Below are 115,217 nucleotides of genomic sequence, written 5' to 3' on the forward strand. Positions count from 1 at the left end.
TAGAAAATCTGTTTATTATTAAGTCGTCTTCAGAATAGAAGACGTATGAGAGTTCTTCGTGCAAACTCTTTATATAGAGATGGTGAGCAGTCACAAGATACTGGAAGTCACGCTAATCGTAGATTAGATTCCGATGTACGTCTGTCCGAACAAATTATCAGTACAAATCAACAAAGAACCAGGCGGGAAAATCTCGCAGTACGGCCGTTTGAACAAAATTTAAATACTGTTCAACATAGGGCAAGACGTCTAAATCACCAAATTCGCTCTGAAGAGTAAATAAGAAATACTCGAGGTCATAGATCTCGGCTCGAAGACCCCGAGGTTCGATCTGTTGAGCAAATGAGAAATACTTGAGGTCATAGATCTTGATCCGAAGACCCCGAGTTTCGATCTGTTAAGCAAATGAGAAATACTGTTCAACATAGAACAAGATGGCAAGATCACACAAATTCGCTCTAAAGAGCAAATAAGAAATAGTCGATGTCGTAGGTCTCGTCGAGAAAATCCCGAGGTACGTTATGATGAGCAAAGTAGGAACACTAGGGATCATAGAGAACTTCGCGAAAGAAATTCTGAGTATAGGAATTTAGAGCGCATTCGTGATCAAATGCAAAGAGAACATACAAGAAGAAATCCTGAAATAAGGGGAGAGGTGCGTGATAGAGAAACACAACGTCGACAGCTTAGTAGGAGGGGTATGAGGAAAGAAATTTTGAAACAGAGACGTCTTAGACAAAATCAGGTTCGCCTTTGTAGAGATAACCCGGTCGGTAGGCAAATTGAAATTCGAAAGGCAGTCCCAACGATTCCGATTAACGAGAGAAAATAATATTATAGAAACTGATTATAGTGGCAATTTAACAGATTTCAAAAAAATTTATTTCCAAAATATAAATAAGGGCCGTACTAAAATATGTATTTGCGGCGGATTATGGTTTTCCGACCAAGTTCGCAAATTAAAATTTGAAACTATTGCCCAAGGTCAATTGAATGCTGCATCCGCCTTCGTTTTAATGCAAAAGTTTTCTTCAGAAGATGGAAATTAAAATTTTTGTGCTACTTGCAAAAATGCGGTTGTTAAAACAACGTTCCAAAAATATGTTCAGCTAACGGTCTATACTTTCCTGAAATACCGGATTTTTTGAAAGTTTTAACCTTAATTGAAGAACGTCACATAATGCCTAGATTGCATTTTATGACAATCCGTCCGTTAGGATAGGAAGGTCAAAGTTTGCTCAAAGGTGCTGTTGTTAATATACCAATTTCTGTTAACAATATTGTGACATCTCTACCAAGGTCCTTTGATGAGGCTCATGTGATACAAATTCACTTAAGAAGGAGTTTGGAATACAATCACGATTACAAGATCGATACCATACGCCCCGCGAAGATTATGGAAGCTTTGCAATTCTTAGTGAATACCCCTCTGTTCCCCTACATATTAATGGGAACTGGATTTCAGAATTTAATAACCAAGAAGCAACTGCAGAGGATTCCGGATTGGTTCAATCTTTTCAAAAACTCTTTTGGACAATATTCCTGTAGAAAACATAGACTATAACCGTTTAGTTATAGCGCCAGGTGAAGGGCAAATACCAATTGACATAATTCAAAATAATAATTCAGAAAAGTTGTCATTTGGAACAATACACGTTGGGCAGAAACGTACATGCTCTGAAACATATAGCAAGATAATACGTTCTGAAATTCGCCGTTTTGACATAAGAACGTGTACCATTCCAAAGTTGTTCTATTATTACAAAAATTAGAACTGCAACAAATTAAGAATAGTAAACACATTTGCCTTAGAAAGTTTTCAGGTCGCAACCGAGTTACGGCCCTAAATTTATTAAACGAAAACTTTGTTCAAAACTTGATTCAACACGATGATAGTTACAAGGTTTTGAAAGGCGTTAGATCTTCTCCTGCACACTGAGAAGCTGAGAAGAAAAAGGCAATCGCTATGATTTTACAATTTGGGCTTCCAACCTTCTTTATCACTTTATCGGCTGCAGAATCTCAGTGGGTTGAGCTTTTGGTCGTCCTCTTTAAAACCGTTGATTCTAAAGATATTTCGGAAGACGAAGCCAACAGTTTAACAACCCAAGATAGATATCGCTTAATTCGGTCAGACGCGGTTACTTGTGCTAGACATTTTAACTACCGCTATCGACAATTCTTAGTTTTTTAAAGATAATGCCGGCATTTTTGGAGAGCATTTTGTCACAAATTTCTACTCATCATAGGAAATTTTATTCCTCCTAACAAATTTTCTGAATCGGATCCTGTATTTAGGGAACTGAGGGAATTGAACACAAATAAAGTTCTGACAACAAGTTTAAATATTATGATTTCCCGAACATCAGGACATCAAATTTTATTCCATAATGTTCAGAGTCTTCACGCTCACATTAATGATATAAAAAGCGATGCTATCTTCAGATATTTTATGTTTTGTAGAAACTTGGAGTTATTCTTGCGAAAGTTTGGATATACCAGGATTTACTTCAATTAACGAGCTGAGGATAGATAGCACGGAAACAAGCAACAGAAATAAACGGGGCATTATAATATATGCAAAGCATAGTTTTGCTGGTCTATAGAATCTAAGTGTTTTTTTAGGCCGCAAAATTTTAGAAGCGATTTTGTTTAAATTTTTCAATATTAATATTCTGGTTCTATATAGAAATTCTGCTTTCTCTGTCAGACATTTAATTGTAGAACTTCAGGAAGTCTTTACTTCTGAGTTGTGCAATCAAAATGTGCTAATTGTTGGATATTTTAACATTTGTTTAATGTCCACAGGGACTAAAATAGGAAATCTGCTCCAAGAAAAAAACTTTAGTTCCCTGCTTGGTGTAGAATATTCAACTACACCTGCCGGTACACAAATTGATTGAGCATTTTCAAACATGGATCCTTTCCATGTAATGCAATTACTTTTGAGACAGTACACAGCTATCATGACAGTATTTGTGTCTCTATTTCGAAACAAATTTTTAGACTTATTCCAATAGTTCTTCATTTTTTTTTTCAAATATAATCGAATTAGAATGGTATAGAAATTTTGACAATAGTTTTTAATTCAATTTTCAATTTAAGGAAAATATTAAAATAATCTAATTAAGAAAATTTAAATTATATGTATAATTTGTTATTATATAAGACATTATTGTATAAATTATGATAGAAATTAAATAGTATAAGGCAAAAAGAAATATAATTTGGATATATGTATAAGAATCTCTATAATAATTTATGTTTCATATTGTAAATATTATATAAAAATTAATATAATAGTATAATTTTTAAAGTTATTAATATTTATTATTTTTAAGATAAACATGTATAATATTATCGATATAACAATAAGAAATGTTATTCATTGTCCAAAAACGATTTCTTTTCATACTCCTCAATACAGTTATAATGCATTCTATATAAAATCAATTATAACCGTACACAAAAAACACAAGAACGATTTCGCATAATTTGAGTAAATTTAGTTTATAAATTGCTCTAATTAATTTCACTGTGAATGTAAATAACTGAGGCAACAGTATACGATTTAACGATAGTTTGTGTATTCAGAAAAATTACAGAAAAAGTTTTTCTTCCAACATATTTTTAATACTGATGCTACTTCGTATATTCTTCTAAATTTTAATTAAAGTTTAAAATTAAATTAAATTTCTTCTAAATTTGTATTATAATTGAAATTTGCGAGAGGTTTTACATCACCGTGCTAAAGTCGACGAGCGTTTGCATCAACATCTATCTGCTCAACCGCTACGTACACTAGCAAAACTTTTCAAAATGAAATAATCGAGATCTATCAGAACTTGATTACAAGATACATTATCAATAATGTTAATAAATCCCACGGATTCTAGTAGATGGTACAACAGATAGTCCAGCAATGAGCGGTGAATTTCATGGAGCTCAAGCATACGTATGTATATACATACATACATATGTACATTGCGCTGCTCATAGCTTGAATTTAGCTATTAATTCATCTCTACAAAAATTCCTGCGTTGACACAAAATATTGAAGAATGTAATCGGAAGTCTGAAAACAAAATTCAGAAGCAGAATGGAATGAACCCGTTCCAATTTAAGTACATATATATATCGAATTGCATCCATTTGTAGTACTAGGAGAAGCAAAACGAAATTTCAAATCTTTGACTTTATTATGGGATCGGTACATTCAGTGACTTTACCTCTTATTCTGTAATTGTAGTTATCTGATGAGAATCTTGCAGAAACAATGAAATTAGCAGAAGACGCTTCAAACGAAATTGAATGTGTGCGGCAAAATGCAGACAAAAACTTTCATTTGATCTTCTAACTCGTTGAAGAAGTATGTACTGAACTAGACACAGAAATCAAGGTACTACGATACAGTAGTCGCCAAATGTATTGTTTTCATTACAAAATGACGCATTTTACATTCCTTTTCTCGACACGTATATTGGCCAATTGAAGAGCAGGTTTTTAAACCATTTCGCCATACCCTCTCGACGTGTTAGACATTGTAAACAACACATCTTTCCCAAATATTTTTAAGATTTTACGTATACTCGCGCTTTAGCCCCCGTCAACTTGAACGAAGTTTTTCAAGTTTGAAAGGAATCAAAGCAACTTGCGGAATGCAGCAGGGTAAGAGAGACTCAAAGGTGGCCTCCCAAAACGCTTCCTCGTCCCTCGATCCGCCACTGGTGCAAACAAATATGTACAAGTTAGAATGGACTAAGTTTGGATGTAATCGAACTCTTGCAACTTGCAAGGATCAAAGCCTGGAAATACTTTCAGGTTTCGGCAAAACTTTATGTTAAAAAAAGTTGCGAAAGAATTTAACATTCATTGTTTGAAGAAGTCGTGAATGGATTACAATCAAATTAGGTATCTTATTAACTTATGTATATTATAAGTTGTTGACTACTTAGTTTCATTAATACATTTAGCATGTCCGAAAAATAGTATTAACAATATCAACCTAATTAACTTAAGTAAAATATTTGTGTTATAAACTCAATCAAAGGGCTACTTTTAATATACAAACGTCAACAAGAGGATGACGAATTCCAATTTTATTCTGGATTAATGAAAATCATTATAAATAGTATATGGGAGTTGGGCTATATTCAATATTATACTTTCACTTTATTTTGCTAAGATATCTTACATGTTGACCAATATATACGGCATAAAGCCAATCGGAAGTTTGAAATTCGTATATAATTGACCAATATACAAGTATATGGCGCCCAGGGCCATTTTTGTAAGAGAATACACTATTATTAAAAAGAGATTCACTGAATTTCACTAAGATTTTTTACATATTGATCAATAGATGTGGCTCATTTATTAAGTGAATTATCGCACTTGCAGTAGTTTTCAACACAACCGTTATATGGGGAGTGCGCGTGGTTATTACCCGATTTTACCCATTTTCACTGCGTATAAGAAGGTGCTAAAAGGACTTCTTCTCAGTTGTCCGATATATATGTATATAACTCCATATCTATCTCGATTGGTTTTAGGTGATACAAACAACCGTTAGGTGAACAAAACTATTACACTGTGTAGCGACATTTAGCAGGAGTAAAAACATGCATTTGGCTGCATAAATCACGAGGTACAATAGCGGTACACATAACGGGATATTGGCATCAAAATATGAAACAAATTTTTAATGTGATGATTCTTTATCTGCATTGCTAATTCTCGGAGAACCTTAATATAGGAGTGTTAGACATTCGCTTTCAAAAATTATGTTTAACCTAAAATATATTCACAAATTTAGGAAGTTAAGTTCCATTATCTATCAGCAATTTGAATTAATTATTGTTAAATTATTGGATTTTTCTTCAGCGGAAACGTTTTAGAGATAAATTGGAAAATGGTAACAAAAAATAATGAGAAACTTATAAGGAAATCCAAGATATGGAAGTATATTTTGCTTAAATAGTAACCAATGCCTTAAATTATAGGAATTATAAATTAAAGTTTTTAAAAATTTTTCATACTACATGGAATACTCTATTTTAAGGAACTAGTTTTTCCATTTATTTAGCATACATTTTAATTTATATATAATATATGCACTATGGAAATATTAATACATCATTTGTGAATATGTTGTGCAAAAATTTGAAGACAAAAACATTTTTCTTATTAAAAATTTAAAGATTTGTTTAGTACATGTAATCAATCCCTTTTTTAGGTGACAACTGTATGCACATATTTGTAAATGAGAAATATTTATTTTTTTGTAGATAAACTTTAAATACATTCATTATTACTAAATATGACTTCGTCATATTTTGTTTATAATAAAATATTTTTAAATAAGAAAATCTAAATATACATACATTTTTGACAACATAGTTAATAAAATATTAAAAAATTATGTAAACAAGATCATTTTTAAATAATACCCATATTTTCAAATAATAAACGATTTTGCGCATAGATGTTTTTAAAATCGTGAATATCCGAGATCAAGAAATACAATAACTTTATGTTACTTTATATACATATATTCTATTTTATACATACAACTTAAGATTGTAAATTTTATCCACGAAATAAAGTACTAATACTTTATCGCAAATATGTACGTATGCATTTGCGTGGATATACAATTGTATGCGAGTGGTGAGGAATTTGAAACATCATTTGGGATATATGTATATATATACGCGGTATATGTATATATATACGCAGTAAATGTATATATATACGCAGTATATGTATATATATACGCAGTAAATGTATATATATACGCAGTATATGTATATATATACGCAGTATATGTATATATATACGCAGTATATGTATATATATACGCAGTATATGTATATATACACGCAGTATATGTATATATATACGCAGTATATGTATATATATACGCAGTATATGTATATATATACGCAGTATATGTATATATATACGCAGTATATGTATATATATACGCAGTATATGTATATATATACGCAGTATATGTATGGCAAGATGTAAAAATTTTGGAAATCTCAATGAATATGTTTCCAATTGCTGCCAAATAATAATGTTAAAATTTTGGCTTATTACTCACATTACGAACGAAACTCGTCAATTATATTATATAATAACCATCCAAATATTTTGGATTGTATAACCCATTTTTAGTATAATGCATTTATATTTATTTATCCATATAACATACGTTTACCATTTGCTTAATATAACTACCGAAATTTAGTATGAGTTTTAATATGTTTTTTTAAATGATCACTACGCATGAACCGCCGCTCACATTCTATGCATACAAAAGGTTTCTCTCCGGTGTGAGTGCGAAGGTGACGATTGAGATCATCCTGTCGTTTAAATGACTTTTTACAAAGGTTACACCGACAAGGACGGTGGGGATCAATTAAATTTTCCAAAGTTTCTTTTCCCAGTTGGGCCCAATCCATAAATGCTCCCTGTACAGGTAGCATTGTTAAATGTTGTTCTGTCGTATCAGAATGCTGCTTCTTGATTGTCTGTGTCACGAATTCAGAAGATATTTGATCTTCCGACACCAAATCTGAGGTTCTTGGTTCGTTTGTTTCGGGTGGCACTATATGGTATTCATCGCTATTTTCCGGCCGTTCTAATTTTATTTTTATAGGTTTGTGACCCAATAAGCCATCAGATGTTAGCTTTTCAGCTACTGGTTTAACTTTCGCATCAGACGTTACATCTTTAGACTGACCACAATTTTCAATTAGAGCTGCCATAAAATGCATCCCGTTGCTATATTCTTCAGTTTCGCTAGGAAACTCTGAATCATCATAGCTATTTTTAGAATCCGATGATTCGTTCAAAAAACATCCCTTTTTGGACCGTCTTTCCTCCTCTTGCAATCGTACTTTTTTAGTACAATTTTGCATCTGTTTAGCATGAGTAGCAAGGTGTTTTGTTAGATGGTCACTACGAGAGAATTTCTTTGTGCACTGTGAAAACGCAAAGCAATTTTAAAATGTTAAAATTGTATTTATAAGTTTCCAACCTGTATACATTCAAACGGTTTTTCTCCCGTATGAGTTCTGACGTGACGATTAAGCTCATCGGATCTAGTAAATCCTTTACCACAGTTTTGTTGTGAACAAACAAAAGGTTTGATTCCAGTATGCCAGGTTAAATGTGAACGTAAATGAGAACTCTTTCCATAACTTTTCGTGCAATTTTCATAGGGACAGGCAAACCTTCGTTTGGGATCTATCGGATTTGGGATGGCCATCAGCTTAATTGTTGGTGTAAGACGGATTTTAGGACTATTCGTACGTTCATTGAGATTTATATTGCAAACATTTTTAAACTTTAAAATACTTTCTGGGCGGTCATCAATATCTTCGGGAGGTTCATGCTTTATCTCCGATCTTAATCCTGGAATCAATAAAACTAGACCGTTATTCACGGTAAATGTATAATCATATCTACATTACCATCACTCCCACATATAGCAGTTGGTAACAACAGCGATGTTGCAGCTGACGTCATCTCTTGTGGTGTGGGCGTGTCATTTATTGTGGCAGACATTTTGTCGAGTACTTTCAATCTATTTTTTATTCAAATATTGACTATTAGTATATTAGTATATTTATTTGTATAATATATGAGTATTTTAATAAGTACTTTTGGACTGTGAAGCTAGATGTTCGATTTGCTTTTAAGGTTTTCTCGTCGCTATTTTTCAGTAGGCGTTCCCGTTTGTTTTAGTAGTCCAATCCCACCCCGCTTATCTTTTCAATTTTCGTACACTATTGTTTTTCCATTTGTACAAATAACAATCTTTAAAACATACAGTATCTTTTTCCGCCGGCTAAAACTAAACAATAACAATGTTTTACAATCAATAAATTAATTATGTTAGCCACGTTTAAAACTGATTTTTTTTAATCCATGTCCACATACCGGGGAAACCAATTGCATTTACTATGCACAATAAATTACAACGTCGCACAATGGCATTACCAACATAAATTTATTCTAACTAATATTGTCTTCACACAGTGTTTTAATTAGCATCTCAATTGCACGAATAGGCATCTCCGAAAACTATATAAGATATTTCAATTTCACATAGTAATATTCAATAGGTAAAAGCCTTGGTTAATAATAGAGATAATATATGCATGTACATATATTTAGGCCTCATATAGGATATCTAGCTTCTCAAATTAATTTTAATTATGTATATTTTTCTATAAAATGGAAATCGAAGAATATCCAAAAAATACATTAAAAAATCTCAGAACTTATTTCTTTCCTTAGTGGCACCACTATCAAATGTTATAAGAAATATGAACTTTGACAACGCTCTCTCGAATCAAAAGGTTTCTTCCATTGTATAATTGTTACCTATGTGTGTAACATCCGTGATCACCTCATCGGATCTGCATTTTTTTGACACAGAGATGTAAATAAAAGGAATGTATTTCAGTTTAACAACTTGTTTGTGAACATGTATTTGTAATGGAGAATATAAATGAAAACTTTCAAGAATATTTTCGAAACAAAAGATTATTATATATATATTTCTTTTCCTCACCACCTCTGAGGTGTTCGGTTCCCCAGGAGGCCTATATTTACCCATATAATATATACAGTTTTTAAACAATCTTAATTTTCTTAATAATTACACCTCGAAAAGATATATACATAAAATCAGGTACATGAATATAAATTACATTAACAATTTAACATTAACAATATAAGTTGAAATATTCAACTTGATTTTACCAAAAACGAAAATAGGTATAAAAAATGAGGTACAATTCAGGAAAATAACAATAATCAAAACAATATACGAAGTAACAAATAATATTTACAAAGTATTCTAAATCACCGTTACACAATAATATATTTGATAAAATTGGAAACATTTAATAATATTTTAATACAATAAATAATAATTTAAATAATACTATGTAAATTTAATCTTTAGGAATTAAAACAACTGAAAAATATTTGAATATGTAATAAAAACATTCTTAAAGTTATAAATTTTAAAACATAACACGGCAACACACTATAGCAGATTTGTATCATTTGGACCTTTTAGTAGCAGAATATTGGTTGTGAGTCCGTACCAAGTGTGACTTTAGTAGAGAATATAAGTAGGCAACCCGTACCAATTGTGAATTTAGTAGTAGAACTTTCGAGGCAACCCGTACCAAGTGGGATATTTTTGCGTGTGAATTAGTGAAAATCTTAGGATTGGTTATTAGGACGGCTTTTACGTTGGGACTCTTTTGACCCTAATTTTTTTCAAATTCTCTTTTGGTGTCGCTCTGTGCATTCACACGGGCAAAAAGAGTCCAGCGCTCGAGTCTACTTTTTCTGCATACCTTTTCAAAAATTTTCGTAAATATTTGTGCGGTTCGACTGCGCAACACTTAGAGCGTGTTGCATGTCATTTGTATGTTGAGATGTTGGTGACACATTTTGCTTGCAATGAATTACCATGAATATGGTAGAACAATATGCACAATACCTACCCGCTTAATAGTTTCAAAGAAATACTTAAGACGGGAATTCCCTAATCCACCAGAATGTATTGAATATCCGCTACTAATATTTTCAAGGCCAAATTTATAACAGGAATTTCCTAATATTTAAGTATTAAAAATTTATAATTTCTTTACTCCATATTTTTGTCTATTTATTATAAGACATCCTTGAAGTAATTACAGTTCTCATTTTAAATAAAATAATATCGAACTAACTCTTTTGCGGTTAAAAGAAATATATATGAAAGCATCTTAATATTTTATGTTAATATAAAACACCAAAGTTACCATTTTTATTAGAATTATTTTATGTATACATTATTACATTTAATACCGCTATATGTTATTAAAAATGGAAATTAAATATTTGTGAGTATCTTAATTTTTTCCTCCTTATTTACAATTTTTCAACATATTTCTATTATTCTATGCATACATATTTGCATATTACATACCAAAAATAGATAACAGAATTCAAACTGGATTATTGGGCTTGATGGGTGCATTAGAAAGACGGTGGTAGTCAGCACAGGAAGCAGATCTTCCAAATGAAGTAGCGAAATCGCCGCCAGAGAGCCAGTGAGTATTTGCAGGAGTTTTCTACAGAGATTGAGAGGTAAGCTCACTTAGCTTATGCACATAAATCCGTGAAATACATCGAGGACACGAAAATTCAGACTTTCGTCAATGGAATACGAGATAACACTACACGCTTCTCTGGGTTAGCATGTTTGACATTTGCGGAAACCGTTTCGTATGCTCTAACACAGGAAACTGCATCTCTGCTTAACAGTAATAATTAATCATAAAGTAGAAATAGAACACACTTGGGTGAACCAATTACTTGAAAAAATTGACAACATGCAGAAAGCACGAAAACGCGTAAAAAAAATTATGGTGTGGTTAAGTGCTTTAACTGCGGAAAAAGTGATCATATTGCACGTAACTGTAACCAGTCCAGTTATCCAATTGGACGTAAACGCAAAGCTGAGGAAGATCAAGCAAATGTCAAATCCAACCAGTCGTTAAACTAAAGCGAACCAGCCGAAAAGGGCTCGGGCTTACTCCCGCAAGCAAATGCCCTGTAATCTCCATTTCACAAATAAGCAGGAATACGAGTATCACATTCCATAATTCTATCTGATCTGGTTGAAAGTTGCGTACTGCAACTGTAGAAGATACCCAAGCTCTCGGAAAAGTAACATGCGAGATCGTAATTGGAAAGGCATCCGTGTTACACAATTTTATAGTGGCAGATATCGTTGACGAAGTCATAATTGGAGTAGACTTTCTAGCGAATCAAGAATTTAAAATTGACATGGAAAACAGGAGTATGTCCTATAGAAATATGGAAGTGCCACTTACGTTCGGTTACGATAATAAGTACAACGTTAGGCGAGTGATAACAACAGAGAGTCAGCAGATTCCACCAAAATCAGAAGCAGTTATTTGGGCAGAAATAGATGGAGATTATGGGCCAAACAAGTGGTGGATTGTTGAGGCCACAAAAGAATCTACATCAAACTTACTTATAGGAAATGACAAGACAGGATAAACGTGTTCCAGTAAGAGTACTAGTGCAAGTTACCAATCAAACTCTTTAAAGGAGATATATTGGGGCAGTGTCAAGAGATTGAGGCCGTGATAAATTACGAAATAGGTCTTGAGGAAGATTCCATGGACGAAAACGATATATCGAGTGAAATTAACGCATGGACCGAGGAACTAGAGGCAAACCATCAAACTTCGGCTAAACAACTTCTTCTCAGACATTTATCCATATTTGTTAAAGACGATGCCAAACCAGGAAGAACCAAAGTTGTGAAACACTTTATTAACACAGGTGATGCAAGACCAATCGGGCAGGCTTATCGAAGCGTTCCATTAGCAAAACGGGAAGTTGTAAGCTAGACCATACGTGAAATGAGCAAAAGCGGGGTAATTGAACCATCAGAGGGTCCATTGAGCTCACCTGTAGTACTTGTGAAGAAAAAAGATGGCAACATGAGATTCTGTGTGGACTATAGAAGATTGAATGATTTATCAAAGAAAGACAGTTATCCATTACCAAGATTCGATGACACGCTGGACTCGTTATCATAGATTATGTAACGCTCCTGCTTTGAGAGACTAATGGATAAGGTATTAAAAGGATTACACTGGAAGACCTGTTTGGTTTTCCAACGGTTATCTAGTGCTGGTATAAAGCTGAGTCCAAAAAAGTGTTCCCTTTTTAAAAAGGAAGTAAGCTACTTAGGATCCAAAATGACAACAGAGTGCATTTGCACAGCAAATGAAAAGATAGAGGCAGTAAGAGATTGGCCCACTCCTAAAAATTTACATTAATTACGGAGTTTCTTCCGACTGTGTACATATTAAAGACGATTCGTTCCAAATTTTGCCAGCGTAGCTAGTAGCCTCCATGAACCCACGAAAAATAACAGAGTTTTTGAATGGAATAAAGAACAGGGAGTGGCTTTCCAAACTCTGAAGAAACTGCGCCAATGTTACTATACCCGGTTCTAGGATCAGCGTTTATTTTGGATACGGATACTAGTGGATTTGCAGTAAGAGGCGTTCTATCACAAGTCATTGATGAGCATGAGAAAGTGGTTGCGTATTACAGCCAGATCATAAGCAGGTCAGAGAGAAATTATTGTGTTACTCGGAGGAAATTACTGGCGTTGGTGAAGTGCATTAAACATTTTCATAAGTATCTTTATGGCCAGCGATTTCGGGTGAGGATAGATCATGCAGCATTAAAATGGCTTCTACAATTCAGGGCAAAGTTCCCGAGCCTGATGATTGTTCCGAAAGTAAGTATTCCCGAAATTCTCAACGAGCTGCACAACAGTCCAAGTGGAAAACACATATGGGTATCACAAAAACCTTGGAGAAATTAAAACAAAGATTTCATTGGGTTGGTTGTCGTCAATTAGTTACGGAGATGGATCGCCAACTGTGTCGAGTGCATTGCTACTAAAGGGCCTAGGTCCAGGATTGATGGTCCATGCGCCATTTGAGCGAGTTGCCATGGATGTATCTGGTCCATTTCCTATCAGTAAATTAGGAAACAAATATGTGTTGGCAGTCATGGGCTATTTCAGCAAATGGGCAGAAACATTAGCGGATGTATTTATCAACAATTTGGTACTAAGATATGGTATTCCATTACCATTACATTTTGACCAAGGAAGAGTTAGCTCTAATACAGGATATATGCCAGAAACTGGGTATCCCGAAAACCCGTACAATTGCACTACATCCGCAGTCCGATGGCATGGTGGAACGATTCAATCGAACTTTGGAAGAATATTTGAGAAAAGTTGTGGACAAGTATCAAACAGATTTGGATACCCATATATCCTTGTTCCTGATGGTTTGTCAACAGCATCCTAGAAGATGAGATGATGGATATACATGCTATGGTGAGACAGTGCACCAAAATTATAAGCGATAAAATGAAAGAAAAATACGACAAAGCATGAACTTTGAGGGTTTTATTGAAGGCGATTGGGCATTGTTATATAATATAATCTACAACGAAAGAAACGGTTACCTTCCAAATTATAGTGTAATTGGAAAGGACCATACCAGGTAATTAAACGACTCAACCACCAAGGAATAAAATGAAGGTGGTTCATCTGGAACGGCTTGCAGCGTTCGGTACCACAAATATGTCTAATCGGAATGATCAGACTCAGGTGGAGGGCAGTGGGGCGAACACGAATACCAGAACAAATCAGAATCGACGGAAACTGCCAGAAGCAACTACACAGCGAATTCGTAGTTGCCAGAATGTTCTAGTAGCGAACTTTTGTTAAAGCAGCAGACACAGTTCTAATTACAGTGTTGCCATGTAAAAAGCAATTAAGCTATAAGCAATAAGTTGTAAACTCGAATAGCGAGCAATAAGTGTTAAGTTGTTGAAATTAGAAATAAAGATAGGTGTATAGCCATTAAAATGAGATTTTTGTTTAACAATCCAGTGATTGAACTCAAAAGTGAGTTACAAGAAAGACGAATTAACGAGTAATCCGTTACAATATTTATAAGTTGTCACAAATTTATCTACCTCGGGAGTTGTGTAAAATTCTTACATTCGGATTCACCACGGAAAACGTAAAAATTTCACTTTTATTTGTCAGAATTATAATTTAAAGTTTGGCACACAGCCTTAAATGACGATACGCTTACAGATTCGTTTATTTACAATGGGCAAACGACTCTGCATATAATTTATATGTATAAGTTAATGGGTTGCGGTCCCACGCTGTTGATAGATGCCTAGCTTGGATGTGGTGAAACGCAGTCGGTTGATTGCGTTGGGAGCTTTACTTATCGCTGGCTTCTGGCTCAGTGATTATATCAATAATAAGAAAGTATGTTATAACGGCAAAGCCGGAGAAAGTACATTTATTGAAAGCCAAATACTAACTGGTTGTGGTAAAAAATTGGATTTAAGGCTAAACCTAAAAGCTGGACCCATAAGCTACAAAGCTACAGCTGGCAAGCTGACTCAGCATAAGCAATAACGTAGACATTTGCAGCATAGTCAAATATCAGATTACGGTAGCTGACCACAGTAGTCAGGCCACTGAACCCACGCGTGAGCGGAATATGTTTGAAGATAAGTGCAGTGCAAGTTTTTTTATATTATTTGTGTGCAATTCTTATGTGTTAACTACTCCCCCCTTTCGGTTATTTTATAGCTGTTGATGAACTTCTGTACCTCCCGCGAAGTTTGTTTGATTTTCATTGTTCATCCTATGGGGTTGCGGCATACTCAAGACTGGGTCGTGACTAACGATGTTAAGCAAAGGTGACCCCGCTATGCCTGGCTCCCTATTTAGTATCTCACATATTACGTGCCATTGATGATTGAGGAGAAACGGAAGGTGACGAGGTGTGTCCCGTTCATAATGATCTCAGGGCCATCGTTTGTACTGACCCTTGCTGTGCCCTCGTAGATGAATATGATTCCATCTACTTGCGAGACAGACTTCAGGGGACTTGGCTGAGTGCGGCAGGAGGCCGCGCCGTTACAGCGCAGGGCTCGTGCAATGGTGTCTTGTGCGGTTACGGTATCATCTAGTAGCTGTAGTCTTTCATATTGATGTGATACCGGGAAGATAGTGACTCTGATACAGATGAGTGAAAAGTGGAATATATTATTATTTTTCATTCATCGTATCTGTAAGCTTATTAATTTGTTTCTGTGTTTCTAAACAAATTACTATTTGCCTATTGTTTGCATCGATTAACTTTGACTCGGACTATCTAACTTTTTCAAAATCGGTCGCATCTGGCATGCTGGCTATTACCTTGAGTGCTGAGCCTAGGAAATCCAGACTTCTTGCCATTCTATGGTGTATTTTTATTACGGACAACACCGTAATATAATTGGAATGAGAATAGTCGATAATCCGAGAATATATGACCCCTAACAATAAAAGAACTGCAAATTTAATCCTGCAAAGATAGAAGAAAAGGGAATAAAGATCGTTGTGTGCTTAACTATTAGCCTTAGTCTCTGCGTGTAAGTAAGTGCTACTTAAGTTTATCATTGTGGACCACCCTCCCTTTAATAAGGACAGACGTTCCCAGATCGACGTGAATCGTTTCCTCGATGCTAAGCGGTGTTAACTTATTTCCTAACCTTTTATTGTTTTTTCGATTTTTCGCCTACTTCAAAAACTCTATTTTGCCTGGTCGGGTGTATGGATAGGTTGTAGGGTATAGTTGACCTCAAAATTAATGTGCAATCACAATGTCTATATCATACCCGTCTTTTAACAGTAATCTAATTGTCTCCAAATTGAAAGCGGCTTCATTGCCGCAATAAATTGTTTTTGTTTGAGGAAACAAATTTAGAAGTTGGATAATGGGCAATTTTATATCTATTATCATGCGAGACGCGATCGGTTGTACAACGACAAACTTCGATAACTTGCCAACGCAATTAAGAAACGATTTTTTATCCGTTGAAAAAATGCATTTGTTTCTTGGTGTGATTGCCGTGTTTCGCTTTGGTACATGTTTTGCAATTGATCACCACCTCATTGGCTAACTTTGCCATTTTCGGGAAAATAAAAATCACGATTTGTTTAATATTTTCCTGAGCGGTCCTATGCGCGCGATTTTGTTCAGTGATGATAATTTCAATTTGTTCACCTTTGCTTGTGTTGTCGACAACGATATTCTTGCAGTGCCAGAACTTAGTTACCGGAAATTTTAAAACCAAATCATGTTGTATACTGGCCAACGTCGGTAAATCACAGTAAATTGCGTTTACTGTGTGGGTACTAACGAGTGGTTTAATTACTTCGAATAGAGTGTTTTTATCTGTATAATTTATTAGGTGGCGTATTTTTCTGCCAAAGAGTATGATGTTTCTTTTTAACGGAAATTTGGCGTCTTCGAGAACGAAATGGTTGGTGGAATGTAGGATAATGATATCTCACAGTGAATCGTCGCAGCATCTGACTGCACTTCATTTTCCAGATTGTTCACATTCTGTCGAGACAAAGCATCCGCCACAAAATTTTCTTTGACGGGTTTGTTGAACACTTTTGCATTGTGTTCATCAATGCATGATTTCCATCTTTTGATTTTCGCATTTGTGTTCCTATCAGAGATAGCGAAGGTGAGGGGTTTGTGGTCTGAACAAATGTTGATTTTTTTTTTACCCTTATAGGTAATTTTGCAATTTACCCAAAGCCCAGACAATAGCTAACAACTCCCTTTTGTTTGTGGCATAGTGCGCTTCGCTTTGTTTTAGCGTTTGCGAAATCATGGTAACTGGTTTGCCTACTTGAGAGAGAACCGCACCGTTGCCGTCCATGGAGGCGTCAGTGGTTAAGTCAAAAGGCTGTTTGAAATCCGCTTACATGAGAATAACATCCTCGGATGCCAGGATATTTTTCAAACTTTCAAAGGCGTTTCGTTGATTTTCATTAAACTCAATTTTCATCTTTCAGTTTTTGCCCCGTTTTTGCATACTACAAAGCCCAAGAATTCAATGCTTTCCTAGATTTGCAAGAATCATTGGAATGCTCGGCGTATCGATCGGCTATTGTTCGCTCATTTATCTTCCTAAAGTCGATTAATTATTTTTATTGCCATTGTTATCAGACAATTTTTTGTCAACAACCCAAACAGGGCTGTTACATGGGGATTTGGATAGTCTAATGATACCATCTTTGACCAGTTGCTTGATTTCGTTGTGTACGGAATCAGAGACCCCATTTGGGTACGGTTATAGTTTGGCATGGATTGGTTTATCAACTATAGTGCGGATCGTGGCAGTGACCAAAGTGTTAAAGAGTAATGCCTCGTTAGATGTCGAAAACGCCTTTGACATTCTCAATACCATGCCTCTGAACTCCTTTTTGACGGAGATGGACACTACTATATCATTAATATCTGTGAAGTTTACACTGTCACAGTAGGAAGTTCAATTGCTTTGATTTGTTTTGGTATTTAATAGTGCTATTTTGTAAGGCCAATGCCGCTCCTGCTTGTGTTAACAAGTCAAACCCTATAATGGCATCAAATGAACTTAGCGTGTGAAGTACAAATGGTGAAATTTGGCCAAAACTATTCATAAGGCATTTGTTTGTTATTCTGCTCGAACCATGTACCGAGCTCACAATGAAGGGTTTTTTGACATGAATTACTTTTTTTTTAGCTCCTTTATGGGCTTAACGTAATTCTTTGCCGCCAACTGTCGTTTGATGTACGGCAGTGAGTCATTGTCACACAGCGACTCAGTGTCCTCTTCAATTTCAATTGCAGAAGCCTCTGCTGCGTTTTCGTATCTTGGCGTTCAGCATTAAGGTCACGTTGCACAACAGCTTTTGGCGTCATTGCCCTGTCGTCATTGAACTGAACGGGCGCATGTCAGCGCAGGTGTCCTCGCAGTCGGAAGAGAATGAAGCGTGTGTACCAGTACAAAGGTCCTCACAGTCGAAAGAGCTAGACGTGCGTATGTCAGCGCAGGTGTCCTCGCAGTTGGAAGAGGAGGAAGCATGTGAACCAGTAAATGGGTCCTCACAGTCAGAAGAGCAAGAAGCTTGTATACCAGCATAAGCGTCCTTACTGTTGGAAGAGCAAGAAGTGTGTATACCAGCACAGGTGGAAGAGCAGGATAAAATTAAACCTGAAATGGATGACTCTTTGCAAAAAGGTCCAGAATGTTCAGTAGAGGTTATTTATACTGCGTTCGAATCCTTCTTTGAGAGTTTTTCAGCACAGTTGTCAGCACCGAAAGAGCTCGACGTGCATATGTCAGCGCAGGTATCCTCCCAGTTGGAAGAGGAGGAAGCATGTGAACCAGGATCTTCACAGTATGAAGAGTAAGAAGCTAGTATACCAACACAAGTGTCTTCGCAGTCGGAAGAACTGAACGCGCGCATGCCAGCGCAGGTGTCCTCACAGTCGGAAGAGGAGGAAGCGTGTGTACCAGTACAAGGGTCCTCACAGTCGAAAGAGCTGGAACTGCGTATGTCAGGGCAGGTGTTCTCACAGTTGGAAGAGAAGGAAGCGCGTGAACCAGTAAAAGGTTCCTCACAGTTGAGGATGGTCCATTCCCCACCAATGAATTAGGAAATAGTCATGTTTTGGTAGTCAAGGACCATTTCAACGAATGGCCACAAGTATACACAATTCCTTACCAAGAGACTGAACCAGTGGCGGAGGCATTCATCAACAAGTGGGTAACGAGATTCGGTGTTCCAATGGAGTTACGTTCTGATCAAGAATGGAATATCGAGTCAACTTTAAGTCAAGGGATGTACCAGAAACTGAGTATCCGGAAAACGGATGGAATTAACTCCAAGAAGAGAAGGACGGCTAACGATGTCAGCACCAGCCTAGACGAGATGGGGGACATAAAATCTTTGTGTTTGGTATCGTATGTCTAATCGGGACGATCAAACTTAAGTGGAGGGTAGTGTGACGAACACGGATGATAGAACAAAATCGAATCAACAATAAACTCCCAGAAGCAACTAGTTAGCGAATTCGTAGTTATCAGAATGTTCTAGAGGCAATGTTTTGTTACAGATTTACTATATAAGGGCTGCCGGATAGTGCAACAGCGAAAAAAATAAACGAGTGATCGCTGATTGTCACTGCTTTCTTTGCCGCTTTAACAGCTTTACCTAGAAACCATCGTAAATATTGTATATATGTTAATGTATGAGCATGCCTACATATTGACGCAGATGTTGCGATCCACGGAAAAATATTTTAGAATTGACAAATATTTTATTTTCTTGTTCAATTTATGATTTTTAGCTTTTGTCATCGTTGAGAAAAGACGCTTGTAGGCAAACGCTTACTCGGGAAGATGTGATGGTGTATGCGCTTGCGGTCATGAATGAAAATGTTTTCGTTAAGTGATTTACTATAAATTTCGGCTATTTGGGTGCTATTGCTAATTTACCCTACTAAAAAAACATCTCAAGAAACTAATTCGTAGCTTTATTATGAGTCCCCTGCGGAACTACCGTTAAGTATTACATCGCAGGGGTAGCTAAGCCTATTGGCTAGAACGTCTTAGAGATTTACAAACTGATTTGGCTCCTTGCCGCGCTATATCGCAGTCGCTCTGGTCTTCGCTGCTCTTCAAGAACCTTTGTGGCCCAACACTTTACATAATCACGCACCTTCTTTGGTCGTAACCTGTGTAGCACTTGATTTTCTGGCGTTAGTCTCTCAAAAATTTGGGTTTCCAATTTTTTTCTATCTGTCTCATATTTCGGACAGTGTAAAAAGACGTGTTCAGAATTTTCTCCCTCACGACCACAATATGAACCAATTTCTGCCTTAATTTGTAAAAGTATACCCTGAAACAACCATGCCCACTTAGGAGCTGCGTCAAATAAAAATCAACGTAGCCATGTTTTATATTACATCAATGTTTTTGATCAACCTGTGCGTCCATTATCCTTTAGATCGTTTTCCACCGTCCTTGCCATTCATTTACTCACTGCTATCTTTCTTCTTCGCACTCTTTAGCTGTTAAAGGCATGTCTACATTTTTGCTTTTATCGTATACTCTCTTATACTCCAAGGCCATTATGTCACGTGGCATTATACCAAATATCACTCCAGCGGCTTCGTGAGATACTGTGCGGAAAGCGCTGAGAACTCTAAGTGCACTTTACCGAAACAAGGATCTAACTGGTTCGGCGTATGATTTTTGCTTTAGAGCGTTAGCCTATACTTGACTTAAGGCTTAAGGCGACATTTGCTTTATAATTAATTCTCGCATCAATTACGTGATGCTATGTCCGTCAATATTTAGTGTGATGTGATGGAACACGGCTTCTGTTTTTCGCCTTGCCAGTTGCAACTTCGCTGTTGTTAGCCGTTCTTTAATTATCAGAGCATATGTATTAGGTGTAGTTCTTTTGCCACGATTGTCACCGCAATATCGTCAGCATACCTTATTATTTGCACTTCTTTCGGAATTGATAGTCAGATAGGCCCGCTACTTCTTCAAGGTGTTTTTCTTCCCGATTGTCTTTTCCATATATTCGGAATAATTCCATCCCACTTATTTATAGCAGTTTTTAATGCTCTGTTTGGAATACCAACTAAACCAGGCACTTTTGAATTACCAAACGTTCCGATGCTTGCAATACCTCAATACATCGGCTGGTGGAAAAACAGGAGGCTCTAGGCCGACAGAGAGTAGTTCTAACTTTGCTTACGTTTGTTGTGCTAAAAACATGGTTTCTACTACATCCTTTAGTAATACAGGACAGGTTGGCATTTGTTCTTTATCGCTCTAATTTTTGACATTACTGCCTTATACGCTCCACCCCATGGGTTTTCATCTGCTTTGTCACAGAGTTCTTTAAAGCATGTATATTTGCTTTTTCTAATTGCTGCTTTACGTTCTTTTCGTTTTGTTTTAAAAATTTCGCGTAGTTGCTCACATTCTACAGTATATCTACTTCTTTGATATTGCCGCCTAACTCTGTGACAGATGTTGTATTCGTAAAGGTGTACGTACGAGTACATATCTACATTTGTGCATGATACGTGCGTATATATGTATGTAAGTTTTAAATGATAAAAGGTAGGATTTATATAAATTAGTATTGTAATATGTTAAGTTTTTTAGTATATTATGTGTATAGTATCAATTGTGTATAACTTGAATACCAAAACATGACTATTTCCTAATTTATTGGTGTGAACTGGCGCATCCGAATTGTATTGTTTCATCTGGCCATGTCTCCTGGATCTTGCTCTTTTAGCTACAATGCACTCAACATATCTTGCAATTCTCTCCATAGCTGATTGACGACAACCAGTCCAATAAAACCTTTGCTTCAATTTCTATAAGGTTTTCGTGATTCTCAACTGCCTTTCGCTTGGGCCTTTCTACTGCACGTTAAGAACTTTAAGAATTTTAACCTTTGGAACAACTATAAGTACTCGGGAGGTTTGCCCATTTTCGCTTTTCCATACTCGATGCAAGCAGCCACACACCAACTTTAAACTGCTCCGCTCTGTCCAATATGCTTTTGCGACTAAGCTTCCTGAATTTATTTCTCCACTTGTTGTACATTGGTTTAACTCCACTTCATGCATTACACCTTCCAATTCTGGACTTTCTTGCAAAGAGTCATCTGTTTCAGGACACCTGAGCTGGTATACACGCTTCGTGCTCTCCAAACTGTGAGGAATCTTGTACTGGTATACACATTTCCTGCTTTTCCAACTGTAAGGACACTTGTGCTGGTATACAAGCTTCTTGCTCTTCTGACCGTGATATCCCTTGTACTGGTTCACATACTTCCCAATATTCTAATTGTGAGGACACCTGAGTTGACATACGCACGTCCAATTCTTTCAACTGTGAGGACCTTTGTGCTGGTATACAAACTTCTTCCTCTTCTGACTGTGAGGACCCTTTTACTGATACACACGCTTCCTCCTCTTCCAATTGTGAGGACACCTGCGTTGACATACGCATGTCCAACTCTTTTAACTGTGAGGTCCTTTGTGTTGGTATACAAGCTTTTTGCTCTTCTGACAGTGAGGACCCTTTACCTGGTGCACAAGTTTCTTGCTCTTCTGACTGTGAGGACCCTTTTACTGGTTCACATGCTTCCTCCCCCCCAACTGTGAGGACACCTGCGCTGGTATACAAGCTTATTGCTCTTCATACTGTGAGGACCCTGGTTCACAACTCTTTTGACTGCGAGGACAGTTGTGCTTATATATGTGCATCCTGTGCTGCGAACTGCTCTTCCAATCGCGTTTCTAACTGTGATATTTGTAGGGTCATTCGTGCATCCTGCTCTTTAAACTGTGTCGACAGTGTTGACATCTGCGATATTGCAGCAAAAATCATGTTCATGTTCACAATCTTTGACGGGCACTGAATATCTTCTTCTAATTCCAATTGAAGCACATATTCGTCAACATCAATGTTTTTTGCTTCCATAGCCTCTCATAACCGTGATTATAATTCGGACTTTACTCCGCTTGTTGCTAAACCACATTTTTCCAGTTCCTTTTTCAGTTGTGGAATCTTCAAATTCTTAAATTTTGCCGTTTTCAAACAATTCTTTCTTTGGGAATTTATTTGACAATCCCACTTCTGACACAAATTGTAACGGATTCCTCGATAAATCGTTTAACTTGTAACTCATTCTCGAGTTAGATCACTGGACTGTTAAATAAAAGTCCCATTTAATAGCTATACACATATCTTTATTTATAATTCCAACAACTTACCACGTACTGCTCGTTATTCGAGCTTACCACTTCTTTCTTATGTCTCAATTGCTCTTAACACGACAATACTCTAACTAAAACTGTGTTTGCTGCACAATCTGGCAGCCCTTATATAGTACATCTTTAATTAAACTTCGCCTCTAGAGCACTTTGGTAACTACGAATTCGCTGTCTAGTTGCTTCTGGCAATTTATCGTCGGTTCGATTTGGTTCTATCATCCATGTTCGCAACAGTATAAAAATATAAGCCAAAAGGCTAAGATGTGGCTGTAATATCAATGCAAACTTCTTAGCAAAATTTTCATTGAATGATCAGGTCTTTTCACGCGTCACTATTAAAATTTCTCCATCGGAGCTAACTGTAGTGAAACACGCTCATCGGATTTTGTAAGGTTTTGACAATTCACACGCTTGTCCATAGTTGGACCTTCTCTATAATTTACGTTCTCTGCGCATACTTTCTTGGATGAATTTAACTTGTGAACTTTGTTGTTGCTCTTACATGTAATTTTTTTTGACAAGAGACCAGAAGCGAGCAGACAAATGGCGAATCGAAGACAGCTAAGAGCATACATTCAACTCTTCTGTCAAAGCAAATGTCTGACGCAAAGCGAAGCAAAAGTTCTATATAAAATATTCTTAAAATAACTCAAAATCACAGTCGAATTGAATTATTTATAAATTGGTAAACTATTTTTAATAGTTGGATTTTAGTTTTGAAAATTATAACTAAAAAACTAAATGTGTGAAAAATCGTGTATACAAATAGAACAATGGCAACATTGGTGAAATGAAAACAGAAGAGAAAAACTGATTTCTGTGTTGCAACTACGGGCACAACTTCTGACAAATTTGGTTTAATACGGGCGATAAGTACGGAAGGAAGGAATGTCGGTGACTGTTTGTGCTTGAATTCAGCTGTCATTAACCCGACTTCATGCGTGCACCAATCTCAAAGTAGTATACACACTAACGATGCAACATGACCGTTTGTGCCATAACAATTAGGCTGTGTGCCAAACGGTAACATTTTTCGATGTGTTGAAATGGAGTGAAAAAAATTTCCTATAGTGTAAATAAATTTTAAATTTTGATGTTTCAAATGAAAAGTAAAATTTTTACAGTTGAACGTGCCAGGCTACTACGACGCTACATGCATTCGGTACACATATATCTTCATATATACAAGCATCTCCTAATCAACTACAAAAATATTATTTTTTTAATATTTAATTCTTATATCTTAATTTTAGTTTGAAATATTTCGACTAAACAATATAAATTCAAAAGGAGTCGTAAGCTTATTTAGAATAATTACGAATTTATAAAAATTTTATAACATACTTGTTATGTATGCAGCGATTATATTAAATTCGTTTATTCCTGAATGCATATCTGTATTCATAATTGTAAGTTGTCAAAATTTTTCCTAGCGCGAGAGCTGGGTAAAATTCTAACATTCGGATTCTTCCCGAAAATAATCACAAACACCTTGGATTAAAATGCCGTAGTTGGATTGGTTAAAACAACTGGTATAATTTGTTCGATTCTGCCATGATTCAAATATAAAAGGTTGTGTCGATAGGCCAAAAACCATAATTAAGAATTAAAAAAAGAATTTCTCAAAATTAATTGGATCCATAATATCAAAATCAGCGTTTAGCTTCGCATTGTTTTGATTTTTTGATTCAAAAATAAGTTTTTCAACCAATGTAAGTGCGTTGTTTAAGTGATAACTGAATACAAAATCATCAAATTGTAAACAGAAAATTCATAAAAAAAATACAGTTTTTTGACCTTATGGATGTGCTGGTACTAAAATGCTCTGTTTTCATTTCCCAAATAAATTTGGTGCGAAACACGTACAAAGTTCCTGATGCATGATGCCAGCATACGACTATCGAATATTTTAATATTCATATGCACTTATTTTCTTATCACATTTATTTTATTGGTACATGGACTTTGAGCAAAAATTATTGAAGTTTTAAACAATATAAATATCCATTTTTTTCCCCAAAAAATATATACCATATGTCAAAAGATTGATTTTTGACCTTTCCATTTCCTGCGTACATCCTCATAAGATTTTGGAACTGTGTATCTAAAAAGCACAGGCATGTGCTTCTATAACTTGATAATACCTGCCCAACGCTATTTCGCAAAAGATTTTGTGAATAGTCGGCAATAGTTAAGGCCGTGCAGTCCAACAATCGGTTAAGTCGCTGACTACCTACCAAGCCACCTATCGGTTAAGTCACCGATAAACTACCCTATAGCGCTACCAGAGATGACTTTTTAAGCTTCTTTAAATTTTTGCAATTGACAATTCTAGCCAAAACTCTTGTGTACGTATAATCTGACGGTGTGGATGTGTTGGTTTAGACTCCAAATCTATTCAATGTTTAAACCATACTGAAACGCCTACTGAAAAATATCATGAGCAAATCGAATATCCGTAGCTTCATAGTCCAAAAGTACTTATGAAAATATTCATATATTATACAAATATATACTAATGGTTAATATTTGAAGAAAAAATAGGTTGAAAGTTCCTTATAAAATGCCACATTTAATTTTTTATACGCTAAGAAATGCAAATGCATAACATGAAAAGAGTTATCCGTTTATATATTTCCAAATATAGTCTGAGTGTATTGCCCATAAATGTTAAGTGGCATGAAATGCAACCCTAACGAGTTAGTCAGCCATCGTACAAACATAAAACTTAACGAAATCCGCCCGTATAGGTGTTCGTTTCTACGTGTTTTCTGACGTATTGGAAATTAAGGTTTTTGTTAAAGTGATAAATTGTGTACAAAGAATTCCAAACATATTATCTTTATATTTAGTATATGTGGATTTGTGAGTGATAGTGTTTTAAGTAGGTATTAGGAAAAATTTAAGTGTTGATGCAGGTGAGCAATGAACAAGCTGTAGTGATGACAAAGAGAGACTTGATTGGAATGCAGTGGATGAATAGAAGCAACTGAACAAAGTAGACAGCTACAAGCCAGTAATAATTCGTAGCTACACACTTTAAACATTGAAATATGTTCAATTTGTTGTGTGCGTTTGCAATTTGATAAAATATAACATTTACGTTAATGTTGGAGATAAGGTGTTGAGTTTTCAGAACGTGTGTTGGTATTTGTTCATAGTATTGTGAGAATAATTAAATAAAAAGGGTGACTCAGATGCAACACTGTTCGGCTGGTAGATATTTGATTTGAAGAAAGAAGCCGGTCGTAGTCGTTTGAGAGTAGAGTAATTGAGAAGTCGTTTAACGAAAGTGGAACAAAGTGAGGAAGTATGTGCTGAATTAAGGAGTGGAGTTAAATATTTTAAAAATCTCCAAGAAAGGATTAAAGTGTCGTGGAATTTAAATGTATCGGAATTCTTTTTTCATCAACATCTTAAGAAACTAAACACACACATTTAATATACGAGTAGCGGTTAAACCTTCATTCGTATATACAAATGTGCGGTACATAATAAAAAAAAAAAACGAATGTAAATGTAATAAAGAATACGAATAAATTGTAAAGTGGAAACCTTGTGTGCAACCAACGGTATTACACAAACATCAGTATATATGTACTACATTTGCATCATATGCCCAGTTACAGTCGTGATGAAAAATTTCTCCATTGAGTACTTTTTAAACGTACTTTTAGTTACTTAGAAATCATAAAATGCCAGCTGACAAAACTTTATTAAATTTATAAAAAAAAAAAAATATTGAAAAAATACACTTTCCGCTCACGGATTTGTAATCTACGCGTAAAAATAAGACGATTTAAAAAACAAAATTTCATATTGGACTCCTTAGTTGGGGAACCTAAACTATACATTTACCGCAATTTTTCCTTTCAGTTGCTATGAATTAATGACAAATTGTCCAACTTTTTGTAATTAGGGAAGATGAATGAGTCGAATAAGAATGGGTTGTACAATGGATTTAAATTATCTAAATCAATTTTGGCTAAATTCTTTCGCTAAAATAAACAATTCTCGGAACAATTTATATAAAAATTAAAAGTAATAAAACAAACACTTCATATTTATGTATATATTTATATATGTATAATATATTACATATGGGCATGTTTGCAAATTCGGATAATAACTTCTTCATATTAGTGTAGTGCGTTATTGTGTTATAAAAAATTGTTTTGTTTCAGGTTAATCTGTTTATAACCTTATAAGTGCTTACACCATATTGTCTAAAAGTGCCGAAATAACATTTCTTAAAAGTAAAATATCAATTAATATAGTAAAATGGCCGAAGAAGTCGATCGTAACGATCCCGAATTGAAATATCTTTCCGTCGAACGGAACCAATTTAATGATCCAGCAACTCAAGCTGAATGGACACAGAAGCGCCTTGTTTGGGTCCCACATGAGAACCAGGTATGTATGATTGACCTAAGTATAAACTTAATTCAAGTAATACGAAGCCGTAAGTAAAATTTTTAAATCGCTACTAAAACATTTTGGTTGTCGCATCATATTTATGATATTTCACACGAAAAGTATTCTGATGAAATCTCTAAACTCTTCAACTTAGTCTAGTTTAAATTACTAGGTCTTTCCATATGTTGGACAACTTTAATTTCCATTAATTTGGTGACAGTCGAATTTCAATACATTTGACTTAAAACATACATACAAGTATTACTGTATGAACTTTGATATTTTTACCAACTATAAATTTGCCTTGTAAAATTAACAATTAGTCCTTGGCTAGATAGTATACTTGTACATAACTTGTGTAAGATGGGCAACAGAATTCAAAATAACTTTGGATTTCAAATGGAATGAAGCTGAAATACCTAATATATATTTATTTTCTAATCGAAAATGCTTCATATTTTAAATATAATTTTATAACTGAATTAAAAACAAACATATAAACTTTAAAGCAAAGCTAGATCAAATTTGTGTCGTATTTACAGTTCATAGTAGTAGTTCGACCAAAAAAATATTATTGTTAAAGGCGTTGGTTATGTTTAAGTAGTTGCGGTAGCTTATTTATGTAGCAACATAAATATGTATATACCTATGTAGGTATATTTTAGACCGTTCTATACGCAAATGTGTAAATTGCTTTGGCCGATTGCTTTTTGTCGAATGCAAATGCTTTGCGAATAACCGATTGGCATAAAAATTGTAGTTATGTATTGTAAGCCCGCGGTGATATATTTCTACAAACATTCTATATATGTACGCGTATGATGATCAGTGTTGCCTCTTGAGAAAATCTTTGGGTACCAAAATGCCTATCAAATTTTTTGCAAAACTCCCAAACTTATCATCAAAACATTGGGTTTTATTTCACTTCACTTTTGGAAAAATATGTATTTACACACAAATACACACCCTTCCTTTTCTTCAAGCTAATCGAATATTTTTAATCACACCCTAAGAAATTTCGCTTTGAAGGTCAGGCGAGCATTCATCTCTACAAAAGATTGTTAAGTTGTCAAGAACTATCTGAGTGGTCGGCCGTTGTTCTGTTTCGAGGGGAAAATTCTAAGTTAAGAAGGATCATGCAGGGGGTTCGGACACAATGCACTCCTCTCCAAGCAGTTTCTGCTGGGATGATTTCCCAGAATCCCAATGAGTCCCACTCATTTAACATCCCCCTCCCTAGTGTCCGACTCCGACGAAACCGCTCCTTTCCCGGCCCTACCGATAGGTGACCTCAATGACCTACTTGAACCTTACCACCTAAGCAGGGACAACAACAACAACATGGCCAAGTTGTTAATTAATATGTCGTAAAAGTTTTCATTTATCTGACGTCGATATTATTTTGTTGGCTTACTGCGGAAGTTTTAGGCACTTTATTGTTATACATAAAACAGTGGAAAGTATAATATTAACAATTATTTAAAATAGTTACTTGCCCATAAGCCCCTTTTTCTCTAATTTGATCCATGAAATTAAAGAAATGCGGGAATATATCACATTATTGACACTCAATCTTTATTTCAGTTCGAATTATAGTTAGATCTCTCATTTTCAAACATTGATCAGGTTCCCCTTCATAAATTTTTTTCGATAGTATTAATAGCAAGCAAGAAAATCAGAAATTTTAAGCTGATAAAAATATTGCGTACCAACCGAACTAACAAAGGTACATGTATTTTTATAAGTGTGATTTTGATTTTTCATTATTTAGGATGGTTGTACGAATATTCATACATACTAGTATTTTGAAAGGTTCAATGACTTGATTAAGCCTGCATGAAAGGAGAGGTTTGTTGGTCTCGCTAACGTGTGGTTGCCTGTAATTAAGAAAATTGTAATACGAACAATAATTATATTATAAAACGCTGTCTTTAATCACACCACTATGCATAAACAATTGTTTTACTCTTAACCGATTTGGATAAATTTCGTGGGTGTGTGGTAAATAAAAACTGGTTTTTTCTTAATGGTTTTTAAATATTGTTGGCTACAAATCATAACATTGTTCTATTGTTGGCCGTGTATGCTAAAAAAGAGAGGGAAACATAAACTTTTAAAATTCTACAAGTTTGAAGGCCATACCGGCGATCTTAAAATTTCATACAAGAGAGAAATGTTTTCATTTCGTTTTAGGGTAAATAATCATTTATTCCCTTTTACGCAAATCTAAAGTTTCAAATCAAATGTACTTGTATATTACTTAGAATGTGCGTCCATTAAAATCATCTTTGAATGTTCTTAACTATTGAAATATGGTTGAAAATTCAGCGTATAATCTTTAAATTTTTTAGATCTTAAACCTTTAAATGTAAGTAAAATCCCAGCATAAAGTTATGTTCTCCAACAAGATACGTCAATATCTACAAATCTTTTAGTTTTAGATGGCTGCCGTTTTTAAACTAATATGCTGTAGGAAAAAGTGAGAAACATTCATTTAATTAGGATATTTATAAGTTGGTTGTTTCTACGCCGAAAAATTTTGACAACAACAATAAAATATTTGTTTAAATACCGAATTTTTTATTTTGTGTAATTAATAAATGCGGTTTTATTGTAAAGAGTGAAAAGTGGAAGATACGAAATACAGAAGTATAAAGTGAAAAGTCTAAATTGCTGTTTTTATTTGGATGATCAATTTTCCTTTTCTCTTTAATGTTTTTATTTAAAATCTACAGAAAGTGTTAGTACTTGTAAAAACTGCATCAATTAAGAGGGAGCACACAAATAAATATAATTTTTTATTTTGTGTACAACTACTTATATATACAATATACAATTTTTCTGATGTTGTTTCTAGATACAGCTGCGGTCGAATTCTTAGTAGTGTACAAATGTAGAAGAGGAACTGTTAAAAAATATGGGATATCACTTTTATAAAAAAAAATAATTTTACACCATAAAAGCCCTAACAGTATATAAAACAAATCACAAAAAAATACTCATTGTTTAACTAATTTCAATGAATTAATTATAAATATATTAAACAATTTACGAGAAATTTCAATGGTCAAAAACTTAGTAGTAAAATTTCGACCAAAAGTTAGTGAAATGTATTGGAAATAGACTCCCGTTCGTTCTTCACAGCCTCACATAGTTGCGTTGTCTGTTTACATACATCGGTTTAGATAGTCCTTGACATCAGACCAAAAATTCTCGATGGGTTTGATATCAGCGGACTGTGGTGACGGTTCCATTACGTTGACATTTCTTTCTTCAAACCACATTTTAGCTATTTTATGTGTTATAATGTGTTTGGGGCCATTGTCTTCCTGGAACGCCCGCAGGAGCTGTATTTCTTCATTGGCATACGGCAGAATGGCGTTAAGAAGTATTTCGGCATAGGAGTCACTATACATGTTATCCTTGATCCAATAAATTGGTAATACATCTTACCAAAAAAAGCACGCAGAAGCCTTGATAATCATACCTCCATGGCTTACCGTTTTGGTTGCGTATTTCGGCTGATATTCGGTATTGGGTGGACGTCTAACATATTGACGGGAACGCTTTCTACCATACATAACAATTTTCGATTCGTCCGACGATAAAATGTTGCGAAATTTTATCGAAGACCAATTCAAATGTTCTTTGGCGAATCGAATTATTTTTCCCCCATTTTTACATGTCAAATTTGAGCTCGATCTGTCACATAGTTTTTTTTTTAAGGCACTATAAACAAGTCAACCTCGAGTATGTTTTTCGAATTTTACTATGGAAATTAACGTTGAGCAAAAAGTGTTTGTTTGAAATTTTGTTATTCCAATGGAATAAGTGCGACGGACGCAATGAAAATGTTGCAGAAGGCATATGGGGAGTCTTGCCTATCACGTGCACGTATTTTTGATTGGTATAAGTCGTTCAAGGACGGCCGTACATCGCTGGAGAACTTGCCCCATGATCGTCGTTCAGCAACGTCAATAAACGAAGAAAACGTCGAAAAAGTAAAGAAAATTGTGTTGGAAAATCGTCGTGTGACTGAAAGAGAGATAGCTAGTGAGCTCAACATATCAAATGGATCCGCTCATAGCATTATTCACGATGTTTTGGGCATGAGACGTGTGTCTGCTCGACTTGTTCCAAAATCAAGCTCATACGTCTCGTCTTGTACGCGATTATTTGACCAACGTAAATATTGTTCCTCAAGCACCGTATTCACCCGACATGGCACCGTGTGACTTTTTTCTTTTTCCTAAACTCAAATTGCCGCTTCGTGGAAAGCATTTTCAGTCGATTGAAGTCATAAAAGAGAATTCGAAGAAGGAACTGAAAGCCATATCTAAAGCCGCCTATCAGAAGTGTTAGGAAGATTGGAAAAAAAGGTGCCATATGTGTATCGCCTCTAATGGTGACTATTTTGAAGGGGATAAAATAAATATTGAAGAATAATTAACCGTTTTTGTTGTTTGAGCCAGTCTCGTTTATATTTGAGCAGAAGGTATATCTTTTTAAACTATATACGTTTATATAAACTCATATTTATAATTGTATAGAAAGTACTGAGAAAATGAATGTTTAATTTTTTTACAGGGATTCGTAGCTGCGAGCATTAAACGCGAACATGGTGACGAAGTTGAAGTGGAGCTCGCTGAAACTGGAAAACGTATGATGGTTTTGCGTGATGATATACAAAAGATGAATCCGCCGAAATTCGACAAAGTCGAAGATATGGCGGAGCTGACATGTCTTAACGAAGCTTCTGTTTTACACAACATCAAGGACAGATATTATTCTGGTTTAATTTATGTAAGTATGATTGTGTATTATTGGTTAAATTATCTTTCGAAAGAATTTACGGGAGTAACAGACATTAATATACATAATTAGGTTTCCCTAACATATTTTAGTATAACAAGTTTATCAAAGTCAAAATACATACATCTACATACATGACAGTAAGGAATAGCAAATTTGAAGAGAGATGGTAGTATAGAATTTTCTTTGTACAGAAATGTGCTTTTGGTTCTTGTTTGTCGGTTTCTCTTAATAAATAATGAGAGAAATGAAATGGTGAATACCTTCTGCCTGCTAATTTGGATAAAAAAAATTAATTTGGTTTGGTAATAATAATACTATTGTACATATTATTCAAAGTATTGCTCATTTGAAGTTATAACAAGTTCCCATATTTCTAGCAATTTGTGGACTCCATCCCCCAAGAACTGTGTCGGCTTGGCGGCTAAGAATGAATCAAGCCAATGTTTGATACCTTGTTCTGATGTGAACCGTTTTCCCGTGAGGGCATTCTACAACGGCCGGAGCAAATAGTGTTGTTGTAGCGGTTATGTAATCGCAGCTTGGGTGGTAGGGTTTAGATTGATTGTCATCTAACGGTAGGCTCAGGAAACTTGCTGTTTAGACAAAGTCGGACCATAGGGAGAAAGTTATTAGATGAGTGGGGTTTGTTGGGCATGAAAAGAGGTGGTTGGTGTCATGTGGCGATTCATTGTATGCTGGACATGTATTTGGTATGTCGGGGTCGAGTAGGAGTTTGACCTGATACAGTATCCAGAACGAAGTTGCGCAAAGGACACTCTAGATTCTCGTGGCAACTCGAGCTTTTCATCTGCAATGGGTGGTGGTTTGACTCCAAGTACGCCATTCAGTGAAAGGGAGTCGGTGAAGGTGTTAATGACTCCACTCTGGTCGGCGTACTGTTGTGTGCCGATGTATTCAAGGAAGGACCTCTTGATGTTCCTAGGAGGCGGTTCCGCTTCAAACAGGTGACTGCAGGGATGGTTTCTGCGAAAACATCCCAGCAGAAACTGCTGGAGAGCATACTAGCCTCGTTGTGTAAGTGTTCGAGTGGAGAAGAGTGGATCTGAAGCTTCTGCGTCTGCGTTTCACTGCATCCAGGACACCATATGGATGCGGCGTAGTTTATGATTCCCTTGTATGTTGCCAACAACGTTTCTTTATCTTTTCCCCATAAGCTGTCGGCTAGCGACTTGAGCATTTTGCTGCGGCTTTGTACTTTGGCAGTTATCGCGGTCGTATGAGGAGTGAAGGAACACAGACTGTCAAATGTTACACCTAAAATCTTAACTTTGTTGACAGTCGGAATTTTAATGACATCGACGGTAATGTTAAGATTCAGTCTGTGCTCCTTCGTACAGTTCGTGAATATAGTCGCTGTGGATTTAGTGGGGAGAGTGTTAAGCTCCTTGCAGAGAAGAAGAAAGGAGAGATACCGGAACAAATAGTAGTCAGAAGGGACAAGGGCTATAAGGCTGGAGAGACAAAACTTCCCGTCGCTGTTTTAACCAGTTTTGCAACAAGAGGCCGAGCGTTGTTTTGATAAAAAATTAATCGCTCGCTTCATATTGAAAAGCTGTTGTCGGTACCGCTCCCCATTAATGGTTTCACCCAGTTTTAGAAGATAATAAAGTAACACGCCCTTCTGATCCCACCAAATACACAGCATTACCTTGGCGTCATAGATAGTTGGCCAGGTTTCACATATGATTTTTTGCGTTTACTTTTGTCGTAATAGATCCGTCCCGACACTAGTCACAATCCAAAGCAAAAACGTCATCTTTTTATAGGGTTCAAGAAGCATTTTTGACATTTAAAATCGTTTTTCAACGTTTCTTGTCTTTAATTCTTATGCCACACAATTCCCTTGCTAAAGATTCTGCCACCTCTTTTTGAGTTTGGCAACATTCTTCTTCGAGTTATTCTTCCAGTTCCTCATCTTTAAATGAAGTTTTTCGTCTTCCTAGCCAAAATTAAAACTTTCAAATCGTGCAAACTTTTGGGACGTTTGCTCAGCTAAATCATGTCCACTATAAACTTCCACCAAATATACTCCGCATCGCTGAACACTGTAATGATTTTTGACTGTATTTAGGAATTATAATTTAAGAGTTGTAAAGCAGAAAGTCTGGGAACCATTTGCTATATCTAAATGACGTCAGTTTTTCTCTAAAAAATAAAGAATAATTGAAATAATTTGTGTGTATTAAATATTTCACACAATTTTTGTGTGACATTCATTATAATTGGCACAAAAACCAATTTAAAGTGAGGGCGAGTATCTCCATTTGTACATCATACACACAGATAAATCGTTACTTAAAATGCAATTTGATTAGGCTGTATTCTTTAACACCATCAACTTTAAAATTATTGGCGCAAAATCTTGTGTTTTGACTACCTTCTGCGTCAATAAACAACCCAATGCTTTTTTAAACTTTAATTTTTATGAAATCTTAAGAAATGTAAGGGAAAAAAGTATTTGTGATATACTGATACAAAAACAGTGTCATTAATATCCTATATTATATTTGTTTCCTCCGCCTTAATTTTGGCAAAGTTATGCGAAATTTTGATATTTAAATTATTTTATAACACTCATATCACTCACACGAATTTCGTCCATATCTTTGCTAACAACAATCCACTGTGTCCTCGTTGATAAATGAATGAATTAAAAAAATGTGTATAAATTGATTTTCATGTTTCTTTTTTATAAACAATTCGCGTCCGCCACGAATTTACAAATTTTATAACGAATCTGACTTATTTAAATATGTCGTTTTTTCAAATGTCATGAGGCAGTTAGAGTTGCTATGTGTATAAAAATTTTGTGAAAAATTAAAACTTGATTATAAATTGAAATATTTTTGAAGACTAAAATAATATTTTTAAATGCAAAACTACATATTTCATAACATTTCTGATACAAATTATTATTAATTGCTTACAAGTAAATTATCAGTTCATAGCTTACATATATAAAAGAACATGTGGTAAATACATTAAAAATACTATGACAACCAACTTCGTCATCAAACATATGATTTCAAACTTGTCGTAACCTTGTATAACCTTGTATTCTATGAACGTTGAGATATTACCAACTTATAAACAAAATTCAAATTTTTTTTCAGTATGAGTCCTGTAAACTTATGAAAAGTGATAATACATTTTATTTGCATTTTAGGTAACGATATATACTTTATGTTAAAGCAAGAATTGAATTTATTTGAGATTCCAAAGTAAATAAATATTTATATAGCGTTTTAATATAGTATATACATATATATTTTTATAGTAGGAATTCGAAATCATTATTTTTCTTATGCCTGTTGGGATGACTGAGAATGGAAACCCACATCTACGTGGGTCAGCAACAATCAAAACCGGCGCGTCATTATTGACCAATAAATCTTTGACGGTGCTAGATCCAGTTTAAACTGAAAAAGCTATTTTCGTTTAGGTAGACACGTATTTACTTTTTATATAATAACTTTTTCGCAATCTATTTAAGAAATGTACATTTTGTCGAGGTTTAGTAGCTCAGTCAATTAATTAGGCAACACTACGTATACGTATTACTAGCTTAAGTACACGTATTTAGCAAGTTTCAGTTTGGAACTCATATATATTTAGTATTGAATAATTCGATAAATGTATCTAGGCGTTAAGCTTATAATAAAAGACGAATGGTTAATGTCTCGTGCGAAATGTGCAGTTGCTATGATTCAACATCGTCGTGTTCGCTTGTTATTAATTGCTCGCATCTGTTTTGGTTTAAGAATTCGATTAATAAGCTTGGTTAACATTATGGCGCTATACTCTTTCTGTTTTAGTATATTCAGTTTTCATATTTCTGACTTAGTAGAGAAATAAATTTGTCGATAAACATTCAAACGGGTAGTATTCCCTTTTTTTTGATTTAGGAGATATTGGGTGTTGTGTTATTTTGAGCTACTATTTTAAAATTATGTTGCAATTATTTTGGCCTATTTTCATAGTATTATATACGTGTATATTTTTATAAGACAAATTGTTTTGCTACATGGTTGAAAACTTTGCATTTCGACAAGGTTGTGTTTGGTACCAAAATCGGTGAATTAGCAAATGAAATCAGATCGAGGTGCCGTGTTTAGTTGTCAAGTAAGCGAGTTGCTGATTTGTTGAGTCGTTAAATTCGTCGCCATCTCCGGCTTTAATTGCTGAGCTTTGGCCGACCACCTTTCGCCTTCAATGTGTTTTCTTGATTCTCAGTGCATTTTAAATCAATGCACGTACACTGTCCCATCCATTCAATTTAAAATTGCTGTCGCGTTACATTTCATTTGAAAATGCAAGAAATGTGCATAACTGGTACATAACACACCATATAGTATATACATAGAATTAAACATTGTCGACTTTTAACATATATTGAATTATTAATTTTCAACAAATCATTTACCACCATATTATTTTAAGTCGTTTTGAAACCTTTCAGTTAAGGGATGCCCATGGCATTATTATGATGTATTATAATGCACAATTATTATAAATGTAATTCAGTAGTTTATTTGATCCAATTGTAGATTCGTATTTATGTTAAAGAGATATAATAATGAAAATCAAAAATAAATTGAATTTACCTTAAATTTTTAATATATACTTTAGGTATGTATGGTTTTAGTAGAAGCAATTAATGTAGGCCAATATTGAGGTAAACTGCAAAATTACTTACACTCTACAAAAGCTAAAAAGGCACTACATACATACATAGATACACATGGTGTACAACAAAAAAGGAAATAAATTTATTACACTTTTATATATTATAATTATACAATATTTATACATAATGTTTGTTCACAATAAATTTATATAAGTATTATGTTGTCATACTGTTTACAAAGCCAGCCACTTAGGAAAGCACATAACATAGAAATAATATGGTTAATGGCGCTGATAGGGGAAATTCAGTCAATTTGTCGATTCAATATAAAATTTTTCAAACCATATTTGCTAAAAATTTTATAAACTCAAATGTGAATAATTCACATTAAGAGCCGTCACTCTCTCTTTTATTTATTTGTCTTTAGGAATTAAGGGAGATGAGTAGTTACATAACAATGCTGGTAGTACCCGGCTGATTTGATTATCTTGGAAATACTTTGAAATCCGTAATGGAAGTTTATTTATTCGTTTTACAGAACAAGCTGAGTCGATTTAGCGTCTGTTCGTCGGCCTGTCTGTATATACGCGAACCTAGTCCCTTAGATTTTATATATCGATCTGAAATTTCGCCCAAATTCTTTTCCCCCCAAGAAGCTGCTCTTTTGTCGAAACCACCAATATCGGACCACTATAGCATATATTTCAAACAAACTAATCGATCAAAATCATGTCCTTGTATGGAAAACTTTTTTATTTGACGAGATACTTTCTCGAAATTTGCCATACATTTTTCTCCAAGACATCGGTACAATCTCTCGAGAAATTTTTGAGATCGGACCACTATAGCATATTACTGCAATCCGAACTGCATTTTTATACACAGGGTATATTAAGTTTGAAAGTAAGTAAGAAATGTCGAAGTTCAGCGTGACTCGATTGTATACTAAAAATGCATATAAGTTAGAACTTTGTTGCAAAACCTTTATTTGCGAGTACGGCAACTCACATTTTCGGCATAGATTCCACTAGAATACCACGCCGGTATTGAACACCACGCCTCTTGGACGTTTTCCCACAGTTCCACCTTATTTCGTGGTTAAATGGGTTGTAGCTTTTCCTTTACAATCTTTCACATGTATTCTATAGGTTTTAAATCCGGATATTGCGCCGGCCAAGTTATAACTTCAACATAAAAAAGCATTACATCGTCTAAAATTCTTAGTAAGTGATCACGTTCCACGATTTCCCCGAATGCAAACCAGCGCTCCGACTCCGTACCACGAAATATACCCCCATATCACGATATTACAACCACCATGTTCGAAAGATTTTGTCATACATCGGGGAATCATTTCAGCATTCTTCGGACGTCGAACCCAAACTTTTCCATCGCTACCTACCATATTTATTTTAGATTCATCGGACCAAAGGACCAACATCTTACGCCACTTTTTTACATTTTTTTCACAGGTACAATTGATAAGCGCTGAAGCAAAAACAATCCGATTTTTCCGCTGTCTTTTTGTCCACATTAGGACTTTCCGGGACATCTTTCTAAACAGATTATTTTCTACAAGGCGCCGCGGAACATTTCTCGAAGAAATTTCTGCACCCAATTCTCTTTTGATAGCTACAGAGGTCTTGAAAGGATCGCGTTTTGAAAAAACCTCTATGTACCATAATTGTCATTCTGAGACGTCGTTTTTGTTTAACAAAATGTCAAGTTTGAACAAATATTCTAAAGATTATATACTTACAATATAATTGTTTACTAAATCACTCCTATATTTTTATTTCTTGATTAAATTTTTTTGTCACGACAAAAAAGGCACACTTTTGTTTAATTTAAACTCAAAAATAACAGTAAAATGTAACAGAGTGTTTTAAAAGATAAGTATTGTCTGTATAGTAACTGTACGTGCATACATATATGTACCTATGTTTGCGAGCAAAAGTTTAAAACAGTAAACAGTTAAATAAAATATGTACTGAAAACACTGTATTTAATATAACAAATTGTGATAAGGTTTCCCTTAAAGAACTTACTATAACATTTATATAAGTACATATGTATGTATGTATATAATTATTCGTTTTTTACTTAACTTAAGTCATATGTATGTATATAAGATATTCATGCTTCTTTCTTCTGTACTGGTGCTTGATAATCAGGGAATGTTCTTATTAATTAAGTTTTTTATTCAACCACAATATATGAGTTCGTTTCCTTTATTATTATCTCGAATATTATTAATTTTTATTATATTTTTTCTTTTACAGACTTACTCGGGCCTATTCTGTGTTGTTGTAAACCCTTACAAAAAATTGCCAATCTATACCGAGAAGATAATGGAACGGTATAAGGGTATAAAAAGGCATGAAGTGCCTCCCCATGTTTTTGCAATAACCGACACCGCATATAGATCTATGCTACAAGGTAAATTTCATTCAATTCCCAAAACCTGATCATATAAAATATCAATAGATATTAGGGAACAATGTTATGCAAGCAAACATGTATATCACAAACCTAAATTGGCAATAGTAATAGTGTACACTATTGCGATATTGATGTATTAAGTTTGTAGCGAATTTTAATAGCCTCTTTTCAATTTAAGTCAACACTCTGAATACGGTGTTATTACTGAGTTTTGCCATAAATTCTGTTACAAAGTTTATAATGCATACAGCGAGGACAAATTCGCCAAAAAAGCATATGTCGCGCAGATCAATGTCTAGACTTATTTGAGACAATCTCCACATGAAAGCCTACCGTCGGTCAACTGGTCATCTTCAATCTTTGGTTCGAGTAGCGTCGTCAATACCAATAGAAACTGTGCGTGCGCTATTGATCAATGGCCGAATCATTTAAGGGCTTGAAAGCAAAAGATGTCCATTTCGAATAAAATTTTATAAATCGCTCTTTTAGTATACGTATTGTTATATAAAATGAACTTAATTAAAAAATATATTATAATTTCATTTTTATAACGACCTGTATTTCTAACAGAACTTATGGCAGGGCTAAGGGAGCCTGCAGATGCTTTTATATTCGTACAATTATTCCTTTTTTATTTTATAAGTTTTTTTTGTGTTTATGCATGTGGAAAGAGAAGAAATTGATCCCTCAGATTAAGAATATTTTACTTGCAGCTCTGTGGTAAATATTAAAAAAAAATCGCAATTCGTCAGCTTTGCGCTCGGCTCGGCTACCAGCGTCCACTCTGCAGGCACCCCAAGTGGTATATTATGTATTCGTGCCAAAATCGAGTAGACTTGCATTGCCGGTTTTAGAAGTATACATTTTAGTATTGCAGATATGTGAGAAGTTTGCAGATGCGCTAGCTGCAAGATAATCTCATTCAGTTTGGTTCGCCAATATGTCTAACTACGGGTGCTAGTTTAAGTTCTTTGTAAAAAATATTAAATTTTAATTTTTTTTATTTTATATGGTCGATTTTATTCAAAGACAACTTCATTTACACTCCAATTGTGTTAGCCTACTGGTATACTTGCGCTGGCTACTGCCACAGAATTTTGCTTTGCGAATGCCTATTGAACCGATTTTGAGAATTCTGTATACTATAATAAGGGATAGTAGTAATAGATATTAAAAAAAAAAAATGGCGACAACTGAGTTGCCGCTTGTGATTGGTATTCGTTCATAACGTATATTTTGGTATACTGTTGCCTATCGGCTACTATGCTCGCGTAAGTATTAATACACAATACGGATGTTAACCTATCCATTTATAAGCATTTCCATTTTCGGTTCACCAACTATTAGTTTATTTTTAATGATAATGATATATATAAATATGCATCTTTATATATTTAAGATCATTAACTTAGACTTATTCTTATTGCTATATTTTAGTTCGCGTCAGCTAAAATTATATTTAAAACATCTTTAAATGAGATATACATATGTACATATGTATGTGTATCACTCAACCGAAGAGGCTTAATTTAATATATTGAGTTGATGTGGACAACGTCAACTAGAGGATCAGAATTCATTATATTAGGGATATGAGGTTTAGGTCAAGGTCTAGACCAATTTCATTCTAATTCAGCGCTAAACCACATAATTTTTAAGAAAACTTGTATTTAATTTCATTAAAATATCATATTTTGACCGACTTCAACAGTTTAAAGTCAAGTGGAAAGACGGAAATCATTATATAGGGTATATTGGGGTAGAGAAAGGGATGTATTATATGGGAGTTGAGGGTAGTATTGACCCGATTTTATCTATTTTTATTTTATCCAATACCACGTACTATTAACATGCCACAGACTACTAAAATGGTCCCTGGATTTCATTAAGGTACTTCACATACCTGATTCTGATTAGACATTTTAGGCACAAAGATACACTTTTATTAGCAAAACACGCTCTCATTTTTATTGAGATAACTCATGTATTGTTCGATAAATGTGGTATAAAGGCACCTGGAAGTTCGAAAATCTTTATATTACGTATATGGCGGCTAATAGAAGTATGGATCCGATTCAACCCATTTAGACATACCATTATCAGGAAAGGATACTCTCCGAATTTCAATTATTTATCTCACACATTGATCGATATTTTTGATAAAAAGTCTACTATAAGTACTTTGAACCCCATGTTCGGTACCTAGGCGCTTGAATAGTTTTGGTTCTATTGGGACAATTTTTGGTCATGGTGGCACAGTTCAAACGCACTATTCGTGCAAAGTCTTATCCCTTTAAAATAATTGGTGCTTCATTTTTATACTAGAAGGTGAAAGCCTCAGATGGAATTTAAAATTGTGTTTTATGGGAAATAGTCGTGGTTATAGACCGATTTCTCTCATTTTCGCTGTAACATGAGAATGATAAAATAGTCTTATGAACCAAATTTAGTTGAAATTGGTCGAGTAGTTCCGGAGATATGTGATTTCACCTAAATGTGGGCGGTGCCATATCCATCATCCAATCCAGTGCTCCTTACCTTTTTGTCAACTAGCATGTGTACCAAGTTCCATCAAGATTTTTTGCTCAAGTTACAGCTTGAAAAGTCAGACATACGGACGGACAGACAGTCACCCGGATTTCAACTCATCTCGTCACCTTGATAATTTATACTTATATTTATAACTCCATATCTATCTCGATTTGTTTTAGGTGATATAAACAACCGTTAGGTGAACAAAACTATTATACTCGTATGCCTTCTATATTTAAAAATAAGTTAAATTAGTTGCATTGGAAATTATTTATTACATAAAACGTTATTTCAAAGCATACCCTGCAAGACAGCTGTCGGCTTCGTCACCGGTTAATTACCCAACAGCGCTACCAGAGATTTCGGTTAAAGTTTCTATCAGTTTCTTAAGGCCCAATTGACAATTCTAACTGAAACTCTTGTATACGAGTGATCATTCATCACTCATCTACATAAAGGCCTTATGATTTGCACGGTGTGTATGTGTTGGTTTCTGCGCTCATTCTTTGAATTTATCGAAGTTGTTGAGGAATAAGTAAACAAACAATGTCATACTATTTTAAAATAATTACTATTTCAGTGATACGATATCTTTTGCTTGGGGTATTCGTTTTAGATACCCTAAGCTCCTAAGAAAGCAGCAAATGAGCTCCATTTGCTTTACATTGGTATACATATGTATGAATTTTTCGTAGAATTGTTTATGCCATGTTTTCATATGGCGAATGTTCGGCAACAAAAAAAAAAAAGACAAGAGTGACTCCTATTTAAGTATGTTGGTATGATTGTGTACACATACTTGTATGTACATATTATTTACATATGTATGTAGGACATATATATACATAAATAACGAGAACTTTTAATAAGTATACTTAGTGTTTTACAAATAAAGGCATTCGATGGTCATATTGAACATTTTTAAGCGTAAATTTATGAATCACACGGTGACAAATCAGTTGGAGCCAACGAGCCCGTTAGCTATCTTTATTTGCAGTTGGATTTTTATATTAAGATGTTTTTCGTATGTAAATTCAAAAGCAACTGCTGAAACTGGTTTTTGGTTACACATTTGAAACCTTTGATCGCAAAGTGGCATGAGTAAAGAAAGAAACCGATTTCTTTCTCCAACATCAATTCCTCAAATAATTCATACCACGGAACGGTTAATAGTAGAAACAACCGTTTATTCGTTCATCATTTCATATATGTATATGACATATTAAGAAATTGCAAAGGAATACTAGAATTAAAATTCTCAATCCACCAGAGTGTTTAATACAAAATCTAAAGCGTGAAAGTTTCAAATATCAAGTACCACCCATGTATACATACACATACACATACACATTTTCAATACTGAATTTTCAACTATTGTTTAAATATAATTTTATGATTATGATATTGGTTATTATATTGTAGAACGTTAACGCCAGTGGTAGTTTTTGTAATACACATAGTACATAATTGGCGTAGTTCCAATGATTAACGAAAATTTAGATATGTACCATCTACATATGTACACCAGTGACCAAGTAAACCTTACCACTTCACATTTTGCAATTATTCTCCAATTATCGCGGCTTAAATAATTCAGTTTTGCTAAAAACTTGAAAACCTATGAAATGGAGAATTATATTTCATTTGCAAAAAAATTTTTTTTTAAATATACTAATTTTTATATATTTCCATAGTAAGAAAACAAAAAGTATAAATGTATAATCTTTCTGTGAAATGGATCCGATATGTTTAATTATATATTGTGTTTTCAATATTGTAATAATCCTTGTATATTTTTTCAATAATCTATAACTATTGTACTAAATGTTCTAATAACTAGTTGATCAACCCTTGGCGGCTATAACTGCTTTGATCCGTTCGGGCATTGAATTAACAAGTTTTTCGAAAACCTCGTTCGAAATTTCCTGTGGCCACACATTTTCAAGATTTTTTTTACTCTGCCTTAGAGCGCTGAGTATGTTGAGCCACTTTCTTTTTCATAGCGTGCCAGAGATGCTCAATCGGATTTAAATCGGGTGAAATTACTGGCCACGTCATATGTGTTATCCGAGGTCTTCAAACAATTTGTGCACCTGGAAGAGAAAAAATGATGACAGATTGCACTATTTTAAATGGAAAGTATGCAAATGTATTGGGAATTAAAAACCATATCAAACTTACCGATTTGGCCCGATGGCATTGTGCCGAGTCATACTGAAAGATGGCCGCGGAAGTATGCCCATATTGGTCTTCTATAGCCGGAAGAATAAAATTTGATATAACCTCCCCGTATTTCTGTGTCTTCATCATACCGTCAACAAAAAGTAAAGGGCATCGTTTATGGTGAAAAAGCATACCCAGACCATTTGACTTTCAGGATGCTTAACCGATCTCACCATACAATTATCTTTAAATTGTTCTCCCTCAAATCGTGGTACAGTGCAAATTAAATTTGCTCTCATCTGACCATATTACCGTTTTTTATTGCTGTAAAGACCAGTTACGGTGGATTCTTGCCCATTCCAACCGCGCCTGTCTCATCCTTGTAGTCAAGAGTGGTTTTTTCGCTGGCCTCCTTCCACTTAAACCATACTCTTGTAGCCTCATGCGTACAATTCTTGAACTAATTGATTTGATGTTGCTCTTCCAGGTCTTTTCTTATTTGTATGGAGTTCCTGAAGCGATCTTTCAAACTAATCCTATGAATTATATTATCTGTCCTAGACGACGTCTTCCTCCTGATTTGAATCCTACTCGAATGCTCCAAACGTCCTGGTTTTTTTCTTCAGTAAATTTATTATTGTTGGATGGCTGCATCCCACTTCTTGCTATCTCGCGAACCGGCACTCGTTCTTTTTCCAACGTAAAAACAACCACTTTTTGGTCACGAGTCAACTGCTTATATTTAGCGAACATTATTCTAACCGTTCTCTATATTGTAAGAGTTAAGTTTATTTGTCAATATTTTATATTTCAATTTCAAATAAACCCAATTGCTTAGATCAGACTGAAACTTTAAATTTGTATCGAAAAATAGCGTTACAATTTCAAAGCTCAGTGGTAACGTTTATGTGGCCAATGGTTTATATGTCAAATTCATTCATTCAGTTTTCAAAACATGCAATTGAGCGTAACAATAAATTTGGTAATCCGTATTCAAGCATACCTTTGTTAATATAAGTCCAAAGTTTTGGTGTATGATTTTAATTTAATTACGGAAATTCATTAGAAATGAAAAGCAACTGGTATTAGATACATTTTAGCACCAGAAAATATGTATCTACATAAGAGCTTTGCTCTTGACATAATTTCATATTTAAAGAATATTTTGAAACACAAAATCAACGGAAACCTAGTTAAAGTTTTTTTTAAATGATAGTAGTGTTATTAAAGTTTTTGTCGCCTTAATTTCCTCAATAGTGCCTCGTCTAATTTCAATACGTCTATTACAAAGAGAAAATGTTTTATATTAATTATGTTCTTTGATATATTCGTTACTTATTATCTCAAAGTTTTATTTTAACAGGTATCACTCAGTATTTTAGCGTTCTTTTGATTCAGTCTAAAGTACTTTTGAGTTACTTAGATATGAGGCCAGCTAGCTTAGAATTTTAGAACTATTTCTTAATGTTTATTATTTCTTAATGTTTATTAAATAATCGTTTATATAATATTTCAGATCGCGAAGACCAATCGATTTTATGTACAGGTGAATCTGGTGCTGGTAAAACCGAAAATACGAAAAAAGTGATACAGTATTTGGCGTATGTAGCGGCTTCAAAACCAAAAGGCTCGGGAGCGGTAAGTCTATAAATTCGATTGCTCGAGTTCTAAGTAATGCATTTCACACTTAAATCAATTAAGTGTAAATGTATAATATGTATGTATGTATGTATCATCATTTGTTCTTAAATACACTTTTCTTTTCCCAATCCCTTCTTAAATTAAAAAAAATACAAATTTCGAAAGCGTCATTTATAAGCTTTCATTATTTGGACTTGTAGTATGTAGTATGTATTGTATGTGTAAATGTATTTATATAAAATGCCATATGTACTATATACTACGTTAATGAGTAATGAAATTGTATTCATTATTATTATTATCAGAGAAAACGAGTAAAAGCAAACATTAACTCATTCTCCTAAAAAATTATCTGAAGTGAAATGATTAAAAACCTTTTCGTTAGCAATACAAAGTGAAAATACTTATGTGGTGACTCATCAGTTCAGTGAATAAACAAAGAAACAGAAATATCTGTAAAAGTAAAAAAGACGAATGTCAGTTGAAAACAAACCACAAATCAAAAAAGTAGAAAATAAATAAATAAAATCGAATGTACAAACGAAGAATGGGGCAGAGTGTGCAGGGCTATATGGCGTAATGTTAATAAAAAAATGGTGCACAGGCTGAGACCGTGCTGTTTGAATAAAATATCTAGCTCTCAAAAGTGTTGCAGCCTCGACTGCGGCTTTTAATTCCATTTAAGGTGAACTGTGTCGTCTACTATGGAATGCTTAAATCCTAAGTTTATACAAATATTGAAAAATATATAGATGCATGTACAAATATACACAAAGCTATGTACAAAAATAGACAATCAGTCGGTATATATGTATGTAGTTCCATGCAAAATGCAAGCATGAATTTGTGATAGGCGATAATTCATACATACTGAGGGCTGTGTTCCAGATCTTTTAACTTTTTAAAAAAGTTGAGAAAAACGAGATTTTATTTTTAACCCTTGTAGAACTGTAAACACTGTGCACATACTTTCAAAATAAAAAAGACAAAACATACATATGCTGGTGTTGGAGCAATGATATATGACGTAGGAGTCACATTTTACAATTTCGGCGTTTATTCCATTAATGTTGGTGTGTTAATTTAAATATATATGTAGATACTTTTTCCAACTGTTAACCATTGAGAAATTTGCTACATCAATTGGATCGATTTAAACGGGATGTAAGAACGTGAAATCATATGCTTTGACGCAGTGTTAAAATTGAAATTGAAGATAGCAGCATCTTAAACATAGCTTCACTTTAAAGTAAAAGCTTTGCCGCATGCTCATTTGTATAGATACATGTGTATGTAAGTATATATATTATTAACGTATATTTCAAACTGTCTACATACATGTTATACATATACACATATATATGTATACATATGCAATGTGCAATTATGTTTAAATAAATTGATTGTAAGTGATTAATACTTATTCGGGTGTATTTCTGTTTCATACGGGCAAAATATAAAAACAGCAACAATGTCATGTTCGAAAATATGCTCGTGCACTTGAACTGAGATATTATATATATATATAATATTATATACATACATATATATTATACATATGTATGTATGTATCTCAGTTCAAGTGCACGAGCATATTTTCGAACATGACATTGTTGCTATTTTTATATTTTGCCCGTATGAAACAGAAATACACCCGAATAAGTATTAATCACAATCAATTTATTTAAACATAATTGCACATTGCATATGTATACATACATATGTTATACATACATATGTATATATGTATAACATGTATGTAGACAGTTTGAAATATACGTTTGGTTTATATCTAAACTTATTATACTCTCGCAACCTGTTGCTACAGAGTATAATAGTTTTGTTCACCTAACGGTTGTTTGTATCACCTAAAACTAATCGAGTTAGATATAGGGTTATATATATATAAATGATCAGGATGAAGAGACGAGTTGAAATCCGGGTGACTGTCTGTCCGTCCGTCCGTCTGTCCGTGCAAGCTGTAACTTGAGTAAAAATTGAGATATCTTTATAAAACTTGGTAGACATGTTTCTGGGTACCGTGAGACGGTTGGTATTGCAGATGGGCGTAATCGGACCACTGCCACGCCCACAAAACGCTATTATTCAAAAACAAATAAATTGCCATAACTAAGCTCCACAACAGGATACAAGACTCTTATTTGGTACACAGGATCACATTAGGGAGGGGCATCTGCAGTTAAATTTTTTTTTAAAAAGTAGGCGTGGTCCCGCCTCTAATAGGTTTAATGTGCATATCTCCTAAACCTCTAATGTTATAATAACAAAATTCACTAGAAGTAAATCTTTTTAGAACCTCTACCCACAGTGTGAAAATAGTTGAAATCGGGTGGCAACTCCGCCCACTCCCCATATAACGGTACTGTTAAAAACTACTAAAAGCGCGATAAATCAAGCACATTAAATTTTATTCTGGGATGGTATGAGATAACTTTATAGGTACCACGTTCAAAATTAGTCAGTGGGCGTGGCACCTCCCACTTTTAGGTGAAAACCCATATCTTGAGATCTGCTTAACCGATTTCAACCAAATTCGGTGCATAACGTTCTTTTCATATTTCTATGGCATAGTGCGAAAATGGGCGAAATCGGACTACAACCACGCCTATTTCCCATATAACACCATTTTCAATTCCATCTGATTCTTTCACTTTCCACTATGCATATCAAGCAACAATAATTATATCGGGGTAAAATTTTGCGTAAATAATACGTTTAAAGTATGCCATCTTGTGACCAAAAATTGTCTAAATCGAACCAAAACTGTTCAAGCCCCTAAGTACTAAATATGTGGACCCCAGTGCCTATAGTTGACCTTCTACCGAAAATATCAGTCAATCCACAAAGAAATCTCAAACGAGTATACTATTTGACTTTACGAGAGTATAAAATGTTCGGTTACATCCGAACTTAGCCCTTCCTTACTTGTTTTATTTGATTTTGTACTAATATGGACTTTGGCATGTTTTTGAGCGGAGAAGTTTCCTTTTAAGGCAACCAAAATTTCGTTAAGAAATTCTTTTAAAGATTTTGAAGTGATTAAAAATATTCCATAAATGCTTGCGTATGCACAAGTGTGGCGATGTAAGTATGTACACATACATACATATAATTATTATTTAAGTACATACATTTGTAATAAAGTCGAATTCGTTTTGATATGTGTACATCGAAATGAACATACATGTATGTATATGCTATGTATGTACATATGCCTATCTGTCTATTGAGCACCATATAAGGATCAAATTATTTTAACTTTGTAAATATGTTTTATTCGCTGCTATCGTTGTCACCGTACGAGCACAAATATAGGTATGTAGGAATCTGTATATAGATACAAATTTGTGTGTGCACTTACACATGTTGGTATGAATAGTATTTTATGTTATGTTATTCTCGTAATTTATGAGCAAACCAAGTACTCGTGAACCATATACACTCATACATTTAATGTTCGTATGTCAGCCATGACCGAAAGCGTTGTGTGTGACTACCAACTTATGGGTTTTGGGGTAATTCCGACCGAGTCAATTTCCAAAAAAATATGTTTTTTTTTTATTAATACCTGGCGCCAAGCTGAAGGTAGGACCAAACCTCCGCTTACTAATGTCTTTAGTTAATCTCGTTTCTTTATTTTAAAGCGAAGCTCTGCCAAAACTCCTGATAATATAATATATAATATTTGCAATATAATACACAAGTTCAATCTTATAAACATATATTATATATGTGCATATTTAATAAGTGATAACATGCCTCGAAGTACAGAACTAACTAAATATGTAATTTAAAATGAATAAAATAAAAGTATTACAAGAACTTTAGGTGTTTAATATGAATATTTAAATATTATTTCTTGTTAAATATATAAGTATTTAAAAAAGTATTAGGACTTAATTTTATATTTAACTTGTGATATTTTTATTTTTATTTCATGTTTTCTCTTCAACTGCTCTACTTACTACCCACTACCACTACTATGTTGTATAATTGATTGGTTGATGTCTACTATTCGAACATTTTTTACGCCGATTTTATTTAAATGAATATACAAAATAATGTAAATATTGAAAAAATAATAATAATATTGCATCAAAATGAAAAATATATACTTGAAAATAATTTATTACACCCACACACTGCAATCTACTATTAACGTCTGTCCACCTTTATTGCTACAACCTTCATTACCGTCACCAACAAATAACTTTAAAAACGATACCACAATCACTAACACCACGAAATGTCCAATCAACCGACCGATTACCAACAATCAACCCAAACAAAAAATTACCTCAACAATTTCTGCCAAAAAGGGACCTCATCCGGCTTTAATTATTGTAAGTATCTGAAACAAACCCATTTTTCCATGTTACTATGATCTATTGTTATTTTGATTGCGTATGTGTTCTTTTAATACTTTTTAATTTGGTTATTTATGTTTTTATTTAACTTAATCCTTAAGGTTTTAGTTTGGAAACAAAGATAAGCATATTCTAAAAGTTGTGAATAACTGTGTAATTGAATAAATGTTAGGTAGTGAATAATTAATTACTTATTTTTCACAAAATGTTCTGTGTTGCCACATTTTGTTACATATACATTTGTTTAGTTTTGTTTTCAACTCTGCCCTTTGACCTAAATAATCGGTGTGTTGCATATTTCAATATTTTATTACATGCATATTTTGTAACAAATATCAACCTTTGAGTACTCGTATTATAAATTATTCTTTAATTCACGATACTGTTTTGGTTTTTACAAGCATACAATAGGACAATATATGAAATATTTCTCCAAAAAGCAAAGAAATTGTTAATATAATTGTCCTCTATTTCCTAGAGTAAACTAATATTTGTATTGTGTTGATCGTTATTTATTACGTTTAAAAGGCTTTTATTGCTATTCATTCACTTAATTGATCATAGAAAATTGTTTGATAGAATCCCTTAGGATTCAGTACTCTTTCGAGCTTGGATACATTATAGTTTATTGGTTTTCTTTGTTAAAATTGACAATGATTGTAAGTCCTCATTTCAAAGTTATTTCGATTTTTTAGGTCAGAATGCATTTATAATATTTTACCCAAATCAATAACAATTAATTTTTCTAACATATCGACTATGGATATTTTCGCTATATACTATACTATTAACGCTTTTACCGTTTTAAACCACAATAATTATAACTCAATGTTATTTGTTCGCCCTGAATGTTGGTCTTGGTGACTTTGAAATCAACTATTTATATTTCTGTAATCATTTCGGCGTTCATCGAATCCACTAAATGATTCGTCACGATTTAATCACGTATACAACAAATATGAATTTTAGAGTAATAATGCGGAAACGTTTGCGGTAAAGTACCATAATGCTATAAGATTTGCCTATACCATTTTTGCTTGAGTAAGATTTTTTATGAATTTTTATCCTTAGATTGAGAATGTAATTTTGTAAAATGTGTTTATTGTATTTGGCTGTTTTGTAGTAACTGTAATCAATTTCAACCTTTTCGTTGCCGATATTATTTATTATTATTATTGTTATTGGTGCACTAATTTTCTTTAGACTGCTACACTTTACTACAGTTTAGATACATTAATTACGATATAATATGTATGCCGAAAGTATTAATTTAAAACCAATGGAGCGTAGTAATAGTATCTTAGGTGGAAATCGGTTTAACTGATTACGGCGCCTCAAAAAGTTAGTTTATTTTACCGAAAACCCCAATTGAAAGAATTCTGTAAAATATTCATCCATTAATACCTCCACCACAATGCCCTGAACATAAAACACAAGTCTTTAATAAATGAGTATTATAATTATACAAATAGAAACGCAGATTGCATTTAAACAAATGCAATTAATGCTACACTATTCTGGATAAGACAGACATACTCGTACTTACTTTTCGAAGTGCACTTTTTAATTGGCATTGTATATATTCATGAAATTAAAGCCAATTATTCGAATTTTACAGAGTTTGCAAGTTAATGCGAAGAGAAGTTATAGAATCAAATGTAATGTTCATGGTGTGTCAGATTCTGTTTGTGTTAAGAATGAAAGTCGAAAAGATGTTCCTAATTTGAAAGAAAATACTGGATGCCTATGTATGATGTCGAAGGTATTTTCGTAGTTGTTATTTTAATACATCAATACTGTTGCAAATAGGCTATTTGGTAGTTTTGTGCTGATTTACATATATAAATATGTAAATATAAAGTAGACGTCCGAATATTATACACATAAGTACGTATTTACATATATGTAAGTACGCAACAATTTGGCTTTGTAAAAAATATAGTCCCATTTTTAATTGAATCTTCATATATCAATACTAAATATTTTGTTCTTTTTTAATTGTGATAAATAATTTGTCTCTCTGCAAATGTATAAGAAGAACACTCTAATACTGTAGTTAGAATTAAATAATTTTTATATGCATGATTCAGTGAATGTTAATTTTCTGAATAATTATAATGAAGATATGCATGGACGAATCAGATATGTCGCAAAGGAACGCAAAAATTAATTTTTTAAATAGATTCACTTGAGCTTTTTTACTTACTATATTCTCATTGAGGAATATTCCCCTTAGGAATATTTACACTCTGACATTTCTGTTCATTCATTCAAGTCGTCAATATAAATAATTCTAATTTTCAATATAATTATTTCTTAATTTTATAAGTCGCTTATATTAGAACAATCGTGAAGTAATTTTATTTGGCCTGATTATCCTAAATAATAAAGTAATGAAAATAATTTATTACACAGGGCGAACTGGAACAACAACTTTTGCAAGCTAATCCCATTTTGGAAGCTTTTGGAAATGCGAAGACTGTAAAAAACGATAATTCATCTCGTTTTGTAAGTATCGACTTAACAAATTGTACTACTAAAACTTGTGTATACTTGTAGATCTAAATTTTGAAAATTAATATATAAAAATTTTAAATTTAATTTGTTTTTGAACAAGAATTGATCAAATTAGAGCACGGCAACAATCGTTTTCGGTTGATAAATGATTCATTTGTAGGATGATATTTTCTATGGACAATTACAACACTTATTAGCTAATAAAAAATTGACACTTGACTATTGTCAAATCTCGGCAATCTGCCTCATAATTTATCACTTTTAAGTAAAATAGTACCATAAATCTTGACTTCTTGTCATATTTCTATGTTATAGTGGGCGAAATCGGATTACAACCACGCCTATTTCCCATATAACACCATTTTAAATTCCACCTGATTCTTTCACTTTCCACTATGCAAATCAAGCAAAATATATAAAGAAATCTCAAACGAGTATACCGTTTGACTTTGCAAGAGTATAAAATGTTCGGTTACATCCGAACTTAGCCCTTCCTTACTTGTTTTATTTATTTTTATACCCTGAACAGGGTATAATAAGTTTGCCACGAAGTTTGTAACACCAAGAAGGAAACGTTGGAGAACCTACAACATAAATACATAAATGATCAGCATGATGAGCTGAATTGATTTATCCATGTCCGTCTGTCTGTCCGTTCCTCTGTATATTAGGTCAAGTAAAAAGTTCGTTCGGTTTTCTAAGAGATGGCGTTATTGTCCATAGTACTAGTGTTACGTGTCGCATCATGTCATACTATACGGCGCTGAAAACGTGTTTATTCGCGCTAAAAGTTTGTCTTTGACAGTTTTTCGATTGATTGACTCAGTGCATTGTGAGCGCTCGTCAAAGATGGACACCAGCAAAGAGAAATCGCTATATTTTACAATTTTGCTTCGATCAAGGCGAAAAAGCAGCCAAAGCGGCTGAAAAAATTAATTTAGTTTATGGGCCCGATACTATAAACGAATGTGTAGCACAAAAGTGGTTTTCTAGGTTCCGTTCCGGTAATTTCGATGTCAAAGATGCACCACGCGTGGGGAGGCCTGGCATCGAAAATTGCGATAAAATCATGGAAATAGTGGAAACAGACCGTCACGTGAGCAATTATTTAATTTCTGAGGAACTAAAGATAAGCCAGAAAACCGTTAGGAACCATTTGGATAACCTTGGATTCAAAAAGAAGCTCGATGTTTGGGTGCCACACGAACTAACGCAAAAAAACATGATGGATCGAATTTCCATCTGCAAATCGCTGCTGAATCGCAACAAAATCGACCCGTTTCTGAAGTGGATTGTGACTGGCGATGAAAATGGGTCACTTACGACAACATCGATCGCAAACGGTCGTGGTCAAAGCTCGGAGAAGCGGCCCAGACGGTGGCCAAGACCGGATTGACGGTCAGGAAGGTTTTGCTGTGTGTTTGGTGGGATTGGCAAGGAATTATCTACTACGAGCTGCTCCCCTATGGCCAAACGCTCAATCGGCCCTCTACTGCCAACAACTAGACCGCTTGAAGGCAGCATTCATCCAGAAGAGGCCATCTTTGATCAACAGGGGCCGAATTGTGTTCCATCAGGACAACGCCAGGCCACACACGTCTTTGGTGACGCGCAGAAGCTCGGATGGGAGGTCCACCCACCTTATAGTCCGGACCTGGAACCAAGTGATTACCATATTTTCCTGTTCATGGCGAACGCGCTTAATGGTGAGAAGTTGACCTCAACAATTGAAACCTGTGAAAATTGGCTCTCCGATTTTTTTGCCAATAGGGCGCAGCCTTCTACGAGAGGGGTATAATGAAGTAGAAGTATTGGCAACAAGTTCACGAACAAAACGGCGCATATTTGACTTAAATCGGACAAATGTACACAAAGTTTTCGTCTTTTGTAAAATCAATTAAAAACCGAACGAACTTTTTACTTGACAAATATATGCAAACAAGTCGTTCAGTTTTTAATACTATGTTCGCACCGAATTGAAATCCTCTTGAAAACACAATTTGTGGATTGTGGAACCAAAGTCGTTCTGACCGACAAGAACAGTGACGGTCATCTGATAGGTAATATAACAGTCATAGCTGAAAAAATTTTGTCAGCGCGCAGAACAAAGTTTCTATCATTTTCTTAAGATCCTTGTTTTCTTTTTGTTTGTTTGTTTTGTTTTTTCTGAGTCATTGCTGACCATAAATCCGTCATAGCTGAAAATTGTCAGTTATGACTGAAACGCTATCAGAAGTGAAAAATTCTTTTGCGCAGTAGATAATATAATTTTTATTTCTTTAACAAATTTCAAACTTTTGATCAAAATTAGTTATAATAATATATACTTAAATATAAAAAGGAATGCAACAAAAAATAAAATAAGTAAGGAAGGGCTAAGTTCGGATGTAACCGAACATTTTATACTCTCGCAAAGTCAAATGGTATACTCGTTTGAGATTTCTTTGTGGATTGGCTGATATTTTCGGTAGAAGGTCCACTATAGGCACTGGGGTCCACATATTTAGTACTTAGGGGCTTGAACAGTTTTGGTTCGATTTAGACAATTTTTGGTCACAAGGTGGCATACTTTAAACGTATTATTCACGCAAAGTTTTCCCCGATATAATCATTGTTGCTTGATATGCATAGTGGAAAGTGAAAGAATCAGATGGAATTTAAAATCGATTTCGCCCATTTTCGCACTATAACATATAAATATGAGAAGAATGTTACGTACCGAATTTGGTTGAAATCGGTTAAGCAGATCTCAAGATATGGGTTTTCACCTAAAAGTGGGCTGTGCCACGCCCACTGTCTAATTTTCAATGCGGTTCCTATAAAGTCATCTCATACCATCCCAGAGATAAAATTTAATGTGCTTGATTTATCGCGCTTTTAGTAGTTTTTAACAGTACCGTTATATGGGGAGTGGGCGGAGTTGCCACCCGATTTCAACTATTTTCACACTGTGGGTAGAGGTTCTAAAAAAATTTGCTTCCAGTGAATTTTGCTATTATAACATTAGCGGTTTAGGAGATATGCACATTAAACCTATTAGAGGCGGGACCACGTCTACTTTAAAAAAAAATTTAACTGCAGATGCCCCTCCCTAATGTGATCCTGTGTACCAAATAAGAGTCTTATATCTTATTGCGGAGCTTAGTTATGGTAATTTATTTGTTTTTGATTAATGGCGTTTTGTGGGCGTGGCAGTGGTCCGATTACGCCCATCTGCAATACCAACTGTCTCACGGTACCCAGAAACATGTCTACCAAGTTTCATAAAGATATCTCAATTTTTACTCAAGTTACAGCTTGCACGGACAGACGGACGGACGGACAGACAGTCACCCGGATTTCAACTCGTCTCTTCATCCTGATCATTTATATATATATAACCCTATATCTAACTCGATTAGTTTTAGGTGATACAAACAACCGTTAGGTGAACAAAACTATTATACTCTGTAGTAACAGGTTGCGAGAGTATAAAAATATGAAAATATAAAAATAAATTTTCACTTGATGCCATCTCTCAATAGCTCTGCGTACGTCTTTCTCCAATCAGTGGATAGTTCTGAATTTAAAAATGCAAATGTAAATTAACAGTACTGACATATCAAATGTGAGTGTATTGGTGAACTCATCAGCAGTTTCTTGTAGGGTACGTTTAGGCCAATTATGGAATATAAACAAATTGTCTACTAACATTTAGGGCTGGCAAAATATGTCTTCTAATAATATCGATTAAACTAGAGCAGGCACCGATTATAATGAGTGGAATGTAAGTTTTCAAGGGGTTTTCAGCGAAAACTGTGTTTTCGTTTGACAGATTTTGTTTTTATGAAAACACAAGTTTTCGCATGAAAACCTCTTTTGTCTATGAAAACACGAATTTTGTGTCGGTGCGAACATAGTATAAGCTATCGATCTAAAATTTTACACATTTGCTTTTTTTTTTACTAAGAAGCTGCTCATTTGTCGGAACTGGCCGATATCGGACCACTATAGCATACAGCTGCCATACTAACTGAACAATCGGAAGCAAGTCCTTTTTTATTTTACGTAATATCTTCACGAAATTTGGCATGAGTTATTTTCTAAGGCAACAACGTAATCTACGAAAAAATTGTTTAGATCAGATCACTATAGCATATAACTGCCATACAAACTGAACGATCGGAATTAAGTGCTTGTATGGAAAACTCTTTCATTTGACGAGGTATCTTATTTTTATTTAAGGCAATAGTGCAATCTCCGAAGAAATTGTACAGATCGGATGGCTATAACATATAGCTGTCATATTAACTGAACGATCGGAGTAAAGTGCCTGCATGGAAAACTTTTTTACTTGCCGAGGCATCTTCACGAAGTTAGATCGGAATCAAGTTATTGTACATTTGTACCTGTGAAGGATATTATAGATTCGGCGCAACCGAAGTTAACGTTTTTTCTTGTTTATTATTTTTTTAAATTTTAGTTATAACAATTTGGGATGCAATTTTAACAACTTTTTGTCTACCATATTTAGGGTAAATTTATACGCATAAACTTCGATGCGTCGGGTTACATTTCGGGTGCGAATATCGAAACATACCTGTTGGAGAAATCTCGTGCCATTCGCCAAGCGAAGGATGAACGGACTTTCCACATATTTTATCAATTACTTGCCGGTGCATCACCGGAACAACGAGAAAAGTTCATACTCGACGATATCAAATCATACCCGTTTCTTTCAAATGGAAGCCTACCAGTGCCCGGCGTGGATGATTTTGCTGAATTTCAGGCAACAGTTAAGTCTATGAACATCATGGGAATGACCAGCGATGACTTCAATTCTATATTCCGCATAGTTAGTGCTGTACTGTTATTTGGGTGCATGAAATTCCGACAAGAGCGTAATAATGATCAAGCAACGCTTCCAGACAACACTGTGGCTCAAAAGATTGCTCATTTACTTGGTTTGAGTGTAACGGATATGACAAGAGCCTTCCTAACACCTCGTATTAAGGTGGGCCGGGATTTCGTTACAAAAGCCCAAACTAAAGAGCAAGTAGAATTTGCTGTGGAAGCCATTGCCAAAGCCTGCTACGAACGTATGTTCAAATGGTTAGTAAACCGTATTAACCGGTCGTTGGATCGTACCAAACGCCAGGGTGCATCTTTTATAGGTATACTTGATATGGCTGGTTTTGAGATATTCGAATTGAATTCATTCGAACAGCTTTGCATTAATTATACCAATGAAAAATTGCAACAACTCTTCAATCACACGATGTTCATTTTGGAACAGGAGGAATATCAACGGGAAGGTATTGAATGGAAATTTATTGACTTTGGACTAGATCTCCAGCCAACGATTGATTTAATTGATAAACCTGGCGGTATAATGGCATTATTGGACGAAGAATGTTGGTTCCCAAAGGCTACAGACAAAACGTTTGTGGACAAATTGGTATCGGCACATTCCATGCATCCGAAATTTTTGAAAACAGATTTTCGCGGCGTAGCTGATTTTGCTATTGTTCACTATGCTGGAAAGGTTGATTACTCGGCTGCCAAATGGCTAATGAAGAATATGGATCCTTTGAATGAAAATATTGTTTCGCTGTTGCAAGCATCGCAGGATCCTTTCGTTGTGAATATTTGGAAGGACGCTGAAATTGTGGGCATGGCTCAACAAGCATTAACCGACACTCAATTTGGTGCCCGCACCCGTAAGGGGATGTTCCGAACTGTATCACATTTGTACAAAGAACAACTTGCTAAATTAATGGATACCTTACGAAATACAAATCCAAACTTTGTACGTTGCATTATTCCAAATCATGAAAAGCGTGCTGGCAAGATAGATGCGCCTTTGGTTTTAGATCAGTTACGCTGCAATGGTGTATTGGAAGGAATTCGTATTTGTCGTCAGGGCTTCCCTAATCGCATTCCCTTCCAAGAGTTTCGGCAACGCTACGAACTACTTACGCCGAACGTTATACCCAAAGGTTTTATGGACGGCAAGAAAGCATGCGAAAAAATGATTCAAGCTTTAGAATTGGATACGAACCTGTTTAGAGTTGGTCAATCGAAAATCTTTTTCCGAGCAGGTGTATTGGCTCATCTGGAAGAAGAACGTGATTACAAGATCACCGATTTAATTGTGAATTTCCAAGCATTCTGTCGTGGCTATCTAGCACGCCGCAATTACCAAAAACGTTTACAGCAGTTAAACGCAATTCGTATAATACAACGAAATTGTGCGGCATATCTGAAGTTACGCAACTGGCAGTGGTGGCGTCTGTACACAAAAGTAAAGCCCTTGTTGGAGGTAACTAAACAAGAGGAGAAACTGGTGCAAAAAGAAGATGAGCTTAAACAGGTGCGTGAAAAACTGGATGTTTTGGCCAAAAGCACACAGGAGTACGAACGTAAATATCAACAAGCGCTAGAGGAAAAGACCACGTTAGCGGAACAATTACAAGCTGAAATTGAACTTTGTGCTGAAGCAGAAGAGTCACGTTCCCGTTTGATGGCTCGCAAGCAAGAGTTAGAGGATATGATGCAAGAATTGGAAGCGCGTATTGAAGAGGAAGAAGAAAGGTCACTTGCACTCGGAGCAGAGAAGAAGAAGTTAGAGCTGAATATTCAAGATCTCGAGGAACAGTTGGAAGAAGAAGAGGCGGCTCGACAGAAATTACAACTAGAAAAGGTACAGTTAGACGCTAAAATCAAGAAATACGAAGAAGATTTGGCTGTTACTGATGATCAAAATCAGAAGTTGATAAAAGAGAAGAAAATACTAGAGGAACGTGCCAATGACCTTTCTCAAACATTGGCGGAAGAGGAGGAGAAAGCAAAGCACTTAAGTAAACTAAAAGCTAAGCATGAAGCTACAATAGCTGAATTAGAGGAACGATTACATAAAGATCAGCAACAACGACAAGAATCCGATCGTTCCAAGCGTAAGATTGAAACCGAGGTGGCCGACTTGAAGGAGCAATTAAATGAGCGTCGCATTCAAGTAGAGGACATGCAAACGCAATTGGTGAAACGTGAAGAGGAATTGACGCAAACCTTAATGCGTATCGACGAGGAATCTGCAGCGAAAGCCACCGCACAAAAAACGCAGCGCGAATTGGAATCACAATTGGCTGAAATTCAGGAAGACTTGGAAGCCGAAAAAGCTGCTCGAGCGAAAGCAGAAAAAATACGCCGAGATTTAGGCGAGGAACTGGAGGCACTGAAAAACGAACTCCTAGACTCTTTGGATACAACAGCTGGTGAGTAAGCAAAATCTCTTATATGAATAAGCTATAAGGTACTTTTGAAATTTTGATCAATGAGTTATGAAAGCTGTTCACATAAATATTTGAGGTATTTATTTTTATATGCACGTATATTTTTTTAAAAGATTTTTTAATTTTACAATTGAATTGAATGTCTTGCTTTTCTTTCCCACTTGTAGCTCAACAAGAGTTACGTTCAAAGCGGGAACAAGAACTGGCCACTCTGAAGAAATCACTAGAAGATGAGGCAGTCAATCATGAATCATTTTTATCTGAAATGCGACACAAACATTCCCAAGAACTGAATGCAATCAACGATCAATTGGAAAACTTGCGCAAAGCAAAAGCAGTGCTCGAAAAATCGAAGGGCACTTTGGAGGCGGAAAATGCAGACTTGGCAACTGAACTGCGTAGCGTTAATAGTTCACGTCAAGAAAATGATCGCCGAAGAAAACAAGCGGAATCGCAAATTGCTGAACTTCAGGTATGACGTATGAATTTGTATGTCAATATTAAGGCATTTCTGATAAATATAATATTATTTCTTGTGACATTATATATTACGCCGTTGTCAAATGGATACTAAATTAGCATTGTCGCAAACATATATATGTATAAGAGTATATACAAGGTATATTAAAAAATAACGGAATTTTGAAAAAGATATTCATTTATTCGTCTACATTAATGTCGTCGGCTTCCAAATAGTCCCCATTCGATATTATGCACTTATGCCAACGCTTCTTCCAATCGTCGAAACACTTCTTAAACTTAATTTTTGGGATAGTCTTTAGTTTTTCATCGATTTTCATCTGTCTTGCAAAACGCCGACGGCCCGGAAAAGGTTACACGGAGCCATGGCTGGCGAATATGGAGGCTGGGGCATAATTACTGTAAATTTTTTTGCTCATAAAAACACGTCTAACCTTAGCGGCTGCTACAAACAATGTAAACAAATGAATACAGCTGAAAATTATATTTTACTTCAGGGGCATGTACATATATCAACATAATCACATCAATTATTTTCTAAACACACCTCGCATGTATTTATGTATATCCATATTGCAATGTTATCATGTAACCAAACTGGATGCATCCAATTTCTCAGCTCCGAGTTTTGTGGTTTATATACTAATTTATAAATTATCCAATAATATTCTTCGAGTCGTGTTCATAAACATAGCAGTGCTTTCAGTTTAAATTTTAAGTCATAGCTGCATAATTTGATTTTGCATGAAATCTCGATTTCACAATTAGGGCATGTTAATACTTTCAGAAATATTTTATTTCACAAAAAATGTCAGTTAAACACGTCAAAATCATATTTAAAACAATTTCATATGTTTTTATATTTCATGTATTTTAATCCGATCAAATTAGACACAAAATAAGAGTGAAGGTACACAAATTTAGGAGAGTTATTAAAAACAACATACGAGAACTCCTCCATGTCCCAGTATGTGGAAAAAAATTTATTCGAGGTCAAAGATCAAAAAAATTTTATTTCGCGATTTTCAGCGAAGCGGTGAATTTTAATATACAAAAATCGGAGACCATAAAATTATCTATGAAAACTGTATCTCACCATTTTTGAGATATAATAAATCAAAAAGTTGTTAAAAACGTACAAGTGGCGTGAAAACGTGTGCCTATTATAACAATCAATATATCCCAGAAACGGTGGCTCTTAGGAAAAAATTATTTACACATTTTATGTAGATAATATTGTAGAATGTTTTTGAGGTAATTTTATGATAAATTTTACCGCTTCGCTTTGAAAGGCTAGATTGATTTGATTGATTGACTGATGTTATCTAAAAATTTGTTGAAATTCTGAGAAATTTCTGTATTAATCACATATTGCAGTTTAATAGTATTAATAAATAACAATATAATTTGTTCTCCATCCAGTTGTTGCACAATATACCTAATTGATAAATATTAATAATGTGTAGGTAAAACTAGCTGAAATCGAACGTGCCCGATCAGAACTCCAAGAGAAATGCACAAAACTGCAACAGGAGGCAGAAAATATAACGAATCAGTTGGAAGAAGCCGAATTGAAAGCATCGGCTGCTATAAAATCTGCTAGTAATATGGAATCTCTACTGACAGAAGCGCAGCAATTACTTGAGGAAGAGACGCGGCAAAAGTTATCGTTGAGCTCAAAACTAAGGCAATTAGAATCAGAAAAGGAAGCATTGCAGGAACAACTAGAGGAGGATGAAGAAGCGAAACGTAATTATGAGCGGAAATTGGCCGAGTTAACCGCACAAATGCAGGATATTAAGAAAAAGGCAGAAGAGGATGCAGATCTGGCTAAAGAGTTAGAGGAGGGCAAAAAACGTTTGAATAAAGAGCTTGAAGCTCTTGAAAGACAAGTTAAAGAATTGATTGCTCAAAATGATCGTTTAGATAAAAGTAAAAAGAAGATACAGTCGGAACTGGAGGACACAACTATTGAGTTGGAAGCACAACGTACAAAGGTATTGATATCTGAATTTTTGAATGTTTGAAAATATATGTATTTTTTGCTTTTGGCAGGTACTTGAATTGGAGAAGAAACAAAAGAATTTCGATAAAATACTTGCGGAGGAAAAAGCCATTTCGGAGCAAATAGCTCAAGAGCGTGACACTGCGGAGCGGGAAGCCCGGGAAAAAGAAACTAAGGTGCTTTCACTAACTCGTGAATTAGATGAAGCTTATGATAAAATCGAAGATTTAGAAAACAAAAGAAAAGTGCTTCAGAACGAGCTAGATGATTTGGCAAATTCACAAGGTACTGCGGATAAAAACGTGCACGAGTTAGAAAAGGCCAAACGTGCATTGGAGTCGCAGCTGGCTGAATTGAAGGCCCAAAATGAAGAACTTGAAGATGATTTACAATTGACCGAAGATGCCAAGTTGCGCTTAGAAGTGAATATGCAAGCATTGCGATCACAATTTGAGCGAGATTTACAAGCGAAGGAAGAGCAGGCGGAAGAGAAGCGCCGTGGTCTTATTAAACAAATACGTGATTTGGAAGCGGAGTTGGATGAGGAACGAAAACAGCGCACTGCTGCTGTGGCAGCAAAAAAGAAGCTAGAAGGGGACTTAAAAGAGATGGAAACAACAATGGAAATGCATAACAAGGTCAAAGAGGACGCGTTGAAACATGCTAAAAAGCTTCAAGCTCAAGTTAAGGATGCTTTGCGCGATGCTGAAGAAGCCAAGGCAGCGAAAGAAGAATTGCAAGCAGCAAGTAAAGAAGCTGAACGTAAAGTTAAAGCTTTGGAAGCGGAGCTACTCCAATTAACAGAAGATTTAGCAAGCTCCGAAAGAGCTCGTCGTTCTGCCGAAACCGAACGTGATGAACTTGCCGAAGAAATTGCAAATAACGCCAGCAAAGGTTCACTTATGATTGATGAAAAACGTCGATTAGAGGCCCGAATCGCTACGTTGGAAGAAGAACTGGAAGAAGAACAATCCAATTCAGAATTGCTATTAGATCGTAGTCGTAAGGCGCAGTTATCCATTGAGCAACTTTCGACTGAGTTGGCAAATGAAAAATCAAATTCTCAAAAGAATGAAAATACTCGTGCATTACTTGAGCGCCAAAACAAAGAACTTAAAGCCAAATTAACTGAGATTGAAACGGCTCAGCGCACTAAAGTGAAGGCTACAATCGCAACGCTGGAAGCAAAAATAGCCAACCTTGAAGAGCAGTTAGAAAATGAGGGTAAAGAACGCCTTTTGCAGCAGAAGGCCAATCGCAAAATGGATAAAAAGGTTAAGGAGCTAACAATGAATATCGAAGATGAGCGTCGTCATGCTGATCAATACAAGGAGCAAATCGATAAAGTACGTTCCTGTAAATGTCACAATAAATAACGAATTATACTAATTACCTATTTCCTAATATAGCTCAACAGCCGTATGAAGCTACTTAAGCGAAATCTTGACGAAACCGAAGAGGAATTGCAGAAGGAAAAAACGCAAAAGCGCAAATATCAACGCGAGTGTGAGGATATGATTGAAAGTCAAGAAGCAATGAACAGAGAGATCAACTCTCTAAAAACAAAATTAAGGTAAGAGAAAAAGAGTAATAGAACATAGTTCCAGAAAAATACAGGGTGGCTCACGAAACGTGTTACATAAACAAACCGTCATAAATTTATTTTAATCAATGCATTACATTAATTTATTTTTTTTTTGTATTGTAATGGAAATTTTATTTTATTTTATATAACTAATAATTTTTAAAAATTAATAATATTTAAAAATTAATAATATTTAAAAATTATTGATAAATGACCTCCGTGCTCAGCCACGCATATGCGACACCTAATTAGAAATATATTCATTGCGGCCTGGTTGAAGTCGGAATTGCCTCATGTATCTATTTAATGGACTGCTTCAATTCAGTCAGATTTATGGGTTTTGTTTTGTACACCTCTTGCTTGAATGTGACAAATACAAAAAGTCTGGTTCAGTCAAGTCAGGTGACCTTGGGGGCCAGCGGAAAGTGGAGTTTCTTGATAATAATTTGTATTCAAATTTTCGCTGGAGCTCCGCAATGATTGGTCTGTGTGCGAAGGTGCTCCATCTTGCTGGAACCAAACGTTATTGAAAGAGATACGTCTTCGGCGCAGTTCTGAATTTGACATTGCAATAATTTTTTGGCAAAATTCCAGCCGAATTGGCAAATCTAAGAGGGTTTAACCGGCTTGTTATTTGAACTTTTTACGGAAACATGTTTAAGTCATCATGAATTATCCGTTGTAATGACCGTCTGCTAACTCCAAGTTGCGAGTCGAAACTCTTGGATTTGCCTGAATTGACGATGCAACAACTGCGATTGTTTCTTGAACACGAACATACGGATCTCGATGGTACGGTCTTCTTGCGATACTTCTAGATTGTGCAAACATGTTTACCAACTTCATAATGATCTATCTACTCGGGGGAGTGCCGCCAAAATCCCGTCTGAGATCCCTTAGGACGGAAATAACGGACTGAAAACCATGATACCGCTGCACTATCCAAACCCTCTTTTCGGTATCCCAAGCATTCATTTTTAAAAAACTTAAATAATAACCTGAAAAATAAATAGAAAAAAGTAACTCGATTACTTACACAGAAAAAAAGTTATTACGGTTCGTTTTTGTAGTACGATTCGTGGGCCACCCTGTACTATAGACTCATAAATATATAGCGAAATTATACCAATATATATTTTAATTTCACCTATTACATACAATTGTATTTCTAAGCTTTAATTTATAGTTATTTCTCATGCTCATTGATGATTATGCTTAAATTATTTAAAATAAAATTACAAATACCATTTGAATGTCAAACTATAGATCGATGCAAGTGGCAGAAACTGAAAAGGCTAAAGCCTATTCACCTAAGAAGGACGCTTCACTTATTATGAATTGTGAAGGCTTGTAAAGCGGCGGTTAAAAATGTTTAAAATGGGGAAAAGTTTAAAATGTAAGAGCGTCGAAATTTGTTTTGCCTTTCTGAGTTCTCGCACGTATTTTAGATAATTTGACCCTATCCACAAATATCACAAGCCAACCTAAGAAACTCTTGAATGTTCTTACATATTTCCCTTATCTCAAAAAATACTTGGATTTCGTTTTCAAATACCCTGAAAGTGATTCAAATAATCAACCATAGAAGATACGAATTATTTACAGATGTATATTTTAAATATATTGTATTTTGTGTTAGTTTAATCAGAGTTAAATATAAATGGTACGGTACAATATAAAAATTATGGTATACTTTCCTCACTAAACAATGTTTCAGCAATAAAGAAATTATAGTTGACGATCAGCACTTATTTATCTATTTATGTTGTCTACATCATTCTAAATACAGTAACAAGAAGAAGAATATATTAGGAAAGTGTTGATTGTTGTTTCTTTGAAGTATTTTATAAATCTCTTGGGCTGATGGAATACGAAAATTTCACATTACATTATAATTAGATAAGTCTTAGATTATTATCATCTACAGTCTAAAATAATTACATTCTCATAGGAGATTTGTACTAAAATGTATATACCCATACCTTTTTTTAAAAAAATATGTCGAATGTAAAAATATAATTTTTTTATGTTTTCATGAATTCAGATGGTATGTTACAAGTATTTTAACTGTAAGCGTTATTGAATAGAAGCATGCGATTTATGTTTGATAACGTACAATACTAAATGCCATTAGCTATCCTGCATGCCACAAAAGTCATTCCCGGCGTACCAAAGTGGACATTTGTACATTATTTGTATGAATCATAATTCTCTTAAAGAACAACCAAATCTTTTGATTTCGTTTTGTATTGTGCATGCAAAATTGTTGTTGTTAATATTTCCTCGCTCATTTTATCTTTAGATATAATAATGCTTTAATTTCTTTGCAGACGAGCTGGTGGGGGTATGGGTTTAAGTTCGAGCCGGTTGACTGGCACACCATCATCGTCGAAACGGGGCGATGATAGTTCCTCGGTGCAAGATGAATCATTAGATGGAGAAGACTCGGGCAATTAATATGTTAATTGGAAGTTTATTTTTTAATTGAATTAATATACGAAAGAAATTTGTATTTTTTGTTAAAATCAAACACTCCATTATCTGTTGACTATTGTGAGCAGCAACTAAAATGTAAAACGTATTTGAAAAGAGCATTCACTCTCATACACAACACATCAACTCGGACACATGAATAAACACATCGAAATATGAATTGATTAACGATTAGAAGCATTTGTACACTTTTTATACGCAATGTCATTTTATTCATTTCCTTTTAAGCATCGACGTACAATTTACGAGCAAGCATACCCCAACTTAACATAACTACATAAACATTTTATACACCTACGAAATTGATGATTAAACTGAGCCTACAAACGAGTATTCGAGTAATTACGGAAAATTGCATTTATACGATTAAGATAAAAATAAAGTAATAAAAATATGGTAACACGGGAATTATAATATTTATTTCATACAATATGTACTCAGTACACACGGTGTACAGTCGTTCAGCCCATTGCGATTTTCCAAAATACTTAAATTGGTCAAATCTAACTAGTACTACTATTACATATGTCTGAACATGGTGACGATAGTAAATAATGAAAATACCTTTATTTCTTTATGTTCACAATTGTTTATAACTATGTATGTGAATATTAGGAACTTTTGCATCACACCACAACAAATAATAAAATACTTCACAAATACCTTTAAGCTGTGAGTAGAATTTATCAAAAACCTTGTATGGTGGCAAGATAATAGATAACAATGTTATAACATTAAAAAAGTCAGTATTTTTCAACGTCATATTTTGATAAATTGCTTTCTTTTGAATTATTTTTGTGTTATTTTCTGCCAGAAGTTCTTAAATGTGTAGCTGTACTATAAACGAATTGCGGTATGACCTCGGTAGTCGGTGGGGCAGGATTGTTAAAAACGCGTGCACTGTCCATAAAAGAAATTGATTAGTAGAGATATGATGCAATTTATTGAAGGATTTCTCTATGCCACCTTATATAATTTCATATAATAAGGGAGATGGCACAGGGATTCAAAATAAAAATTCAGTTGTAATTCAGTCATATGCACATACAGTACTGACATGTGGAAAGGCCAGAATAAAATCATATCAATCATTATATTACACAATTGAGTATTCTTTTTCCATTCTATTTCCCACGGGATTTTTGAAGGTTTATAAATAGTATTTATATGCATAAAAGAAAACAAATTTAAAGGAGTGTTGAGTGCCTTTATACATTTCAGTGACGATGATCCATACATATACATACATACTTGCTCTGTAATGTAGTAATATCTACGGCAAAAACCTTATTCATATAAACTTTATATATCTATTTGTCGCCGTTCTTGCAATATACATACACATATGTCATATGTACATAAGTATAAAAATATGAAAATATCCAAGTTTACATGAAATTGAACGAACTCATTTAGTATCCGAATATAACGTTACATTAATGTTATGAAACTGGAATTTCTATATTTCTAGCTTGAAAACGTTATGTATTCTCTAAGTGTTTCTAAAGACGTACATACTCACATATACATATGTCTTCAAGATGTCCCCCATATCATATAAAATATATTTTGTTGTTATGTTCTGCAATGTGCCATTAACAAATCCTTCAAATCAATATAACTCCTCGTCCAACAGTTATGTATTCTGTTATTTTTTAAATTTGAAAAGCATCTTGTGTTGCCTTTTAATATTACAGTGTTTCTTATTGCATCGTAATTAGTCGATAGTATGCGACAATTGTTTTATTTGAAACTTCCCCTATCTGTATTAAATGTTCGCGTTACACTTATTTGTTATAAAAATTAACTTTAAGAGTAAAACGAATGCGGAGTAATTGTTCAACTTCAGTATAAGGAATTTTTATGCTTTTGAAGCAGGCAATGGGCGCTAATTCTTAAAAATAACACAATTTCACAATTGCCTGTTTGCGTACAGTTTTCCAATTTGTATTTTGTACTTAAGACGTATACTACATATACCATTTACATATTTCTAATACTTTCCTCGTAATTAAAAATAAATAATAATGACATAAAAGAGAAAACTACTCTATATTAGATATAAGATTTTAATTTTTTATATATTTTGTTTAACATTATAAAAATTGTATTACCAATATTAAATGTTTATAACTAAATTATCACATTATTCTTTATAATTTAATAAATACTGAAAAAAACTATTTTTTATCTATAGAAAAGATTAAAAATTATAAATTACAAATCTTTAAATTGTTTTTTGCAACAATGTTTTCAGCAGTCCATCCTTTAAACCAAGGATATACTATTTTAATATTTGGAGATTTTATGATGTCGCTCTTTGCAGATTAAATTGATTCTTTAATTTTTTTTATCCAAAAAACAATTTTAATTTCCAAATAGAACTACTGAACGTTATTAGAAATTAGAAACTTAACTATAACGACTACATTTACTTATTGCTCCAAGACAGAATGAAAGTAAATGTGTAAAATGAGAGAGAAGGAGTAAGGAGAGGGTACGTTTGGGTGCATTATATACTCTCACAATTCGTCAGACTCTGGCACGTAAAAATTTAAAAAGTGTCTACAAAACTTTATAATAAAAACGCTCTTTCCTCTTTCCTCAACCGCTACGCACGGTTCTGGTCCTACCATGTTTGATGAGGCTGCAGAGCGGGCCAACTCGTCAACCAGTTAATTTCCTGCTATACCCCTGGGACCAGGCACCCAGATGAGGTGCATTCTATTGAGACTTGATAGGCTGTTCAGCCGTTCTATACACTCCTGCACTAGTAGCGATTCGACCTCAAACGCCGAGGTTTAAGTGCTGTCTGACTATCGCTGAGTATGGCGATACTCTTATTGCGATAGTCGCGTTGGAGGTTTATCTCTACACACCGACTTATAGCATATACTTCCGCCTGTAATATGCTAGGAAAACTTCCCATGGGAATGGAGAGCTGGTGCGTGGTCCTACGACCACTGCGCCAATCCTCTCCGCCGTTTTCGAGCCGTCGGTGTACCACTTGATAGTACTGTTCCTTAGTAGTAGGTCTAGCGTGGAATCGTTCCATTCTGCCTTACTGCCAAGGCTGACCCTGAACTTTCTAGTGAAGCTTACTGTTTTGGTAATGCTGTCCCTCGGAAGAAGGGCCAGTGGCATTGCGTCACTTAGGGCCTTCATCTTCCCCCACACCTCTTATCTCTAGTGCTCTTGACACGCTCTCGTGAGACGTATTGTCAAAAGCATCTTCGATATCAAGGAAGGCGCATAACAGCACCTCACCCCCGTCTAACGAACTTCGAATCTCTGAGGTTAGCTGATACAGAGCAGTATTGGTTAATCTGCTTGCTCTGTAAGCATGCTGAATCGCGTGTAGCGGTGCAGCCTTCAGCACCTTCGATCTTATTTCGTGATCAATGATCTTTTCCATACTTTTCAGTAGGAAAGAAGTTAGACTTATTGGTCTAAATGAGTTTGCCAACGAATAGTCTTTCCTTCCTACCTTGGGTATTAAGATCACCTTTGCAGTGCGCCAAGGTTCTGGGATATCCCTCATCAGCCGAACAAGGTGGGGCAGTAGGACCTGGCCCCTCTGTTGCATAAAAGCTGGAAGGATGCCATCCGCACCCGGAGACTTATATTTTTCAAAGGAGGCCACAGCCCACTTGATGGTGCCCACTTCTCCGCAGTGAAGAGCTGTTTTGCGACTGTCCAATCTAAGCGAGATGGCTTTTGTTCGACCCTGGGTCGAATTAGGTCTTCTCTAATTGTCTCCGGGAAGTGCGCAAGTAGAAGGGCCGTGGCTCTTTCCTCCGCGCTGGACGTATAGGTCCCATCCGGTCTTTTAATTCCTAGTACTGTGTCGGTCTTGCCCCTAGCCAGAGCCTTATGCAGCCTTGCAGCCTCTGGCGCTGAGAAGACGCTTTCACAAAACTTCCTGAAGCTCTTCTGCTTTGCTGACCTAATCTCCTTGTTGTAAGCAGTTAGGCCGCACCTATAGTTCTCCCAGTCCCCGGTACGCTTAGCCCTGTTAAATAGCTTGTGTACCGTTTTCCTTAGGTCTGAGAGCCTACTTGACCACCAGGGACAGTTGCACTGCCGTCCAGCTGCCCCCCCCTATTGAGATTTATTTCAAGCGTATCCCTAAAGGTGGCCCTGTCCGTGTTTTCGGGGATACGCCTGGGAGGGAGTTGCCTGACCTCTACCCCTAGTGCGAATCTTATGATGCGGTGATCTGACATGGAGGGTTCCGATGACACTCTCTATTGCCCGATCAGCCCTGTCGTGAGTTCGTTACCAAGAGTGATGGCAAGCACCTCCCTTCTTACACCGATTATAAAGGTGGGTTCGCACCCCACGTTTACAATGCTTAGATTCCTACTTACTATAAATTCAAGTAAGGACTCACCCCGTGTATTTCAGTCTGTGCTGCCCCATTCCGTGTGATGGGCGTTGGCGTCGCATCCCAGGACGAGGGGCAGTTTGTTCCTCCTGCAGTATTCCACGAGGTTTCCGACGGCCTCTGGGATTGCTGTCGGCGTGTCTCTCGTAAAGTAGGCCGCTGTCAGGACGAAGTCCGCTCCTTCGTTACTTTTTGCCTGCACAGCGACCAGGTCTTGTGTTAGGAACCCTGAAATACAAAAGAAATCAATATCGTTCCTAATTACTTTACAGGTTCTGGGTCTCTCACTTGATAGATCCCAGATTACCTTATTATTCCACATTTTGAGGCCTCTGACCTCTCCCTTGTAGATCCATGGCTCCTGGATCAGTAGTATGCCCAGACCATCCGCTGTGAACCTGCTCGCGATGACAGCCGAGGCCGACGCCGCGTGGTGCAGGTTCACCTGGGCAACTTCTATTTGTGGACCCACTATAAGATCGGTTCCATGAGGAGCTCCTCACCTTCGCCGTCCTCCGCGTTGCCACCCGCTAGGTCCTTGAGTCCCTCGAGAAGCTCTTGCGTGGAGGGTAGCGCCCCCCCCCCTTGTTCGCCAGCCTTCTTCGTAGGGACCATCACCATGGTTTCGGCAGTTGCCGCCTGCTCCAACGTACTGGTGCCGGGATGAGTCGCAACCTCATCTACCAGCATCTTCTCCCCCGTTTCGCTTTCGGTGGCCGTCTTAGGCTTAACAGGCCTCAGGACCACCGAGGTGAATCTGTAGTTCAGTCGGAAGCTCGCTCTCCTGACGAATTTATACGATTCGTCATCGATGCAGAGATTGAGCCTCCACCCTGAATCCTCGACCTTGCTGGTGACTACTCGCCAGGCCGATATGCTAAGGCCCTCCTTCTGATTTTGAATGAGCCCGAGAGCAAACTTATATGGCTTACCTGCGCACCTGGGGAGGAACACCGTCATGCTATGCATGGGCGGTATGTCTCCCCCTTTTTTGCGCAGAAGACGGGGCCCTTCCAGCTTGAAAGCGATCTCCTTTAGCCAGCTAGCAGACCTCTCGTCCTTGCAGTCCACCTGCAACATCCCTCCTTTAAAGTATACTCCATGCCCCTGTGCATTGCTGCCGCTTGGTGTTAGGCGGCTCCTGTGGCGTTAGTTTAAGTGTAACAAACAACCGTTAGATGAATAAAACTATTCCGTCTTAACTATGATCGTCTCACACTAATATGTGAACTTGCTGAATATCTTTGGCGTTAACGAAAGCTGTTAAAAAGTGGGAATAATCATTTCAAATGATCATATAATCAAATGCATTTTATATAATATTTCTTATAATAGTTCCGTTCAACCCATATCAATATCATGTACGCAATACACAAAACTGCACTCTTGTTTTCCAGTCATAATTGCTTTATGTCGTCCACTGCTCGAGATCTTGCAGAGTTCTCGGGATCTTTTAATAAATTTATGATAACTTTACGACTTCTCTTTCAATCTTAACAAAAAAGGCTGAAATAAACAATATTGTGGTGGAAGTATACATGACATACGGCAAATCATTTTAAAACCGCAAATATCCATTAATCCGTATTAAGTCAAACATATAAATAATTTTCTCGGTTTATTATACTAAAACTTCATCTAAAAACTGAAAAATATATTGTAAAAATAAAAAGTTTAATTTTATATAAATTACATATTTAAAAGATTTACAACTAACTAAAATAAATTATTGAAATTTGTACATATAAATATATGTACTTTCAGTCAACACGGTAGTTATTATTAATATATATTCACAATTATATAAAATATTAAGGGAAGTGTTAAGTTATCTATTTGATCTGTATGCGCCTCAACTAAGGAAGTTGTTAATATTGCTATTGCTGTGGTAAACCACTTCATAGGTGTCAAATTAATGTAACCACAGTAGTTTAAAAACATTGTTGCCAAAAAAGTCATCCCCATAAATCCTAAAGTACCTTCTAAAGATTTTTTCGAGCCTGTAAAATTTAAATTGTATTAAAATAGTGTTGCACATTTATTTATTGGTTTATATACTTACAACGCCACTTAATGCGGCCAAATTTTGAACCAACCACACTGGCAGCAGTATCGCCGAATCCAATAGTCAGAACTCCAGCTAAAACTGGAAGTATTTGGGAATGTTCATTCGTATACACATTTTCCCCACAAGGGCAAGAGCTTATCCAAAGGGGCATGGAACAGCCAATAAGTAGACAGAATGGTGTTAATGCGAGTAAACCAGAATCTTTCTCATCGGAGAATGATGCGAATGCTCTGCGCAAAGGTATAGCCAGTGGCGGTATGTTGCAAACACGAATTAGTTCAAAAACAGTGAAAATTGCAAAAGCCACTCCAGTAGCAATATATAGAAAACTACATTGATAAATTATTCCAGGTACGAACACAAGCACTATAAGGATATGAAATATTTTTCTTATTCTTGTGGAAGCTTTCTCCCCATTGCCAATTTGCCACCTCACAGTCAAAATTGTCAACACCACCAATATTAGGTAGAAAACAACTATGTTAACCTGTAAGTTCAAAATGACCAGAAATTTCATATTGCAAAATTACTGTGTTACTTACCCTAACTTGGTCTTGTAATATAAAATTCAATAAGAAAATTATGGGCACTGGAATCGTAATAGGAGTGCATGTTACACCTATAACTAAAATAAACATTAAGGCATAAAAGTAGGCAGGCCCGCGTAGAGCTTTGGCAGCCGATAGTAACCAACAGATTGCAAGAAGATAAGTTAGTGCACACTGCAAAAAAAATATGCTTAAAAATACACAACGTTATATTTATTTACAAACCAGCATTATAATATTAAGATCTTCAAATGTACTCCTATTTCCAGTTTTTCGCAATAAACTGAAAAACTTTAAAATTACATTTAATAGGAAAAGCATCAATCCCTGAACGAGTATAGATGCCTCGCCGAAGCTAAAACAATCGGGTAATCCACATAGTACACGCATGTAAGAATTCTGATATATAAAGGTTATGATAAAGCCCAAAAATAGTCCATAGCTCCACGACTGTTGCAATAAAACTTTGTATAATATTGCGGTAATAAAGCCAGGTACAAATGCAATAAATAGTTTGAGCAGCAAAGTCGTCTTGCAGTATATATTCAAAAAGAAGCAGAGGTTTTCTATGCTCATACCGATTGCGGCAATTGTGAGTATGGGTTGCGTGGAAACTTGCCCATTACATTGGTTTTCGTGGATTAAGTTTGAAGCAAAGGCAAGTGGAAGTAGCAAACACAGCCAGTAACCAGGAGAAGCGTTCGGTCTGGTAATGTTAATCATAAAACCATAAAATATTACTCAATAATAGCATAACCTTATCTAAGATTATAAATTAGGCGATCAGATGTTACTATATTATTGAAGAAAGGCGCACTAATAGTCATCAGTGTCCATGTACCATAATTATATTTGTACCTTACAAATAGGGCATTTGGAATTCTTCCGTTTCCTGTGTCCGCAATTCCATCTTCATTCTCACTTGATTCTGGACCAACGTCATCCTTTTCTATTCCCATTATTTTATGTCGTCATTTACTATAGCGTGCACTTGCCGAAACAATGTCTTCGTATTGTAGAAATACAACGTTTCCGTCTGTTCTTACAGCTAATAATAAATAAATACAAAACTGAATATTTTTAACAGAGGCTGCTTCTTTTTACATGCACAATTCATTCACAGTTGAATATATTGAGACGTATTATTGTGGCGAACACAAATGCCAGAACAAAATAGAATCACCGATAAACTGCTAGAATGTTGGAGTAGCGATGTTTTGGTAAAAATCTTCTATATTAAGGCTGCCGGCTCATAAAAAACTACAGTTCTAATTAGTGTGCTGCTTAGTAAACAACTATAAACACTAAGTTCCAAACTCGAATAACGAGTAATAAGTGTTAAGATGTTTATATTAGAAATAAAGATAAGTGTATAGCCATTAAATTAGTGATCGAACTCAAGAGTTTAAGGCACGGTTACCGTTTGACATTTTTTTTAAACCAAAAACTGGACCAAATTGGGTAAAAATGGGGAAAACTTTAGTTTAGCATCCCACGATTTCTGGGTTAAGAGGAGTATGGTTGGATAGAGGAGATTCTCCAGATCACGAATATATATAACCGGAAACTTATAGTTTTCGAGATATTTGCATTTTAAGTTGAAAATTTGACAAATTTTATTTTACAATTTCTCGATTTATGGTTAACTTTTCTCTTATATTATGCACTTATTACACACTAACACTTCACTACAATGTTTTTACATATTTATTTTATATTAAATATTTAAATATTTGCTTTAAATAAGCATTTTATTTTAACACAATTTTCGTTAAATGAACAATAACAAATGGATTCCATGTTGTCAGATAATAAGTGTTGCCATATCCAAACGAATGAAAGCAATCAAAATAAATAATTCGTGATCTGGAGAATCTCCTCTATCCAACCATACCCCTCTTAACCCTGAAATCGTGGGATGCTAAACTATAGCCCACCCTAAAAATGGACCAAACCTAATTCAAATCTGAAGAGCGGAATATGGGGGGGATGTTATTTGGTGTATAGTGTGAGAAAAGTAGTGGGTATGCAGTAGGAGGCGTTCTATCACAAATCATTGACGGGTATGAGAAAGTGGTTGTGTACTACTGCCAGACAATGAGCAAGCCAGAGAGAAATTGTTGTGTAACTCGGAGGGAATTACTGGCATTGGTGAAATGCATCAATCATTTTCAAAAGGCCTCTACAATTCAGGAATCCAGAAGGACAGTTGGCACTGTGGATTGAGAGACCCTTGAGTTATGGCTTCTCTATTGAACATCGCAAAGGTAGTAGTCATGGAAATGAGGATGCGATGTCCCGGCGTCTCTGTAGTGGAATGTAGACATTGCTCAAAAGCTGAGACAAAAGAAGACATTATAGATGTCCGATTAATGACAGACTGGGATCCGGAGGAACTATGGAAATGTCAGCAAGAAGATCCAGATTTGAAATGTGTAATAAATGGATTGCAGATAAATAAACGTCCCACGAGAGAAGAAATAGCTACAGAAAGAATAGGGTCAAAGGCATATTGGGCACAATGGAATAGTTTAAAGTGAGTGTCTGGCTGCTTGCATGGCGTATGTGAATGCGAAGATGGCAAAGCTCCCGAGCTCTGATAATTGTTCTATTTTCCAATATAAATATTTTTAATCGGGACGATCAGACTAAGCTGGAGGGAAGTGTGGCGAACACGGATGCTAGAATAAAACAGAATCGACGATAATCACATTAGAGAAGACAGCGAAATTCGAGTGGCCTTGCTCGATAAAAACGTCTACTTTGAAACTCTACCTTGAGTTCGATCACTGGATTGTTAAATAAAAGTCCCAATTAAGAAGTATACAGACCATATTTGAAAACGAAATATAAAACTATAGGTTTTTTTATGTAAAAGATATTGTACATTTTTTATCGCAAAATGCTGATATATAAAACGTAAATAAAATTTGTGATGTTAGCAATTTATAACCAAATTAAAGAAAACATCAGCTGTACAATTTTCTCTATATACCATACATATATTATATCTTAGAATAACAAGTTTTCTTTTATTGCTCAAATTAATTTTTATCACTTGTAATGCCGCATTTTGTTACAATATTTATTTCTTCGGGTCCACTCATATTAAAATTGAAATTAACTAATTTGCCTTTAAATAAGCTACAAAATGTATTGCATATTTACATATGTACATATTTCTATCGAGATATGAGATATGAACATGTGCGTTGGTACCAAGGGGCGTCAGACGATTTGCAATTCAGTACAAGACAGTCAAAAAAAATTTTCGAATCTCTCAATTGAAAACGAACAGATATAATCAGCTTTTAAATTTCGTTATTTAGAGATGTAGATAAAACCTGAAAGAGAAAAACATGTCGATAACAAATATTTAAATTTCATTAACGCAGTCAAAAAGTATAATATCAAAAAAAGAATAAAATTTAATAAAATGTTGTCTATGTAACACGATAGTTTCGAAATTTATTTGACATTGATTATTTATTATACTTTTACCTGATTGAATTTTTACAAAATATTGTAACGGATTTCTCGATAAATCGGCTAACTATAACTCACTCTTGAGCTCGATCACTGGATTGTTAAATTAAAGTCCCAATTTAATGCTATACACTTATCTTTATTTCCAATTCCAACAACTTAACACTTATTGTTCGCTATTCGAACTTACAACTTATTGCTTATAGCTTAATTGCTCTTTACACGGCAACACTCTAATTAGAACTGTCTCTGCTGCACAATTCGGCAGCCCTTATATAGTAAATTTTTAACAAAAGTTCGCTACTAGAACATTTTGGCAACTACGAATTCGCTGTCTAGTTGCTTCTGGCAGTTTATAGTTAATTCTGATTTGTTCTGGTACGCGTGTTCGCCACACTGCCTTCTACCTAAGTCTGATCGTCCTGATTAGACATATTTGCGGTACCAAACGATGCAAGCCGTTCCAGATAAACAACCTTCATTTTATTCCTTGGTCTTCCAATGATCTGTATGCGATACACTACATCATTGAGTCGTTTAATAACCTGATAGACAGCCCTTTCTTTCGTTGTGGGTTATATAACAATACCTAATCGCCTTCAATAAAACCCTCAGAGTTTATTGCCTTGTCGTATTTTGCTTTCATCTTATCCCTCATAATTTTCGTTGGCGTTAATTTCAAATTTTAAATCAATCGGTTGTCGAAGATCATTACCAAAAAATTACCCTTGCTGGAGTCTGCCCCGTTGTTTCATGTACAGCAGACCGATAAGCCATCAGGAACAAGGATATATGGGTATCCCAATCTTTCTGATACTTGTCCACAACTTTCCTCAAATGTTCTTCCAAAGTTCGATTGAATCGTTCTACCATGCCATCGGACTGCGGATGTAGTGCAGTTGTATGGCTTTTGCGGATACCCAGCTTCTGGCATATCTCCTGTATTAGAGCTGATTCAAAATTTCTTCCTTGGTCAGAATGTAATTCTATTGGAACACCATATCTCGATATCCAATTGTTGATGAATACATCCGCTACTGTTCCTGCCTCTTGGTTAGGAATTGCGTATACCTCTGGCCATTTGCTGAAATAGTCCATGACTATCAAAACATATCTGTTTCCTAATTTACTGATAGGAAATGGACCAGCTACATCCATGGCTACTCGCTCAAACGGCGCACCTAAATTGTACTGCTTCATCTGACCATGACTCCTGAACCTTGGCCCTTTAGCAGCAATGCACTCGACACAATTGACGATCCACTCTGTAACTGATTGACGACTACCAACCCAATAAAATCTTTGTTTTAATTTCTCCAAGGTTTTAGTCATACCCATGTGTCCTCCACTTGGACCGTTGTGCAGCTCGTTGAAAACTTCAGGAATTCTTACTTTTGGAACAATCATCAGAGCTCGTGAACTTTGCCCATCTTCGCTTGCCCATATGCGATGCAGGCAGCCAGACACTAACTTCAAACTATTCCATTGTGCCCAATAAGCCTTTGCGACTGGGCTTTCTGCAGCTATTTCTTCTCTCGTTGGACGTGTATTCATCTCTAATCCGTGTATTACACTTTTCAAATCTGGATCCTCTAGCTGACATTTCCGTAGCTCCTCCGGATTCCAGTCTGATGTTATAGTCATTAATCGGACATCTATAATGTCTTCTTTGGCCTCAGCTTTTGAGCAATGTCTGCATCCAGATTACAGGGACGGCGGGACATGGCCTCAGCATTGTCATGACTACTACCATTGCGATGTTCTATAGAGAAGTCGTTACTTCGGAGTCTCTGTGCCAACTGTCCTTCTGGGTACCCCTGCGGGCAGGGGATAGAATATGCCCGCGGCAAGGCATGCCTGTCGTAAAAGGCGACTAAAAGCCAATATGCACTATGACTGTTATTATATTCTTTGCACAGTAATATCAGCATAGTATATGGAGTGATAGTGCTATAATACTCAGCTTGAACTGATATTAGAAACACTTTAAATGAAAAAAGCGAATAAAAAGACATTTGAAGTTCAAGCGACAAATGTCACCAGTCATTTGAGTAATGGGTTGCTCAACTGGCAGTAGTTTAGGCTACGCAGTCTGACCGGAGACTTTCCGGTACCACGGGGAGCAGAAAGCCCTTGGACTTCTGTTCAATCTGCTCATTGGGTTCGGCCCTTTGGGGAGTATCGTGGTGGCTGTGGTTGAAACCTAAATGCTGGAAGAACTGAATTTTCAGTTCGAAAAAAGAAGTTACACAAGTAACTGGGTGCCGTACCCGAAAACGGAAGAGGTTTTAGGTCGGCCTCGAATCATACCAAGATGGTAGTGTGGACCCAGACACACTGCCTTTGGTATCCAAAAAATACTTGCCAAAATTCTTGTATTATTTGGGGCGTTTATCAGACGCGTGTATTGATACGCCGTGCTCTTGAGCACCGTGAGGTAAGGCCGTCGCCGGCAGGTACTCACGTTAATCTACAACGCAAGTTGTCCTTCTGGGTTCCTGAATTGTAGAAGCCATTTTAATGCTGCATGATCTATCCAAAATAAACGTTGATCCTGGGACCGGGTATGCTAACATTGGCGCAGTACTTAACCGTTTCTTCAGAGTTTGGAAAGCCACTTCTTGTTCTTTATTCCATTCAAAAACTCTGTTCTTTTTCGTGAGTTCATGGAGGCTACTAGCTACGCTGGCAAAATTTGGAACGAATCGTCTATAATAAGTACACAGTCCAAGGAAACTCCGCAATTCATGTAAATTTTTAGGAGCGGGCCAATCTCTTACTTCCTCGAGCTTTTCATTAGCTGTGCAAATGCCCTCCGTTGTCACTTTGTTTCCTAAGTAGCTTACTTTTTGAAAAGGGAACACTTTTTGGACTCAGCTTCAGACCAGCTCTAGCTATTCGTTGGAAAACTTCTTCCAAGTTCTTAAGGTGTTCATCGAAGCTTTTACCCAACACGATGATATCGTCGAGGTATACCAAACAGGTCTTCCAGTGTAATACTTTTAGTACCTGGTACATAAGTCACTCAAAAGGAGCGGGTGCGTTACATAATCCAAAGGGCATTACGATAAATTGCCATAGACCTTCTCCAACGCTGAAAGCCGTCTTTTCTTTGTCTTCTTCGTTTACCTCCACTTGCCAATAAGCACTTTGCAAACCAAGTGTTGAGAACCATTTTGTGCCTGATAACGAGTCCAGTGTATCATCGATTCTAGGTAGTGGATAACTGTCTTTCTTCGTTACATCATTCAACCTTCTATAGTTCACACAAAATCTCATGTTGCCATATTTCTTCTTCACAAGTACTACAGGTGAGCTCCACGGACTCTCTGATGGTTCGATTACGCCGCGTTCGCTCATTTCACGTATGGTCTGGCTTACAACTTCACGTTTTGCTAAAGGAACGTTTCGAGGAGCCTGTCGGTCTTGCATCACCTGTGTTGATAAAATGTTTCACAACTTTGGTTCTTCCTGGTTTGGCATTGTCTTTATCAAATATGGATGAGTATCTGAGAAGAAGTTGTTTAGCCATAGTGTGATAGTTTGCTCTAGTTCCTCAGTCCATGCGTTAATTTCACTCGATATATCGTTTTCGTCCATGGAATCTTCCTCAAGACGTATTTCGCAATTTATCACGGCCTCAATCTCTTGACACTGCCCTAATACAGCTCCTTTGGAGAGTTTGATTGGGAACTTACACTCATTAAGTAAGTAAGTAAGAGTAAGTTTGGTGTAGATTCTTTTGTGGGCTCAACAATCCACCACTTGTTTGACCCATAGTCTCCATATGTTTCTGCCCAAATAACTACTTCTGATGTTGGTGGAATCTGCTGGCTCTCTGTTATTATCACTCGTCTAACGGTATACTTATTATCGTAACCGAACATAAGTGGCACTTCCATATTTCTGTAGGACATAATCCTGTTTTTCATGTCAATTTTGATTCCTTGATTCGCTAGAAAGTCTACTCCAATTATGACTTCGTCAACGATATCTGTCACTATAAAATTGTGTAACACGGCTGCCTTTCCAATTACGATCTCGCACGTTACCTTTCCGAGAACTAGGGTATCTTCTCCAGTTGCAGTACGCAACTTTGCCCCAGCTAACGGTCTCACTTCTTTCTCAACCAGATCAGATAGAATAATGGAATGTGATGCGCCCGTATCCACAGTCAGTATGCGCTTTTTAACGTCTACACATCCACTAACGGTAAAGTTACTCGTATTCCTGCTTATTTGTGAAATGGAGATTTCAGGGCATTTGCTTGCGGGAGCCAGCCCGTGCCCTTTTCGGCTGGCTCGCTTTAGTTTAACGATTGATTTGTTTTGACATTTGCTTCATCTTCCTCAGCTTTGCGTTTACGTCTAACTGGATTATTGGGCTGGTTACAGTTGCGTGCAATATGCAGACCATCATTTTTCTTATGCGCTTCCGTAGATTTTTCCAGTGCTTTCTGCATGTTGTCCATTTTTTCAAGTAATTGGTTCACCCAAGTGTGTTCCTCTATTTCTACTTTGTGAGCTTTAAATGTTTGATTGCAAAGCAGAGATGCAGTTTCCTGTGTCAGAGCATACGAAACGGTTTCTGCAAACGTCAATTTTTTACATGCTAATGCAGCGAAATGTGTAGTGTTATCTCGTATTCCATTGACGAAAGTCTGAATTTTCGTGTCCTCGATGTATTCCATGGATTTATGTGCATAAGCTAAGTGAGCTAACCTCTCAATCTCTGTAGAAAACTCCTGCAGAGACTCATTGGCTTTCTGGCGGCGATTTCGCAACTCGATTTGAAATATCTGCTTCCTGTGCTCACTACCATACCGTCTTTTTAATGCACCCATCAACGTTTCATAACTACTCGCCTCGCAGTTTGGAATGGTCTGTAATATCTCCGCTGCAGATCCTTTTAATGCAACGAACAATGCAGCTACTTTATCCTCAGCGTTCCAATTATTTGAAGATGCCGTCTTTTCGAATTGAAGCTTAAAAACGTGGAACGGAACAGTGCCATCAAAGGATGGAGGTTTTAGCTTGGCAGAAGCTGTTGACACAATTGGCCGATTTAATTGTAGCTAGCGGAGACGATCTCTCAATTCATCCACTTCAGTTTTGAATTCATCCCGCTCTTCCGAAATCTGTGAGGACGCTTCTGCTATTTGTGAGGTCACCTGTGCTGATATACGTGCATCTTGCGCTGCAAACTGCTCTTTCAACTGTGTGGACACCTGTGCTGATATACGTGCATCTTGCGTTTTCCGCCCCCATGGCCTCTCTCAACCGTGATTGTAATTCAGTTTTTAATCCATTTGTCGGCAAACCACGTTGCTCCAGCTCCTTTTTCAGTTGTGGAATCTTCAGATCGTTAAACTTGCCCATTTTCAAATAATTATCTCCTTGGGAATTTATTTGACAATCCCACGTCTGACACCAATTGTAACGGATTTCTCGATAAATCGTCTAACTATAACTCACTCTTGAGCTCGATCACTGGATTGTTAAATTAAAGTCCCAATTTAATGCTATACACTTATCTTTATTTCCAATTCCAACAACTTAACACTTATTGCTCGCTATTCGAACTTACAACTTATTGCTTATAGCTTAATTACTCTTTACACGGCAACACTCTAATTAGAATTGTCTCTGCTGTACAGTCCGGCAGCCCTTATATAGTAAATTTTTAACAAAAGTTCGCTAGTAAAACATTCTGGCAACTACGAATTCGCTGTCTAGTTGCTTCTGGCAGTTTATCGTTAATTCTGATTTATTCTGGTACTCGTGTTCGCCACAATATAAAAACCAACAATCGATTATTATCTATGGTGATCTCTATAAGTGAATTGTCAGTCTATTAAAAAATTGGCAATGCAGTAATTGTATGGGCCATTTGAAAAAAAAATATAACACTAAAACGAACTGGAAATAGAAAACCAATATCTAGTAAAAAAAATTTCATTTAAATGAATGAATACTCACCCAAATTTCAAACGGAATAGCTGACCTCCTCGATTATCGTGGGGTTTCAAATCCTGTATAAGCTCCCATCATAATGATTTCGGAAAGCAAAAATATCTCCTAAACACTGATTCCTTTAATAAAAATGAATCCTCCGTATTCCCCAAGTGTGCCAAATTTCGTCTGTTAGTGTTTCTATTGGAAAGAAGTTAAAAATATTGTTATGTTCACTGCTATTAAACAATACTTATCTTTCTTTCTTGCTTGTAATATTAAATAAAAAGCTACAACTTCTTCGTCCATTGTTTGTTTTCTTTATTCTTATTAGTTTTGTGACCAGCTCATTTATTATTTTAAAAATAACTTTTGGACCTCGGTTCTCGTGTAGACGTATATCACGCATATACAGCCCTAAAAGTATGTGTATTCATATTATAAAATGTTTAAAATTATATAACATAATAAAATAACATATAAATGAAAAAAGCTATAACAAAGAAACAATACAACTCATCATAAAATATCATAATTTTATGCTTAACGTTTTAAATGCAAATCAGTTGTGTTGCAGAATATGATAGTTGTATATAGTCAGAATTGAAACCGATAAGAAAATGTAGTAGGTGCCATGAATTCAGATATTATTGGATTGACGTTCGAAACAGAAATTTTATCGGAAACCAATTTGATCGGTTTTGTTATCCGAAACACAACAAGAGGATATTCGTTGACAGACTTGAAATCATGGTATAAACCCACAAGTAACCAAAGAATCAGCTGTTTTCCTATGTGTGTGAAACAGCCGTGATCACCTGATCGAATCTGCATTTTTTTGACACAGAGATGTAAATAAAATACAATGCTTGAAATGTAAGTTAAGAAAATAATTTGTATTATTGTTACGATTTAATTTATCGTTATTTCTATAGGGAAAAACATAAGAATAAAACACAAAATGTCATATTTAATAAGTTTATGGGACAAAATTCAGATATTTTAAGAGGAATTACAAAACGTAATTTAACATCCAAATGCGTCTTTATTCAGTCGATAATGTGATACAAATCTGTAAAGTAAGCATGTATACAAACAAACAATTAAATGCAAGCCAAATTTTACATGCGACTCCCCTAGTGGATCAAAAGGATTACTTTGATCTTTTTAAATCTTCCTTTTAATTTTTGCGTTGTTTTTTTCTTCCAATAAAATAAATGTTAAAATAGTATTGTAACCATTGTTACCTTTAGTAGACTTTATACGGTTTTTCAAATTTATCAAACATCTTCAAATTTATTCATTTGCAAGTTTTGTCACAATAGTAAACAGCTAATTCGAATATTAGTTTTGCATATGTTCGAAAAGACGAAAATCCAATCAGATTCTGTGACACCATTGAAAATCAGAATTGGTTTGCAATTCTGACAACTACGCAAATCTGTCTTGGATTCCAAAACACCCCTGAATATTTCGAATTTATAACAAAGAATAGCAAACAAACTTTAGTTGCACGTTATTCAAAAGTATTTGTGTTGTTCCTTAAAATTTCGTTTCGCACTGATTTTGTTAGCTATTTTTAGCGGTTTTATTTCTGACATCCCGCCTTTTTTGATATCAGCTGTTCAAATTTCCCCGATCTTCATAATCAGGGAAAGAGAATGAGATAAAAATTACAGAGTCTCTCACGCTCACGTCAACCTTGACTAGAGATTGCTTACGGAATTGCGCTATAAGTTTTATATTTCAAACAGTCACCTCCTCCACATTTCTCCCTTCCGTACTTACCGTCCGTATCAAACCAAATTTGTTCCAAGTAATGCTCGTAGTTGCAACGCAGAAATCAGTTGTTCTCTTATGTTTTCATTTCACCAATGTTGCCATTGTTCTATTTGTATACACGATTTTCACATATTTAGTTTTCTCGTTATAATTTTTCTTAATGTAAAAGCTCAAAACTAAAATCCAACTATTAAAAATAGTTTACCTATTTATAAATAAGTGTATTTGACTGTGATTTTGAGTTATTTTAAGAATATTTTACTACAAAATATCGTGATTAGCAGGCGCGGGCGTTGCAAAAGATCTCACTCGTATCTACGGGAAAAATCTAATTTTCGCGGATATCCTACCGTACGGTCTGTAGAATCGGACGGTAGAAGCGGTGGTGAGTGTTCATTCACATTGCGCTCTCATAAGAGAGGTCGTATCAGATGATTCGGTCCACGGTTTTGCGACGGTGACTGTTTGAAAAGTTAGTAAAAACATGTTATCTATAACTCTATAATAAGAACACATACAGTCCACTCATTTAAAATAATTACTTTGACCTCGGTAAAATGTTCAAGTATCCTATTTATCTTCGACAATGCTGAGACAATACAAAAGATATAAACATAAACAAATATAAAAGAAATCTATGCATGCAATGCATGTGTACATTCAACACTTAAAAATACAAAACATATTTACCTAGATTAAGAACTTGCAGATAAACAAACATATTACCTATGCAATACAATGTAATATACATGCACATGCATGACAAAACAATATACACATGCATACGCACATTTAGGTAGATGAAATTGATCTTAAAAATAGTATAAATATAGTATAGTTAAAATGAAATAGTTCTACCTAGATGACGATGTGTATCAATTTTAAACCCCCACCAGAGGGTAGGCAATTGAATAAATCAGACACTTGCACAAACCATCGTAAATAAAAATGTCCGAGTAACGAGTACAAACTTTAAATTATTTATTAATATATTAAAATATTAAATTGACGCTACAAATGTTCGTGCCGAAAACTGGAGGCGGTGAAGATCCAAAACTACGTTCGCGAAACGAGTTTGGGTTTGCGAAAAGTATGGTATGCGCGCAGGATCGCTATTACTTCGAATGTGTTGAATTGATGATCCAATTCCTCTTTTTGTTGATTGTGTGGGGAGTCATGTGACATTATTTACCCTGATGAAGCGGTGTAGTTGGAAGGGGAGTTTATAGTCATTTAAACATCCTGGGCCCCCTAGGCGAATATTTTGCCTAGTAGTACAGATATGCTGTGAATGTCCCAGGTATCACGGCGTACTGCAGTTGGAGTAGCCGAGGGCGCGGTATGCATGATAATGCAGTAGTGGTAGATCCATATTTACCTGTACGTGTAGGATGGAATCTTGATTTTGAAATGGGTATTATGTTTTTTGATTTGGAAGTTAGTGCGTTAAGCAAGCAACGTTGTTTTGCATTTATTCGATTTGTTTGTTTAAAACTTCTTTACCATCGGTTTATTACGGTTAGCGACTCCACGCCTGGCTCAGATATGGCCAGAATGGGTGCTCCTTTGAAACCTTTGAAGAGGGATCTTGCGAGAGTGAGATTTAAGATTTTCGCCCACTTTTTAAAGTGAGGTTTACAACTTTTACAAGTGTTTCCCATAAACTACTGAGCGCTTAGATATTTGGGATAAGTGCGACCTTTGCTTTTTGTAAATCTAGGTGCGTCACTGTTTCACATTGGGAGTATGGTGCTCCCTTAACTTGATTTTTGAATTATTTATAATTATGAAAATTGAGGCAACTATGAGCCACTATAGTAAGATAGGTGTCGATATTTCGACTTTCTAAGACAACTATACTGCGAACGATATTATGTATGGGCGTGGGCGATTGCGGCCAAGAATCGGGAGATTCGAATATCGTTTAGATTATTTGAGAATTGTGATTAGGATTTTCGCTTGTATCATAATTGGCGAAAGCCATCCTGCGGGGTCGAAATTATTATTGCGAATAATGCGGATATTGACTCAGTACGATATGAAAACTAGTCAGATATTGCATTCTAGTGGATCCCCTGTATTTTTATATTGTTGGAAATTATTTTCTTTTGGTATATTTAGTTATATATTTGGATGATTTAGTTGTTTTATAAATATTTGTGTTGTTAACACTAGGGGTGTCAGAAGAAGCTCTGACTTGGTTTCTTGTGCCAATTTGTGGAGTGTTGGAAAGTTGTGGCTTTAGTGGTAGTCGTACGACGTACCGGCCATTATTTGATCGAGTAGTTGTGGCTTTGTGGAAGTCTTCACAATACTGATCTTCTGGGGTTGTAATTGATATGAGGTGGCATTTTTCTAACTCCCAAAATTTTTTCAATTGTGAATTGAGGTATTCGTTTGAGATTTCCTCAACTTGAGTGGTCATGGTGGTAACTGGTTCCGAAACTAGTCCACTTAGGATCCACCCAAAAATAGTGTTTTGTGCCAGAAGTGTATTTGAAATTTTCTCAATACCTTCGAGTATTATCTGTGGTATGAGATCGCTGCCTAATAGAAGGTCTATTTGAGCGGGAGTGTTGCAGTTGGGATCTGCTAGCTTTAGGTGTGAAACCTTTTGCCAATGCTTGCTATTTATGTGATAGCTTGGAAGCATATTTGTAAGTTGCGGTAAGACTATAGCTTCTGCTTGTATGTGCTTATCCGCTTGGGGGGAAATTAAGGTAATGGGGCAGATTTTATTAGAGTTTTGAACTACTCTTCCGCCCATTCCTGTAATTTCAAAGTTGGCTTGTTTTGTTGGCAGTTGTAGCCTTTTTTGAGCCCTAGACGCTATGAAAGATCGTTGTGATCCTTGGTCTATTAAGGCCCTAAGTTTAAACAGTTCTCCTCGGTGTTCGATGGAGATGACTGCTGTGGGTAGTAATACCCTATTTTGTATTTCGCTGTGTAGCGTTTGAGTTTTTTGTGCCTTTGAGCAACATGGTGTCTTTTGGCAATTTTTGGGATTTCGGTTTTTGGGAGTTGTTGTTACCACTAAACCTGTGGTTCTTTTTGTATAAGCGCTTCTTTGAGGTGATATGGGAAATTTGCTGTAATGAAGCATTGAGTGGTGTCTTTTGTGACAATATAGGCAATTGAATTTGCTTTTGCAATTTTTATATGTATGCGCATGTGACAAGCAATTTGTACATAATTTTTTGATATTTGATTTTTTTTGTCGATAAAACCGACAAACAGTTTGAAACAGTGGATTGTAGTCTTATAAACTCTTCACTGGTTTCTTTTTGAATTTTTGGCAAGTTTATTAGTGTCGTTACTTGGTTATCGACCAATATTCTTTCATTTTCATATCTTGCTTTTAGAGCTTCCCAAGCCAAATTGAAATTGTCGTCATTTAGTGCGAACTGTTTTACTATTGCGCCTGCTTGACCTTTAGTTTTGTATCGGAGGTGATACAATTTTTGCGCTTTTGATAATTTTGGATGGTTGATGTATACGGCAGTGAACATGTCCCGGAAGGACGGCCATTCTTCATAACCTCCATAAAATATTTCTGTGTCACATGCGGGCACCTCGAGATGGATGCCCGAACTTGCCTCTTGACTTTGAACATGTGGCAGCTCTACTCGCTGTTGTGGAGTAGGTGCAATTGCTTTTATTAGCTTTAGTTGATCGGAGATCATAGCTTTTGTAGCTTCGTACTGGTCTAAGCAGTTTTCGTATAGTGCGTAAGCCGATGATTTAAAATCGTGTGGTATATCTGAATTGTCATAATCTACTATGGCGTCATGAGCCGTTTGGAGACGAGTCCAAAAATTGTCAATATTTTGTTTTTTTTATTTCCAATAACGATTCAGAAAGGTCTTGAATAGGTGAAAATGAAAATCGAGTGCAGTATCGTGTTAATCTGTCACTCTCGAAAATGAATTTGGCAACACAAATATTTTTGCTTTTTATGTGCTTTGTGGTAACCTGTCTTGCGCGTGTAGCTTCTGCAGGTGTAATTTGATTTTTATCGTCATTAACCATTTTTGTTTTGTTATTTATTACTATATGTGTCAAAGTTAATTAAAATTTTCTCAGTGTAAACTGATTTAAATGCAGCAATAAATGATAATTAATACCGAATACTATTTTACGTATATACGATTTTTTTTCGGACTAGATAAATATTTACTTGCGAAATAATTTTTTAATATGAATTTTATTTTAAATATATATTTGTGAGCGTAATTTAAATTTTCTTAATTTAGTTATTAAGAATGTCACTTTTAATTTAATAATACTTATTATGTCCTTATGTTGATGTATTTAGGTACACCCTAATACACGGACTTGTTAGTATATATTTATGTGCTCGTGAAATTGAGAGCTCGTTGAAGAGATCAATACACTTTGTACATAAGTATGCACGGATTGTTTGAGCGTATGTATGTATATTCTCTAATGCAATTGAGAGCTCGTTGAAGAGATCAATGTGCTTTTAGTTTTTTATGTACGCAATCCTGCTTGTTTGTTACAAGGGGTATTGCGGGATGTATGCCAATGTGGACTTAGAAAATTTGTACAACTACAATTGTATATGTTTTAATGTATTAAGTACAAATTTATTTATTTATTTTTTATTTCTGATAGTGTTAATTTTACTACAACGTTTATTATTTTATTTTTTGTAATTTTACAACTTTTTATATAATTTTCTAAATTTTCATAGTGTAATTGACCCAATGTATGTAAGGTATATAAGCATAGGCATAGATTCTATGCCGTATGTATAAATATGGTAAATATGTATTATTTTCCCGGTACGAATAAAGCGAAAACAGAGAATTGATAATGCGCAGGTAGTTTACCGTCTTGGCTATAGGTAAATATTTTATTGTGCAAATTTGTATTTATCACGTATGTACCATATAGTTTTGCAGTTTCTAAATTTCAGTTATGAATATATCTGAAATGTATATAAGTACATATATGGTATATATTGCGCTTGGCAATTATATGTATAAAGAATATATGTACGGATTATGAATAAGTACATATATTTTTGCACTAAAGTATGCATATATGTTTGTATGTTTACTTGTATTTATATATTTTTTTGTTGTTTAATTTTGTGTGGTTAAATATACGAAGGTAAGCGTATATTAACAAAAAATTATTATTTATTGTTATTAATGTTTCAGAATATGTATGTGGATACATATATATATAATATAAAAGTTTATATAAAGATAAACTGTATCCTTTCGATAAACATATGTGCAAAAATAAATAAAAGTGAAATGAATACGCTCACTTTGATTCTGTAGGGTATTTTGTGGAGCGCTTATGTATATATATATGCTGCCTTTATGCCTTCTGCGTTTTGTTCCAGTGTCTGTCCTCTTCGGCATCCAGCTGGCTAGCTCCTTATGCGTGTTAAATTGTTGTTTTTATGATCGCGTCCGATTATTTTAGTTTCGCGACCTCCTTAAGTTGTTCTTGTTCATTAAAATCGCTTTATAATTGTTTGTATTTTGTTTTTGATGCACACACTTTCATGTATATATGTTTGAGGGATCGCGCCCGTTTAAGTTGTTTTTATTTATGTTTTGTGTTTAGGTGCTTTTAGGTTTCGCGCCCGATCTGTGTTTTAGTTGTTTTTTGTTTTTTGCTTATACAGTTTTGTATATTTTGTTTTTCACATGCACTTTGGTTTTGTCTCTTCACCCTTTTTTAACTATGTATGTATATTTGTCAATATGTAACTATTATTTTGCACCGCTTTTTTGTATTATTTTTGTTATATATATGCTTGTTTACTTATCTGTATGTATGTTGTTTGTACCACTATATATAATATTATATAGTTTTGGGTCACCGAACTTTGTGGATTTTTTTTTTTTTTTTTTTAATCCATAGTGCCGCTCACTATGGCTCGAAGGACCATGAATAAATCAGACACTTGCACAAACCATCGTAAATAAAAATGTCCGAGTAACGAGTACAAACTTTAAATTATTTATTAATATATTAAAATATTAAATTGACGCTACAAATGTTCGTGCCGAAAACTGGAGGCGGTGAAGATCCAAAACTACGTTCGCGAAACGAGTTTGGGTTTGCGAAAAGTATGGTATGCGCGCAGGATCGCTATTACTTCGAATGTGTTGAATTGATGATCCAATTCCTCTTTTTGTTGATTGTGTGGGGAGTCATCGTGTATGGTGGTAACTTCTGTGGTGATATCGTGTGCAGTGTGGTCGTGTATGTTGTGAGTGCGAGTTGTGTTCCAAGGTGTGGTGTGTTGTATTAGGGTGTGACATTATTTACCCTGTTGAAGCGGTGTAGTTGGAAGGGGAGTTTATAGTCATTTAAACAGCAATATTGTACAGCGCGGTCATCAAGATGGTATAATTTATTAATTTTGTTAATAGAAACAAATTATAGCGTTTTGGTTTTGCACAATCCATTTGGTGAATATGAACTACTGCCTCCCTGACTCACCAGAGGTTGGTTTTTCTATCAAATTCACACTACTCCCTTATACCATAGTTATAATGCCTATTTGTGAAAAGTGATCCCCACAAATTAGCCTCAAACTGTCTGCGGCATAGTCTAACAACACACATATTTTTATATTGTGGCAATATATTGCACATATGTTATTAGATTAGATGCAGATAATAGAAAAAGTATTAAGTGCTATTACTAAGTCACAAATTATACTACACAACTTGAACTTGGTACAGGGAATCATGGTAGAGAACGGAATCTGCGTTTTAAAAATTTTAATTATTCCGTTTTTTTTGTTCCGCCACTCTATCGGTCAGACGCTTCTTAAGTGTTATTAACCAAGCTTAGTGAAAACATTTGCTTGTTATATAAAACTGTGAGAAAATGGTTTAAATCGGATGTTAACCACAAACTACAAAATTTGCGAAACTATAAAGAAACATGCCAGATGAAATACTGTTTACAGAAAAGAAATCGTAAATCGGTGCAAAAGTCGATAGTAAGCGTGACACGATGATTTAAAACGATCAGCCTTGCTTTTTCTTATGATGACTCCATTAGAATGTTCCGTTGATTTAGGATCACTTTTAACAAAATTAATGTCGTTATATACCATTTTCCTTAAACTATTCGGTTTTTTTCTTTTTCTTGTAAATCAAAAATTATTCTATTTTTTTCCAAAGTACAATGCAAATGTCTACCCATTTTTAAAATATTTAATTTTTATTTGAAAGCTACAGTTAAAACAGCTTCTTTCCAAGACTGCCAATTAATAATGAATACAAATAACTAAATATGTGTTATTTCTTCCCAATCAAATTTCGTTCCATATCGATTAGAAGGAGTAACAACAAAAAAAATTGCGCTAATCGAAACACAAACGTAGGAAATTATTTAGTAGAAGACAGTAGGCCACAAGAGGAGTGATAGTTTCCTCAGGCCCTAAGTTCTCAGGACGGCCCGGCGCTCTGCAACAATGTTTTGCAGATTTTTTTCTCCAACTATTGGTGGATCAGAGAGATCGTATCCTATATCCTCCCCAGGTCCGGGTTTTCTCTCTACGACTCTGATAGCAGATGATAAATTTGATTTGTAACGCTATTATTATCTTTTTAATAAGAGATTATTCATTCCAGAAGCTGACTGATTTACAACACATCTTTTTGGTTTATGAATAGGTCAACAAATGAAAATGGCTTTATATATGCCTTATTGAACACTTCTGTGTTTGATAATCGTTTCTGAAAACTTAAAAACGGAATAGCTACCAATGAATTTTTATACATCATTTTTAAATTACAGGTTTTTAACATACATGTTAGATTTTCAATCTAGTAATAATAAATAAAAAAACACATAAATCAATTATTTTATATAAATGCAATTTTATTAATCTATATGGTATGCACCATATATAATATACCAAGTTTATTTGTATGTTCCTTATAAACTCCGAAACGGCTGGACCGATTCCAATGAAATTTTCGGTCGATCTTCAGGATAGCCCAGCGGATTGGGGTAACAGTTGATTGGAACGGTAAAATAGATCTGCAACCAAATAGCAAATGCCCCGAACTGCAGGACAATTTGCACACTATTATAAATGAAAAAAATTGATTGGCAAAATTTTACCGCACACACAAAATAATTACTTAAATCATAATTGGCTCTGTAATCGGGCTATATTGAAAGCTAGAAATGCAGAAATTGTTACTCAATATATAATTTATTTATACCTTAGCCACAGCAAGGCGTGGCCGGGGTGTTCTAATGGTATATATAATAGAATCGCTAAAAATAAAATAAGTGTACATTTTTCTTACAAATATGAATTAATATAAAATCCTATAATGGCTAATGAAAAATATAACAATTTATAAAAAACCTTATGTTAAATTTACAATATTTTAAACCGGGGAAATTGTTAAATGGGTTCCTGTTGGAAGTACTCGTGCTTTAAGCAAGCCAATGCGGAGGGTCGTGATCGAAAATCGTATGAAAGCATTTGCTGAATTATAATAAACAAAAAATTATTTAAATTTGAATAACGTAAAATTTAGTATAAAAAACTTACACTTAAAAGATCATTGGTATAGTCACATAAATTTGGACACAACTCTTTTGGCTGCTTTTGAAGACGGGGTGGAAAATGTTCTCTTGAAAGCGAAATTGATTGGGGCCACTGTTGAGATGTGGGACGTCCAGTTAACCTGAAATTGAAAATGGATGAATAAAGACATTGGATCTCGAATAAATTCAAATATATTTTGTTAGGAAAACCACAAAATTTTAGAAAATGGTTTATCTTTCTCTTCAACACTTACTCAAAAACTCTATCCAGTTGATTAGCTTCTGACGTGCCTGGGAATAGAGCCTTGCGTGCAAACATTTCAGCTATAATACAAGCAACACTCCAAATGTCAACCGAACTATTGTACGATTGGGCCAACAGGACTTCAGGGGCACGATACCAAAGTGTCACCACTACGGATGTTAGTTTCATTTCAAAATCATATGTTTTTGCCAATCCGAAATCTGCTATTTTCAGATGTCCTTGCGAAGAAATGAGTAAGTTTTGTGGTTTTAAGTCACGGTGAATAATTCGATGTGAGTGCAAAAAGTCCACCCCGGTCAATAGTTCACGTGATAAGCGCTATTGTTCAATATTTTGTTATTAAGAGTATATTATTTAAGAGCGAACAATACCTAAATACATATTTACGTGTATGTTTCTGTAGATAAGTATTCACCTGTATTGTAACTGATGGCATTCCCGATTTTGGAAGACGTTCAATCAAATCAGACAGATCTTGTTCCAAATGTTCAAAAACTAAAAGTACCATCAACTGATCCTCGCGCTCAAGAACTTGGCACACTTCAAATAGTCTAAAAAAATACAGTATATTGAAATATCTGTACATTATGAAATTATGATTATGAGTTCAGTAATTATGCTCATCAGTTGGATATACATACATGGCCACATTTTTGTTTATAGGAGTCACTGCATCTGTTGTATATCACATGGAATGTGGTTGGTGCCGGTCATAATGTGTCATAATCAAAAAAATCAAGTTAAGAAGATAAAAGTAAGCTTTGCTATCTCTTTCACGCTGTGTGCTACGACGTACTGTACGCAGAGCGAATGGAGCTCTTCGAATGAAATTATAATGATATTCTGACTAACCTGTGTGTATGGCAAGTTTTTGGTAAATATACTTTGTCTGGCAACATTAATAATCAGTCAATCAATTTTAAACGACAAGAGCGACAAGACAATAAAGCGGGCATTCCAATAACACCAATTCAACTCAGCAAATGAGTACTTTTTGTACAACTTGTATATGAGTGAATCAATAGAAAATGAGTATCTGAGAGAGATGTTGTATTCTCGCTAAGAGTTAGAAACGCAGTTCATAAATTTTTAGTTCCCTTCTCTGAAGAGATTAATTCAATGATGGCGTGGTGACTGTTTAGTTGGCAATTTCTCCTTTTAACCGGAGAAGATTCACAATCAGCTGTAGCGCAAAGTTACAAACAAATGCACAAATGCAGTATATCAAGTGGAGCTAACAGTATTTATACGAATAGCATAGAACTTAACAAATGCACACCCAAATATAATATATTTGTAAGTAAGAACAAGCAACTAATAGCTGACATTGTCGCCAGATGTGATTCCTCTCAATTCAGTTTTTGGCTTATACAATATCTATGTACATATTGTACATACATTCAGTGCTGGAGAATAAAGAACTACAAAAAAACTATGTACCTCACACATATGTTACTATAATTTGGATGAATGTTATAATGGTTTGAAGTTAATCTTCTTTCGGCACGGTAACAAGCAGAAGCCTTTAGAAGCATATAAACACAATTGTGGTCTCAATAAGAACCCATATTTATAACGAAGTTGCATTCAGCTATTTTTTCATATCTGATAGCAACAACACAGCACGTCACGACTAGCCGAAACTCAAATACATTAGCTATCTTCCATTTGCCATTTCTCTGTTCGCTATCCTTGCGCGCTGCTCTCTTGTCAAAAAGATTACTTGTAAAAGCAAGAAAGTTATCAAGTTAAATTTTTGTAAGAATACCTTATTAAAGGATTATAACCGCTATCTTCAATGTTATCAAGTTTTGTTTGTAAACTGCTCCACGAATGAAGATATACATTTTTTTATTCTTTGATGTTAAAAACTTAAGATTTAAAATCAACTATAATATTTTATAAAAAATAAAACAAGAAAGGATCGTAACACAATTGCGCTTGCGTCAGAGGTGACTCTAGTGCTGGATTGCACCACAAGTGCTGCCTATTTGTTTGAAGACCTCGTTCATAGTTTGATCGATTGGTACCCAGCTTCACTTATTTTTTGAAGATAGTTCGTACAAAGTAGGTTGAGTAGTTTCTGATATACCTTTGGCACAGCTCCATTTGTAGTTCTAATAATTCAAATCATTTCATATGCTACATAAAATATATTTTCCTTAGATCCCAATGAAACCACTAAAGTATAAGGTAGCCAGCACAGAACTAGCTTGATATTACGGTTTGCCAAAAAGTGATTCATAATCTTTTAGATTTTCAGGACTGACCCAATAAACCAAACGTTACCACTCCATTAACATTACATTTACATTAAAATAAAAATTCAAACGGCCCTATCTTCAGGAATTCCCTTTATATCATATACACATTTACTTACTTAACAATGTGTGGATGATCTGAGGCATTTAAATGTTTCAGCAAAGCGATCTCTCGTAGTGTTGACATTGGGACTCCATTGTCCGTTATAGGTATGCGAACTTTTTTGATAGCGACAATTTTTCCTGATTGATTATCTTTTGCCCGATATACAGTACCGTAGGCTCCTTAGGAAATTAGATCAATAAAATAGAAGATAATTCGTAAATTATTGTTTTGGTTTCAGTGTCCCAATTCCGAGGTTAGATATTGAAGTTGAATGAGCGAAAGACATAAAAAAACGAAATAAAAATTATACAAATTAAATAATAAGGAATCGGAAACATGTAATTTTAGTAATATAACATTAATATGAGAAGAAAAAAAGGGAATAAGAGAAATTCATTTTTATCCCCGTAGCACTACGAGCTATTTTGTTGTACATACTATAGATACTGAGAGAAGTAATATAAAAGAAAAAAAGTTGTGATGTCGGTATTGAGTATATTTAAATAAATGCTAAAACGAAAGACTTAGTGTTAATTTAAAAGAAAAAAGAAAAAGGCTTCCTTTACAAATACTTCATGGTCTCAGTAATGTCTTATAATTGCGATAATGTATGAATTTAATAGCTTTTCCTCACATTTATCCGTCATTCTTATGAAGGCATTTTGTTTTTAATTATTAAACTAATAATATTTCAATAAGTTTACTTAATACCTACTTCAAAATTGATTCATAAATACACAGCCAGCATCAATAGTGACCGTTAGATAGTGTTTTATATTGAATGCTCCAAATAAAGAGCAAATTTTTAACAAAGTTTAATCGCATCAGATTATAAAATATATACATAATATTGATCTTGATTGAAAGCATAATTAATAATTTTACTTTTATATACTTTTTCATGTACCCAGTTTGAATGTTCAACTAAATATGTAAGTCCACGATATGAGATCAACTTCTCTGTCCATACGCCATAGATAGGATGAATTTTGAAAACTAGCTGTTGGTAGATAAAACTGACACTTTATATGTATATTAAAGGGACGTGTTGCATATATTAACTTCCCGCTAAGAAAATTGAAAATTTTCTAAAAATTGGGAAGTTATTGGTTTCACCCCATTTTGCAAAAATCGAGTTCTCAACAGATCTCGACGTTCTGAGGGTCGAGGAAGCTTCCCCGAACATTTCTACGATAATGTCCGTATGTCTGTATGTATGTGTGGATGTGTGTGTGGATGTATGTATACCTCTTATAACTTTTAAGCGGCTCAACCGATTTGAATAAACTAAAAGGCATTCCAAAGGGTTTCATTGCACTTGAATTTCTTATAAGTTTGGACTCAATCGGACCAGTATATTTCGAGAAATCTAAAAAATTTCGAAATCGAATTTCTTCCAAACGACTTGACCGATCGACATCAAAATTTGATTTGCTTTCGAGAAATCGTTAACGAAAGAAATCACCAAAATTGATTAGTCTTTGATAAATTTGGGAAATGTGTTATATTAAACTCCCATTAAACTTTTGAGCTCGAACTTTTGATGCTCTACAAAATTGTCTCTTACGGCTTTTTCATTTTAAATTGAAAAGCATAGTCTTGTAGGATCTGCTCAACAAAATTGGTCTATATAATGTTTGGATTATGTAAAGCGTGAATAAAAAGAGACCTAAAGAAAATTGTTGCTAGAAATAAATTTAGCGACGATGTCTGAGGTCTATTTTGAAGCAAATATACACACTCAAATATACACATAAATGTATATAAACATATGTCTTTTACTACAAATAGGAGAAAAGAACGTGTGCAAAATTTCAGATCCGTATCTCAAAAACTAAGAAACTAGTTCGCGAATGTACAGACAGACAGACAGACAGACAACATGGCTAAATCGATTCAGCTCGTCACAGTGATCATTTACATATATCTTTTATAGGGTCTACGACGTTTCCTTCTGGATGTTACAAACTTCGTGGCAAACTTAATATACGCAGTTCAGGATATAAAAATATTTATAATATGATCTTTAGCAATTTATTTTATTCAATTCAACAAGTTCTAAATTCAACACTCTCTGTTTTATTCGCGATATGCTCCTAATGGGGCAGTGTATTCAGACTCGATCAGCGCAAAGAAGGTGTCGCCTCAACCTGTACCTACCACTCCAGCTTAAGGATGACTATAGGGGAACATATGTACTCCGAGGCATGCTAGGGTTTTAACAGGACGCCGGCAGTTTCGGAATTAGCATTTGTAGGTGTATGTTAATTGCAAGTAGTTTCTTATCCTTGAAACATAAACATTATCTCTGACTTTGCTAAGACCTCGGGGAGTGGGTTGGTGATGTAAACGACCTCTACACATACTATCTACCTTTGCATTCACACATAAATTGAACAATCAGAAATGTGTACGAAATTTTATTAAAAGTGAATCTAAAAATGATAAAGTGCTGGCATACTTTAATTTTATTCTTATCTGTATTAAACACTATTCATTATCAAGAAACGCCACATACATATTTACGTGTAAAAGTTTTATGTGCATACGAATTTCACACATACCCATACACATGTATGTATTTCTATGAGAGTATAGCTGGTGATTCTGACTAAAGCACAGAAATTAATTTAATATTTTAAAAGCTTTAAAGTATCTATAATCTTTACATTTTTCCCTTTGCATAACATTTATACATATATATTTAAAAAACCTCTATATTCAAATACAGAACAAAAAAATGTATAATATTTTGTTAAAAATGTTTTCAGAGCATTTCTATCTAGTCTATCTGTGTATACATATTCGGTTTAATGTACAAAACAAACTAAATATTTCACCTTCCTCTGAACACAGTGACATCACTTCAAGACTTTTTAGATCAATTATAAATTCGCGTCTAGCCAAACAACAAGACGTGTGCGAAATGTTCGTTGAATCGTTTGCCAAAATGACGAGAACGTATAGGTACAATCGCGGATGAAATATAAGCGGTGGAGAGGCAGAAAAGCGGACATACTAGAAGAATGTAATCACGAAATTCGACAGAATATTCAAGTCGAATCATACACATACATATGTTATACATAAATATATACGTAACGAATTGGCGATGGAAATATGTATTTTGCTTTTATCTTGCATTTCACCAAATGGCGTTAAATTAAACAGCTTAAAATTCATTTAGTGCACCTACAAATAGGAATATATGCGACTATATACACAATTATGGTATCATAATACCCTGAAAAAATCAACATTGTGGCATATCCAGAAGGTTTATACTTACTTGTATATAAATAATCAGCGTAACGAGCTGAGTCGATTTAGCCATGTCCATCTATCTGTCTGTACATACGCGAACTAGTGCCTCAGTTTTGAGATATCGATATGAAAACTTGCTAATGCTCCTCAAGACGCTGATCATTTGTCGGAACCACTGATATCGGGCTATTAAAGCCTATACATGTCATACAAACTAATCGTTCAAAATTAAGTTTTTGTATGAAAAACTTTTTTTATCACACATTATCTTTACGAAATTTTGAGATATCGATATGAAAACTTGCAAATGCTCCCCAAGAAGCTGATCATTTGTCGGAACCACTGATATCGGAATATTATCGCCTATACATGTCATACAAACTAATCGTTCAAAATTAAGTTTTTGTATGAAAAACTTTTTTTATTACACATTATCTTCACGAAATTTTGCATACATTATTACCTAAGCTCCGAAAAAATTTTTTCAGATCGGACCACTAAAGCACATATGTAGCTACCATTCAAACATATCGGTCAAATTGAAGGATTGATTTGTTTATCCTTTCTTGCTAAAATATACATATAAACCTAAAAGCTACTGCACCGATTCTTTTGAAATTTTTTTTCAGTTACAAATTAGTGGATTTTCTCACTAAAAATTAGTTTTTTCTTCAAAGTGTTCTAAAAGTTAAAAATTGGAATTTTGAAAAACCCTCTCTATATTATCTGGGTAAAACTAATATCTAACGAAAACCTTATTTTTTTGATTTCGGATGATCCAGCACCAAGTTATGAGGGGCACCGAAATGGTATGAAGGTATTTTTCCGATACGCGATCGAATAATTGCAGCTTAATTTTATACACCATTCCTCGAATGTCGTACTTTACCAAAATGTACCAATGGTTTTACTAAAAAAAGTTTTGCTGTATCGTCACACAAAATTTACAAAAACATACATAAATTAACCTTACCCTTACCTATATTTCGAGAAACCTTCTCAAATATGTTCTTAAGAATTAGTTTTAGAAATCCGTAAACAGAATATCATATGTATATCGATTAATTTAGGACCATTCTAGATAGAACTTTCGCAATTTTAGAGTTATGATGATAGGCAAGTGTGCGCACACACATTTAGTTTTTTGATATTTGCTTTGATACATGAATTATCTATTGTAAAATTAATTAAATCTATTTTATTTAACATAATTTGTAGGGGAAATAACCACCGTGGGTGGGATTCGAGTTTGTCTATTTTTTTGCTTTTAGAGTATAAAAATGATGTTAATGCTTCAAAATGTGAGAGCAAGAAAAACTTTTTTTCTTATACAACAACAACCATGGGTATTACCATATGTGTACTTATACGGCGTTCGTTAAATTATGCTTTTGTACTAAATTCGTACATTCTCCGCGTAATGTGAAATCGTAATCAGCAAAGAACGAAGAGTAATGCTAGTTCTGACAGGAAAAGTTACCATAGAATATCTTAATTACATTTACAGTTCTACCTCCTAGGCTCCATTATTAATTTGACAATATACATAGATCTATGTATGTAAATCTACGCAGTTACAGTCGTTATTGTTTTTATTAAATTTAATAATTACCTGTGCCAATGACGTTGAGCTCTTCATAGTTCAAGGATTCGCTGTCTCCACAATGCGCCGTCGAGGACATTATCCAATTTTCATTCCGCATTAAAGCAGTTTCAATGGTTTAATTAAAATGTTCCGTTTACGTTTCTGTTTTATTTTATTTCTGATTATTTTGCGTTATTTCTCTTTGCAATTTAATTTGCATTCACATTTATTTGTTGCCAAACTATTTTCTTGCGGTTGTTAAACACGATTCTTTTAAGCTTTTATTCATATTAAATAAATGAAATCATTAGCGAAATACCAACAATTTGAGATGTAGATATGTGTGTATGAAGAGTAATGCAGAGTGGACAAGGTCAAGAAAGCAATGAAAGCTAAGAGCAGCTGTAGAAACAGTTTATGGTCAATCTGAAGTGAGCGGATCAGTGCAATAATTTGCTCCACAACTCAACTCTGCAGTTGATGCTCGGACAGACACACACCGTCAATCGGTTAGTGGTCAAGACAACTTGACAAAAGTTTTATACAATATTGTTTGTTGCAATTGATTAGAGGAATGATGAATATATTAGACAGTTATCGTCTCTCTCTGTTACTAAGTACACATATGTATGTATGGGATCAATATACATATATATATTATGTACATAATTTAAGTATATTTTAACGGGTTTGTAGTGCTAATGATTCTTATATATTATATGTACATATATGTATCTACAAGTATATACATATGCATATGTAATTTTGGAAAGATAACCAAGTACTGAAATTTGGAAGTAGTTCTTCACTTCTCTTAAGTATGCGTATATACATAAATATCAATTGTAAATTTAGACTGAAGACCTATAGTTAAAAATATTATACTAATAAAAAATTACAAAAAGCATTGTAGTAAAACAAGAAATAATTCAAGTGTGATGTTTTTATAAATACTTTATTACAAACTGAATACATAACAATATACCGGAACAAAAAAGGTTATAAAGTTTTTGAGTATTTAGATCCTACATTTCCTTAAATCATTTTTCCCATTTTATGGGTACGAAAGAAGGGTTCTAAACATCAGCTTCACTTTGAATATTATATGCTTATTAAACCGTGTATCTTTGCACATTTTTCTTTTCGAAACCTGTTCAATTTGACCTAAGTTTTTTTAACTTTGACCTAAGTTAAAACGTCAATTCAAATTTTAAATACTTTTTCCACTTATTTTTACAATTCAAGAACCATTAGTAAAACTATTACTTCGAGGTGTTTCTTTGAATCATTTCCGCGCACTGAAAATGAGGATCTTTTTTAATAATATTATTTCAGCATTTCAGTTGACTGACAGTTAAGTTAGTGCGAAATGTCACCCCAAAAAAATAAGAAAATGTGGCCATTTGAAATCTTCTTTTGTCATATTGTATATAATTGAACGATAAGGATAAGGCACTCTACGTCTAAAATAAATATGCTGTCAAACATAAATAGTAATTGCTCTCTTTCTTTCATGACGTCATGAACTAATATACTTTTTGTCAAATGCATTCCAAAATAGTAACGGGACAAAATTGTCGTAATTTTTAATTCTATAATTCTTGATTTTGGTGGAAACATGTTTGTGGGTCATCGAACTACTTTTGTAATTTTAACTGATTGTTTTGTCAATTAATTTGACATAGGGAGTAAATCATCATTATAAATTTATTCAAGATTCGTTTTTCTGCAATTTAATGTTGCATGTTTTTAGGCTGTTAAGCACAAGTAGATTGAGATGTTTTAGATTGAACGAAGGCCTTTTCAAGATTTTAAGTGAGAACTATACCTGTTCTCTACCTATTCCTACTTTGGGATTCCATATTTATAAAACAATACTCACATATAGACACACAGTTAATACAGATATGTAAGTATATGTATGTACATATGTGCTGACATTAATACATGGACGAAAGAGTTTCCATCCGCACTAACTTTAACAAAGTATTGATATACTCCTAGATCGATTTTTCTTATGTATATATATTTAGGTACATGTTTTCATACATATCTACGAATATTAAGTGCATATATGCAAATTTAATGTGTTTTTAGCGGTTAGAAAAACCGAAATGTAATTAGAATGAGTAGCATCTACTTTGATACATACTTGTACATGTATCCATATAACCATATATGTATATGAAGACATAATATGCATATATATTTTACATGCATAAATCACAGGTAAAGTATCTTCAAATAAGGCATATAAAAATAGCGAAGAAGTAACAAGACGTGATGGCGGTTGCGTGTTATGTTTACGGAACTCAACAGAGACAATGGTGCACGGAGTGTATAGAGAGATGCTTGAATAAATATTGCAGCCGTCGGAAACATTGCTGCAAATTATTCCTCTGTTGCTTCGGTACGATTAGGATCGCAATTTTGTTTGGCTGACATCTGCTGGCTGCAACTGCGACAGCTCTGCGGTAGTATGAGGTAGTACAGACAAAGAACTTAAAACTGTTTTAAGTTCTCTGTTTGAACATACTATTTTTTGGTCTATATTTTAGCACACGTTTGTATGTATGTACATAAAGAGGTATCTATTGTTGATCGATCGTGCATGTATATATATAGGTACACAACTAGATTACTACTCAACATACCCATGTATGTAAAATATGCATTTACTTGTGTAGGTCGTCATTTCGAGCCTCTTTGTAACATGTCAACATCTGTATATGTGTACGTAAGAACAAAAATTTGCACAAACGCATAAGTACCTTTATATATACATAGGCACAATCACACACGGCTGTTATTGAATGTACATGCAGTAAGTATGTATACATTTATGTATTTGGGCAGTACTGATTAGGCGGTAAATAAGGCGATAGTATGTTTGCTTTGCTTTTTGTGTAGTTCTTTTAACATATAACGCGTTCGAGAAAAAGTAAACAAATATACCTGCATCACAGGTAAAGATTTTACAAGTTTATTGACACATCCGCTGGACGTAAGCGCGATTTTATACAAACAAACTACTGCATAGGGCGTTCATTCGCTAGAAATTGCGTGGAAATGTAGTTCGCGCGATAGCCAGCTATTAAAGGCGAACACATAACAGAAAGGCCAACAAGCAAAAGCTGTTTGGAATAGCGGCGATGAGAACAATTGATCGAATAGACGTTAGGCACATAAACTCATGCAAACATTTCTATGTATGGATAACAGGAACCTATATATGTACATAAATACTTATATTCATATGTCTATACAAACAAGTCGTTCGAATGCGAAGAGCAGAAACAGCAGAATGCTGAAGAGAACAAAAGGCAATAGTGAACGAATATCGCTTGCGATGTTAAAATTATTTGCCTACGTTTTGCAATTACCTACGAATGTATGTGTATATATATATATATATATATTTATACATTTAAATTTCGTATACTATGTTATTTAATTACCTAACCGCTTTCTATTGAGCACTAACAACTATTAACCTAGCTATATAACATATGTACATAAGTACATACATTCATATAACCGAGAGAGAGCAAGTATATTGCCTATGGAACGGCTTAATGGAGTAGTACTTTCTTGTTCACCATTCCATTGACCAAGATTGTTACAAGTGGCTCTTCTATTAAGGCCTACGATTTTAGACTTTATAAAGTCACCACATGGCATTATGACGACGTCGAAGTCATCAACGCAGTCGCAGACATTGTCGCCCTCGTATATTCGTACTCAAGTAATCGGCGGTGCACATCGCACATGCATATTGCCTGTGTATACAGATTTGTATCTATGTGTATGTGCGTATCTATGTACGCGCGTGCGATAGCAACAACAGGGGAGAACACACGCAAGCACAAATACGCACACGTTACCTTGGCTTGCTTGTTTAGCAACGTATGTATAGATTACGTGTATTTCAGTTAATTGTTTGCCGAATATTTATTGAATCAACCTTAAAAGTCTCTAAAGTCGATTTCTTGATTTTATTTAATCGCTTGTTCCGATTTAACATTTACCAAATGCCGCTATCAATTTTTATCCCGAACATATTGTTGTATGTATATCACGCACGAAAATCCACTTACACTAAAGCAGCCCGATGAACAAGCCAAAAAATACTCTAGCATAAATAATCGCACTCAAATGCCGTAATGACGGATATCTGAACCGAACTCACTCATATTAACACTTCGCTCAGACCGCAATGTCATTGCATGCAGTTCCAACACACCGATGTATAATCGCTGATCCCGCTGTCAGCACTAAAATTAAAAGAGCTGGAGAGTTCCACTGCGAAGAGCACATGCTTTCAGTAGACTGTATGATGTATGCACATACCATACATACATATGGAATCGTACAGAGCGCTGCGAGAACAGCTCGGTTTTCTAAAAACTCTGGAGGGGAAAGTTTGATCAGCTAACAGCCAACACCACTGCAGAAGTAAGTAACCACAGTTATCTAGTTCGTGGGGTACACTGTTATCAATATCGCTGGCTATTAACAGCAGCTCTGTTGTTGAGCAGAGAATGTAATGAAATATCGAAAATTAGATAGGCATATTCATTAACATTTTCGCTCAGACAGTCTGAACATGGCAATTAATAAGAGAATGCGAACAAAATTATTTGTTTTGATAAATGGTTTTTGTCCATTCTAAACATATCTGTCAAAAGAGCATTAGGCAGATCCACGACAACTATCGTTTCCACTCTTCTCTGAGTGCATATTTGATTGAAAATTAAGAGAAATTACGAGCTCAGTGCGATAGCAAGTGGCAATTTTACGATAACATTATGCAGCAACTGTTTTGCACTTATTTTTACAAAAAATATTACGACTCAAACAATATTTAGGGCACTAGAGTTACAGTTGTTAAGAATAAGTATGCATAAATTAATTAATTTTTCATACCTAAAAATTTATGGAACTTTCCAATTTATACACAACCATTCTATGGGGTAATGATTAGCCGTTAGTGAACTTACAAATACGAGAGATTACAACCAAAATTTTACCGTTCAAAACACGTGTTCAATTGTTGTCACAGAACCAAAAGACAAGCATCGGTACAATTCAACTTCATTTGTCATAAAAGATTTTATTATATTTAACTCAATCGACTTTCTCTAGTGATCATTTCTCAGAAGCAATAACAACATTTCCCTAATGCTTTCATTTATCTTTACAAGCGTAGTCAGGGTTTTTTTTTTCGTTTATCTTATATATTTATATAGCTACTTGTACTACATTTTTTTCACTACGAGGCGATGTAATAAATGCCCTTTTTTATTTAGTACACTATGGCCAGTGCAAACCACTCTGTGTCTAAATTAAACCCGGTGTCGGAATAAGCTAAATTATCAGTCAGGTGTTCATCTAACAAGACCACCCTGTGTGCTTTAATATTTTATTTGCACTGAAGCTCCACAATGTATGGCTCTCACGTAAATATTGTATAATAATTATGTTTGAGGTCTAGAGGGATTAAAATTTTATCCATACTTTATACTTTTATATATAAACCGATTTCAATCAAATTTTGCGCGCTATTTTTTACCCTTTTGAGAGATGGATATAAGCTTGATATTGGGTATGAACTTCTCTCTAAATTTGCAGTATTTTTTATTGTGAATTATTTGACTGATAGCTAAAGAAAAAAATTATTTAGAATCGGATTATGCGGTAAGGTAGTTTTTAAATCGTTGTTCTTGGCGAGATACGGTCAGAACAGTTTTGTGTAATTTCTGTTAAAGCGTAGTTTTTAGTTTGGCCTTAAATTCCACAGAGGTCTTTAAATTTATAACAATTAAATATATTGTGTAAAGTATTACCTCCCATTAGTCATTAAAGAAAGAACTAGTGCTGTTCTAATGCATTTCCTTCTTGATTTAAAAACGAATGCAATGAGTTTTGAGTCGGTATTTCCTTAAGGTTTTTAAGGGAATTTTCTCCCCTAGGTCTTAAATTGTAGTTTAAATTTGTAAAATCGTATAACATAATCAAGCTTGTAACAAATTTTCTGCAGACAAACTGAGATCCAACGATTTTGTACCTTTAGAAATATCTTCTTGAAATATTCGTGCACTGAAAACAGTTTCAGTTACTACTGATGCTTCTAAAATTCGGTTTTAATAATTATTGGCTAGTTATCTTTTATTTGTTAATTTTTCATTAAGGATGTCCCAGGCGACAGAAAAGTTCGCCGAGGTTGACGGCATACTATCCCAGAGTTTCTTTAAATTAAACAATTCTTCATTTAGATCCATATTATCATGGCTCTAAAATTTGGTTTTTGCAGTTCTTCTGCCATTTTAGATTGATTCTCCATAATATTTTTTTGTTTTAATAAAATATTTATATTGAGAAAAACATAAAGAAATTTCTTATCTTTATATACCAATTTAACTGATTAATGATTATATGTACTAAATAATTGTTTCGATTGCGCACTCACCTTTTGCACTTATTTGCACCAATTTAATTAAAATAAAAACGGATACGGCTTATAGAAAATACAGGCGGAAAATCCTGACGTCTCGACCGCTCGAATTGTTAACGAAAAAGAAGAAATCTGGTCCTCTGTTAGTCCCTTTTGAGTGTTGGATTGTGTAGAGTTGTGGTGTGATGTGATGTGTATGTGTGGGTGGTCTGAGTGGTGTGATGTCTTGTTGTGGATCGTGTTGATGTGCCCCCCTAGTTGAATTCTAGCCTGGCAATCGCTGTAGTTGCTGCAGCGTGGCAACAACACTGCTGAGGCCAGTGGAGCGGCGGTATGTTGATCTACGGCTTGGGGCGAGTTGTCGCCCGACGGCCCGCTTTGGGGTGCGGTGTGGCATGGTGTGGTGCTGCCTATTGCACAGTTGAGTGCAACCGACGTACACTCAGAAGTCGTGTGGACCGTAGCTAAACAGTTGAGGCAGTGCCCGTAAGCTTGGGCAACCTGCTGACGTTGGTGGGGCTGCATACTTCAAAAAATGCTGCAGTGTTGCAGCCGGTGTGTGCGTCGACACAGTGGGCATCGGTTACGTTGAGATACCGTTGCTGGTGCTGATGAAGGTGGTAGTGGTCGCGGGCCATTACGGGGAGCGGTTGCATTAACAATTGCCGCTGCGGTTCGTGGTGCTGGAGTTGCCCCAGGGCGCGGCACATTGATGGCAGACCTCACAGCTAGCGTTGGTGTTGCTGCCATATCTACTTCCATATTTATCTGTATGAAGAAGTTGGAATGATTATACATTTGTGGCATGTAAATTTATGGCGAATGTGCCACGGTATGTGCCAGGAATGGTTGGTTTACAACGGTTTTGTCATTTGCGGGTTTATTGGTTAGTTATACGACTAATTCATTTGCGTCACGGTAATATCGGCGGATTGTTTGTTATTTGCGGTTTCGTCATTAGATGCGGTTGGCAGAAAACATAATTTCACGAGCGGTCTTGTCAGCGTTCCGCTTTGAGTACGGAGATCAACTACTCGTATATGACCGTCGGAACCGTAATATAGTTTTTCTATGCGGCCAAGCCGCCATTCTGTGGGGGGTAGACAATCATCGTGTATGATGACAGTCACCAAGCTTTGGTGCCTTTTCTGGAGTTTTCCATCGGTACCTTTTATGAAGGTCCTTGATGTACTCTTCCTTCCATCGGCGGCTGAAATCATGATGGAGAATTTTGATTCTTTCCCATCGATTTAATAGGAATAGCGACCCCACGCCTGGCTCAGGTATGGCCAGAATGGGTGCTCCTTTGAGAAAATGCCCTGGAGTTAGGACTGTAAAGTCGGAGGGATCTTGCGAGAGTGTTGTGAGTGGCCGTGAATTGAGAACGGCTTCAATTCGGATTAATAAGGTAGTGAATTCTTCATAATTGAATTTATAATTTCCAGCTACTTTTTTGAAGTGGGGTTTGAAGCTTTTTACAGCTGATTCCCATAAACCACCCATATGACGAGCGCTTGGGGGGATAAACTGCATATTTCTGAACAATTTCAGGTGATACTTGTTTAATAAAATCCACAAACTGATTTTGAGTGGATCTTTGGGCTCCAATGAAGGTTTTGCCGTTATCGCTCATTAGTTTTGAAGGGAAGCCGCGTCGTCCGACGAAGCGAGCAAATGCCGCGAGAAAAGCCTGCTTAGTCAGATTCGTACATAGCTCGAGGTGCACTGCTTTTGTCGTAAAGCAGACAAAGACAGCCACATAGCCTTTCATTATGGTGGGCGACCTTAGCATGGACACCTTTAATTAAAAAGGCCCAGCAAAATCGACACCTGTGACTGTGAAAGGCAGAGCGAAGTTACAGCGTTCCGGTGGAAGTGCTGCCATAATCTGCGTTCGAAACTTCTGCTTATGCAGAGTGCAGATCTTGCACATGAAAATGCATTTTTTTATTTGGGGCTTTAGACGGGACATATAGAACTCTTGGCGGACTATATGTTGCATTAGACGATGTTCTGCGTGGAGCATAAGTAAGTGAAAATAATGAGGAGTAAAGTGGCAAGCCGAGATTTCCCTGGTATGATTAGAGGGTGGCGTTCATTATACGTGAGGCTTGAATTGGCAAGCCGACCATTCGCACGAAGCAGACCTTTCGTGTCTAGGAATGGGTTAAGTACTAAGAGTCAACTCCTTTTGTCAATGGGTTTTGATTCTCATAATAGTGTTATATCGCGGCTGCAGTAGCGCATTTGAGTTGATGCGATTAGAGTGACCTTTGCAATTCTAGGGGCGTCAGTGTATCGTATTGGGGGTATTCTGAGGGAACTCCCTTAACTTTAATTTTAAGTCGCTCTATGAACTTTAACATATAGGCGATTACTCTGAAGGCTCGGGAGAACGATGAAAATCGCTCAAGGATGTCAGTATCCTCCACTGCTGTGTGAAAGGAGTCGATTTTTCGACTTTCTGGGGCTATTATATTGCGCATGGGCGATTGTGGCCAAGAATCGGGAGATTCTGTTAACCATCGGGGACCATTCCACCAGAGGGTGGTGGTGGTAAGGTGCAGGGGTTTGCACCCTCTTGTACCTAGATTGGCAGGATTGTCAGCACTGGCTACGTGTCGCCAAGTGGCTGATCCCACTAGGTCAAGTATTTGAGACGTTCGATTAGCAATGTCCATTGCATGTGGTGGTTTTTCCAACCAGGCTAGAATAATTTCAGAATCGGACCAGAGATACAATCTATGTTTCTTCATGTTTAAATGGGTCTGCACCATGGAAGCTAATTTTGCGAGTAGTAGCGCGCCACAGAGCTCAAGTCGAGGTAGACTTAGCGTTTTTAAAGAAGCCACCTTTGCTTTTGCTACTAATAAGTGGCTTGTGGTCGCAGTATCGCTTTGTGTGCGCACATAGATAGTGGCACAGTATGCCTTCTCCGAAGCATCACAGAAGCCGTGTATTTCGACTTTGTCTTCGGGGAAATAGTTTACCCATCGTGGGATTTGTATCTGGGAAATGTCTTCCAGATTGTTTGCGAACTGGGATCATTTTTCTAAGCGAAGAGGTTTCACTTGTTCGTCCCAGTCGGTTCCGTCTAGCCATAATTCTTGTATCAAGATTTCCGCTTGTATCATAATTGGCGAAAGCCATCCTGCGGGGTCGAGACGTTTTGCCACAGAGGATAAAATTTGGCGTTTTGTTATGGCGGATAATGCTGATATTGACTCTGTAGTGTATGAAAACTGGTCAGATATCGCATTCCATTGGATTCCCAGAGTTTTTGTTGTACTTTCCTTTTCGAATTTAAGGAAATTAGTGTCCAACAGATTTTCTTTAGATATATTTTTTTAAATATTAGGGTGGTTCGCCGTTATCTTTTTCAACGGAAACCCTGCGGTTTTGAGGGCTTTTACCACTTGTGATAGTGATTCGTATGCTTGTGGAAGACTGTGACTTAGAGACAGGATATCGTCTACATACGTTTGTGTTTTTAGCACCTGGGTTGCCAGAGGAAATTCTGACCTGGTGTTTTCTGCCAATTCGTGCAGTGTTCGAATGGCTAAATAGGGAGCACAGTTGACGCCAAAGGTAACTGTTTTCAATTTATAGTCGCGGAGTGGACTATTGGGAGATTTTCGGAAAATAATTCGCTGAAAATCTTGATCGTCTTTATGTACGACTATTTGTGTATACATTTTTTCGACGTCGCCGTTAAATACGTATTTAAATATACGCCAATTTAAAATGAGTAGCATTAAGGATGAGTAGTATTGCAGAGGTGCGAGAGTGACCTAAGGCGATTGTGTTGGGAAATTGTTGTTTTAGTGTTGTGGCTTTGTAAAAGTCTTCACAATACTGATCCCAAAATTTCTTTAATTGTGAATTGAGGTATTCGTTTGAGATTTCCTCAACTTGAGTGGTCATAGTGGTAACTGGTTCCATAACTAGTCCACTTAGGATCCAACCAAAAATAGTATTTTGTGCCAATAGTGTATTTGAAATTTTCTCCATACCCTCGAGTATTATCTGTGGTATCAGATCGCTGCCTAATAGAAGATCTATTTGAGCAGAAGTGTTGCAGTTGGGATCTGCTAGCTTTAGGTGTGAAACCTTTTGCCAATGCTTGCTATTGATGTGATAGCTAGGAAGCATATTTGTAAGTTGCGGTAAGACTATAGCTTCTGTTTGTATGTGCTTATTCGCTTGGGGGGAAATTAAGGTAATGGGGCAGATTTTATTTGAGTTTTGGACTACTCTTCCGCCCATTTCCGTGATTTCAAATTGGCTAGTTTTGTTGGCAGTTGTAGCCTATTTTGAGCCCTAGACGCTATGAAAGATCGTTGTGATCCTCGGTCTGTTAAGGCCCTAAGTTTAAACAGTTCTCCTCGGTGTTCGATGGAGACGACTGCTGTGGGTAGTAGTACTCTACTTTGATTTTCGCTGTGTAGCGTTTGGGTTTTTATTGCCTTTGAGCAGCATGGTGCTTCTTGGCAATTTTCGGGATTTCGCACTTCGGGATTTGCTGTTGCAACTAAACCCGTGGCTCTTTTCATATTTGCGCTGTCTGGGCATGAGCTGGAAAATGTGCTGTAATGCAACACTGAATGATGTCGTTTATGACAATAAACGCAATTAAATTTGCTTTCGCACTCTTTAAGTGTATGTGCATGTGATAGGCAATTTGTACAAAGTCTTTTTGTTTTTACAAAATTGTTTCGGTCGATAATATTCAATTTTTTGAATCTCTCGCAAGATTTGAGCTTATGCCCCCCTGTACATAGTTCGCATGACGTTTGTTTGTATTGTTTGGATGTGAACGTTTGATTTCTGAAGAAGCTTCTATTTAAATTGTTGTTGCTACTGGCTTGGGGTCTGTGGAAGCTTCTATTTAGGTCGTGTTGAACGGTTTTCGTTCTGACCATTTTTTTATCTACCCTTTCTGCTATTTCGTATTGGTTTATTAAAAAGTCATCTGTTGCCACGTTGGGCATTTTTTCCGAGATGAGAGCGATTGCTCCCACAAAAGTAACGATTTTTCTGGTAAAGCGGCGGTGCATATATTTACCAGTATTGGGTCCCAGCTGTCTGTGGGAATATTTTGTGTCGATAGAACCGACAAGCAATTAGAAACAGTGGATTGTAGCTTTATAAACTCTTTACTTGTTTCCTTTTGAATCTTAGGCAAGTTCATTAGTATCGTTACTTGCTTATCGACCAATATTCTCTCATTTTCATATCTAGACTTAAGAGCTTCCCAAGCCAAATTGAAATTATCGTCATTTAGTGCGAACTGTTTTACTATAACGCCTGCTTGACCTTTTGTTTTGTATCGAAGGCGATACAATTTTTGCGCATTTGTTAATTTTGGGGGGTTTATGTAAACGGCTGTAAACATGTCCCGGAAGGACGGCCATTGTTAATAACCACCATGAAAGATTTCTGTATCACATGTGGGCACCTTGAGATGGATGCCTGAACTTGCCTCATGACTTTGTTCTTGTGGCAGCTCTACTCGCTGATGTGGAGTAGGTGCAATTGCTTTTATTAGCTTAAGTTGATCGAAAATCCTTGCTTTAGTTTCTTCGAATTGGTCTAAGCAGTTTTCGTATTTGGCGTAAGCCGAAGATTTGAAATTTTCTGGTAGATCTGAGTCGTCAGATTCTACAATTGCGTCATATGCAGCTTGGAGACGTGACCAAAAATTGTCAAGATTGTCTTTTTTGATTTCTAATACCGATTCAGAATTCTCTTGAATCGGCGAAGATGAGAATCTAGTGCAGTATCTTATTAAACTGTCACTCTCAGCAATGAATTTACTGTATGTAATGTCTTTCCCCCTTTTTTTCTTTGTAGCACCTTGCTTTGAGCGTGTAGATTCTGCTGGTGTACATGGACTTCTTTCGTCAGAAATCATTTTTGGAACTTTTAGCAACTGAGTTGTTTTAGAATCTTTCGAGTCTGAGCTCATTTAAAAGATGTGCCGAAATAAAATAAAATATTTTCAATGTAAGAAATATATGTATATGTTTGAAACCTCTTTTAAGAAAATAAGAGTTTTTATTTAATGAAATGAATATATTACGCGTATTTCGTGTTTTATCGCTTTTTTTTCTTTAATATTATTTAATTAATTAATATTAAACGCAAATGTTTTTTATTTTTAATTTTATTTGTATGTATTTTGTGTTCGTAATTCCTATAGGGTATACCTACAAGCGGATCAGCTGATACATATGCACTTGACGTTATGCGCAATTGAGAGCTCGTCTTAGAGATCAATGCACTTTGTACATATGTATGTATGTAATATATTATGTTTAAATATGTTTTGCGCAATCCTGCTTGTTTTTGTTGGTCAAAGAACAAGGGGTATTGCGAGTATGTGCCAAGGTGGACTTAGAATATTATATGTATATATGCAATCCTACTTGTTTTTGTTTAACAAAGAACAAGGGGTATTGCGGAATATTTGCCAATGTGGACTTTGAAGCGAAGTACTAATGTATGTTTGTATACCTGAGCGTGTAAATGAGGAAAAAATATACCGCAGGTATTCTTGTAAAATGTATGTATATTTGTATGGATATCACGTAATATATTTGTGCGGAATATATGTACGCAGTGCGAAAAGGCCGGGAAAAGTAGAATAATTTACCGCAGTTATTCGAGTGAAATTTATGTGTATATGTGTGTATATAAATTTTTAGTAATATATGTATGTATAGCAATTATTAGTATTATATGTATTTTTGTACGTTTTCATACATACGTTAATGCTTTAAACGGAGGTTTTCTCCTATTATAGTATGTATATATTTATATATGTTAAATATAATATGTATATGTATGTATCATAAATTGCATTGGCCTTTATGTATGTATGTTTAAATATATTTTATAAGTTTTCGCTTTTTTTTTTTTTTTTTTGCTTTTGATTTGCCTTTGCTTATTTTACGCAATTTTGCTTATACTTGATTAAGTATAAGGGGTATTGCTGGAAATAGGTGCAAGTAAATACTTGAATTATTTAGTTTTAGAGATATTTTTGTGTATTTGAACGCAACGGTAAGCAGTTAGGCAATCAAGAGTTCTTGGATATATATATTTTACCAAACTGTTTTATCTGTTAGCGGTATTTCGGTTTTTACCGGAAAATAAACCGAAATATAGAAACAGTTTGGTAACCGCTCTTTTTTGTTATTGCCTTTATTAAGATGGATTTATGTAATAAATAAACCGCAAAGGCATAAATTTTAACATACATATAATAAGAGGATATATACAGATACTAAATGGAATCGATACGACTCACTTTGGGGTTTCCGCCAAGGGGTTTTGGGGACAATATTTCATCTGTGCTTGTGCGTGTGCCTTTTGTTATGTTGCCCAGTCCTTTGCTGCTTGGCTGCGGTGGGTGACTTTGGTGAGCTGGAGTGGTTGTTGTTATTTGCTGTTAAGGTTTTTGGTTTAATTCGCGCCCGTTCTGTATTTTTATGTATGTATTTTTGTTGTTTTTTGTTCAAATTCGCGCCCGTACCTAATTTCTGATTATTTCGCGCACGTTGTTGGTTTTTCTTGTTTTTTTTGTTATGTATATATGTTTGTGCCACTTCACTTCACTCACATTCTTCTGTTTTTTTTGGTTTCTATGTGTATATGTATGTCACTCCACTGCACTGCACTTCTATCTATGTATAGGTAGGTAGGTAGGTAGAGTGGCTGTCCAATGACGCACCTAGGCCTATAGGATGCCCATTGTGATACCACCGGGACTAATGTTCCCT

The 115,217-nt window shown here is 35.3% G+C and overlaps 4 protein-coding genes and 2 long non-coding RNA genes across 17 annotated transcripts; 1 reads left to right on the forward strand and 5 right to left on the reverse strand.

The window, feature by feature from the left end:
* Nucleotides 1–7,175: 7,175 nt before the first annotated feature.
* On the reverse strand, nt 7,176–35,279 carry LOC106621432 (zinc finger protein 436). 3 transcript variants are annotated; one of them, XM_014240302.3, is made up of 5 exons: nt 8,953–9,155; nt 8,674–8,866; nt 8,484–8,596; nt 8,048–8,424; nt 7,176–7,991 (listed from the first exon to the last, which is right to left on the reverse strand). In XM_014240302.3, exons 3-5 carry the CDS (start codon nt 8,575–8,577, stop codon nt 7,242–7,244), a joined length of 1,221 nt encoding a protein of 406 aa, XP_014095777.1. In that variant the 5' UTR covers nt 8,578–8,596; nt 8,674–8,866; nt 8,953–9,155; the 3' UTR covers nt 7,176–7,241. The 3 variants fall into 3 exon arrangements, with proteins under 3 accessions (XP_014095777.1, XP_014095778.1, XP_036218151.1); XM_014240303.3 differs by lacking the exons at nt 8,674–8,866; nt 8,953–9,155 and adding an exon at nt 35,152–35,279; XM_036362258.2 differs by lacking the exon at nt 8,953–9,155 and having other exon boundaries at nt 8,484–8,618; nt 8,674–8,946.
* zip (myosin heavy chain 10) lies at nt 26,057–67,116 on the forward strand. Of its 5 annotated transcripts, none has more exons than XM_036362210.2 (13): nt 26,057–26,230; nt 27,497–27,725; nt 32,316–32,531; nt 39,474–39,630; nt 45,845–45,966; nt 50,310–50,333; nt 52,773–52,865; nt 57,388–60,127; nt 60,313–60,617; nt 62,092–62,622; nt 62,681–63,976; nt 64,040–64,203; nt 65,482–65,782. In XM_036362210.2, exons 2-13 carry the CDS (start codon nt 27,594–27,596, stop codon nt 65,567–65,569), a joined length of 5,868 nt encoding a protein of 1,955 aa, XP_036218103.1. In that variant the 5' UTR covers nt 26,057–26,230; nt 27,497–27,593; the 3' UTR covers nt 65,570–65,782. The 5 variants fall into 5 exon arrangements, with proteins under 5 accessions (XP_036218103.1, XP_014095769.1, XP_014095772.1 ...); XM_014240294.3 differs by lacking the exon at nt 65,482–65,782 and adding an exon at nt 66,546–67,116 and having other exon boundaries at nt 26,060–26,230; XM_014240297.3 differs by lacking the exons at nt 26,057–26,230; nt 65,482–65,782 and adding exons at nt 26,478–26,622; nt 66,546–67,116.
* Nucleotides 43,871–45,849, reverse strand: LOC118680805 (uncharacterized). Its single transcript, XR_004976397.2, has 3 exons — nt 45,332–45,849; nt 44,347–45,096; nt 43,871–44,258 (listed from the first exon to the last, which is right to left on the reverse strand). It is a non-coding gene; the product is annotated as an uncharacterized lncRNA (long non-coding RNA).
* Nucleotides 67,117–72,700: 5,584 nt separating the features above from the next.
* Dolk (Dolichol kinase) lies at nt 72,701–74,879 on the reverse strand. Its single transcript, XM_014240292.3, has 5 exons — nt 74,570–74,879; nt 73,937–74,417; nt 73,706–73,885; nt 73,158–73,650; nt 72,701–73,095 (listed from the first exon to the last, which is right to left on the reverse strand). The coding sequence occupies exons 1-5, from the start codon at nt 74,668–74,670 to the stop codon at nt 72,878–72,880; spliced, it is 1,473 nt and encodes a 490-aa protein (XP_014095767.1). The 5' UTR covers nt 74,671–74,879; the 3' UTR covers nt 72,701–72,877.
* A 7,832-nt stretch (nt 74,880–82,711) lies between these two features.
* On the reverse strand, nt 82,712–85,606 carry LOC138857161 (uncharacterized). Of its 2 annotated transcripts, XR_011396178.1 has the most exons (3): nt 84,937–85,596; nt 83,176–83,565; nt 82,712–83,115 (listed from the first exon to the last, which is right to left on the reverse strand). It is a non-coding gene; the product is annotated as an uncharacterized lncRNA (long non-coding RNA). The 2 variants fall into 2 exon arrangements; XR_011396177.1 differs by having other exon boundaries at nt 83,176–85,606.
* A 7,529-nt stretch (nt 85,607–93,135) lies between these two features.
* On the reverse strand, nt 93,136–105,292 carry Cdk4 (Cyclin-dependent kinase 4). 5 transcript variants are annotated; one of them, XM_036362265.2, is made up of 7 exons: nt 105,169–105,292; nt 101,007–101,257; nt 96,144–96,309; nt 94,179–94,314; nt 93,753–94,081; nt 93,503–93,638; nt 93,136–93,436 (listed from the first exon to the last, which is right to left on the reverse strand). In XM_036362265.2, the coding sequence occupies exons 2-7, from the start codon at nt 101,095–101,097 to the stop codon at nt 93,353–93,355; spliced, it is 942 nt and encodes a 313-aa protein (XP_036218158.1). In that variant the 5' UTR covers nt 101,098–101,257; nt 105,169–105,292; the 3' UTR covers nt 93,136–93,352. The 5 variants fall into 5 exon arrangements, with proteins under 5 accessions (XP_036218158.1, XP_036218157.1, XP_014095785.1 ...); XM_036362264.2 differs by having other exon boundaries at nt 105,077–105,241; XM_014240310.3 differs by lacking the exon at nt 105,169–105,292 and adding an exon at nt 105,008–105,149.
* Nucleotides 105,293–115,217: the final 9,925 nt, after the last annotated feature.

Source organism: Bactrocera oleae, chromosome 4 (assembly GCF_042242935.1).
Source record: "Bactrocera oleae isolate idBacOlea1 chromosome 4, idBacOlea1, whole genome shotgun sequence".
Taxonomy (NCBI): domain Eukaryota; kingdom Metazoa; phylum Arthropoda; class Insecta; order Diptera; family Tephritidae; genus Bactrocera; species Bactrocera oleae.

Excerpts from the sequence above, each read along its gene's own strand:
- Dolk (XM_014240292.3), bottom strand. The coding sequence starts at position 74,670 with ATGGGAATAGAAAAGGATGACGTTGGTCCAGAATCAAGTGAGAATGAA. Across the intron at positions 74,418-74,569 it reads CCAAATGCCCTATTTGTAAG|ACCGAACGCTTCTCCTGGTT; the intron begins GTACAAATATAA and ends TAACATTACCAG. Across the intron at positions 73,651-73,705 it reads TATTACAAGACCAAGTTAGG|GTTAACATAGTTGTTTTCTA; the intron begins GTAAGTAACACA and ends TTGAACTTACAG.
- LOC106621432 (XM_014240303.3), bottom strand. The coding sequence starts at position 8,577 with ATGTCTGCCACAATAAATGACACGCCCACACCACAAGAGATGACGTCA. Across the intron at positions 8,425-8,483 it reads TGCTATATGTGGGAGTGATG|GATTAAGATCGGAGATAAAG; the intron begins GTAATGTAGATA and ends TATTGATTCCAG. Across the intron at positions 7,992-8,047 it reads AACCGTTTGAATGTATACAG|TGCACAAAGAAATTCTCTCG; the intron begins GTTGGAAACTTA and ends GCGTTTTCACAG.
- Cdk4 (XM_036362265.2), bottom strand. The coding sequence starts at position 101,097 with ATGCGGAATGAAAATTGGATAATGTCCTCGACGGCGCATTGTGGAGAC. Across the intron at positions 96,310-101,006 it reads GCTCAACGTCATTGGCACAG|GAGCCTACGGTACTGTATAT; the intron begins GTAATTATTAAA and ends TAATTTCCTAAG. Across the intron at positions 93,437-93,502 it reads ATACCAATGATCTTTTAAGT|CAAATGCTTTCATACGATTT; the intron begins GTAAGTTTTTTA and ends ATTATAATTCAG.
- zip (XM_014240294.3), top strand. The coding sequence starts at position 27,594 with ATGGCCGAAGAAGTCGATCGTAACGATCCCGAATTGAAATATCTTTCC. Across the intron at positions 60,128-60,312 it reads CTCTTTGGATACAACAGCTG|CTCAACAAGAGTTACGTTCA; the intron begins GTGAGTAAGCAA and ends TCCCACTTGTAG. Across the intron at positions 60,618-62,091 it reads CGCAAATTGCTGAACTTCAG|GTAAAACTAGCTGAAATCGA; the intron begins GTATGACGTATG and ends AATAATGTGTAG.